Source organism: Quercus lobata, chromosome 6 (genome assembly GCF_001633185.2).
Source record: "Quercus lobata isolate SW786 chromosome 6, ValleyOak3.0 Primary Assembly, whole genome shotgun sequence".
In the NCBI taxonomy this organism is placed as follows: domain Eukaryota; kingdom Viridiplantae; phylum Streptophyta; class Magnoliopsida; order Fagales; family Fagaceae; genus Quercus; species Quercus lobata.
Window position 1 is genome coordinate 46,558,320 of NC_044909.1, and position 140,466 is coordinate 46,698,785.

Genomic DNA, 140,466 nt, shown 5'->3' on the forward strand with positions numbered 1-140,466 from the left:
CTGAGGACCATTCAATACCTTGATTTTGTCCAAAACTCAGTTTTTAAGTAGTTGGTTTCCCCATAGGTTTGAGTCCGAAGACCATGTAATACCTTGGTTCTATCCAAAACTTAATTTTTTAAGTAGTTGGTTTCCCCATAGGTTTGAGTCCGAGGACCATACAATAACTTGGTTTTGTCCAAAACTTGATTTCTTAAGTAGTTGGTTTCCCCATAAGTTTGAGTCCGAGGACCATGCAATACCTTGGTTCTGTCCAAAACTTGATTTTTTAAGTAGTTGGTTTCCCTATAGGTTTGAGTCCGAGGACCATGCAATACCTTGGTTCTGTTAAAAACTTGATTTCTTAAGTAGTTGGTTTCCCCATAGGTTTGAGTCCAAGGACCATGCAATACCTTGGTTCTGTCCAAAACTCAGTTTTTGAGTAGTTGGTTTCCCCATAGGTTTGAGTCCAAGGACCATGCAATACCTTGGTTTTGTCCAAAACTCAGTTTTTAAGTAGTTGGTTTCCCCATAGGTTTGAGTCCGAGGACCATGCAATACCTTGGTTCTGTCCAAAACTTGATTTCTTAAGTAGTTGGTTTCCCCATAGGTTTGAGTCCGAGGACCATGCAATACCTTGATTCTGTCAAAAACTCAATTTTTAAGTAGTTGGTTTTCCCATAGGTTTGAGTCCGAGGACCATGCAATACCTTAGTTCTGTCCAAAACTTGATTTCTTAAGTAATTGGTTTCCCCATAGGTTTGAGTCCGAGGACCATGCAATACCTTGGTTCTGTCAAAAACTTGATTTCTTAAGTAGTTGGTTTCCCCATAAGTTTGAGTCCGAGGACCATGCAATACCTTGGTTCTGTCAAAAACTTGATTTTTAAGTAGTTGGGGGACTTAACCCCTCGGCTATGGCGTGAGACCTTGGTTTAGGGGGATTACCTCCTCGGCCAAGCCCCTAGAACCATCCGTGCTCCTGACGCTACGAAGCGCAGCAAACGTAGCCCCTAGTGGAACTTTACGCTAGAACACTACAACTGGCTGTTGGAAATGACAAGGGGACTGTCTCAACCTACCGCCTGTGCAAACACACAAGCCTTTCCCACAGACGGCGCCAATTGTAAGGACTCAATTTGTAATGACCCAATAAGATATTGGGTTCGCACGTAAAAAAGGCCCAAACAATATCATTTGTAGAGCGTGGGTTTGAAAGGTTAGGTCTTGGTCACCAGACGGTGGTTTGTCGTGGTGTTCATATATAATTAAATCGTGTTTGCTCGAGGAGTCTTTCTCCTAGAAGCGGACTGGGAGGCTCTGGTTTTTGGCCATTTTTCCCAGCCCTTTCTCCGGATTGCTTGTTTCTCCTTTTATATTAGTCTGTATTCCTTATCCTACGTCCACGTGTAGGATCGACTTTCCAGGACTGAAACTTGTCCCATCAGCCCATACCCAAAGTGGTTGGGGGTGGTTGTAAAAGTTGAAGAGCATGGCTCTATCAGGTGCAGAATATTCAATGGCAATAATGGCAGCTTTCCCTTTGTTCTTGGTCGTTATACTATCCAGCGTCTCCTTCTCCATTGACATAGATATTTTAGATTTTTTCCCAAACTGTTCCTATACCGTTCTTGCCCTTTCTTCCAGGGGGACCTCAGATATGCCGAGGATAGAATCACCTCGGCTGTGTCTCAAGACTATTTGGACTTGTATTACCCACCCTCGGCTATACCCTTCCTCGGCTCGGGCCTTGGGCCTCAATGTAAAAATGGGCCAAGGCCTCAATTTCTTGGGCCCCATAATAATAATAATAATAATAATAATAATAATAATAATAATAATAATACAAATTTTAAGTATAATATTTACAAATTTACGTGTTACCAATTACAAAAAGTGACCAGTCATTGAACATTAATATATTATGTTTTTGGAATCTATTGATCATATTCATTATTATACCAATTTGTAAAATTTATATAGTAAAATTTATAGTATCTTTAACATTATTCTAATAATATATGAATCCTACGTTTTTCTAAACACACCCGCACACAAAAACAAACTGTTCCTATACCGTTCTTGCCCTTTCTTCCAGGGGGACCTCGGATATGCCGAGGATAGAATTACCTCGGCTGTGTCTCAAGACTATTTGGACTTGTATTACCCACCCTCGGCTATACCCTTCCTCGGCTCGGGCCTTGGGCCTCAATGTAAAAATGGGCCAAGGCCTCAATTTCTTGGGCCCCATAATAATAATAATAATAATAATAATAATAATAATACAAATTTTAAGTATAATATTTACAAATTTACGTGTTACCAATTACAAAAAGTGACCAGTCATTGAACATTAATATATTATGTTTTTGGAATCTATTAATAATTAATCATATTCATTATTATACCAATTTGTAAAATTTATATAGTAAAATTTATAGTATCTTTAACATTATTCTAATAATATATAAATCCTACGTTTTTCTAAACACACCCGCACACAAAAACAAAACCTTTATGCCATGGACTAATACTGTAGAGCCTCAACTAAAATTTTACTCTTCCATCTCTTTATTTTTCAAACCTTCTCCCCGCTCCCTATGTATGTGTGTTAAAAAAATATTTAGTTTTCTCCAAAAAAAAAAAAAAAGTTTCAATTTTAAAGTTTTATTATAAACCCAAATTTTAATGACTAAAAAAATTTGAACTCTACATAATTTTGAAAAGCATTCAAGGCATTGAGAAACTTATACATGTTTGAAGATATATTGTTGTATTCTTAAAACTTTTATATTAATTTATTTTCCCACTTTAATTTAAGTAATCAAATTACATGTTTAAACTTGATGTATTTAGATTAATATCTTTATTTGACTGTTATTAACTACGAGTTGATTATTTTTTATTTCTTTATTTTAATGATGTGAAATATATACTTGTAATCAATTGAGATTATGAAGAAATTTGTTCATAATAATGAGTCTAAATTGAATTCTAGCCTTTCTAGCTATAAAAAAATAAAATAAAATATACATTTATATTATATTGTGTATGATAATTATATTAGCATATAATTTATTTATTTATTAAAAATTTTCAAATTAATTTTTTTACTAAATTTTGTCTTTTAATATTCGTCTAGCTAAAATCTTGACTCCGCAATGGTTCAACAGAATGGCTTGCCCAAGGAGATGTTGGCTGTTGGGGCTACATGTATCTCCGGATAATGAATGTGCAGTTGATCTTCTCCGTTAAACCCAGTGGGCTAGCCTCTTTTGGGCCGTTGTCCCTGGGCCCATCTGGTAGGTGGAAATTTTCCATACTAGAGTCTAGTCATGAGATGACTAATAAAGGGAAAAGACAAGGAAGACTATGACTTTTGTATATGAAGTCTTCAATCTTCATTGAACAAAAGGCAAAGTCAAAATAGAGATGTTTACGTTCTTTTAACGCGTATAAGAATACCTTTAGTTGACTAAAAAAAAAGACTACCTAAATGACTAAAAAAAGGTTGAATTCTACATAATTTTTAAAAGTTTCATAGGCATTGAGGCACATATACATGTCTATAGATATATTTTTGAATTCTTAAAACTTTAATATTAATTAATTAATTATTTTAATGATGTGAAATATATACTTGTAATTAATTGAGATTATGAAGAAATTTGTTCATAATAATTAGTCTAAATTGAATTCTGGCCTTTCTAGGTATGAAAACAAAAATTAATTTTACATTTATATTACATCTTGTATGATAATTATATTAACATATAATTATTTATTTATTAATATTTTTTAAATTAATTTTATCTTTTAATCTTGCTTCATTTAGGCTAAAATCCTGACTCGACCACGGTTGATAGAATCATAGAATGGCTTGATCAAGGAGATGGCGGCTCAGTTGTGGCCTGTGGCACATGAATCTCCGGATAATGAATGTGCAGTTGATCTTCTCGGTTTATTCTCAAAAAATAAAAATAAAATAAAAAAATCTTCTCGGTTAAACCTAGTGGTCTAGTCTCCTTTGGCCCGTTGTCCCTGGGCGCATTCTTGTAGGTGGAAAGTTTCCATCGCACAGGAAGTTTCGGCGCACTAGACATGAGATAACTTATAATGAAAAAATTATGAAAAATAAAGGAAAAAAGACAAAAAGAAGAGAACGAAGCATGTTTTATATGAAGTCTTCATTGAACAAAATGCAAAGTGCAAAATAGAGTTGTTTACGTTCTTTTAACACGCTTAAGACTACCTTTAGTTGACTAAAAAAAAAAAGACTGCCTCTAGTAAACAATACTTTCTTTCAATTAGTGCTGAAACCTGGAAATCGATCTCAAGTGCAATCCTGATCATGATGATTCATGGAAGTAAGTTTATTCAACTACTAGTTTATCTCATCATTGGGCTTCAATGCATGGAGTTCAGTTTGAGTGGCGCGATTCGGTGCATGGACAGCGAGCGTGATGCTCTTCTCACGTTTAAAGGAGGCTTTAGGAGTGGTTTAGACCGCTTCTCTTCATGGAAGGCCGAAGAAGATTGTTGCAAATGGAGAGGAGTTGGATGTGACAACGTAACAGGTCATGTGACCAAACTTGATCTCCACAGTCCAGACCCATTCGACATATTGCAAGGTGAGATTAGTCAATCTTTGCTTCATCTACCATATCTGAGATCCCTAGACTTGAGTCAAAATAATTTCTACTCTATTCCAATTCCAGAGTTTATTGGTTCTCTTCAGTGTATAAAATATCTCAACCTATCTAATGCCACTTTCCGAGGACCCATTCCTAGTAGTCTTGGGAACCTCTCACACTTGGAGTCTCTGGATTTGAGTGGAAATGGATATTCTTCTTTAAGAGCCGAAAACCTCAATTGGGTTTATGGTCTTTCTTTTTTGAAAGTTCTTGATTTGAGTGGTGTTGATCTTAGCAATGCAGAGGTTTGGCTCGAATCAATAAATATGCTAAGTTCTCTAGTAGAGTTACGTTTATTTTATTGTATGCTTCACAAGCTTCCTCAATATGTGCATCATGTGAATTTTGCCTCTCTTAAAATCCTCGATCTCTCGGATAATAATTTCAATTCTAAAATATCAGATTGGTTGTTTAAAATTGGCCATAGTGTAGTTTACCTTAATCTTTCAAGATGTCAGTTACAAGGTCTGATCCCAGATGCTTTTGGGAACATGACTTCTCTCACCTCTCTTGATCTTTCGAGGAATGATCTCAAAGGTCCAATACCACTAACTTTCGGCATGTTTGAAAAAGAAAGTCAGCTTAACAAATCTTCCTCACTGAGAGAGTTGTATCTTTACGACAATCAATTGAACGGGTCCTTAGAGCAAAGTCTTGTGCAACTCTCTCAACTTGTTGCCTTGAATGTGGCTGGGAATGACTTGGAGGGTAACATCACGGAAGCTCACTTAAAAAATTTCAGTAGTCTGCGGGTGCTAGATCTTTCAGAAAACCGGTTGGTGTTGAATGTGAGTTCAAACTGGATTCCACCCTTTCAACTTGAAACCATAGGGTTGAGGTCTTGCCTACTAGGCCCAAAATTTCCACAGTGGCTTCGATCACAAAATAATTATTCTTTCATTGATATCTCCCATGCCAGTATTGTAGATGTCGTGCCAGATTGGTTTTGGAACCTCTCTTCCAGGGTCAAGCATATGGATTTGTCTTTCAATGAGCTCAAAGGAAATGTGCCAGATTTTTCATCGCAACTCCAACTTTCACTACTGGATTTGAGTCACAATTACTTTAGGAGTCGCCTGCCTCACTTCTCCGTCAGCTTGAGAACACTGGCTCTAGCAGAAAATTCATTTTTTGGATCAATTTCGCACTTATGTGGAATATTGTCTGCAGATAACTCTCTAGGTTATTTGGATCTATCTTCAAATAATTTATCAGGAGAGATTCCAGACTGTTGGAAATATGAGCAGAATTTGGTCATTCTAAACTTAGCTAATAACAATCTATCTGGACAAATTCCCAACTCAATTGGCCAATTAATAAATCTGAAGACCCTGAGATTGGACGACAATAGTCTTTCTGGAGAAGTGACTTTATCATTGAAGAATTGCATTGCCTTGAGAGCTCTAGGCCTTGCTCGCAACAAGTTATCAGGTAACGTACCGGCATGGATTGGTGAAAATTTACAAAACCTGATGATTCTTGAATTGCGGTCTAATACATTCAGTGGGCATATTCCCTTTCAGATGTGCCAACTGAAATATTTGAGAATTTTGGATCTTTCTTTAAATAAGTTGTCTGGAACTATTCCAAGATGTGTCTTTTTTGGCATGGCTAAGGAAACTCTTTCCTTAATCTATTATCCTTACACAACCTATTCTGAAGGTTTCATACTCTCAACCAAATCTAGGGAGTTGAAGTACCAAGGAATTCTTCCTTTTGTAACATTACTTGACCTTTCTTCCAATAACTTATCGGGAGAAATTCCTGAGGAAGTTATGAGCCTTGTCGGATTGTGGTCTTTGAATTTGTCAAGAAATCATCTGGTCGGACCTATCCCACCAAACATCGGTGAAATGAATTTACAGTCTCTTGATTTATCAAGTAATCACCTTTCATGCACAATGCCAGCTAGCATGACATATATGACCTTTCTCGAGGTATTGGACGTGTCACATAACAACTTGTCAGGGAAAATTCCAAGTGGTAATCAGTTCATTACATTTGAGAGCTCATCCTACATGGAGAATCCTCAACTTTGTGGGTCTCCTCTCTCAAAGATATGCTCCATCGACGAATTAATTGAAGATCCACATTGTAGCAATGAAAACGAAGATGGAGAAATCAAGGCATTCAAAAAGAAGGGCACGATGGCTTCAAAATACCTTCATTTTATTTAAGCATGGGACTCGGATTTGTTGCAGGATTTTGGGGATTATGGGGCTCTTTAATATTGAACAGATCTTGGAGACATACTTATTTCCGCTTCTTGGGCAACATGACCGACAAAATTTATGTTATAGTAGTAGTTGGTGCCGCCAAATTGCAGAGAAAGATTCAACGCCAACAAACTCCTCCCAAGTAAAGTGTCGGCAATAATTTCATTCAATGGCCACCTTGTGTGTTGTAACTTCTTTATTTTTAAGTATTAAAAATGTTAAATGAGTGGTACTGTCGTGGAAGACGCTTCCACAACTTGCATTGTAATGTATTTTACTTAGGGTGCGTTTGGATACAGCTGAAAACTGAAACTGAAAATTGAAAAATACTGTAGCGAAATAATTTTTAAATGTGTGAATAGTATCGTGGGACCCGTGGAAGACGCTTCCACAGCTTGCATTGTAATGTATTCTACTTAGTTGAAGGTTGTTTTTAAATTCAAATGAGAGTAATTTGCAGCAAACTAGAATGGCAACGGAACTTACTCCTGTTCAAAAAGGCAAAAAGCAAATCACGAAGAAATGTGTGTGGCGCACCCTAATTCAGGTACTATTCCTTATTCTCATGTATCTTGTAAGTTTTGTTCTGGATGAGTGGGTACCAAATAATCCAAACCCAAATAGTATATTCAAATAGAATTTCTTATATTAGAAATGAAAATAGTTCAGATATAAAACTTATCAGATTTTGACACAGTTCAAGCACGGCAAAATGTTGTCCTTGAAACCAGTTTCATCCCTCAAGATTATAGTATAGTGTCAAATCCTTTCATGAAAAATTTTCAAGAACAGCAAAGAATGCTGCAAACGAGTCTGCTTTTAGTTTTCAAATTGCTAATACCTTAAAAGTCCAACGAGTGCTTGAAAACAAGTCCATTACTCCTATGAACATTAGAGAGAAAAAAAGGTTGTCTAGAAACCATTTCTACTAGGTTCAACTTTTTGTTTTTCTTTTGAGAAACCTACTAGGTTCATGGTGCTTTTAAAAACATTTCTACTAGATTCAACTGGTGCTTTTAAAAATGATAAGAATCTAGTTTTGAGCCCCGTACCTTGCACGTATAAATTACTATTAGAGAATATTTTTTTATAAGTACTACTGTTAGAGAATATTTTTAACAAATAAAAAACTGATTCTATCACATATTCACATCCTCCTTTAATTTAAAGTTAATTATCTCTATACCATTTAGAATAAGGAACAATAATTTGTTAACAACAAAATTACTTTAAATAGTCTCTCAAGTGGATGCTAGCCTATTCACGCATAAGGATACTGGATCACCTAGCATAAAAGATTTAAAAATCATCACAAATAATCTGTAATTTGAAACATGAGCATGTCATCATATCTCTACCAGCACAAATTGGATAGTCATTACAATTCAAAAAGCATTAAAAAATATATATATATATATATATATATATAACTTAAGTTTCAGGAAGATATCAAAACAAAACAAGTAAACAAACTAATCATTAGCACTAAAAATTTAATTCGTAAAAATATCAAAAAAATATTTTTCAAACCAATTTCTCAATATTTGTTCAGAATTTGTAATTCAATCACCAAAAACCAAAAATAAACATAAATTCTCTTGGAGAGTGTCATAGAAAAACAAAAACTTATATAACAAAAAAAATACCAAATACACAATTGAGACAATAGGTTACCATGATGAGGAGTAATGAAATTTAAAATAGAAAATTACAAGTGTAACATTATTAATATAGACCTTAGTTTATTCTATCAACATCACTCTTCTAACACTGTTCACTGTCAATTTAGAACACAAGTCTAACCTTAGTTTTTCTTCAGCATTCCACTACTGCTCTATGTATTACTCGTACTGAGGCAAATATATGAATAAGTCTTTTTTTTCAATTCTTACAAATAAATGGTCAAAAAGTGTAATAATGTATTTGATTCTTTGCTTGGTTTTTGCATTAATAGCCTTTTTATGCATCAAAATTAAAATTCAACTTCTGAAGACAACAAAGAAATGACTTCACTGCCCTAGTCAAACAAAAATATAGAGAAAGTGGACCTGTATAAGTAAATAAATATATAAATAAGGCTAAGGAAGATGTTCACAGACAATCATTTAATATAATTATCAAAATACTCATTAAATGTCAACTACCTCAAATCTTGATTTTCATTAATCCATGTAAACTTCTTAAAATATGTCATTAAATCTTCTTTGAATCAAGAATATGATCATACATGTTGAAGTACCAATCACTATTCTAAATTCTATAGATTCAAATAATTAAGAAATGGAATCTTTTATGAAGAAAAAAGAAGTGTATTGTTGTCTTTCGAATAATACTATCCAATTGACAAAAGAAGCATAAGAAAGCTTTCAGATAGTGAAATGACTTAGGTGCCGCATTGGAGAATCATATCAATGAGATCTTGTTGGATTATCATGATTCCAATTTATTAATATAGAAGCCAGAATACATGACTCTTTATCTAATATAATTAGATCCTAGTAGCTGTAAAAAAAGAAAAGAAAAGAAAAGAAAAGAAAAAAAGATCCTAGTAAAATTCACCCAATTCATGTGCTAGCAGATGATATGATAATCCTAGTATATGAAATAAGAGTGCAATTTCCAAAGAAATACCTTTCATATCATATGCTAAAAGAATCTTCTGAATATCACAAACCTCTCTCCATCATAATGCCAGCAATTGATTTTTGCTCTCCAAATTTCACAACCATAGAGGCTTCAACATTGCGATGGGTCATCTGAAAAGGAATGTTTGCTTAAGTATAGAATTCAATCCTCTATGGAAAAGCCAGTCAAATCATTTCAATACCTGTCATTCTTGAATAATAATAATAATTAAAAAAAAGAAATAAGAAGAAGAAGATTTTACCTAGGGCCCAAAGATGCATACTGACTTAACATCATAAACAGTGTCATTCATAGTGCAACAAACAAACAGCTTTGAAAGTAGCATCAAGCTAACTCATTAGTTAGGGGAGTATCAAGCATAAGCAAACTTCAAAGAATAAATTTATGGTTCTACTTTTTGGTTCTTCTATTTGTTTTCAAAAGTTCTAAATTGCTTCTTGCTTTCACACTCAGGTACTAATCAGCAACTTTCTCCTAGCCGCCCCACCCTTTTTTTAAAGGGGTGGGCTTGCATGAACTTCTTTCTTTGTAGTTCATAACTAAAAATCCTACCTCGCTTAAATTAATGTCCAATTTACTCAGAATGTGACTTTAGGTCACCATATTCTCTTATCATATAATTTAGACTAAAGTCAACTTTTGGCCCTTAAACTTTGGGGTTGTTTTAATTTAGACTAAAGCAACTTTCCAAAATTACACTTTGGCCCTTCAGGTTGGATTCATTTTTTCATTTGGCCCTTAATGTTTCAAAATTTTCATTTTAACCCTTCATTTTTAAAACATAAAGGGCCAAGCAGGAAAATAAATCAAACTTGAAGGGCCAAATGAAAATTTTGAAATGTAAAGGGCCAAGATGAAAACAACCCCAAACAAGTGTACTTTAGTCTATAATTTAAAAACACTCCCTCACAATAAGTATGTCACTCAACATTCCCAAATTCGTTTTCAGTATGCAACATTAAAAAGTAGGAAAGCAACTACAAAGCAGCATTGATCACATGAATAAGGACCTGAACGGGCTTGCTCTTGTGACTCCATTATTAAGTCATGTAACAACTGAAAAGAAGTAACTATATAAAACAAGAAATCAACACAGAACATGTAAGGAAACAGAAAGATTTAATTGACTGGATTGCTTTATGTAATAGCAGATTGAGTGTTGAAATTATAACCAACAAAAAAAAAAACTAAATAATGAATTTTACTATAAATTCATATATATAAAAAATATAGAGATGGAGGATAACAATGCAACAACACTCATCAGGGTTCCAAAGATAAACATTGGTTAATCACGTCAAGTATGCATTTGGGAATTGTTTAAAAAAAATTTGCTTATTACTTTTTGTCTAAGCCATTTTTTTGCAAATAATCTAGCTTTTAGTTTTTTTTTTTTATTATTTAAAATAAACTAACTTTTAGTTTTTTTGTAACAAATTTAACATAAAAGTTACCAAAAGCTATATATTTTGATAAACACAATGCAAATAAGCTACTGTAAATAAGTAATTCCCAAACGGATACCAACGATAGTAGAGAAAGCTATAGGATAATTTCTGGAACCTTGCAAAGAAAACAATATCATATTTCCACATAATGGTAAAAAATATGGACCATGAGATGAGACCTTCAGAACCTCTCTAACAAAAAACAGACAGAAACCATTTAAAAAAAAAAAGACATCTGCTGCATACCTTGTCAAAACTCCAATATCGGCCAGTATAGAAATCAAGAACTGCAGAAAGGTAGGGTGATGCCTCCCGAACAAATATCAATTATAATGTATAGCAACAGAACGATAAGCCTGTCAACAGTGCCCTGTCATTAATAACATGTTTGATTACTTTCAATCATTACCTTTGTAATGTCAAGATATTGCTTCACGCTTGTAATTAATAGAATATAATCAAATTCTCCAAAATATGAATTACACAATAAAAATTTTATGTCCAAACACCACATCTGTGGTTTGATCAAATTCTTCAATCTAAAATCCTATGAACCATAAATTCAAATTAACTAAATCCACAAAATCTCAAATAAAAAGAAGAAGCTAAACTGTAGAAGTCTCAGGATAAATACCATAAAACCAAAGGACCATAATTAGCAAACAGTAATATAGGAGGAAGATCCATAAGGAAAAAAAATACAAATACAAATCTTTAAAAAAAAAAAAAAAATCAATAGAAAAAATCTTGGATAGAAAACCTTTGTTTTTCAATTCCTCTGTCTTGCTTGGTGTAATAAATCTAATTCATATGTTGCTAGGAAGAAAGATATTCCTAGCCACTACTGAACTAATCAACAAGATCAAAGCCCTAAAATATGTAATTTCACTTTTTCACAATGATAATGACCAAAGGATCAAACAATTACACAATGAGAAATTTTTTGGAAAATGTATAAAAAAATAATTGCGGTTTAAAAAATTTACAAGAAAATCACTAACAAAGAACAAAAATACAAGACAAACCCGTTCAGGCAATTTCACAAACAACTTATATGCACTCATTAGTGTACCTGAATTTTCAATTCATAGCCACCTGCAACGAGATCATGAGATGGGTGAGTTTGGTTGTTTGCTTGGGTTAACACTCTTTCTCCCTATCTTTATGTATTGAAGAATTCATTCAATATTCAATATATGCCAACTAAAAAGCAAAAAATTGTCATTCGCATGCTAATTCTCACCTAAAAAAAGATCAAACTTGGGTAGTTATAACGTAATGGTTCAATCAATCTCTCAGAGCTTGTCAAAAAAAAGAAAGCGACTAAATAATGCTTCCTCACCGGAATTGCGACTAAATAATGCTTCCTCAGCTGACCATGGACCTCTGCGGCTCTGCACAGAGTGAGAGTGTGATATATTGTGGTTGTGGACATGGCAGCAGCGATGAGGCCTATTTTGTCAGTACATTGTTAGTCTTGAAAGTCAGATCTAGAACGGTGGTAACTTTTTTTTTTTTTGGTCATGGCTTCGACTATGCGTAGCATAATGCCGGTTGTTGTCTATCACTTACGCTAATCATTTGTTTTCCATTAAAAAAATTATAATCTATCATTTCTTATATTACAATAAAGGGTGGAGTTCGGAATTTTTGTTTGGAGGAACAAGTTGTAACTTTAATATATTTATTAAGATAACTTCACATACATATATATATATATATATATATATAGGCTTTTTTATTATATGCACACTTTTTTATTTGATAAGTTATATATACACACACCAAAAAACAACAAAAAGAACTTAGTAATTTCAATCAAAATTATGTTTGGTGGTGGTATTACATAAAATAAAATTCATTTTTATTATTTTTATAGTGAAATTCTTAAAAAATTTCATTTTCGATACAAATTATCAAATTTTATACTAAAAAAAGAGAAAAAAATCTTTCAATTGAACTAATAAAATTTTCAAAAACATGAATGATCCAAAACTTGGAGGAATAAGTTAGGTTTCAAATATATTTGAAATTATCTTGCTCTAACCGATTATGTAGTAACTAAAGAGATATTTCATGTATAATTTTAGTGACATTATTTTTTTAATGAGTCAATGACTTGTTAATTGTCACATAACTGGTTGAAAAATATATAGATTCAAATATGTTTGGTGCCAAACTTTATCAAATATTTAACAGATATAAGAGCATTTTTTACAATAAAAAATAGAATTGTGAAAAATAATGTTATGTCTCTATAATTATAAGACCAATTTTTTTAAGAGCATAATTGGATTAAATCAAATATTTGGGGAGGGCCAACTATTATTTTTTATATTAAATTTTGAAAACATTAAATTAATTATATATATTTAAAAAAATTTCAAAATTTTGGGGGGGCCAGGGCCCCCCACCCTTACACATAGCTACGCCCCTTATCATAGTTGTAAATAAAAAAAAAAGTTTGTGATCTTAATTTTCTCGAAATTCTTTCCCAAATTGCTAACATACACAGAAAAGTTTGACATCAAACTTATTTGGAGCTATCTTTTTTAAGAAATGTGTGGTAGGACATTTTCTATTCACACAAGTAAACATGTGACATTATGTGTATTATTTAAACAATTTACATAATTTAATTTATTAATAAAGTCATACACAAAAATTACATATAAATTATCTCCTTACTCACCATGGTGAAGTAAGACAACTCTAGAGTCTAAACATGTCTGTTAACAAACTTTTTCAGACTTTTTTTTAATGAAAAACATTATATTCTTTTTTTTTTTTTTTGGTTATCAACAGATATAGTTTTTTGTAACTTTTATATTTTATATTAAATTTATGACAAAAACTAAAAGTTAGTTTATTTTCTAAAAGAATAAAAATTAGATTATTTGTAAAAAAAAGAAAAAAAAGAGGCGAAAAGACACTAGTCCATCGGCATTACCAAGGGATTCCAAACATAACACTTAAGTTTTTAATACACAAAAGGATGGTATTGATCATAACCTTGCACTCGGATGCTCTGGTATCAACCCATTTTAATCATTAAAGATGCACATTCATTCGCCTCACGGTATTTGTGATGAGGATGCATGGTCTAGTCTCGTTCCATTAGGAACCTGCAATCCAAAACCAAATCAAATATATCCGAGGTCAAAATGTCACAGGTTGTTAGCCAATTAATAACTAATGTAGAACCCCCTTCTAAGTTAATATATTTATCCTCCATATTTCATGATAAATAAGTCTGTGTCTTTTTTTTTTGATGAATATAAGTCTGTGTCTTATTGCCCAAAGTTCTATTTATTGTATTATTAGTGGTGATGCCTAGGCTAATGGTAAATCATTTGATCCAACTACCCTTCCAAATGAGAAAATGTTGGCCTAAACATTTACCATTAGCCTAGGCATTATAGCAGTAGAGCCTAACATCAACCTAGGTAACAAGTTGTTAATGATAAGTAAAAAAATAATGTAAATGGTAAACTCATGTAAAAATCAGTAATAATTTATTACTTGGATTTTGTTGTGAAAATGTTAGGTATATACTATAGCACTACTCTATTATTAGAGGTTATAGATTACTCGAATTTTTCTCATATGTCCTACAAAACTGAATTGTTCCAATTGGCACTGATGTAGGAATGGACTACATCAATTTGGAATGATAGGACTGAGATTTGTAGTGAAAATGTTATGCCTTTAACATTATTGCATTATTAGAGGTTATAAATTACTTGAATTTTTCTCATATGTCCTACAAGATTGCATTGTTCCAATTGGCTCTGATGTATATAGGACTAGATTTCATCAATTTGACTACAAAATGTTTACAAATTGGCATAACAATGATTATGAATACAATTAGTGTCACATCAACAACATTACTTTTTTGTTGTGTTTTACAAATTAATGCATTAGTTTGTAAGTCTTATGTAGTAAAATTTATAGAAGTTGTAGAATCATTTTAAATAATTTCCTTTGACCAATAAATTAAAAAAAAAATACATGAAATAATTTCTTTTAATTATTTGTTTTTCTTTCCAAAAAATTGAATAGTGTAGCTAAATAATTTTCCCATAATTTAAAAATCAAATAAAATTCTCTCTATATATCATCTAATTATATGTCAAATATTTTTTTAAAAAGAATTAATACTATCGAGAAAAAAAAAAAACACTTTTTAACTTTGAGTAAAAAAAAAAACAATAAAAGTCAAACAACTTAACAACAAAAGTCTGTTAAATACAGGGGGGAAAATCAAAATAATAAACAAACATGTTTTGAATTTCAAACAAAGTAAAAAACAATACACACCACATAGGTACACTTGGTATCACAATGCACAACCACAGAAATGTGATGCCAAAGATTTTTTTATTGAGTTTTTTTTTTTTAATCAATTTGAATTTTTGAAGAAGGCCAAGTATACTTATTTTGTATAATCTTACATGTATATATAAAATATTTTTTAAAATTTTAAAATCCAGGGGGCCAAGGCCCCCCTAATCTAGCTGTGGATCCGTCCTTGTTTGACAGTATCTTCACCAAAACTTATCCACCAAGCCGCTTTCATGCTATTATATCCAAACTCAAGTCGGCTTCAGAGCTATATCAGTCCAAATCAATGTTTGGGCTTAGATCCAGTAGGACCTGAACCATTACTTGTACTAGTTCATAGGGTCGGCAATATTAATTAGTTCTAGCTATCCTAGATTTCCATGTCTATATAGACTTCGTTTGTATAGCGTAATATGTTCAGTACAATTGAATACAAATATCAATTCTCCTTTTACACTTCTATTATCAGAAAAGCGATGTGGGCTGCATTTCAGTTTGCCATGCATTTTCCCCACAAGGCAATCTGTCAATGCATGCATATGTTTTCTTTGAGAAATTAAGGAGATGACGCTTATGATCATTTATCAATGAACACAGTTATTTTATATATACACAGCATTGAATGGTTCTCTCATTTCTTTGCTTTAAGAATGCTATTCCTTCACCTTTGGCATTTCGTAATGGAATGGTAGGACGCAAAATATAAAATTACTCTACCAAGCGGCTTAATGAATAAGAATATAGAGCTCTTTGCCAAGCAAAAAAAGCCAAAAATTCAGGTGTAAAAGAAAGGACAGAAACGCTTAGAAGTAAGTTCTCTTCTGAATTATTTTTGTATGACACAACTGTGGAAAGCGTGATTCTGATATTGCCAAGGATTCCATGGGTAAAACCCAATATATAAACTAGTTTTCACTTGTCACCAATAGCAATAAGGCACTTTGAGAAGAATCTTTCCCTTGGATGCTAATCCTGTGCAGTATCTTTTTCCTAAATTGCCTATTTCTTTTCCTTGAAGTTAAAGCTTATCCTCTATAATATTTGGTTGGCCTTATGTACCTCTCATGCCCACAATCTTCAAATATTTAAGTTAAAAAAATGTAAATAAACTAAGCTTCATGGTCCTGAAATCTTCTTCTTGGTTTAGAAATCTCAGCCTCTACGTCAGTCAATGGCCTGTGCAGTCTCTATCAGTATCTTGCTTACAAGCTTTGATGTACAACACCTTCACAATTCCTACCTAATCATCCACAGCCGCTTCTCCTCTAACAAACTGATATCTAACCATTACCTCTATACATACATATATACAGCTCAAATCATTACACCTCAGTGTCTCATCCATACAAACACTACACTAGAAGCTTTTTTTGACTGGGAAAATGGCTAGAGTCTTATCTCTGTTCACTTTTCTTTTCCTTGGATTTCTTGGCTTAATTTCTTTTCCAGCTGAGGCTGCCATAAAGAAGTACCAATTTGATGTGAGTTGAAGCATTCATTTACATGGACAAAGTAACATTTAGCCAGCTTTTCTATTGATGACAAAGTAACTTTTTTTTTTTTTTTTGGTTATTGCATTTCATCAGATTCAAGTGAAGAATGTGAGCAGGTTGTGCCATGCAAAACCCATAGTAACTGTTAATGGGAGGTTCCCAGGGCCTACCATTTATGTTAGAGAGGGAGACAGAGTTCTTGTCAATGTGACAAACCATGCACAATATAACATGTCAATTCACTGGTAGGATAATTTCCTAATAACAACAGGACAAAACAATATAAAGTTTAGGATTTGTTTTTTTTCCTATTTATCTTTTCTCTAAATGTTTCATTTGGTGATTGTTACAGGCATGGATTAAAACAATACCGAAATGGTTGGGCTGATGGGCCTGCTTACATTACACAGTGCCCAATTCAGACTGGGAGTAGCTACACTTACGACTTCAATGTAACAGGACAAAGGGGAACATTATGGTGGCATGCACATATTCTTTGGCTAAGGGCTACAGTCTATGGTGCAATTGTGATCATGCCAAAACAAGGAACTCCGTTTCCTTTCCCACAGCCAAACAGGGAGGTTGAAATTCTGCTAGGTGAGTTTCAACTAAAGAAACTTTCATATATAAAACAACAAAAATCTTCATAAAAATTTATGAGATTGTGTTAGAATAATATAATTAAATGATTAAATTTCTTATTTCCGAATAGCTTAAGTTTTTTGAATAATCTATAATTTATCATGGTATCAGTGCATATGGTCCTAATTTTGAATCTTGTCTTAAAAATCTCACGTGCAGTTTAAATTTTTAGGCAATCAATAATTAATTAGATTATTTTCTATAATTTTTGTTTGTTCCGTAGGAGAATGGTGGCATTCTGATGTGGAAGAGGTTGTCAAGGAAGGCACAAACATGGGCTTGCCACCAAATATGTCAGATGCGCACACAATCAATGGAAAGCCAGGGCCGCTCTTTCCATGCGCTGAAAAACGTAAAAATACTCTGAGCCTTGTCATAAAATAAAGTTGTTTCCATGGATATATGGGCCTAATTAATTATCCTTTGGTTTTAATTGATTTAGATACTTTTGTAATGGAGGTTGAATTGGGCAAAACGTACTTGCTGAGGATCATCAACTCTGCCCTCAATGATGAGCTTTTCTTTGCTATTGCTGGTCACAACATGACAGTAGTGGAGGTTGATGCAGTTTACACAAAACCATTCACCACTAGTGCAATACTCATTGCACCTGGCCAGACCACAAATGTCCTGGTCCAAGCTAACCAAATTCCTGGCAGATACTTCATGGCCACTAGGCCTTTCATGGATGCTCCGCTTTCCATAGATAACAGAACCGCCACTGCAATACTTCAATACAAAGGCATTCCAAACACTGTCCTCCCTACCCTTCCTCAGTTGCCTTTATCCAATGACACACAATTTGCTCTAAGCTACAACAAGAAGCTGAGGAGCTTAAACTCACCAAAATATCCTGCCAATGTTCCTCTCAAAGTTGATAGAAACCTCTTTTACACCATTGGTTTTGGAAAGAATTCTTGCCCAACATGCCTCAATGGAACCAAACTTCTTGCTTCCTTGAATAATATCTCTTTCGCAATGCCTCAAACTGCACTTCTCCAAGCTCACTTCTTCAACATTAAAGGAGTATATCGAGCTGATTTTCCTGACAAGCCTCCAACTCCTTTCAACTATACCGGTGCACCACTTAAAGCTAATCTTGGCACTGCCACAGGCACAAGGGTTAGTAAGATTGCATTTAATTCTACAGTTGAGCTGGTACTACAAGACACCAATCTTCTAACAGTTGAGTCACATCCATTCCATCTCCATGGCTATAACTTCTTTGTTGTTGGGACGGGAATTGGGAATTTTGATCCTGCCAAAGACCCAGCTAAGTATAACTTGGTTGATCCTATGGAGAGAAATACAGTTGGAGTTCCCACTGGTGGTTGGACTGCTATTCGGTTCAAAGCTGATAATCCAGGTACTAATAATTTAGAGATACCATTTTTTTTTTTTCTAACAATGTTCTTCAAAACTGATAAATTAACATACTGTGATTGGTGCTAACAAAAGTGGTGTTAGTGATCGGCCATATGAAAGTGATATAATTCAATTTCAACTTGTTATGTCAATCGTTATGAAAATGATTGTGAATTTTTTTCCCTACCATTACTTGGTAAAAAGTTCTATCTAAAATGCATATTCTTTCAGATTTTCATCCTACTTGATTAACTTAAGGGGGAACATTTTTGTTTTTGTTCAAAAAAGTTCAAACTAAACTTAGAAACCTTGTACTAATGTTCCTTATGCGACTGTTTAGGTGTTTGGTTTATGCATTGTCATTTGGAGCTCCACACTGGTTGGGGCTTGAAAACGGCATTTGTGGTAGAAGACGGCCCGGGACAAGATCAATCCGTTCTGCCTCCGCCCAAGGATCTTCCACCATGCTAGCTGCTATAATGTTCCGCAAAAAATCAGGGGTGCTTTTCATGTAAAATACATTTTATGTGGGAACTGCATTCTGTGTTTGTCCTGCAAAAGTCGCAGGTTTCTTTGTTGAGCATAACATGAGGAAAGATGAAAGAAATGGTTTAAAATTTGTTTGGAAACTCTAAATGTAATATATTCCAATTAATGTATTATAAATACTTATTTTATTTTATTGTCGTGGATCTTTGCTCTAAAAATATGTCTGCTCTTATCTGAAATTGGTCACCCCCCCCCCCCCCCCTCCCCAACTCTTTCTGTCCTTCAACATTTGAGAAGAGTAGCATGATATTATTACAAGTCAGTTTCAATATGTAGCTGTAGAAAACCACTATTGAACGAGTAATTTCATGTGATTGAATTAGTTCGTGGTAGAAGCCGGTAAATCATCTCAAGTTGGCGTCTCCTCTTCAAAAGCAGAACTAGCGTCCTCGTAATGACCTGGTTTGCCAAAGTTGAAAACCAAATGGCAGATATTGAAAGAGCAAAACGGCAGAAATAATTCAACTACAGAGACTACATCATTCTGCAATCAACACTAGATTATGATCAAAGCCGGAAACAACTTGTAAAACCTCACAGCCTTCTAAAGAGTCCAGTAAAATTGGCTCAGCTTCATCACAGGAGCTTCCTAATCCAAGTCTGCCATTCTTACCACAGCCCCAAACCCACACTTCTCCCTTAGATGTGAGAACAATGGAATGTACACGCCCTCCTGACACTGAGACAGGAATTTCCTCAGCCAATCCTTCAACCACCAATGGCACATTCGATGGCCCTGTCCTTCCAAGCTGAGAACTCTGGTTCCATCCCCACGAAACTATATTTGTGTCATCTCCTACAGTTTCTGATGATGCAACCCGGCAAATTGCCAAAGAATGTCCAAGCCCTGACGCTATGGACAAAGGAACAGAGCTTATGTCAACTGGCAACATTCCCAAATCTTGCTTCACTCTGCCCAACTGACCATACACATTGCTCCCACAGCTCAACAGGGTGCCATTACCTGAAATTAATGAATTAGAACATATACGCATGCATATAGATACATCCCCAACATGCACATAAATGCAATACAACTAGTATTACTTACGGCAAAGAACTAAGGAATGATCAAGCCCGCACGAAATGTCAACAACTTCAACACCATGTAGTTCTTCCACTAAACTAGGGTCCCAGACTATTGGCATGTCTTTCTCCTTCTCAATTCCTTCTAAAACCAACTTCTCGGCAACTTCAAACGCTGAGCTTGAGAGTTGTCCATTGTTTTCAGATATACCAGCATTCGACTCCAAAGGAGACTTCTCGACAGATTCCCCAACCTTTCCCAACCTAGCATCAGCTGAATAACCCCAGCCAAACAATTTCCCATCCTCAGTCAGTGCAAGCGCATGCCCCCAACCAAATGACACCTACCAAAGCAAGAACCACTCAAGATTTCAATAAAAAAATTCAAAATTTCACTTATGACAATTTCGATTTGTGGGTCATTTGCAACATCAGAATGCAGATTAAGGTGACAGGTTGTGATTGTAGTAACATTACTTTAATATATAGACCCTTTAGTCCCTTACTAACACCACTTCCACTTTTATCATTCATCGATCACAATAGACTGATAGAGTATGTTTGAAAGAAAAAAAAAGTTGCATATTTAATTTGTAGGCAAGTATAAACAAGAAAAGAGGCCACCTTGGCAATCTTTTCTCCTGAAAGTGCTTCAACTCTGGAAGGCACAACAGCCTCGATGATACCTTTTCCAAGACCAAGCTGTCCACGCTTAGACTTTCCCCACACCCACAAAGACCCATCATCTCCAATGGCAGCAGAAACGACCCCAGATGCAAATGCAGCACAAACATTCACTTTATCCAACCCTTCTACTCTCTTTGGCTCATTCCATGAATCTCTGCTAATAATAACTCAAATTAACTCCAACTTTCATCAAAGTCACATATTTGTGAACACGGAGAGAGAGAGAGAGAGAGAAGGATTGATAACAACCTGGGATCAAGAGGGCCACGGCCGAGCTGGGCTTCGTTGTTTCGGCCCCAAGCCCAAAGTTGGGCTTGGGAAGTGAGAGCCAAGGAGTGGTAGTGTCCCGCAGCAACACTTGTTACATCGGAGGGGAGGCCAGGGACTCGTGTGGGCTCGTAGGCGTCGCCACCGTGACCCGTCGTTGAGGTGGGCAGTCCCACCGCACCTTGGCTCCCATCTCCAAAACTCATCACTACAGCACTGCTCATCCATCTCCGGAGACCTTGGAGTTTCAGCTCAACCCTTGTAATCGATTGTCCGACCAATTTTAACATTTACAGATTTTTACTTTCTTTCTTCTGTTACACCATTTCAATGGAGGAGTAATTTCGAAGGCTCAATTCAGCCTTGCTTCGCTTCTTTATGGGCTGAGGTTACTGTGGATAAATACAGGCTTGGGCCTTGTATTGCCAGATAAATAAATAAAATCCTTGATGGCCCACACTTTTTAAAATGAAAAAGATATTAGAAAAAAATTATTATAATAATAATTATTATTGGTGTCTCTAACTTTTGTGTCATTGTTATTTTGGTCTATTGAGTATAACATTTTGCATTTAACACAATCAGCTTTAAAATCACTCTCAGTGTGAGGCTTTTGTCAAAATCTGTTAACTTAAAAATCATTAAGTCAATAATAATAATTATTATTATTATTATTATTATTATTATTATTACATATCTCTTCTGTGTGGATTCTATAGTTATACGTGACACTTACTATGAGAATGATGATATATATACTTGATGTATGAGATTTTTCTTTGTAGCACAAACATTGGTTATTTGAAACAACTAGCTCTTTTTTTTTTTTTTTTTTTTTTTTTTTTTTTTTTTTCACTGGGCCTTGTAGTCCAAGTGGTACCCAGTTTACCTTGAAATTGTTAGCTCGGGGGTTCGAGCCCCGCACCTGCATAAATAATTACTTAACCAAAAAAAGAAAAAAAAGAAAAAAGAAGAAGAAAAAAGCTCTTTTTGTATACTTATAAGTTATAACATGAATGATTGCATACAGTTACTAATGTAGATTGTGCAACATCAAGTGTAACATACATGTAAAGAAATCAATTATTTTGCATGCATATTTTTCAAAAATTTAGGTTTAAGTCTCTTTTTCTAAGGGATATTTGATAATTTAATAATAGGGAATGTAAGATTTAAATTCTAAACGTCTCTATTGAAAGTATTTAAAGATATTAGTTCAATTATAAAGCTCTTTTGCCTCTTGGCAAAAGAAAATAATAAGAGTAATACTATAGACACAAACTAATTTACAATATTTTTATAAACTGCTGACGTGACTTTAGTAATTTTTTAATAATTGTAAACATAAATATGATGTTAGTGGTGGACTTATATTGGAATTAATAAGAATTTGTCATATCAATAGTTTGTAAAAATATTATAAAATAGTTTATAATTGTAGCATTATTCAAATAATAATAACAATAATATCTAGTTATCTACTACACTTCCATATTTTGTTATTTATATTTAGAAGAAGGGTCAAACTAAACAACTATTCAAAATTTAAGATGTTAATTATAAATTTTTTTAATACCTAAATTGATAACAACCCTCTTCCTTTAAAATAAATAAATAAATAAAATGATAACAACCCAAAAGGGGTTTTTTTTTTTTTTTAAATGAAAAAATAAATCGGGAAATAAGAATAACAACCAACAATGGCTGGAAATGTGTTTTATAAATATGAAAAAGAAAAAGAATATCCGAATTTTGAGAAGCATAATAAGAGTATACAATCACAACGGCCCAAACGATCATAACCATTTTAGTGATAGGAGGACAGTTGAAGAGGCACACTCTGACTGTCTATCAGAGTTAGTGGTTTTATTGTTTGTATCAAATATAAATTAGTTTTGTGTGGCACATCCACTGACACCTAGTATTATACAAGATGGCAATAGTTTCAATGGCATTCTCGCTCCCTTCCTTAACTCCTCCTAAATTTCGCCGAGTCAACAGGTTAGATAGTAATAGTTCCTCTCTCTTTATTTTCTGTTCAATTCGCATGTATCCTTTTGAGGAATCCCATATATTATATATTGAAAATAAATTGTAATTGGAAATTTGGAACAGGTATTCGAGAGGTATGGCATATGCAAGTGTGAGTAAAGAAGCGTTAGGAGTGCGAGTGACAGTAGGGGAAGGCAACTTGCCTAAGGTTGTGCTCACTTCTGCTGGGGGTAGGTGCGTATTCTTCTACTATGCTTTATCTACTTTTCATCTATTAACTACTAGGAAGTGGTACAGTCTCGTTTTAAATTTTGATGTTTTAGAAGAATGTGCTACAATACAAGATAATCTAGTTATTGGGTTCTAAGTTCTAACTCAAATGTCAAGTCTTTTCATTTGTGAAAGTAAGGTGGGAGGTATTGGGTTCAAGACCTATCCAGTGCATGAAAAAAACAAAAAAAATTCTCACCGTGTGGTTGACATTCACACACACTTTAGTCTGTTGTTGCTCATTCTATTGGTTTTTCTTTAATCAATTAAACAGAGTATAAATTGTTTTGTTAATTACAAGTGCAATAGGTAGCTGTGGAGGTAACCCAGGAACCTTGTAGTTGATCAGAGTTTCATAAGATCGTTTAATTAGCAGAATTTATTATTTTGTGGAGTAAAAAAGGAAGAAGATGTGGATGTTTTGCTATTTACTAAGGATCTTGGAATTGAAAGTAAGATATGGGTTCTTGGGGTGGGGGTGTGGGTGTGGAAACTGATGTTTTTCACTCACAAGATTGGCGAAGCCAAATTATAATTGGAGACTATAAATTAAGTTGTTCTTCTTAAGGACGTTATGTGTTATGCAATATTATGCCACCTTCATATGGAGTAGAGTCAACTTTATTTTAGATCTGCTGACACTTCTGGGTCTCCTGGTTGTTGGTAGTTTCACCATTTACAGAAGTTTTCCCATTGACTAACTGGCATTGGGAAATTAAGATATGAATTTTTCATATTGCAAAAAAAAAAAAGAAAAAAAAAGGATTTTGTAATTAGTGTTACGCTGAGTCTTTTACAATAGCAGATGCATATATGCACGGTGACAGTTGATTGAAATTGCTTGCAGCGAGGCTGATATATACTTATATGGAGGTTGTGTCACATCCTGGAAAGTTGCAAATGGCAAGGACCTCCTTTTTGTTCGGCCAGATGCTGTATTTAATAAGAAAAAACCAATCAGGTATGCCTTCTTGCCACTCTCATATGTTGCACTCCGGTTACTTTGCCTACATCTTTCACACTTCTTTGCTCCATTTTATAGTTAGTCAGCATATCAGTTAATGATTCAAGTATTTGTTATATTTGATTTTTTACTACCTTCCAATAACTAAAGTTTCCTTTGTTAGGCTTTGTCTGTTGAGCTTTAGTTGTGACCTCAGGTTAGGAGGCACATGTTGAAGGCAGTTGACTTAATCTAATGAATTTGTGAGGTATACTGAATTGGAAAGAATAACCAAAATAGGAGTTCAAAGACAAGCATCATTTGGAGGGCAGGGCATTACAAATTTATTTTTTTTTATTTTTTTTTAAAATCCTCCATTTAAATCCTATATCTTTTGGCATATAAGGGGAATTCTTAAGACAGAAGAGGATTTGAGTCCTATGTTATTCGAAGTTTTAAGATACAAGAAATTTTTGTTATTTACTTATTATGAAGCATGTATTGAATCTTATTATTTCCTAAAAACTTAGGATTTACAGAAACTGATTATGTCTCTCTTGGGATAGTGGTGGCCTTCCACATTGTTTCCCTCAGTTTGGACCTGGCCCAATACAGCAGGTATGGCCTTCTATTATTGTTCCTGTCCCTATTACCTATCATCCATATTATTTGCCTGCATCCCATATTATATTGGTTCATATCTGAAATAAGAAAGTATGTTGTATGAGTTCATTCGATATCTAATGAGCTATTGAGTACATGATTTTGAGGCAAGAAATGAAGACCTTTGGTTTTACTACTGCCAACACTTCAAATTGGCCAGGGCCATCAGTAAATCTTTCCATAAAATTGATTGCTGTATGGATAATTTGCCAAAAGTATATATTAGCAATGATAGAAGTTATATCTAGCCAAAAGTGATGGATGATTGAACTCTTCCCTTTCTATTCATTCCTGTGAAAGCACAAAGAGGTGTCTCTTCGCTCTAGCAAAAAAATAAAATAGAAGAGTGTCTCTTTGAAACCTTTCTAGTATTTTCCAATCATATTCTTAATTCCAGTCTTCTAATATTTTTTTTAACCCCTGGAGATGCTTATGTAATTAACAGCATGGATTTGCAAGGAATTCGGATTGGTCCATTGTTGATTCTGGAAATGTGGAAGGAAATCCTGTTATAACTCTAGAACTAAAGGATGGTCCTTACAGTCGTTCCATGTGGGATTTTAGCTTTCAAGCTTTATACAAGGTCAGTTGGTCACTTCCCTCTTATGAAAATATTGTTCAGCTAGGTGACACCGATAAGTCATATACAAGGTCAGTTGGTTTTGTTGTTAACTGCCTAAACAAAAGATGTAATTTAACGCCTTAAGGGAATGTGGCTAACTAATATCTTTGGTTTCATGTCATGGTATTAGTAAGTTTTTTATTGCTTTGGTAATAATTCATTTTGTGTAATGTATTTTTGTGAATATAACTTATAAATGCTTAATTCTTTTCAGGTCATTCTAAATACAAAAAGCCTTTCCACTGAATTATCAATTACAAATACAGACAATAAGCCATTTTCATTTTCTACTGCCTTGCATTCATACTTCCATGTAAGTATCATCTTTCGTGCTCAAGAGATCCATTTATCATTCTGGTGTAACCAAAACAAGATTTCATTTTGACACATGGTTAATATGTATACTTAATTTACTTTTAATGATGAAGTCATGATTTTAGGAATTATTTATTGAGGAAAATGAAGTAAGGTATCTGAAACTAATTGGAAACTGTTGCTGATAAGTAGTGAAGAGTAAAGATAAAAATTGCAAGTAAGAAGATAAGAGGGTTTGCTAGATGATTTCACTTTGAGATTATTAAAATGACTAGGAAATGTTGTCTTTAACATACATGGTAATTGTGAAATTAATTGCTACGTAGCAAAATAAAATTCAAATAAATAAGAATAATTTTCACCACTGTTGTGCAGGCTTCTGTAACAGGGGCATCAGTGAAAGGTTTGAAAGGGTGCAAAACTCTGAATAAAGATCCAGATCCAAAGAATCCCCTGGAGGGCAAGGAAGAAAGGTCTGTATCATTTTCATTTAATGAACTGTTTATAGTCCATTAAGAAGGGGAATGAAATAAAGATGCCTTGCTTTTCTTTAGTAATTGGCTGGGTTAAAGAAGGTAGACAGGCAGTTAGGCAGTATGATATTGTACCATGTTACATGTACTCAGATATGCGGGTTGATTCTAAATGTGTTTCTCTTGCAAATCTAAAATTTCTAGATATGCGGGTTGATTTTAAATGTGTTTCTCTTGCAAATCTAAAATTTCTAGAAGAGGTAATCAATTATCAGCGTATCATCTTTTTTTATTTTTTTTTTTTTTAATTTTTAATTTTTAATTTTTAATTTTTTTTTACCTTAGGATAAAATGAAGTTTCTGCGGAGGCATCTAGTTGAAAACATCTTTTGCCTAAACGAGTTCCATTGTCATACGTGATACCACAACAATATTCATAACTTATGAAATTTTGTAATTTTGTCCACACTAAAAATTGTCCCAAAAGATTAAACAATTAGGAAATAGTAAATTTAATCATTTAAACATAATTCTAACACTCTCTCTTGCGTGTGGGTCCACACTCCCCCTTAATAAATGGGCCCCAACATGTGGAAATTTTAAATTTTTAAATAGGAAGTAAAGTGAAGATAGGATAAGAACTCAAGACCAACTGCTCTAATACTATGATAAATTGTTGATTAGCCCGAAAGTTTAATCTGTTAGGAAATGGTGAATTCAATCATTAAAACATAATTCTAACATATATATGTTTATCTAGTCTAAAATTTGAGCTTCATTTTGGATATTAGTCAATAAAATCTTGTCTTTTGATATTTCATGAAAAAAAAAAAATGTTTCATATATTTTACTATGGTTTTCAAATTATTGTTTAAATAAAATGTACACAAACATGCAGAATGGTGCATACGCTTGCCTATGAAGTGGAATGTTTAGTGAGATTATTACCTATCAAAAAATTATTGTGAACATCATTTGAAACTGCTGAGGGAAGTATGATTGTTCATCGTTACATTATGCTGCAATTTCTTATTGAATCTTTTAAAAGGTTCTTCTTCTGACATTCTTAATGACACAGGGATGTGGTCACTTTTCCTGGATTTGTAGATTGTGTCTACCTGGATGCACCTAATGAATTGCAACTTGATAATGGCTTGGGTGATATAATATCTATCAGGAACACAAAGTGAGTTAAAAACCTTATTTGATGCTTTAACAGTGGTTTCACTGAGATCTGCCATCATTATTTCTTTTTTTCATATTTTTGGCATTCTGGTTCCTTCCCATGCAGTTGGAAAGATGCTGTTTTGTGGAACCCATATCTGCAGATGGAAGCTTGCTACAAAGATTTTGTTTGTGTTGAAAATGCACAGGTAATAAACAACCATATTCCTTACTGAAGTTAACTACTTAGACTTGATAAGAGAAAAAAAAAAACCTGTATCTTTCTTGTTGATAATGACTCCTGGGCTTGATGATGAATCAAACTAGCCAGTTCAATCAGCAGACTGGTGATTGGAAGATAGTATCTACAATGACTTTATCAACTTTGTCTTTATCATCCAGCAACAAACTGTTCTGCTGATTGAACAATCTTTAAAGGCTGTTCCTGATGCATGAGGTCTTATTGAATATCTGTCCTGATTTGTTTTTCCTTTTTTCATGGTCCCTTCAGATTGAAAATGTCCAGCTAGAGCCTGAACAATCTTGGACAGCCACACAGCATCTTAGCGTTGGTTGAAGTATACCTGAGCACTGTTGTTAAATTTTGTAGAACTAATCCAAAAAATAATGTCTTCGAGTTTTGATTTGAGTTTTGCAAATCTTTCCAGCTTTAAAAGAAAACAATTTGGCTTGTCCAAGGATCTTAATAATTTCATATAAAATTATGTATCTATATTGGAATTTCCATTCTATACACTACAAATTCCATGAGCATGATGCAGTTGACAATCTCTCTCTCTCTCTCTCTCTACCAGTAATCTCTACAAGAGCATTTCCCTTCCTTGAAAAGGTGGAAGCGAGTCCTGTCCCGCACAATAATCTCCCTGGCATAAATCTTGGATATAAGCTTTAAAACGGTATGACAGTCCTCACACACCCGAAGGTTCTTAAAAATCCGGATAGTTGTCTCTGGTTTAGTTCTGATTAGCCCAAATGCAATAGCCAGCTTCTCGCTATGCTGCTGGATTGCTCTTTCTTTCTCCTTATCATCTAGGTCAAGTAATAAATCCCCTGTTGAAGGTTTATACCCATCTTGTTTAAGTTTCTCTGCAATCTGGTTCCACATCTTATAAATCTCATCCATCTGTGGATGGGATGCATCTCCAGCTAAAAATTCATGGATTATCCCATTAAGGCTGATTGCACTGCACCCTGGAATTTTTGAAACTCCCTGGTTTTTCATCCGGCTTCGTACTTGGACTGCCTGGTCCCATTCCCCATCTGCAGCATGAATACTTGCCAAGTGAATATACCGGCCACCATGTGCAGGGTCAACTTCAATCAGGATTTTCCCTATCTGCTTCCCTAACTCAAGATGTCCATGAATCCGGCATGCATTGAGCAGTGCCCCCCAAATTGCAGGATTTGGGTTTAAGGGCATTTTCTCAATTAGCTCTTTTGCTTCCAGAAGCAAACCAGCTCTGCCTAGAAGGTCTACCATGCACCCATAATGCTCTATTGTTGGGTTTAATTTATAATCCGTCATCATGGTCTTGAACAACAATTTACCCTCATCAACCAGCCCTGCATGACTACATGCAGTCAAAATTGCTGTGAAGGTTATCGAGTTTGGCTTGATTCCTGCTTTCTGCATCTTCATAAACCAATCAAGAGCTTCTTGTCCCTGCCCATGTATTGCAAAACCATTAATTATTGCCGTCCATGCAGAGATACTTTGCTTCTCTAGTTTTCTGAAAACTTTTAGTGCTTCATCCATGTCACCACACTTGACATACATGTCTATAAGAACACAACCCAGGATTGGATCAATTTCGATTCCATTCTTGTCTATATAGGTGTGAATCCATCTGCCTTCATCCAATGATCCAAGATGTGCACATGCTGAAAGTGAGCTTACCAGTGCTACATTGTCGGGTTTGATGCTTGCAACTTGCATTTCATGAAAAAGCCTAAGAGCTTCCTTGTTCAGGTTTGCCCCAACAAAGCCAGAGATCATTGCTGTCCATGAGATCACATTCTTTACAGGCATATCTTTGAAAAATTTACTAGCCGTATCTATGTCACCAGATTTTGTATACCCATCAATCATTGAGTTCCAAGAAACAATGTCTCGGTGGGGGAGCCTGTCAAAGAGGAGATGTGCAGATCTAATGCTGCCAGAGATGGCATAAACATGAAGCAAGGAATTTGTGGCATAAATGTCCAAGCCAAACCCTGTTTTTATGATTTGAGCATGGATTTGTTGGGTTTCTTCCAAGGCTGACATACGGGAACATGCTTTGAGCAGGAAAGGGAAGGTGTAAGCATTGTGTGGGGCTGAATGACATAGCATTTGATGGTACAGAAACAGGGCTTCTTTTGGTTCATTGCTGTTTGAGTATCCTCTTATCATGGTGTTCCACATGAAAGTATTGCGTCTGCTGATTCTGTCAAAAACCTTCCGAGCATATATTAAGTTTCCAAAATCCAGTGAGGTACTGAAAGTTAGAAGCCTGCTCACTGGAATAGGGTCTATAATGAGACCTGTTTTGTAAATGTGAGCATGAATCTGCTTTAGTTCCATCATATTTGCACATCTTTCAAGCAGAGACAGTGTCTGTGCTACATTTGATTCGAAGGTGAGCTGATTTGGCAGATTCAACAAAATAGGTGCCATTGAATTTTTGATTGGTGAAAAACTTGTTACAGACTCATAGTGAGAAGATAATGAGAACATATGGAATCGTTTCTTGTGGCTTTAACTTCTTCAGGAGTTTGGATAAGGTTCCTGATATTTGACAGGAATATTCGTTTCTTTATTTGTAGGGTCACTTTTTGCTGGTCCCATTGTCATCGTCATCAACAATTGCAGATGAAGCTTTTTTACATATTTCATAAATTGTGGTGCTCTTGTTTGGACAAAAACCCTTCTCTGCTGATTGGAATTGTAATTTTCCTTATCATTAAATGCATCTCAAATTCACGTCCATTCACTTTGAGAACCTAAACATGGTCAGATAATTCTGCTTCATCATCTTTTTCTTCTCTTGAAAGTAAATCTGCTTCATACTTGACATCACATTGCAACATGAACAAATTGTTGCTGGCTAGCTGCCTCTGTATACAAGAGTGAAACAATAAATTTGGGCCATACAAGGGTAGAGATGATGGCCAGTGATATTATGGGTATTCTCTCATTCAACTCGATTGCCTAGGCTTAACAACATTTGAAACAGAAGCTTTTGATGATGACCATTTTTAAGAGGGCTATGATTCTAGACACTCATTTATTAAACAGCTTTGACTACAATGAGAAGCCCCCTTGACAAGTTAATGAGCCAAATTTTTAATTGATCAAAGTTTGTTGGTACTGAATTAGAGAACTACAAGAGATGCTTGCAGAAACATAGTGATGCAGAGATTTACTAAAATGAGCACTTATTGAGAATGAAAATAAAATGAATGATACAGCATAGTTATGCATTGTGTAGCACACTGCTATAGCGATAACGTTTACCAACACATGGCCATACAAGCTTAAATAGAGCTCAATAGGGAAGTGCTGACTGGCAAGGTTTACCTATCAGGTACAATATGCTTATACCATGGGAGCCTATTAAAAAAAAAAAAAAAAAACTTAATCAAATGAGTTCTGGACCCACAGCCACAGAATCATCCTCGCTCCCACAGTAAAAAGAAAATGAATCACGTGATGAGACTTTATCAGATTGATTGATTTTTCCTTTTTAAAAAAAATTATTTTCTTCTTTCTTTTAATTTTCTTTTCTGCAAACAGAAATGAGTATATCATAAATGGTGGATGCAGCAATTTTTTAGCAACTCAAGTTGAAATCTTTTGGCCCCTTACTACAATGATAAGGGTTTGCTAAAAAAAGCCCCCATATAAAAAGAAAGAAGCAGGACATAAAAACAAACAAGAATAGGAAAGCTTCCCGCTTAGAAAATTCTCCAAGTAATCTACTCAATCAAAATCCAACTCTCATGAACATTTACCATGATTTGAGAAAACCTCAAAGTGTATCAGACAAGAATCACTATACCAAAAGACAATGACAGAATCATATCTAAACTAAAAGCCATAAGAACAGCAAAAGAAAGAGAACCCCTCCCAGAGCTCAGAAAAGCTCAATTAGAGATGAATTTACAGAGCAAAATCCCTCCCTCTGGCCTCACCAACAACAAACCTCTTTACAATCTCCAGATGGTTTTCGGACCTTGCTCCTTCAGGAAGCTAACATAGAAATGACGCACACCAACAGTATAATCACCATGACAGCCCAAACCCAGTAAACCCATGCCTTGTTCTTCTTCATCTGATTGGCATAGTAAAGACTGTCAGTTCCACCACTGATAAAGCGACCAGCATTGGTCACATTCTCTTCAATATCATCCATCTTTTCCCCTTGTGTCTCAACCAGAACAGCCATGTCAAGGAAAATCTGATGAAGCTTAGTCAAGCTCCTCTGAATATCCATCAAAGCCTCATGCCTCTCTTTACTCCTCAAATCTAACTCAGTATTCCCTTCAAACAATTGAACTTTCACAGACCCTGAAATCATCTTTTCAATCACCTCCTGACTCGGTACTTCACCAGTTGCCGTGTAGTACCTCCTCTTGAGATCTTCCTTATGATCTGATAGAATCTGTTCTCTCAAAGATTGGAAATCATTCATCATGTCCCTAAGCTTCACTCTCAAACCACTTGTGACTAATATCCTTGTCCTATCAACATGACTTCCCTCTTTATATGCTTCTGAGACTCTGCGATTAGTTACATTGGATTGATCAACCGCTTCTAGCCTTGCCTTGACAATCTTGGCTTTGCGAAGTACAGCAACCATGTCTGAGTCCATTCGGTCTCTCAGCCCTCGAAGAATTTTGGCGCTATGGGTGGACTTAGACTCTTCATTCAGGTGTTGAAGATCAAACAAGAGATTGGTGATCTCTTCCATTTCAGCCTTGGTTGCATCCACTTCTTGAAAGAACTGAGAGAGGTTCTGTTCATCAGAGGGGTTGAGTTGGCTTGCTTCAAGGTCAATTTCGGCTTCAATGTCCTTCTTTGCCTGTTTCTTCAGATCCACATAACTTAAGAAAGATTTTGTCATCAGATCATTCATCTTTGCAATCAATTTGCAAAACCCACCTGCCAAAATGTCAAGAAAATTATTTACAAAATTAAAATCCATTAGGAAATAAACCAAGAATTTTCATTTTAGAAGAGAAGTTCAAGAAATGTACCCTTTGATGATTCGAAAAATGAATTTGACTTCCCAAGATTCACCGATTCCCTTCAGATTACTACTCCAAGAGATCTAAGTCAAACACATAACGAGCATGAAGTTTGAGACATGTATTCAAGAAATGGAAACAACAAACCCATCAAGAACACTACACATAAAGTAAACTAGAAATATCAAAAACCAATAGAAACCATGGGAATCCGTTGTTTTAAAAATGGGTTTGGAAATCAATGAAAACCAAACTATTAGCCCCACGAAATTCTCATATCTTTGGTAATTTCAAAGTTCTAATTCCTAATAAAAATCATGGAAATAAAAGTCCAAGAAAACCCATCAAAGATGGTACCCAAACAGGAAAAAAAAAATGAATATCAAGAACTAAATAAACCATGGAAATCAGCGAGTCCAAGAATGGTTTTGCAACATGAAAATGAAACCCCCTATCTCTTTCTATATTACCGATTAAACAAACATATGGGTCTTAAATCTTACTGAATCTTTTGCAGTTTGAAGTGTCTAAAACCAATGAAAACCAAGAACAAAAAGAAAGAAACTCAAAGTGGGTTTGTTGTAAAACCTTGGAGAAATCGAAGACCCTGCGCTTTGAAAGTTTATGAAATGCCAAAGATGATTACTCTCTTTCTCTCTCTCTCTCTCTGTGTCCCTGTGTGAGTGTGTGTGTTTAGGGGTATGAGTGACGAGAGCAAAATGATGGGTTTTAAAGAGTGGGAGCAATTGTGATCATTCGGTTTCGTTACAGTTCCTTTTATACAGGTGTGTTTGAAAATTGAAATTTTCAAAATTTTCGTTTTAATAACTTGGAAATAGCCGTTCACTTTCTTAAGTCGGTCACGCTTTGCACTCCTTACGACAGCGTTTTAGTTTTTCTTTTAGCACTTATTCTTATTGGGAAAAATACATTTTAAATCTTATAATTTATGGGTGTCGGTGTTACAAATTAAAGTTATAAAAATCCTATAATTACAAAGATAAAAAATTAATATGATATTTTAAAAATAAACTAAATAAACCATATAATTCCAAAAGTAAAAAATAATAAATTAAACACTGAAATTTCAAAATAATTATTATATGATCACTACTTTTACTACAATTTTGATACGATCAATTATGAGCAAGTGTTTACTACTGTTATATAGATCTATCACTTTTTCTATACCATTTACAATTGTCTAAATTAAAGTTGTGGTAAAAGTTGTGTACATAGATTTTTTCATTTTAAAAAATACAAATTAAAACTTAAATCATTTAAGTGGAATGATATTGTGTTTAGGGTTTGTTACAGGCATATTTAAATGAAACAACATTGTGTTTGGCGTTTAATGCGGTTGAGTGTCTCTTTTATTTTTATTTTTTTTGAAATTTTAAAATTTTAATTTATTACTTTTAGAAATTTCAAAATTTAATCTGTTACACTCGTAATATTTCAAAGGAATAATTTTTCTTGTTGATCAGGGGATCATAAAATCCCGCATTACAATTGGAGATCATAAAATCACGCATTTCATAATTCTATTTAGACTCTTTTTATTTATTTATTTTTGAAAACTATTTAGACTCTTTTATATGCTATCATCATCATTAATAATCATGCCGGTATTGTTATTTCTTAATCACAATTGGCTAAAAAAAACCACTATTGGCCACTTTTCAAGCACTACAAGCCTTTTAGTTTCAAAAAAAGAAAAAAGAAAAAAAAAAGCACTACAAGCCTTTTCATTTTACTGTCAAAAATAGAAAAGAAAAGAAAAGCAGTACAAGTTAATGATTACAGGATATTTTATTTCTTGTTTCTAAAATTATATATTAAGTGAACGTTTGGATAGAGCTGATTTCCTTTTTCAGTTGCGTTTGCGTCCAACTCAGTGGGTCCTGTGTACTGTTCACGGGACCCACAAGTATTTTTTTCACCAAAATTTTCATTAAAACTAGGTTTCATGACATTATTCACATATTTAAAAATTATTTTGATACAGTGTTTCAATTGTCAGTTTTCAGCAATAAGCGATATTCAAATAGACCCAAAAGTTCTGTAGTAAAGGATCTAGTATGGTTCAAACTTCAAATGTACTTAAATGTTCTTGATTAGTGAAGTGAATCATTGACAATAATATGTGTGGAAGTGTGTCCAACAAAAAATTTAATGTTATAGTCTAATCCTAGGAGGTTGTTTGGGCTAAAAATCGATTCTAATTAAGGTTTTTTTTTTTTTTTGGCCAGGTAATACAAATCAACCTTTAAACATAACTCATTCACGTGATCTAGAAAAGTGTTATTCTACTACAAGCTATTTCTTTACATTTGTGAAAGCAATGTAAATGAAGGTCAAAACTTTAGTCCACTATTGCATTGTCAACCACTAAGGCTGACTAAAGCCAAGGCTATTTGGCTACATTCTTTGATTAGAAACTTGGGGATTCATCGATTCCATCAAGAGCACATCTGTGCATTTTGTGACAATCAAGGAGCTATTCATTTATGAAGAACGAAGTTCATTGCTCTTGAGCTAAGCATATTGACTTTCACTTCCCCTTTGTTGGTAAAATTGTTAATTAAGAAATAGTTGTTCAAAAGATTAAGACCGCAGATAATGCAACCAATATGATGACTAATCCAATTCCTGTACACACGTTCAAGCACTACTTGGACCTTATTGGAATTTGCAGTTTGGGATAGCCCTTAAAGGCTTTGGTGGACACAACAGAGGAGTTTTGTTCATTAGGTTTGAATTAATTCAAGTTAAGGTGGAGATTTTTTAACATTTGTAGCTTGATTTTTCAAACCTATTAAGTCAGTCGGTTTTGTTTTACGTTCCATATTGGTCTTGTGATCTTTGTGTGGACAGCGAAGAAGTTAATAACACAAATTGAGATATGTTAGGAGTTCATGTAGTGTGTGTATATATAGAGAGAGATTTTTTTCTTGTTACCTCCTGTGACCTTGCTTATTTGTTGAAGGACAAGTGTGCCGCATCCTAGAAGAGGAAAGAAGAATTTCTCTATTTTTTGCTATTTGTGAGAGGACTATTTGTTGTACTGGTGTTTTGATTTTATGGGATTGCCTTTACATCATTTTTGTATTCTCAATATTTGTTAGTAAATTTTCTCTGTCACTCCTAAGTGTAGGCCAAAGGCCTAAATGTGTAATTTTTGGTGTTCTTTTTTGTGCATGGTTGCCTGTTTTTCTTTTTTTTTGTTTATATTATTTATTTTAGAAATCTTTCTAAGGCGTTAATATTTTCACAATTAATCTTAGGCGGTAAATGTGCCATCTAGAGGCACTTTCCCACAACAAACTAATATCAGAACTTCAGCTGTTACAATAAAAAGATGGAATAAACATTCTTCATGAACCATATATATTCCTTGATGTAATTTTCGACTTATAGGTATCCTTTATTCAATGGGCAGTATTAAATTTGAGAACTGCAAAAGCTGGAACAAGGATAATAAAATCATTCCATTCGTACTGCATAAAGGAAATTTCAAAAAAAAGAAAAGAATAACAGGCACAAGGTTGTCATGAGCACATTGAACAGGTATCAAGCTTTGCATATCCGTATGCAATATTCAATGGGCCCCCAGCTTCCACTCCTCTAGCTTTTGCCGAAGCCTCTCCTCCGCACGTTCAGCCGCTGAACTCAATGTTGCCACAAACATATCCTCCTCTAGTTTTTCATCTTCAAACTTGTTCAGAAACTTCTCATTGTTCTCAACCAGACTGTTTGTCGTCTCTCTAAGACTGCGCTTGGTATCCAAATTGACACAAATGAACCTGTCATTCAAGACTTGACGATCAATTTCTGTTCTCTTGCTTGCTGAAGCTAAATATTGGTTCGTGTTCAAATCCCGATAACTTGGAGTAACCCTTGGACACTTTGAGAGGTCTGGCTTCTCTAGAATCTCTACCCCAACTTCGTCTTTCTCACCACCACATGGAGAAGACCCTGAAATCATCATGTCAATCGCCTCCTGACCCCGCACTTCACCAGTTACAGTGTTGTAACTCCTCTTGAGATCTTCCTTGTGATCTAATAGAATCTTTTCTCTCAAGGATTGAAAATCATTCACCATGTCCCTGAGCTTGACTCTCAAACCACTTGTGACTAACATCCTTGTCCTATCAATAGAACCTCCCTCTTTACATGCTTCTGAGACACTGCAATTGAGCACATTGGATTGATCGAGTTCTTCTAGCCTTTCCTTGACAATCTTGTCCTTGCCAAGTACAGTGAGCATGTCTGATTCCATTCGGTCTCTCAATCTGCAAAGAATCTGGGTGCTATGGATGGACATTGCCTCTTCATTCAGGTGTTCAAGATCAAACAACAGATTGGTGATCTCCTTTATTTCAGCCTTGATTGCATCCACTTCTTGAAAGAACAGAGAGAGGTTCTGTATAACAGTGGGGTTGAGTTGGCTTGCTTCAGGTTCAAGATCAGCTTCAAGGTCCTTCCGGGCCTGTATCTTCGGTTCCACATCCATTTGGAAATAAACCAAGAAGTTTGATTTTAGAAGAGGATTTCAAGAAGTGCACCCTTGAAAGATTCAAAATTTGGATTGACTTCTCAAGATTCACTGATTCCCTTCAAATTTCTACTCCAAGAGATCTACAACAAACACACATAACCAGCATGAAATTTGAGACATGTATTCAAGAAATGAAAACAAAATCCATCAAGAACACCACACATAAATGGGAATTTTTTAATACAAAAATGGGTTTGAAAAACAGACTATTAATCACATGCCATTCTCAAATCTTTGGTAATTTCAAAGTTCTAATTCTAAGGAAAAAAACCATGGAAGTAAGTGACGAATGGTGGAAATTAGTCCTTGAAACCCCATCAACGATAGTGTTCCCAAAAAAGAAACAAAAGAATATCAAAGCGTAAATAAACCAATGGAAATCTGTGACTCCAAGAATGGGTTTTGCAACATGAAAATGAAAAACCCCCTATATTACCAGTTAAACATATGAAAACCAAGAATAAAGAAAGAAACTCAAAGTGGGTTCTTGTAAAACCTTGGATAAATCGATGACCCTGCTCTTTGAAAGCTTGTGAAGATTTTCCCTCTCTCTCTCTCTCTCTCCCTCCTCCGATTGTGTGTGTGTGTTTGTATGAGTGATGAAGAGTAGAATGTTGGGTTTCTAAATTGAAAAAAAATCTGCAAATGAAGGGGGGCTTTAAACTTTAAAGGGTGAGAGAAATTGTGATCATTTGGGTTTCGTTACAGTTCTTTATATAAGCGAGGGAAATTCATATTTTCGTTTCTTAAGTCGGTCAGGCTCTGCACTCCTTACGACAGCGTTTTCTATCCTTTTTTTCTTTTCTTTTTTTTTTTTTCATTTTTTTTAAATTTTTATAATTTAGAGGTAGTATAAAAAATTAAACTCCATAGACAAAGTAAATCCTAAGATTTTAAAAAGTACAGACTAAACCATTTTATTTCAAAGTAACAAATTAAGTATCTGTTTGGATACACGTCCGTGTCCACGTTTTGTTCTTCAGTGCGTTTTCAGCTTTTTTTTTTTTTCCCTTTCCAGCCGTAGTTGTTGACCAATTTTCCCGTGAACAGTGCATCCATGCATTGTTCATGAGACCTATAAACTTCATTTTTTAACAATTTTTTCATTAAAAATGGGTCCTACGGCACTATTCACACATTTAAAAATTATTTTACTACAGTGTTTTCAGTTTTCAGTTTCAACAAAATAAATTCTATCCAAACGGACCCTAAATCTAGTCTATTTAATTAGAACTGTAAGGACACGATTTCGTAACGAACCGTAATAGTTTGGGGTCGCACGTAAAAAAGCCCAAACAATATCATTTGTAGAGCGTGGATTTGAAAGGCTAGGCCTTGATCACCAGATGGTGGGTTTTTCATGGTGTTCATACAAGGTTAAGTTTTCTTCACCCCTGGAGTCCTTCTCCTGGAGGTGGGCTGGGAGACTCTGGTTTTTGGCCATTTTTCCTAGCCCTTTCTCTAGGTTATTTATTTTCCCTTTTATACTGGCCTGTGTTCGCTATCCTTCGTCCACGTGTAGGGCAAACTTTCCAAGACTGATACTTGTCCCATCAGCCCATACCCAAAGTTGTTGGGGGTGGTTGCAAAAGTCAAAGAATGCGGCTCTGTCAGGTGCAGAGTATTGAATGGCAGTAAGGGCAGCTTTCCCCGGATATTTTAGATTTTCTTTCAAACTTAGTCCTATACCGTTTTTGCCCATCTCTTCGGTGGGACTTTGGGTTTGCCGAGGACTGAGCGGTTCTTGGCGGTATCTTAAGGCTATCCTATGCTTTACATTATTGGGCTTGGGCCATAGCCCTCTTCGGCTTAGGCCTTTGGACTCCCTACGAGTAAACGGGCCTGACCCATAAACTATTGGGCCTCACAAGAACCATATTATGTTTGAAGTTAATATAAATTTAAGATTCATTTCGTTAATTTTTAAACAACCTTGAGGACTTGATTTGTTACTTTTCAAACTATATGATTAATTTGTTATTTACATTTTTACCTTGAGGATTTGATAATATATATATATATATATGTATGTATGTATTATCATTTTACTATTTTCTATGCTCTTGATAAACGTTCAAAGGAGTCGTTTAGCTTGTTGACCAAAGGTTTAGAATCACACATTCCCTAATTGTGTTTAGGTTCTTCTATATGCTATCATCATCATTAAGAACCATACCAGATAGTTTTAGTTCTTAACCAGCAATTGACCAATGACCAGTTTCAAGCACTACAAGTTTTTCCATTTTCCTGGCCACCAAAAAAAGGGGCATAAGTTGGTAGTTTAGTATGGTTCCAATGCACTTGGATCATTGGCACTAAAGGTATTCCAACAATGTATTGTAAGACACTGTCACCACCAAAAGGCTATGTGAAAATGGATAGAAAGCTGGGAAAATACTGTGCTCTGATTATAAGGATGTGGGACAAGTTACTGTACAAGTGAAATCCCTATACATTTGGCAAATGGGGAGATAAGAGTCCCCTCCTTCAGTTTACAGCATTTTACCAACTTTTATCAATGAAAGTGTGGAGAACATATAGCAACATTGTTACTGATACTAAAATCCTTTGAAAACTGCCAAACAGAAACACTGTTTTGCTATCGTCTACTGCCCTTCTCAGCCCCAAGCTTTCTCTATAATAATGAACTCAGCAACTCTCAAGCAGATTCTCAGGAAATGATTCGCTCCGCCTGTTGTTTCTTGGACTTCTCAGCCTCAAGCTTCCTTAATGTTGTCGAACTTAGTTTCTCTCCACTAGATTCTTCAGAAACCAGATCTACAACTTCAACCTGCAACAGACAGACTCATGATGTTAAGGTCTTTTTTTTTTTTGACAAAATTTTCAAGGAACTAAGAAAAAGTAGAGAATGCACTTTATTTGGATCTCATAATTTTCCACATGGATCTCATACAATGAAACTAGAAACTCAAACCTTCAGTTGTGAAAGGCCTCTGTCAGCTCTCTTCTTATTAACGGACAGTCCACCCGGCAATGTCTCCTTGCTGGCAAAAAAAACAAATCCAGTAAATCAAAAATTTTCTGCTAGCACTTTTTTAGAAGACTATAAGACTATTACAACCCAGGCAGACTCAGGTAACTCAATCAGTTCTTTCATTGTTCCTTTCCCACAATTAAATGAAAATCACAAAGATCCCTAGAACAATGGGCCAAAAGAAATTCACGCAACCACTCAACCAGCCTAGTTCAGAGGCAGGCATTATGTGGATATCCCTGCAGGCCATTATCTAGATCAACTTTGAACTAACACATACATGTTAAAAGGTCAAAAAGAAACAAATTTATCAAAGAACTGGAGACATCTAAGATGCCTTATCTTAGAACTACTAAGATGAAAAACAAATTCATTAATAATACACCTCACAACAATAGCCTCCAAATTTTCATCGACAATTGAAGGGCCATAGGGATCTGTAATAGGCTCAGCTTGCACAACCAGCTCCGGCTTGATAGACTACGCATATATAAATACAGGAAATTAATACTTGAATTGTCATTGTAAGAGAAAAACATGTACACAGTTATGCTGTTAAAAACCTTGTAGAAATTTCTATGATGCATTGCATTTGAGGTTGCAGGCTTCACAGTACATATGTTTTGCAACCAAAAGTCCACTCACATGGCAACTTTCAGTTCAATTAACTTCCACCAGAATAAAATACTACCTCTCTCTTTCCCTTTTACCTCATTAAGGTTTTGCTAATATGGACATCCCACTTTCAGACATATGGCAGTTGCCATCATGCTAAGATTGATACATGACAAGATGGTAGGGATTGAGGGAAACATGAACCTAATCAATCCCGCACTCTCAGTTACAGTACATAAATATGCCTATATAGCCCCTTAAAAAAATTCTTCTTGTACCATATACCTTGATGTAATTTTTGACATTAAGTATCCTTTCCTCGATGGGCTGTATCAAATCTGAGAACTGCAAAAGATGGAACAAATATATAAGATCATACTATCTGTACTGTATAAAGTAAAATTCAAAATGGAATAACGAGCACAAGGTTGTCAGGAACAGAGTCCATGAATGAGACAAAGAAGGCCATCAATGAGACCTGAACCACAACACCATATTCTACATACTAATTTTGAAGGTATGATTGATGCAGAGTGTTTTTATTTCACAATTATAAATCATCCAACTACAAAGAAGACTTGAGAATTATTACATAAATCATTCTAGAGTCATTTTAAAACAAACAAAAACTAGTTGTGTGCTCTGGAGAAAATAAATACAATTTGCCACAGAATAGGCCATGTTATCTTCTAGGTGTATCACTCCACAAGATAAGTTCAGCCTAACAACTTCATCTGTTTATAATTTGAGCGTTAGACAAAGAAATGAAATTGAAAATTTCAGTTAGAGCTTGATATGCCACCTTAACAGATTTTTTTTGTTCCCATGATTGCTGGTCCCAATAAGACAGAAACTTTGTCAAACATCGAAAAAAAGAGGATTAACAACCGAAAATTTGTACCACAAATCAAATCAAAAGAAACAAAATACCACAAGTGGTATTCATCCATCAAAAATAAATTTTTTTTTAAAATGTAATAATAACAATAAAAAAAAGGCTGGTGAAAACAAAAGTTATATTCCAAATTAGAAAATGCAAGAGTTACAAACTTTTTCACAAACGGCTTATGTGGTGAGTAAAAAAATGATGGAAGTGATGGGCCTAGACTAGAACCACTAAGAATTTGTCACATCAACCCTTTGTAAAAATATTGTAAGAAAGTTTGTGACGGTTACTCTTCCGAATCTAGTTGAACATTAAATGTTCTTTACCAACTAAAACCGAGTCATTCAATAGCTTCCAACAGCAAAATTCCATGGTCCATGCCACCTAAAGCCCTCTTTTCCTTTTGTGGGGACATCACAAGATAAGCACATGTCACCAAGACCATACAACAACACAGGAGCTACCTAAACAACCATGACTATGAATGGCAAAAGCACCCTTCAAAGGGATTAACGAAATTCTATACTAACTTCTAAAAAAGCCATTGTAGCTGCTTAAGGTTACCATTACAAAATTTAACATGAACCCAGATTTCAAAGGGAGATAAATATATAATATAAGTAAGCATAACTTGTAAAAATAAGAAAGAAGTTGTGAAAATCATATAGAACTGCCACAATTGCAAAAATCACAAACAAACCTGTTTTTTAGTCAACATAGGACCGTCGCAAACTCCAACCACTATCCGATCATTTGCTAGCTCCGCCGCCGCCTAAAAATTTACCATTTTTCTCCATAGTCAACTCCCAAAAATAACAACAACAGCTACAGCAAATAATAATAAAAAAACACACAGAGAGCGTTTGTGTTATTGCGTGAATGAGCGAGTGAGAGAGAGACAGACAGACCTTGAGAAAGAGGCGGTGACCGTCGTGTAAACGGTCAAAGGTACCGCCGAGGACAACAGCTGCGTAGGAATTTGGCGGAGAAATCTCGGACTTTACCAACGGATCCGACATTATTAGTTTTTACGAACTCGAAATCTAGTCTGGATTTCTCAGGTGTGTGAGATCGCCTAGGCCCGAAGCTGTTTGTTGTTTTTTTTTTTTATAGTGAGAAACGAATGCACAAAACCAACTACGCAACAAAAAGCAAAGCAAGCGCAAGTACTACTCTTTTTTTATGTCATGGGAATTTCGGCTATTAAAAAAGGGATTTTTGGGGTTTTGTTAGGTGCGGCTGGTTGCCGTAAGGTACAATGAACCTGGACTTTTTTTGGGTCAACGTTCAACAAACGAAAACAAAGACTTAACGTAACAGTAAAGGTGTTGAAATTGAATAGGGACGCAATGTGCTTCACCTGATTTGACTCCAACTCCCGAGCTTCGCATTAAAAAGTGTTTTAAGTACTATAGTACCTGTGCAGGCTGTGCTCATGTGACCATCAACCTTTTCAGTTTTTAGTTTTGACTGCTAATAAAATAAGTCAAAAATGAACTAGGCGTGGCCAGATGTGGCTCAACTCACAGCCACGACTAACTAGGGGTGTTCATGGGTCGGGTCAGGTTTGCGCTTGACCCAGAACCGACCCGAATTTTTTGGGTGGGTAAAAATCAAAACCAAAACCGACCCGTTTTAATGGTCGGGTCATCCGGTTCGGGTCCGTCAGGTTTCGGGTTGGTGTCAGTTTGGTTTCGGGTTTCGTCGCCAGTTCCGATATTTCATCGCCGGTGTTGATATTTCGCCGGATCGGTCTAGATCTGGCCGATATTTGGCTGGATTTGTCGAATCTGGAGTAGATCTCACCGGATCTGGTGGATTTCAAGTAGATCTTCATCGGAAAATAAAAAATATCGTCGGATCTGGTGGATTTCAAGTAGCTCTTTTTCGGAAAACCTTTCAATCTCACCAGATTTTGTTGATTTTATGGTCGGGTCAGGTGGCTCAGGTTTTTGGGGAGGAAACCCGCTGGCCGACCCGAAGGGATCGGGTTCTGTGGGTGGCGACCCGCCGCCGACCGTCGGATTGGTCGGTTCGGGTGGTGGCGGTTCGGGTTCAGGCGGGTCCGGCGGGTTGGGCGGGTGGACGGGTTCTGTGGACACCCCTAGCCACAACCTCACAAATTTGATTTAGCCCAAATATCATTTCCCTAAAATTTGTCCAATTCGTTTTTAAGTGTGATAATTTTTTTATATTTTTTGGGAGTGTGGCATGTATGAGCTTTTTATCAGCTCCCGCATTTTTTTTTAATATTTTTTTAGTATAATTTTTTTTTTTTTTATATAACAACTTTTAAGATAGGTTCACATCATATTATCTATTTTATTTCAATATAGCATTAATTCTTTTTTATTTTTTTACTATTTCAATAGATGGAAAGAGAGAGTAAGAAAAATGAATAAAATATTGATATATATATAAACAGTAGCTATATATATTTACACGATTAGTATAACTAGAATGTAAATTTACATGAGTTGACGTGTGTGATTTTTGAGTTTAATGTGCAAGATTTAAGCTTTAAGCTATCATGCATTGATTGATGTGTTAATGAGATATTTTAAGCAAATGTCAATTACTACTACTACTATTGTAACACAAATTATGGCACATGAATTTAAAAGTTTATTCAAATTAATAGTTGTTTTTTATATTTTGCTTAATGAGGCTTTTTTTTTTATTTAAAAAAAAATAAGTAATGCTAAGAACACTACAAATTTTATTATATAAGTTGAGACCGTACACTTTAAAAGATACACTGAGCTATCACTTAATCAAACACTTTTGTTTCAACTTTTAAACACAAAATAAATTTAATATTTTCTATTTAGATTTAATCTATGAGTCCACTTAAATTTTTTTTTTTATTTTAAACTTTGAGGTTAAAATAATAAAACTTATTCGTTATGACATCATTTTAGGGTCCAATTTAAATTGTCCCTCACATTTTACATTTTAGAGTAATTTGTTTTTCTTTAAAAAACAATATAGAATTAAATTGGTTACTTTAGCACAACAATTAGCATAAAAGAATTAGGTCATGTTTGATAACTGTTTTCGTTTTCTTGTTTTCAAGGGAAAAAGAAAAAGAAAAAACAATTTTTTTTTTTTTCTGTTTTCAAAATGAAAGACACATTTGGTTAGTTGAAAGGAAAAACACATTTTTCAAAAACAAAATTTGGGAAATTTGTTTGGTAGTTGTTTTTGAAAGAGTTGAATTTTGTTTTGTTTGGTTAATTTTTATTTAAATTATATTTATTCTAATTCAAAAACACATTTGCTCCAAAGTATTTAAAATCCTTACACCTAGAGGAATTATAAAATCAAATATTTTGTATATAACATTCAAACCTGAAACTTTAATCATATAAGTAAGACTGAAACTATAACACTATAATCAAGTGTTATAAAAGATAATCAATAACTAAAGTTTATAATGTGGCATCAATGCCAGGGAATCAATTTCATACCAATGCTCTAGCAATTTCGTAATAATCCATAAACAAAGAAGAAAGGAAAAGACCCGTATCTTTGAATGATTGGCTCCCTAAAATTATAAAGCTCTTCAGAAAATCTGACAGACCCACACAAACCTACTACATCACACACACCGAAGAAAAAAAAAAAAGAAAAGAAAAGAAAAGGAGAGATAATGAATAGAAAAGGAATAGTAGAATTTGATGAAAAACAATAAAACAATCTTGAAGGACAATCCGGTGAAGACTAATCACTTACCTTACAAGTGGTTCTCTCAATCAAGGTTTTCTTTGTGAGGAAGATGGAGGCACAGAGGAAGTGGAGGTGCAGAGGAAGATATAAGTATTCATCAGATACGATTTAGGCGCTAAATATTGAGTGAGAAAAAGTGGAAGTGCGGGAAAAGTTTTGTCAGTCATGTGGATCAAACCAGTGTGTTGGTTCATTAATAGGCCGTGTAACTAGCGTGTTTTCTAAGGAGAGTGAAAACTGAAAAATAAAAACAGCTCAAAACTTATTTTCAGTTTCCTTCACCATATAGAAATTTAAAATAGTTTTTGATTTTTGCCTAAAATAAGTTACCAAACAAGTTTTTTGCTTTAGGAAATAGAAAATTGTTTTTGAAAACAGAAAATTGAGGAAAAAAACGGTTACCAAACATAGCCTTAAATTTTGATATTTTATTGTACTCGAATTTAACTTGTTTAGTTGGTAATAATGGTGTCAAAAGCTTTGTTGCTTAATTTTCACTTTCTAATGTTTCTAACGGATATATCAGGTTCAAATTCTTCCACCCTCGTCTATGGAATTATATCTTTCTTTGTTTAATTTAGAACCACCTCCCCACTTTGGTTTATTCCCCTAAAAATGCCGAGTCCATAAAATCAAATTATTTCAGCTATGATTCCTAAAATGGTTGTTTCTGGCAAAATAATTGTTAAAATAAAAATGTAAAAACTGGGGCTGCTTTGAAGCTATTTTAAAGTATGGGTCTACTTTGAATAGTATGTTATAAACAACATTTTAACACTGACATAGCACCCTCAAAAAATAAAAAATAAAATCACCCACCTAGAAATCATGTCTTCATTTATCACCCGCGTCCACCAACAAAAAAAATCAGACAAATGGAGAGCGGAGGAGCAACAACACAAGCTACATCAACACCACCGATAACCACGCAAGGAGGAGACAGCACACTCACATAGCCAAGTAGAGAAAACAAATAAAAATTTTCTAAAAATTTGCTGATGATAATTAGCACATTTCGAATAACAAAAGAGAAGAAACAGTATGAGAAAAATGACTTCAAAACAATTATGGCGCAAAGGAGAGAACAATTGGAAAGAAAGCTTCCTACATTCAAAATATTAATTTATCGAAAGTTCGATTACGATTCTATTATTACAATATGTGAGCCACAACATGCATTAGAGAAACTAGCAATGGAAAGTCTTGAAATTCTGATCAAATCTGTTCCAGTTCTACTAATACAAGCATGAATAAGGGAGCATTATTTAGAAAACATCATCATGAACTATGGCATTGCAGCATTCCATTCAGAACAACTGCAAGTGGTCATCCGTCCAAAAATGTAATAAACCATCACCACATGGAGAATGTAAGGAGTAGGCAATTATTCCCTGATTATATTTGCTCTGGTGAATTAAAAATGCCACAACAATACTTGAAACAAATGACAGTTGTAATTGGATAATCGGTTATGACTGCTTAACTACAGCAAAACACTCGTTTAGGAATTTATGAAGCTCTGATGAATATAGGCTGGGGAATGTCCTGTAATGGTCAACATGAGGGGAAGACCCAAAGTTGAAAGTCCTTACCTTTCTCCCCGTCTGCCTCTGTTCCTCAACAAACAACTCTACAGACTGAAACGGAATGACTTTGTCAGCTGTACTATAGAGGTAAAGCTGAGGACAATAAGGCTGGTTTTGTGAGAGGTTGGACACAATCTTTGTTAACCTCCTGCGAAACCAGAAAGAATTAACTGCTATCATAATATGACAGTTTTCTACAAAAGCCAGTTACTTGTCATCTTGGGAATAATTGATATGATTAGCAACATACTTGCAGACAATTTAGTAGAAAAATATGATAGCAATGTTAAAATACGTAGATACTTACGATTCAACATCAGGCAACTTTAACAAGACAGAGAAAAGCCTCTCTAAAACTGATAGAATCACAGTTTCAACCATTGGAGGTTCATTCCCTTGCATCTTTGACAAGCTCACTTCACTTCTGGTTTCATTCATTACAGAGTTTCGCTTCTTCAGTAGAGCAGTAGAAAATCCAGCAGCCCACACCTGTCAGGGTTATGACATGTTATCGTCCAAAATATTTGCAGCTTATCAGAATGAGAGTGCTAATAACATCCTCGAGCAATACACTAATCAAAGTAATTTGAAGCTGGAAATCAGAATAAATTAAAACAAGCCAGAAATCTTACTTTTACTTAAGGTTGGAAAATGTGATCAAAGAAGTTAATCTATATAAACATTCTAGCAACAAGTGTTTATATCTTTTATGAGTGTTTAAGAAGAGAGGAGATTCTAACAAATATTTGGACATCATGGGAGATATACATTAATACATGTGCATTTGGGGCCCCACTCTTTGATCTTGTATGCAAAGTCATGCTCCTAGTCCTGGAATAGACCTAAATATTCCATGTCCATCCAAAACCTTGCTTGAATCATGATGCTAGTATGAAAAAATGGCAATTCTATCATGTTGAAACATGATTGAAACCTTGAACAAGGTTGAAACAAGTTTTCAAGGAACTCAAGAACTTTCAGCTTCCAAAGATCTTCTCATACATACATTGCCCACTTGCATTAAAGTTGGTATTGATTTAGTGATGGCTTTTTAGAATTCAAGGGTTGTCGTAAAGATAGACATTATTCACAATTAAAATTTAAGGGTTGTAAAGTTTAGCATTATTCACAATTACAATTGCAACTTTAATAAAATCAGAGTAGAGCTGCTACCATGTAAAAACAAATTGGTCAAAATACACTGATGGTCCCTAAACTTTAATTCATGAGTTTTTTAGTCCTTGAAGTTTCAGTGATAGATTTTAGTCCCTAACAAACTTAAAATGGTCGCTTTTAGTCCATAAGGAGTGACAATGTGTCAATTTTTTGTTTGGCCATGTCATTTAAGGGACTAAAAAGATCACTTTAAACTTTGGGACTAAAATCGCTTGTGCTTATTAGGGACCAATAGTGTATTTAAACGAAACAAATTTCATTATCTTAAAAAAAAAAAAAAAATTAAATCAGTAAGTTTTGGCCCAAGGAGAGTGGGGAAGAGAAATTCAAACTGGTAAATTTCATCATCTTTTTAAGAGAACCTTGGCTCATCTCAAGCTGCTTTCAAATCAGGCCAGATCGATAATAGTTTATTTGGACTGACTGGGGTGATTAGCACAGTTGAATGTACTTAAAAGTCACTCTATTGCTATTTAAGAATTCTCCCCGTCCAATGTCAATGTACAGAACTGCAGCTCTGCTTTTTAAATATTGCAGAAACTGCTTTCCACTTAGATTAATATGACCTTTACTTGGGAAAAAAAAGAATGCTTCAAAGATGAGAATAGTGGTCCAAGAAGAGAAGAATCATTAATGATCATCTAAGGCATAAAAGTGGCCAAGAAAAACAACTAAGTAATTAAATAGATGTAAAAAAGAGCACTTTCAACACAAAGCAAATGACTCTATGTTACTGGCTTGCTTGAAGATTGATGTTTCCTGTTTTTCTTTTTTTTCCTTTGGTTAGAATGAAGAAAATTTTATATCATGCTGTAGAGTGTTATTATTATCAAGGAATGAAAGAGGGAGGAAATAAGCTCATGCATTGCTATGCCAATCATCTGCTTTAACAACCCATCTAAATGGCATAGCAATTCATCAAAGCCTTGAGTAGAAATAATTGCGGACAAGTTACAATCATGATTAAACTTACTAAAAGGTGCTTCCAATTCTAATTGTGAGACACAAAATTTTCACTGAACTAAAAAATGGTATGATGTTTGGCCCCATGCAATGAGTGAGTATTGATTCATTTCATCTAGTTGCAAACCATTATCTAAAATAAACAAACACATCCACAACCACCCACACACACACACACACACATCTTTCATCTTTAAGCTATATTAACAATGCTACAGAACAATTATAAAAGAAGCATAGTCTATCAATCAAAAGCTACTATCACCCTCAATTAGGCACCGCTGCAACGCAAAACACAATAAGAATTGCCAAATGTACATTCATGAAATCAAACATATTAGACTAGTAGATGTTTTTCAATTTTTTAGTTTCTACCTTAGGATTAAATGGCTCCGCTGCTCCCGAATCAACAATGCATCCTTTAACCTTTTCCATCAGGTCTTCTCTACCCTTCAAAATCTCAAGAATGGAACCATAGCTGCAAAAAAACCAAGGCAAACAACAACTAATAAACACCGACACGCAATCCTTTAAAACCAATGAAAGCGTAATTTCAAAGTTTTAAGAGAGCAATCAACCTACACAAACCAACCGGTATTGCTGAATGTGTGGAAAACCAAGCAGCGTTCTCTGCCATCCTCTTCCTTGTCCGAAACCCAGGATACAAGCTCGTTGGCCAAAGCCGCGATTCTCTGCTCAATTCTGTGGCCTAAATCAAACCACAGCAGCTCGCCGACATCGACCACGAAAGTCAACGCATGAAAGCCCCTGGAATTGTACCACTCCACGTATTTCTTGAGGTGCTTGGTCTTGGAACCGAGCCAACCCAACAACACCACCGCCACTACCGGCTTTTTGTCACCCACAAGTACTCCACCATTGGTGGTGGATCTCTCCGGAGCACGACTCCACGCGAAAACGCCGTCGTTTGACGAGCGAGCGAGGAATTGGTCGTAGTAATTGTTGGTGGTAGAGATTGGGTTGGAAAACAGAAGAGACGAAAAGGAGAAGGGGTTTGGGTTAGGGTTTATAGGACTGGCTGAGAAGGAAGAGGCAGTGAGAGAAAGCGCGCATTGGGGTCTCGGTCTTGGTCTTGGTCTTGTTACGGCGTCGTTTCGGCGGTGAAGTGAAATGAGAGAAGACGCGTAATACGGGGCCGTTTTGGCAAAGACTTGGCGGTTGAGAATGGAGTTACCACAGAAGAACTTAACCGGAGCTTCCATAGCGGAAAAATGCAAATTTTTTTATTATTAATCGAATCCAAAGCCAAAGCCTAAAAAGTGCTAGGGATTAGTGTGGTTTACCTACTGTGGCTGTAGGAGCTAAGAAGAGAAGCATTACCAGTTGGGAATGGTGCCACGTGGCATCCTTATCGCAGTGCTACGGTAACGGTAGGGGTAGGGGGGCATTCTCAGCTTCAGCTACCTAACCGGTGGCGGTAGCTGAGAACGCCGTCGTATCGGGGGGAGAGAAATGCGTTTTAGATCCGAAGAAGAAGAAGAAAGAGTTGACTGTGAGTAATGATTAAAGAGTGATTAGTGATGAGTGATGGCAGAAACGAAGAAGAGAAGGGCGGCCATAAAGACTAATTCCACTCATTTTTAAAATTTTATGAACCAACTAGTCGTAATCTCTCGTGCATTGTATTGGATTGTTAAATAAAAATTATATATATTTTTGGTTGAAGGTATAATTAATTTTATGTAATTTATTTAAAAATAATAACACTAAAATAAATGAGTAATTGCCTTAAAGAATACAATTGTATATTCATATTCATCATGTTTAGAAAAACTTTCGCTCAAATTTAGCTGAACTAAAGTAGACCAAAGTGCAGCGTTAATATAGCTTAATAAGAATGTAGTAATAATAAATATTATGCTTAAGATTTTAAATATTACAAGTTTTAAATATATATATATATATATATATAATTTGAATTTAAAATATACGCTCTCAACCCAAACCTACATTTTCCCATTATATAAGTGTATAAAAATGGATTGAAGGCACTGAATGGGCCAAAGTGGACAAAATAGAACCAAATGATAGAAGTGGACAATATAGGACCAAAGTGGATTGAATTAGACTAAAGTGGACCGAATAATACCAAATGAACCAAAGTGGACCAAATAAGGCATAATAGACAAAATGGGCTGAATAAGACCGAACTATACCACATAGAACCAAATGGACCGAATAGTATCAAAGTGGGTTGAATAGGACAGAATAAGGCCAAAGTGGACAAAATTGACCGAATAAGACTGAATTGAACCGAATAGAACCAAAGTGGACAGAATGGACCGAAGTGGATTGAATGGGACCAAATAAAACCAAAGTGGATTGAATAGGACAGAACAAGACCAAATTGGACTAAAGTAAATAGAATGGACCGAATTGGACCAAAGTAAATTAAATAGGACCAAATAAGACCAAAGTGGACGGTATGGACTCAAATTACCGAATAGAATCAAAGTGGACAAGATGAACCGAATAAGACTAAAGTGAACCGAATAAAACCACAATGAATTAAATAGGACCAAATAAGATCAAAATGAACAAAATGGACCAAATTAGATGAAAGTGGACCTAATAGGACTAAAGTGGATTGAATAGGGCCGAATAAGACCAAAGTGGAAAGATGGACCAAATAAGACTGAAGTGGACCGAACATGACCGAATAGGACCAAAATGGATTGAATAGGACCGACTAAGACCAAAGTCGACAAGATGGACCTAATAAGACTGAATTGGACCAAACAGGATCGAATAAGACAGGATGGACCAAATAGACCGAAGTGGACCAAATTGGATAGCACTGAATAAGACCAAAGTGGAAAAAAATACTAAATTAAATAGATCAAATAAGACCGAAGTGGATTGAATAGGATCAAATAAGGCCAAACTGGACCGAATGGAACTGAAGTGGATTGACTAGGATCGAATAAGACCAAAGTAGACTGTCCTATAAAAAAAAAAAAAATGACCAAAGTGGGTTGATTAGGACCGAATAGAATTGAAGTGGATCGAATAGGACCGAATAATACTAAAGTGGACAGAATGGACAGAATAGGAACGAAGTGGACCAAGGTGGATAGAATGGACCAAATAGAATTGAACATGACCACAATGGACCAAATATGAACGAGTGGACCGATGAATCAAGGTGGTTCAAATAAGACCAAAGTAGATTGAATAGGACTGAAAGTTTTTTATTTTTAAATTTTAGTCTTTAGATGTTAGTTTAATGGATAATTACCGTTTTCTCTAAATGAATATCAAACATTTTTTTTTAAAATGGGAAAGATCAAGTATTTTTGTTGAAATGTTAGCTTAATTAGTATATCACTAATTAGTTGAGTTACAAGATTTTTTACTCTTGTTTGCCAACTTTTAGTATGCGGTTGTAGTAATTTGTTGGCTATATTATTGAATTTCATAATAAAAAATATTAAATCCATCTTAAAAATTTTAGAGAAGTGTTATGTCCACAATATATTTATAACACTGTCACAACAAATCATAGATAATTAGTTGTTATTAGTTCTAATTTAAACCTGCTACTTAAATTACTTTTTTGCCCCATTAATAATAACATGTAACAATTTACCACAGTCACTTGGGATTTGATGTATTATGATGGTAATATATCTTCTTTATTTGAGAAACTATGGCTGTAATATATCTAAAAAAAAATTATGTAATAAAATGAGAAATAACAGAAAAGCCAAGAAGCAATAGAAAAAGATCTCATTTGGCTTCAATTATTTATTTTTAATTGTAACTACAACAGTTTCAGTAAATATTTTTTTAAATAAATAAATAAACAAAAAAGGACCGTTTCTGTTGGAAAAGCAAACAGAGGTCTCTCCAGTCTCATCTGGCTTGGAGTCCGCCACAACACCAAAGCTTCGCCAACCACATAAACATAAACCGCGGGTTCAAACTACAACTTCAAAAATCTGCTGCCTATACTCTTCTAGAAAAATCTGTGTTTCAGTTCCTCTACAGTTCCCACCATTTGTCTTGTCAAACATAGTCCCTGGTCTTGTCTTTTAAGCTTCAATAATGTCTTCTCCTCCTTCTTCTTCATGTGCTGCTCCTCTTTCCTCTTCACTCAGAACTCAACTCTTCAACCCATTTCCCAACAGACTTATCTCGTCCGCACGCTTTTATCAACACCGTAAGCCCACTACTCTCTCTTTTTAGTATAAAATCACTAACTATTAAACTTTTTTGAGTACCTCTCTCTCTCTCTCTCTCTTTGTGTACTTGAAGGAAGCAGCAAATGTGAGATGAGCAGAAGGGCCTTCGCTTTGAAAGGAGGAATTGTGGCTTCTGGTGTTTCGGTTATGGGTTCTTCTTTGATAACCGAACCTGCTCAAGGTCTGTTCTCTTTCGCTTTTTTAATTATTATATCATATATGGGTTTCTTTTTCTGAATTTGGTTAAGTCGAATTCTTTTATAGGGGTTGAGAGATTGGAATTCAAGCCAGATGGGTACAATTTTTGGACATGGCGGGGTCATAGAATACATTATGTGGTGCAAGGAGAAGGGTTTCCAATTGTTCTTATTCATGGCTTTGGTGCCTCTGCATTTCACTGGAGGTTCGTTTCTTTTGATGCCCATGTTCTCATATTCCGCTTAATCTAATCTTATGTTAATCCTGATGATATTTTGTGCCTTCATGTCAGTTTCATATTTCATCTTATTCACCACTACTGTGAGTATCAAGTCCTAAATTATGAAACTGTTTTCAATTTGAAGTTCCTGTCCATCTCCGTTATTCATATTTCATAGCAATAATGGAGTTGTGAAAAGGGTTGTTGACAAAACTTTATGTTTCACCTATGTAATCAGTTTTGATTTTCTGGAAATTACTTTTTCACCCTAAGTGAAGGTTTTTCCCTCTACCCTGTTCAATGGCTGTCAAATTGATTTATGAATAAACCCTAGGTGAAATGCAAAGTTTTAATTAATGGTTTATTTGCTTTTATTTGCTCTGTTACTGCCCAGAATAAAGTGAATAATAGAGTTAATTGAAACAATTTTATAAATTTGGGACTTTCATTGACAAAATTAAAAATCTAGGACCTAATCTGAAACATGATATAAAATTTGGGCTTTTTTATGTTATATTTTACCTAATAATTTTTATATGACTAATTGGGATGTGGATTCTTAGGTACTATCTTATGTCACTTGATAGTTGATTTTGGTTGGACTTTCATTCTAGAGAAAATGGCTTTGGATTTGTTTAGTTGTCTGGTTGTGATACCTAGTTTATCAGCCTATATGTATGATTTAGTTATTTCCCTTATCCATTTGTGCAGGTACAACATACCTGAGTTGGCCAAAAAATACAAGGTTTATGCCATAGACTTGTTAGGGTTCGGGTGGAGTGACAAAGCACTTATCGAATACGATGCCATGGTATGGAGGGATCAAGTAGTGGACTTCTTGAAGGAAATAGTGAAGGAGCCAGCAGTTGTAGTTGGAAACAGGTAAGGACCACAAATAAGTGGCTATTTGTTTTCTCTACACTTCGTTTATATGTGATGAAATTTTACCATAGCTTGCTATCTTGGGTTTTAGGGATGAAAATTTTTTGCAACTTGAAATGCCTCTGTTTCACTTTCAGCTTCAGGAGTGAATTTAGGATCCCTAGAGTTCTCCAAACTAGGATTTCCTCTTATATCAAATATTCTAAAGGCTACTCTACATTCTGAGTTTCCTTATTATTTTGAGGATGCACGGACGCTTCATTTAGGGTGTTGTACCCGTATCGTATCTGTGTTGTACCCGTGTCATACTGGTGTCATACTTGCCGTTTCATGTTATAATTTTTCAAAACTTGCTCGTGTCGCTATGTCGTACCGGTACCCTTGCCCGCGTCCGTGTCCGCGCATCCTAGTTATTTTCATTATTATTTTTTTTCCTTTGGTAGCTGAATGAATTGCAGTCTATTAATTCTTCTTAAACTTTTTTGTCTACTGCAGTATTCTAGCTTGATTTTTGGTCTGTAAACATGAGTATCAACTTACAACTGGAAATAAAGTTAACTGAGTTTCTTTAATTGAATCATCTGGTCTGATCTCTCTTTTATTTTGCTTTTGTAGTTCCCTAATTTTTCTTTGATATTTTTTCAACTTGATTGTATTTGCCATTTTTACCCTATATGTGCTTGGTGTGTGGGTTAAGGTGAGAAATGTAAATGATTAGTAGGTTGCTGGCTCTTGTGACTGCCATGTAAATTCCACAAGAAAATGTGTCTGCCAATTTTTTTCCCTCTTGAGAAAGAAAACAAAAACTCTTTGCGCTTGGGGCAATGATTCAGCTAGTGAGGGTCTAACCAAGGTGCATCTACTGCTGGTTGAAAAATCTTTCCAAAACCCTTCTTAGGCCTGGGTTATTTCTCCTTTGTTTTCAGATAACTTATGGCCAGATGATAACTGCATAACTGCCATTGTCTCATTTTATGCACGGCTTTGTATTTAAGACTTGCGCCTCTTTGAATGAGTTCTAATACAGTGTAAGCCTTCTAGTTCAGTGCATAGTATTTATGCCTTGCTCAAGTCTGTTGTATGTCTAAAATGCAATCTCTACTTTATGCATATCATTGTAGTGCTGCCTCATTTGTGCTCACATTTCTGCCTGATGTGCCTGTAGAAAAATTGCTACAGGCAGACACCATATGGAAAAGGATTTCTTTCTTCTTCTTCTTCTTCTTTTTTTTTTGGGGGGGGAAAAGTGGGGCGGGTGGGGGAAGGAAAATGGCGCAGCAAAGCAGGACAATAGCTAAATGTTTAAAAATCATATTATGAATACAACTTTACAGATCCATAATATTTGGATTTTTGCATTAACATGTAATTTAAAGTAACCTTTTTTGTTGATTGTTTTGAACAAAAGCTACCTTCTTTTTTTTTTATTATGGATTTATGGATTTTTTTTTTTTGTCTTCTTTTTTTAAGCTGAATGACTTATGTGTCATACATAATTGAATGAATCACATCCTTAGAAACTTTGGGGAAACCAAAACTCCTTCAATCTATATATTGCCTATATGTCTTGGGGCAAATTATACTTTTCCATCCTAAACTATCACCCGATTACACTTAACCTCTTGAACTGTTGAAACACACGATTACCCCTCAAAGTTAAATTTGCTTCAATGTCCCCCCTGAAGTCTTGTTTGGTGTTAAGTCTAACGAAATTTGACATTGAAAGATCGATTTACCCCTCTCTCCAAAACATATAGTTGAGTGTTAAGTTGGTCTTTCAATACTAAATTCCATTAGAGTTAACTTCAGAACAGATGGTAGGGGGTTAAGTGAAACGTATTTTTCAAATTGGGGGGTTAATCATGTGTTTCAATAGTTCAAGCTATTAAGTGTAATCAGGGTGATAGGTTAGGATGAAAAAGTTTAATTTGCCCTTTGTCTTGAGTGGAACACTGATGATTTTCTTTAAGATGTCATGGCAAATAATAATTATGTAAATCATGGTAATATTTTTCAGCCTTGGAGGCTTTACTGCTTTGGTTGCAGCAGCTGGGTTGCCTGAGCAAGTTGTTGGAGTTGCGCTACTAAATTCTGCAGGACAGTTTGGAAATGCGAATAGTGAATCTAATGAGTCTGAAGAAACACTCTTGCAGAAGGCAATTGTAAAGCCACTAAAGGAGATTTTCCAGCGTATAGTTCTTGGATTTTTGTTCTGGCAAGCAAAGCAACCAGCTCGCATTGAATCTGTCCTAAAGAGTGTAAGTCACTTGCTACCTAATTTAACTACAGTTTTTCTTCTTAACGCTTCATGGGTGTTTGCGAAGCTTAAGTATATTTCTGTTAGCATTAGCAGGATGTCAATTATATATTCGGGATTAAATGCTGATTTCTTTCTGTTATGAAACATGAATGCTTAAACATATATTGTTATGAATGAGTAAAGATGCTTATTCTTGCTTCAAGCATCATATTTGTACCTTAAGAAGTGAACATATGTTTCCCATCTCCTAATGTATTCCATGTTGACAATTTTATTTGTCTGTTGAACTCCCTGAAGTCATGATAAGCACCCTCTGTTTATGATTGTTCCATGGCTTTGTACATTATGTTAAGCATGTCCTTTTCCAATACAGGTGTATATAAATTCCTCCAATGTGGATGACTATCTTGTGGAATCAATAACAAGGCCAGCAGCTGACCCTAATGCTGGAGAAGTTTATTATAGGTACTTATGAAATATGCTCATCCACCTGGCTTCCATGTTTGTTTAGATAGTAGAATTGGATTAATAAGAACCTCCCCGGCATCTAAGATGATGCCCATTTTCTTTCTTTACAATGAATATGAAATTGTAGTTAGGTCTGCTTATAAAGCAATGCTGATTACAAAAACGATTTTATTGGCCTATACAATTCTACCCACATTTATATTATTCTGTATTCTCATTGGTGTCCACAGGTTAATGACAAGGTTCATGTTGAACCAAAGCAAATACACTTTGGATGGTGTCTTGAGTGAACTCTCTTGCCCACTGTTGTTGCTGTGGGGTGACTTAGACCCGTGGGTTGGTCCTGCAAAGGCTAACCGAATCAAAGAGTTTTATCCAAAAACGTCTCTCGTAAACTTAAAAGCTGGGCACTGTCCACATGATGAAGTTCCAGAGCTTGCCAATAAGGCTTTGTTGGATTGGTTGTCAGGTCTAAAACTTGAAGCCTCCCCCCAGTCGTTGTAACTTTGTTCAAATCTAATAGAATTACAACTCATATTTTCCTCAAGGTCTTGCTTGTAAAATGATTGTAAATGCATTCATTATAGTGCTTGGTTCAAGCTTGCTGTGCAGGTTGGTAGGTTATTTTCATTACGGGGGTCATTTAATACAAAAGTGATAATTATGTTGATCTTTTTTTCTTTTTTTTTTCATCATCCCTTTTTGAAAAAAAGGAAAGTGGGGGGTTTGAAATTTTGTAAAATTACTTTTTGCGACATGAACTAATTCTCTTATTATTATTATTATTTTTAAATTATAAACAAATCATCTTGAAATAGTAAGAATCAAGATTTTAAGTTTATTTTAGTGATTTACAAAAAATAAAAAATTTCAGTTATATTCTTGGCCTTGGGAGATTTGGTTAGATCTGTTGGTGTGTGTTCCAAACATTTGACCCCTTTTTTAATCACATATCTTTAGCAGTGTGCTCATTCGCACCTTGTCACAGTTGCAAAATGTATGAAGAAGTTATCACCGGCCTAATGCTAGAGTTGGTGATGACTCTTACAGATCATATAGATTGTATTGTAGACAAGATCAAAATAATACTAGATCTTAATTTAATGGAATGGAACTCAAGATTCTAAAAAAAAAATTAGAACAGTTGGAGGTCAGCAGTGCTAAAAAAAAAAAGGGACGAGAATGTTGTTCATTTGGGCAAAGGAAACCAAAAGGATGAGATGTTGTCTAAAAAAAAGACTTGAAAAAGTCCAACATAGAGCCATTCATGTAACCTTCATTATATTGGGGGACTTAATTGGTAGGCATTTATAAGGACAAGGAAGTTAATGTTTATGTATTTAAGGAACTTTGGTTTGTTTGAAACTGAGAATTACCCTAAGATAGTCCAAACTCTCTGTTTTGCTTTAACCCATTAATCCATTTCATTTGAAATTCTCTCTCAATGGCTCTAAAAAGTAAGATTTTGATAATTGGAGGGACTGGATACATTGGAAAATACATAGTGGAGGAAAGTGTGAAAAATGGGCACTCGAGTTTTGCATTGGTAAGAGAAAAAGCTTCTAATCCTGAATATCGAGCATGCATATTAGAGAAAAAGCTACCAGTTATTCCATTACAACACATTTTATTGCCAATAATAAAGATTTCCATTCCAATTGTAATCTCCATTTGATGTACCAAACATGCCCTAAAAGTACTAGTTAATCAAGCTACCAGTCACTCATTTGTTCCTCCTCTAGAAAAAGTGATTGATGATGACTTCGCACAACGAATGGAAAGGGACATGCTACAAGCTCTTTGAGCTAGAAGCATCTGGAATAGGTTCTACACCTAAAGAAAGCTCACCCTTGCCACAATTACTCTCCAAATTCTATTTTTAGGTCGCTAAATATTAGAGTAGTTTTATATTCATCACAGCCTTTAACTTAGATGCCCTCAATAACTTATTGGAAACAGCAAGTATTCTCTTTAGTGAATCTTTTGGAGCTTCATCCTTCATATCTTGATGCAACCTCAAGTCTTCCTTACACTACATATTTGCAGACCTTAACAACATTGAAGTAGATGCTCTCAACAGACATTCATTAGATGCTGCATGTACAAAATTTTGGAGCATGTTTATGAAGTTGCTTCAACTCCTATAGCTCTATAGGAACATGATAGGTCACATTACATTACAGCATACATTTGAAATACAATTCTCACGCAAAGAATGATAAATCAGATCATGAAAGGGAGACTAATGGTGTCATTGAATTTGTGGAAGCTTATATTATGATAGACTACAACTACATTAGTTATCAATTGACTAAAATCAGGGTAGTTTTATATTCAACTGGCCTAAAATCATAATTAGCTATCAATTGACAAAATCATAATCTAACTACAACAAAAACTAAAGATGATTCATTCTGTTTTTTCCAACCCCTATAATTACAAAATTATTTCTCCTTTCCAATGCTACGACCCACTGTAAACATGAGTCAAGCATGGCTCTACTTGGGAATTGCTGCTCGGTTTCAGTCCAAAGCCCTGAAGCTCAACAAATTCCTCGAGTTATCTGCCATAACTGTGAACGAGAAAAAGACAGTCAGACAAACACAAAGAGAGAGAGAGAAAGAGAGAGAGAGAGAGATATGCATGTGTCACTTTACTTACAGAATAGAATCAGTGGCCATAAATTTTCTGGTAGCAAATTTAGGTGCCCTTTATGGAGTAGTAGAGTTCTCAATTGAACCATCAGACAATTCATCTAACTTGGGAATTTCAATAGAAGATTACATCAAGCATTGAGGAGCTTCTGCATATTGTAGGCATAACAGTTTTAGCCTTTCCATTTTTCGTAATTGAAAATTTTAGCTAATAAGAATAATCAAGAAATACAACTTATCAAAAAATTGAAAATCAGGTTCTCAACTGAGGCATAACAATTTCAATTGTGTTCCTCCTTTCAACAGCAATCTTCACTAGTGGTACTTAGTTCTCATTGTATTACTTCTAATTCTAAATGGACATTTTAGATTTTAATTCCAACTTCCAAGGTTGTGTCTTTATCGAAATCTATTGGTATCTTAAGTCAACGACATCAGTGCTTTTAACGGCTTCACTAGCCAGAAAACTTTAGGAAGTAATAATTTAGCATATTTCCATTGCATTACCTGCAAATAGAAAACTCAAGAGCATGAAACACTCAGGGTCCAAGAGCCCGGGGGGCAGAGAGTGAGACAAACCTGCAAAATTATATTGCAATTCTTAACATAAAGGGACCAACTCCCTGCAAAATCATATTGCAATCGAATAAAAATAAAGAAAAAGAAAGAAGTCTGTAATATCTGAGTCTACGTAAAAGGAATTTTAGTCATAAATGATGCAATTTTCATGCCCCACATAGCTAATGGTTAACATGTTTATAGTGAAGTATAAAGCAAAAAAATCAACCAATATTGTGGTAGAGCTTTTCTTTTTTTAACTACAGGAAATAAATGTTGATAATGAAGAGGATATATCTTAGAAATTTATGGTACACCATAGGATAGTATAAAGTATCATCATCTTGACATTTAAAACTCTGATTGAGAAGAGTTCAACAAAGGAGAAAAGTTAGCCAAACATGCAGTGGATCAAAAAGCTACAAACATCTATCTAAGACATTATATTGGACAAGAAGGTCTAAGATAGTTAACAACACAAAATCCTCGTATGTATGCTTAACTATAATGAAATTTGACAGGTCTTCTAGGATTGTCCTTGAAAAATATTACAAACTTAGAAAAAGAAAGGGAATATCAAGAATGAAGGAAGTTTTTTGAAAACAAAATCCCCAAAGAACAAATCATGTGGTTAAAAGAAAAAAAAGTTTCAAGGACTATAAAACTCACTTCCTCCTCTAAATCATTACCATCAGAAAAAAAATCCTGCTAATTTCAAGATAATTTAGTCTGCCTCATTTTAAAAGCCCAGATGACCTTTGCTGAAAATGAAAAGGTAAAATAAGAAATAACACAAACTCTACAAGTATGGACTTCATAGAAGCACTATCCACAGCTTACCTCACAACATGTTTAGTCCATGACAAGGATTTGGAGCAGCTTTGGTAGTATGTAAAGCAAGTCTAGGAAGTACTATATATATGTGCGTGTGCGTGTGTGTCCGACTACATGGAACAAACAAGAACGCAATCAATTACTTCCTACATCCGCTATGTCACTCCATCTTTCTTAGTACTGTCTATAATGATAATGACTGATGAATCAAAAAATGTCAATTAGTATTTTTTCTTATCCTCAAATCTTAAGTTTTCTCCATCTCAAATAATATATGGTTATTCAACTTGCTAATATAATTATTTATTACAAACAAGTGATGCATCTCAAGGGCAATGGTAGTTTGGCATGATGGCAATTCCACCCTTGTGGCATTTATCAAGAAAGAAAATTCTATTCTCATGGTAGGAAAGAAAAGCTTGTCTACAAAGTTTTGGCATAGGATTAAGTAATTGACCATCAATTTATAGGAAGAGTGCCACCATAATACTAACAAGGTACCAATGTCAAAAAAAAATAGGACATGTGTGTATGTGAGAGTGAGATCAATTAAGTTAATGTTTGGAGGTGAGTGGCTGTCAAAGGCATAATTTTGGATGAACTCATTGATGCTAAAATCTAAAGACAAATTTCTAATATGCCAATATATGCATTCCTTGCACATTTTGATGTTTCCAATCAATGACCTGACCTAAATACATTACCACCATAAGTCATGGCCTTAACATAGATTTAGGGAAAGTATTGATAAGAAATAAGAGAACTAATATACAGCTTCCATGTTGTGTTAATGGTCAACATTTCCATTTTCAGATGAGGTAGTACATTTGATTTGTCCCTTGTAAAAGTTAGGGACAAATATAGCGTTTGTCAATACATTAGTTGCATGAGATGTTGCATATTTTGTTCAAATCTAAAAGTAGAAGCAAGGATGAGAAAGATAATTGTGGTGACACTTAATGCATCTTTCCTAAAATTTGTTTCTTCTAAGTGAACAAAATTTTATGGGAGAGATAATTAATGTTAAGCAAGTTAGAAAGTTTAACCACCAAGGAGAACAGCCATCTAGAGATAAATTTATTTATTTAAACAAAAAACGAGTTACTTGGATATAAGGCTTTACCTGGCTCAGTAGGAGGTTAAGAACTGTGGAACCAGAAAAATTATTAGCTGAAGCTCGAAGACTTCTGTATCACAGTGGACAATGCTTGCATAATTGCAACAGTAAAACTTGACAGGAAACTAGAATCTTTGACCCCTTGCATGGAAATTCTTCCAAGTTGAAACTAGTGCTAATTAAACCTATCCTACCATAGCCTGGTAAACATGATAAGAAATTTTTAAATGGCATTTAATGAGCAATCATTTATGAATAGTGCAAATAAAAAAAACATTCATACAAAATAGTATAGTCTCACAAAATAACATGAAATTGTCTAAAATAATTAAATAATATGTATGAGTATTATCAAGAAGGCAATACTAACATGCAAAATTAACATTATAAATGCTTGATATTTTAAACCAACCATTGGATACAACATGAACAAAATCAACAAAAAGGGAAAAAGAAAAACAAAGGAGAAGTAATAAAAAATATGGAATTTCCATAAGTGACATCTTCTCCACACTGTTTTTATGTACAAGATGGTAAAAGGCACACACATTGTTTATGCTGGATACAAGATCATTACTATTTTACTCATAACCATTGTTTAACTACTTTTGTACTAGGTATTCCAATAACAAGGTGAATTCTCAAGGTAATACAATTAAGAAACCACACATCAATGTTTTGTATAGATCAAATACTTGAAGTGAAATTAGTAAGATAGGCCACAAATTCTTAGAAATTTACTATAATTAAACTACACAGTAATTGAATCAACCATAATCAAACTAAGCTTCAACTAAACTATTTGGGAAATTAGAAGAATTCCAATTAATTTATTTCGAAAGATATGTACGCAGGAAAGAGATGAAATGGGTGTCCATGGCATCTAGATTACCTCCCAAGAATTTGAATAAGTTGGTGGATCTATAAGATATCCAAGATACATAACTTTATTTTTCCAAAGGATCGAAATCATGTTCACAGTTGATAATAATAATAAAAACCTTTTCTTTTCAGGTATAGAGATTCATTCTAATGTCTCAAAAATAAGCACATCACATATCATAGAACAAAGACTTACAGTTGTACCGATTGCATAAGCATGAAGTACATCAACATAAAATACATTCAAAAGGATCCTGAAGGACAGAAAGATCAATTTTAGGCACACAAATTTGAGGACAAAGGAGACTCATTAGCAGACATAGTAGCTATCCCAATAGTGAAGAAGTTGTGGCGCAGCCATCCTTATTAATTCAAATACTACCAATTAACAGAAAAAAAAATTACAAAGAAATACCTCTGGTTTATATATAAAGAAACTCTAGGAAATTTAGTAACTTAATTTTTGGCTAGCCTGTCTTAAATGACCTACCAACCTAGTAAAGTATCATAGACTTGAAAGGTTCAAAGCAAAAACCCCCCAACTCAGTGTAACAGCACAAATGGTTTGCTAGACATTTCCCTATTATTTACTTTAAACACCAATAAATACTTGGGCAATCTAGAGCATTGTAGACTTGAAAGGTTAATCAATAAGAAGGATGGTTTATACACTTCTCACCATTTCAAACCTTGGTTAGAAACTAGGAAGTGCAATGAAGATTATACACATCTTGAGTTTGTAGTTTGTTTCTCTGAGCTCAAATGTCTTTACATTCACATATGTTAAGGGACTCATATTATTGTTTCTTTGATAAGTAAGGGACTCATATTATTCTTCCTCTCATGTTTACTTTTATTTGATTTTTTTTCAAGTAAATTTTTATTTAATAAATTGTATCCTTTTAATTTAAGGTGTATTTTACATGTAGTTAATTGCCAACTGGAAGATATAATAGAGAAGAAGTCGCATTCAAATCAGGGCCAAAATTGGTTGTTTAAAAATGATAATTCAACAGCAAAATAAAAGGAACCAGGAGTTCACATTTCCATTACACATTAAACAAGCATCAAAAGTGAAGCAACATTGAATAATCACATGACTTACAATGCATAGAAACTAGCTGGAGTGCCTAAGCGTAGCAGCAAAAGTCTGATTAACTAAGCCACTCTTGAACTGAGACCTACTCTTATTAATGAGAAAGCTCTCATACAAAGGAAAACAAACTTAGGCCAATTCATGCAATAATATTCCTTGCTCAGTTTACTAATCAAAATATATATATATATATATATATATATTCCTTGCTCAATTCAAATTGTCTTTTACAATTTGAAGGGCTAATGCCCAAATCAGACATAACAAATCTGGTAACTCCATCATATGCATGATCTACTCAAACTTCTTAGTACAGTCAAAAACCTTTTATTCATAGGTTCTAGTGTACCCTTTTAGAAAATATGATTAAATCCACTTTCAAAAAGTTGCATTAATTCCTGGAAAAGAACTCGGTACACTTCTGAAGCTACAAAAACTCCACTGTTACAGAGGCCAAAGTCTAAGTAATACAACAAAGCCTAATTAGTTGAAGGATTTCATAGAGCACTAAACTTGGGTTTAGCTCATTCAGTTTTCCAATCCAACAATCAATAAAAATACACATTTCATTCATAGTAAGAGGTATAAAATATCATGCTTAAGTGAAAAAAGAAGGTCTAAAAACCATATAACAAAGAATTCTTAGAAGATAAATTGCTGTTGCACCAGATTAGAGATGTCAGTAATTCATATCATGCATGAAATGATAAATTCATAAATGGATCAACCTTGAAATTGATATCATCCTACTTTCCACAAACTCTTTTGATTAAGATTTATTATCCATCAATTCCAACTGTACCAGAGAGGTATCATCAATAAAAATAGAGGTGAAAATAAAATAACAAGGGCAAATGAAACAACGGAAGTAAAGAAGGAGACAAACCTTGTCATAAAATGCAAAAGAAGTCGAACACTCAAAAGGAAACAACAAAGGAGAGAATAGTTTCAAGGCTATGCTCAGATGGAGGCATATTTCTTTCAAATCCAAATATTATGTTCTGCTCTTTTTTGATGGTGAAGTCAGATTGGAGTCAGAATCATTGTCAACAAAGTAAGTCCCATTGAAGATGAACCCATATCAAACTCCTCATAACAATTATAGTAACCCCATCTCCATTATATGCTTGATTAAACTCTTTACTTCGTCATACAGAAAAAAACTTATAGTCATATGCTCTGGTGTATCCTGTTAGGAATCAATACTTTATCAGTTGGGTCTTTTTTTTTCCCTCAAGCACTTAATCAATTTTTATGAGATGCTGTAAACTTAAATAAATGATACGATTAAATACACTTAAAGGATTGCATAAAATTCATGGAAAAGAACTTGGGTACACTTCAACAAGCAACAAAAATTTGGCTGTTACAGAGGCCAAGTAATGCAACAAAGCCTAGTTAGTTGAAGGATATCACACAGCACTCGGCTTGGTTTGTCTCATTCAATTTTCAATCTCGCAATCAAATAATCAATTAAAAAGTAAACATTCCATTTCATAGTAAAAGCTGTAAAATAGCATGCCCAAGTGAGAAATAAAAAGGTCCAACCAAAACAATATAACAAAGAATTCTAATAAGATCAATTGTTTTTGCACCAGATTAGAGATCTCAGTAATTACTAATTCATACATGAAATGCTAAATGCATAAATGGATCAACCTAGAATTTAATACCATCCTACTTTCTAGTTTCCGCAATCTCTTTTAATTAAGATGTATTTTCCTTCAATTTCAACCGTACTGGAGAGGATAACATCAATAAAAAATAAAGGAGAGAAGATATAATTAAGGGCAAATGCTACACTGCAACTAAAGAAGGAGACAAACCTTGGCATATATATATTTCCCGAATTCAATCAATATTTTCTCCTCTTCTTTAATGGTAGAATCAGATCGGAGTCAGAATCATTGTCATCCAGGGTAAGGGCCATCATTTGAGGACAACAGATACATTCTACTTTGACCCCCCACCTTCTAATCTCACAAGGAGGGTTGTTGCGATCTGTCTCTTTGGCCCATTCATATGTAACCTCAACGTGATTGTAATCAGATGGATTTGATTCATCCAACAGCATCTGCAATTTGAGATGTGCTCTAGAACATATCCCCAATGTATTAGAAGCATAACGATTTAGGGTAATGCAATCAATCCAAACTTTTTCAAAACCATTAATGGAGAGGTAAACATTTACTTCAACCATATAGGAGGGTAATGGATGCTTCTCCAGTCCAAAAGCGAAATAGACGGCAAAAACATTTGGAAATTTGCGACCAACACAGAATGATATGGAATTTCAAACACTTTTTTGATGCTTGGAATTCAACCACCTTGGAATCTCTGTATACGGTACCATAAAACAATGCCTATCGTTAACATCCTGACGGAACAAATCTCTACTTTGAAGCTTGGGATTCAACCACCTTGGATACACATATACGCTTCTTTCTCCTTTACATATAATTTCTCCAGTCTGCATATAATTAGCAAATTCAACGAATTAAATTAAGAAAGAAAGTTAAAAAAAAAAAAAAAAAAAATTGTTTTATTTTTTATTTTTTATTATAACTTGAAAAAGAGAGACCTGATCCAATAATCTGCTTGAGGATTGTGCATCTAATGACGGACAGTTCTCTGCAAGTAAAATTCTTAAAGATTGTGGAAGCCCAAAAATTTGTTGTAGCTGCTGGCAATGATCTATAAAAAGGGTTTCTAACGTAGTAAATCTGTATAGGCTTTCAGGGATGCTAACAATATCAGTGCTAGCTAGATCTAGAAGTCTCAATACGGGAAAGTAATTGGGCTTCATCAAAAATTCTAATTTGATTCCACGATATCCACTGAATCTCAGTTCATATAAGCTTAGAAACCCATATTCGGAAAGACCATCAAAAGAATTACACGGTGGTCTCAATTTGGCACTATCAAAATGGAAGCCGCGAAGCATTTGCAATTTGTAGATGCTGTCTGGAAGATCCCTCAGGTTGTGGCAACAATTTAAAAATAATTCATTAAGCTGAGTAAGATACCCGATTGATGAAGGCAACTCTCTGATGCCACTCTGATATAAATCTAACCTCTTTAAACATTTCATTTCTTGATGAATATTGGGGAATTTCTCAAGCATAGAGCAATCACGAAGATAAAAGTCTTCGAGCGATTTCAACCTGAGGTTGTTTGGAAGATTTTGAAGACTCTCACAGTCGCCGAGGTGCCATTTCCGTAGCCTATCAAGAAATCCAACGGACTTATGAACCGTAACTAATTTATAACAACAATCAAGGATCAATTCCACTAGGTTTGGGGCACACAATTCATGAACCGTAACTAATTCACCACAATAAGAGAGGTCCAATGTCTCTAGGCTTGGGACACACAATTTGGGTAATTCTGTAATGGAGTCACTCTCAAGTTTCATATGTTTTAAAATATTAAATTGGAAACCCTGCAGATTAAAAAAATAATAATCAAAATTTAGTTTTGGCCAACATTTAAAAGAGTTTTAAGAAATTATAATTCATAAATACTAATAATCATACCTGCTTGAATATTTTCTCCATTCTAATGCCACTACTCCAACTCATGTTGAGTGCAACAAGCTTTTGAGGACAATATTTAGAAGGCCAGGAGGAAAAAGGAAATTTATGCCATTCAAGTAACCGTAACCCATTAGGAAGATATTGAAATTCTTCACAAAAAATGTGTACATTTTCAACTAAAAGAAATTTAAGATTTTTCATCCTTTCAAAAGGTTCACCCTGCAATTTCATGGTTACTGGTTCAGGCGAGTGCAATATCATTGCTTGAATTTTATCAGTCCCCTAATTGAACAAAGAATAAAACAAATAAGTTCGATTATATAATTCTTTTAAAAAAGTACAAAAATTTTGAAATTTTAAACAAAAAAATTTTTGGAAAAAGGAAGAGTGAAGTAAAAGAACTTGTACCGTATTTTCAGTTAGCACTTCATAAGCATCCTTATAACACCATATCCTGCTACGATTTTCAGGGTTTTCAGATTCTTGTTGAACGATTTCCATGCCCATTTGTTGTAACAAGTCATGCATCCACAATATGCCACATTGATCAGTTATGAGACACTTATCTTTAAGTTTGCGAATACCATAACGTGGATATAAATTGCAAGTTTCTAGTATATTTGTAATGTAATCCTTCTTAAATCCCTTGAAAAAACAAGCAATATGGAGAAAAATATCCTTTTCAGTTTTTTCCAATCCATCATAACTTATTTTGAGACTTTCTTGAATTTTTTGGTGAGGAATGTTTTTGTACTTTTCTAATGCATCTTCCCATTCATGTATACTTTTTCCACACAAATCAGAACCTATTACTTTTAGTGCTAATGGAAGACCATTGGCATAATGTATAATTTGCTCAGCAACTTTTGAATAGTCTTCCCCTGGTTTATTCATTTGGAAGGTGTGCAGGTTGAAGAGTTTTTGAGCTTCACTTTGATTCAATTCCTTAACCTCATAAACTAGATGAGCTTTTCCAAGAGTGGTTAGCACTTGCATGTCTCTTGTTGTTATAATAATTCTACTTCCTGAACTAAACCAATCACATCTTCCAAGCAAATTTTCTATCTGGTTCGATTCATCCACGTCATCAAGAATTAAAAGAAGCCTTGTATGACAAAGCCTATCCATTATCACTTCAATTCCTTCGGGAACATTGTCCACCTTTAAATATGTGTCCTGTAATATCTTAAAAAGAAGTGTCTCTTGTAGTTGGATTATGTCATTGGTTGTCCTTGACTTTTCTTTAACATTCTCTAGAAAGCAGCTCCTATCAAAATGATCAAAATTTTTATTATAAACAGCTTTTGCAATTGTAGTTTTACCTACTCCCCCAAGACCATGAATCCCAAGCATGTGAACACCATTTGATTTTGTATCCAAAAGCAATTCTATCTCCTCCACACGAGAATCTATTCCAACTGGATATTTAGCGACAAATAGTTGTGTCCTCTTTGATGCGGTACTTGATATCTCTTTTATAATTTTTTTGATAAACTGAGTTTCGGATTCAAAGTACCTGCCAAGCATAAAAGAATAAGAAGCATTTGATGTGTTAGACTATACAAAAATCTATACTATAATATATATATTCATATGAATTTTGGTCATCTCCTAATTGTTAGTGGTGGACACTCACTTTCATATGAATCTACCACTTTTCTACATCACCCACAATCAAACCTTTATAGTTGTAGTAAAAGTTGTTCCTAAACTTTTTCCTCAATTAAATTAAGCACTCAACTTATGACATGCTACCTCCCACTTTTCACTCTTTTTCCTTTTTTCTAGAATTTGTTCTCAACATTTTCCTCTATACTAATGTCTATTTATTTATTTATTTATTGTCTTATTCTCAAATTGTTGCTTGGTAAGCAATTAAGGATGCGATTATGAGATTTTCTCTCCTTCCCAGTATGGCAATATTTCAAAAACCATATCAAAATGTAAACAGAAAGGGAATCAGCAAAGAGGAGGCAATCTAGACTAGATCTATGGGTTACCTCTTGTTTATTTCCTACTCAGTACATTGATTACCTTGAAGTTTATATCCTTTATATATTAATTTAGATATGAATGCGCATTTACTTATGAATGACGAATTTGAAGTTTTAACATGTGCTAATTTTGAGTGTACAATGTAAATCCACTTGTCTATGGGATTACAAGTTATATATATAAATAGTAAGTGAGTAACAAAAGTAATATTAAGGGGGTGTTTGGTTTGCTGTGATATTACATTATGCCATAATATTACGTTATTATAATTTTAAATTAATGTAATCTCAACACAAGAATACAACATTAAATTATTTAGGAAGGTGATAAGATTAATATGATGTGATATATTTTGTAATTTTAAATTATGGTAGTGTTAGAAAAAGTAAAATAAACCAAAAATCTTAATATCATATTATTGTAATGTATGCATCATATCAAGGGTGCATAATAGTGAACCAAATGCCCCCTAAGAGTAATTGTGTTTCATGTTATGATAAAGGAAATTACTAATTATTCAATTACTAACAATTGAGGAAACATGTTTTGTGATGTTAAATCATGGAAGAATGATTATGATGAGATTCTTATGACGCTAAGAAGTTTTCAAGACTAAGGTTATTTCAGTAGATAATGCTTAGAGAAAGTATACAAATTATTTTTTAAAGCTATCTAAAGATTTTTTTTTTTTTTTTTTAAATTATAAAGCAAATGAAAAATTGTGTGTGCATGCTCAAAGAAGTTTATCTCTAAGCGTATTCACGTATTAAGAAAATTTTTTAATTTTCATGTATTTATGCATTCTTTATAACTCATACCACCTAACCCCTTTTATTGAGCTCTGTTAGCTTACCTACTTTAAAAAAATAAAAATAGAAAATCGGTGAGCAGGTTTTATGCAATAGAGTAGTTGCTGGAGCCTTAATTAGTTGAGCTTCATAAGAGCTAGTTTTATTTTCATTTAGTTTTTACTTTCCATTTTAGTAGTTTTGCGCTCAACTTTGTAGAGGTGTTTGTATATATAAATCAACAGTTGAGCGTTGGAACTTTTGATGTAATAGGGGATTTTAGTGTGTGAACTTGTGGTATATTCCAAATTGATGATGTTTGTTATTATTTGTAGAGAGATATTAGATTAGCTATTTATCAACTAACAAATAGACGATTTTTTGTTCACAGGTTTACTTTGGTTCATATTAACATCAGTCTTAAGCTTGGTATTGACATGTTGGTCATGGTTGAAAATGTGGAATTCATTTGGATTGCGAGTCGTGACAATTTTTATTATTATTTATTTATAAAAAATATCTTATTCTGAAAATTTTGTTTGGCAAGTGATTATGGATGTGATTGTGACGTTTCCCCTCTCTTAGCTTCTCAAAAAACCGAATCAAAATCTATATGGAGAAAGGAAGCAGCATAGAAGAGGCAATCTAAAGTGGATCCAATGTTTCTCTAGTCTCTCTTGTTTATTTCCTATTTAGTACATGGACATATCATTGTAAGGTGAAATCATTTACCCTTCTAGAAGTATATGGCCCCATTTGGTAGGGCATTTTAAACACTCATTTTCAATTTTCAAACAATATTACACATATTTCCACATACTTTTTCACCCACATGTATTTCAAAAAATTACAAATAATACTATTCAAACTCCTCTACCAAATAGGCCCTATATCATTCTGTGTTAATTTAGAAATCAATATTCTTCTACCTACGCATGATGAATTTGAAATTTTACCATGTACTAACTTTGAGTATGCAATGCAAATCCTTTGATTATTTGGAATTAAATGGTGATAACAAAACTATTAAAGTTTTATACTACAAGAAGGCAAAAAAGTAGTAATAGATACATACCCATCCTTGTAAGAGAATCCAGCCAAATAAGTTGCTTTGGTTAAAGCTGCCCTCCAACTTTGAACCTTATCTTTGTTATGTTTTTCTTCATGTTCAGTTAGTGCAATCCCAAACTTTCCCTCTTGTTTACGTACGTCTGATGGATTTACTTTATAAAAAACAGGTAGAACTAATTGGCCATAATTCTTACCCTCAAGAATTTTGACAAGCTCATTCAAACACCAAGTTGAAGATGCAAAATTTTCAGAAAATACGACAATCGAAATCATTGACAATTCTATCGCTTTGAGAAGCTCCGTTGACATTTCTTCTCCTCTTTGAAGATTATCATCAATGAAGGTGTTAAAACCTTTGTCACATAAAGCCTGATATAAATGACCAGTAAAATTATAGCGAGTATCTTCACCTCTAAAGCTCAAGAAAACATCATAGATGAATCGGGCTGTGGAAGAACAAGAGCCTCCTTCGTTGATTTGCAGAGCCATTGGAATCTATGAGTCAAAGAATTGAGAAAATATGGAGGGAGAAGAAGAGAATGAAAGAAAGATGTGAGTAAAAATGGAAATTAAAAGAGATATGAGTGAAGAAAGCATAACATATGAATGGCAGTGTCCATAAAAGTAAAAACTCCTATTTAGTCTTTACACGAACCTTCGTTCCTTGACTGGCAGTGTCCCTACAAATGACCGACGATCCCACGCGTTTTCAGTTTTCAAATCCAAAGTGGGAAGGTATATGCTTTGAGCAACACCGAAAGAAACTAAGAAAGTGCTAAAAAGTAAAAGCACTAAAGCCATAGTTAGCCACGTCATATGACATTGAAGCCATAATTAGGGTATTTTGATTTAAATCCTATAGTAAAGTGCTTGGTTCAAGCTTGCTGGTTTATTCCCATTGCAGGGTCCTTCAAAACAAAAGGAAAATTTATGCTGTCTTCTCTTATTTTGATCACTTGATCTCTTTTATAATTTTGTAAAATTATGCTTTGCTAACTGTATACAAATAATTCTTGAAATTGAAAGATTCAAGCTTTTTAAGTTTATTTTATTGATTTATAAAGAACAAAGTTTGCCTACAAATTAGTTTGTAGCCAATGACTACAAATTTTCTATATCTTTTCATGGGATGTGAATTTTAACAAATCTATCATAAAAGTACATTTTTTTTATTATACCATTTATGCTTGCAAAATTTTACGAAGATCAAAGATCAATAACTATATTATCAATCACATATTTAAATTTGTATTTGTTTCTAGTACTAAATTATATATAAAAAATAAGTTTATAGATTTAATAGTAAATGTAAGGACGCGATTCGTGGCGGACCGTAACAGTGTCGGGTTCGCGCGTGAAAAGGCCCCTAACAATATCATTTGTAGAGCGTGGGTTTGGAAGGCTAGGCCTTGATCGATAGGCGGTGGGTTTTTCGCGGTATTCATACAAGTTTCGGTTTTCCTTCACCCCTGGAGTCTTTCTCCTGGAGGTGGGTTGGGAGGCTCTGGTTTCTGGCCATTTTTCCCAACCCCTCCCTTAGGTTACTTCCTTTTCCTTTTATATTCGCCTGCGTTTATTGTCCTTCGTCCACGTATAGGGTCAATCTTTCCAAAATTGATACTTGTCCCATCAGCCCATATTCAAAGTCGTTGGGGGTGGTTGTAAAAGCTAAAGACTGCGGCTCTGTCAGGTTCAGAGCATTAAATGGCAGTAACAGCAGCTTTCCCTTGATATTTTAGATCTTTCTTCCAAGTTTCAGTCCTATACCGTCTTTACCCTTATTTCTTCTTTGGGGGGACTTTGGATCTGCCGAGGGTTGAGCTGTCCTCGGCGGTATCCAAAGGCTATTTCGTCGAGCTTGGACCATAGCCCTCCTCGGCTTGGGCCTCCGGATTCTCCCTGGGTAGATCGGCCTGGCCCATAGATCATTTGGGCCCCACAATAGCCCCTCAAAACCCGGCTGTCCAACCTCTTGGTTGGAAAGGGGGGTTTTGGTGATGTCCAACCTCGTCTTACGGCCCAATCAATTTGGCCTATTAATAATGCTGGCGGCTCTTCATCTGTCCAAGAAATGCACCGGTCTATGAGACGGTTTTTTGATTTCGCGCTTGACGTGTTCTTATCGTTTGGGTATTCCAAAACGTGCTTTTAATGACCACTATTTACGAGACTATTTTAATTTGGCGGTTTGTTTTGATGGGGTGGAGAAGCGGAACCGGCATGTTTGTGTTGGCAGATTCCTTTGGAGATCTGAACCTATTAAATGTCTCCCGCTCCACCCTCTGTATAAGAAGGAAAGGAGGAGGTTATTGTTTTTGCAAAGAATCCCTTTTCATCCTTCTGAGATTTGAAATACTTGGCCTCCCCTAGGGCTCATTTTATCCACTGGTTCACAAACTAAATCGTGATACACTTTAACATAATAACGAGCGATGCAAAAGCCCCACCCCTCCCAAAAACGCCACGTTCCGATGAAGCTCGTCATGGCTCGATCGGGACAAGGATGGCGAAGACTCAAAATCAACCTCATCCTTCTTTCAGTCAAAATCCGAAGCAGGGACTCGTCACATCAAACTTTCAACGTGGCTGAGTCGAGAACACCCAAGATCGTTACCATCCGGCTCCTCACGAGCGTACCTAATATGGCACCGGCGTGTTAGGAGTCAGGGCTGAGGCAGGGGCTAAGTGCTTCTGTTTCTCCCTCTTTTGCTCCCTGGTGCCCTCCCCCGCCCTCTCCTTATAGTCTTCCCAGCACCAGTTCCGACCTGGTGCTTTCTCTTCTCCCTCTTTTGCTCCTTTTCTTTCTTTTCATTTCTTCTCTCCTCTTCTCCTCCTTCTTTACTCATGTCTTCCATCTTCTTTATTCATTCCCTCCATCTTCGTCATTGATTTCTTCCTTACTATTTCCTTCTTCTTCATTCATTCTCTTTTTTAAAGTGAGTCCCTCTCTTAGTATGAGCAGCAATGAGGCGGAGATTGGAGAAACTTTGAAGACGAGTTTAAAAGACGCTTGACAGTTTACTTTTCTGTACTACAGATGTAATGGTTGCTTAGGCAGTTCACATTTTGTATAGGCTCGTTTGAGCCCCTTTTTGTATGTTGTAGCAATTTTTCATATTAATAAAGGTTGTTGTCTACCTTATTTCGCATATTTTGTTCCTATGTCTTTTTTTTTTTAGATCTACAAATGCTGCTTGGCACGATTATATAGCATCTAAATCAATGACGTCTAAGACCAAAAGACTTGATAATAAAAAGACGTCGCCATAACTTTAATAGAAATGCTTGGCCTAATAAGCCCGATCAATGAAGAGTAATACTTACCCCATGCTAGCCGAGGTGAAAAGCGAAGGCTTGATGTCATGTAAGGAATAACCATTTGAAGATATGGCACCCACCATATGAGCGGCCTTCTTATATGACTAAGTGCTGGGGCGTTCCAGCCCCTTCCTTACACCTTTATTGGCCTTAACTTTTTATGGTGTTTAAGCCGTGGATGAAGTGACCTGACATTTTTATCAAGTAACCCTTCTTGTGGGATTCAAACCTTTTCTTACCCAAGTATTTGGTTTCCTCATTGGCTTGGGTCCGAGGACCATACAAAGCCTTGGTTCTGTCCAAAACCTGTAATTTTTATAATTCTTCGTACTTGGTTTCCCCATAGGCTTGAGTCCGAGGACCATGCAAGGCCTTGGTTCTGTCCAAAAACTTGTAATTTTTATAATTCTTCGTACTTGGTTTCCCCATAGGCTTGAGTCCGAGGACCATGCAAGGCCTTGGTTCTGTCCAAAAACTTGTAATTTTTATAATTCTTCGTACTTGGTTTCCCCATAGGCTTGAGTCCGAGGACCATGCAAGGCCTTGGTTCTGTCCAAAAACTTGTAATTTTTATAATTCTTCGTACTTGGTTTCCCCATAGGCTTGAGTCCGAGGACCATGCAAGGCCTTGGTTCTGTCCCTGGGCCCATATGCTGAATGGGCCTGGGCCGCGGATTTACTGGGCCCACAAACTAAGAGGTGTTACCGTAACCTTTGATCACGCGGTACCTTTTGGCGTCCCAATGTTCGAGGTGCACCTTCTCGAGACTCCTTTAATCTCAGGGTTGCAGACGACGTTGGAAATCGAGCCAGAGACGTTTTGTCTGTAGCGTTCCTTGGGACGCTGCGCGAATTAAATGCCACCGGTTTACTTCTGGGTATAAATGGGATAGGGGATCACCTCACTTGCATATGAACTCTCCCGTTCCCTTCAGAACTATACTTCTTCGATATCCGCGATCCCTCTTCCTAGTGCCACTGCCCCAAAGCAAGATGTTTGAGGCTTGGATAGGGCTGAAAGGTCTCCGCGCGCTTCAGAGGCACCGAATCCTCAAGGTGATATGGTATGGACAAGGATGGCACAGATTCAAGCCAGTCCTCCGTCTTGATAGAGGGAAGATGGTATTCCTCCCTCTTTTAGTCAAAATCCGAAGCAGGTTCTGGTCATGCCAGATTTTTGGTATGTCAGAAAAAGGGATTTCCACCATCAGCACTGTCTACTTTGTGGTAGGCAGATTTTTGCGGGGGCTTCCCAACTTCCGGCTCCCTGCACCTTTTCTGTAGATGGTGTTAGCCTGAGGTCAGGTTCTTTTGCTGCCTGAGTTACGAGCGTGCTAAAGCATGGAGGAATGGTTTCCTTAGACAATAACTCGGCGCAGTAGCCAACCTCTCCTCTGAGCTGTCCCCACGGCCTTATCTCCACTCGCTTGTATTTTCCTTTACCTATGTAGTCAGCTTTAGTGTAAGCTTGTTTCAGCTTTTCATTGTACACTGTACTGTTCCTTTGTCTTAATAAAATATGTGTCTATTTCTCCATACATATCTTTCTTCTCCGTAACAACTACTTTATGCATGAATATTAAATGCAAGCTTGCCCTTAAGGATATTCCAGGCAGAAAAAATGCTTTAACACAGGTTCCTACTAATTTAAACTCACAAATATTATCAAGTACAACAATGGTAACTTTCAATAAGTTAAATTCTTGGAACTAACCGGGATAAGCGCTGAGTACTACGTGATGCATGCTAGACCAATGTCCGAGAACGATAATCTCTAAATAATTCGTCTGAAAGGGTAGCTAAGTAGCGAGGGACTTTGGCTGTGCTTTTGGGGTAATATGTTGCACCGTATCGCATCAACCCCTTTGATACTGGGGGTCCGAGGGTAGACCGAGGAATCCGCGCAATCAAGGTATTAACCCGTCTGCTAACACGGAGTTCTCTTCGGAGGGATTTCGAGGTTTACGGGCCATAGTTTTTTCTTTAAACAGTTGGTTCCTCATCCAGGTAGTTGGTTTCCCCTGAGGCTTGGGTCCGAGGACCATGCAATGCCTTGGTTCTGTCCAAAAACTAGTTTTCATTACATCCAGGTAGTTGGTTTCCCCTGAGGCTTGGGTCCGAGGACCATGCAATGCCTTGGTTCTGTCCAAAACCTAGTTTTCATTACATCCAGGTAGTTGGTTTCCCCTGAGGCTTGGGTCCGGACCATGCAATGCCTTGGTTCTGTCCAAAACCTAGTTTTCCACATAGTTGGTTTCCCCCTTGGTCCCCATGAGGAGGACCTTGACCATGCAATGCTTGGTTCTGTCCAAAACCTAGTTTTTTCCAATCCAGGTTGGTTTCCCCAGAGGCTTGGTCCGAGGACCATGCAATGCCACATCCAGGTTGGTTTCCCTGGGTCATGCAAGTCCAAACCTAGTTTTCCCACATCCAGGTGTTGGTTTCCCCAGAGGCTTGAGTCCGTGGACCATGCAATGCCTTGGTTCTTGTCCAAAACCTAGTTTTCACATCCAGGTAGTTGGTTTCCCCTGAGGCTTGGGTCCGTGGACCATGCAATGCCTTGGTTCTGTCCAAAACCTAGTTTTTCATCCAGGTAGTTGGTTTCCCCTAGGCTTGGTTCGAGGACCATGCAATGCCTTGGTTCTGTCCAAAACCTAGTTTTCCACATCCAGTAGTTGGTTTCCCCATGAGGCTTGGGTCCGAGGACCATGCAATGCCTTGGTTCTGTCCAAAACCTAGTTTTCCACATCCAGGTAGTTGGTTTCCCCAGAGGCTTGAGTCCGGTGGACCATGCAATGCCTTGGTTCTGTCCAAAACCTAGTTTTCATTACATCCAGGTAGTTGGTTTCCCCTGAGGCTTGGGTCCGAGGACCATGCAATGCCTTGGTTCTGTCCAAAACCTAGTTTTCTCTTTGTGCGGGATCTTGGCCTTAGGGGAGTTTGCTCTTCAGCCAAGCCCCTAGAGTTTATCCATACAGTTAACGTTACAAAGTGCCTAGTTTGCTCTTTACGGGGGACCTTGACCTTAAGGGAGTTAGCTCCTCAACCAAGCCCCTAATTAAGAAACGTAGTTCCTAACGGAACTTTATACTAGAATTTCATAACCAGCGGTTAGATATAACGAAGAAACTCTACCGACCCACTTCCTATACCAACACACAAGCCCTTCCCACAGACGGCGCCAATTGTAAGGACGCGATTCGTGGCGGACCGTAACAGTGTCGGGTTCGCGCGTGAAAAGGCCCCTAACAATATCATTTGTAGAGCGTGGGTTTGGAAGGCTAGGCCTTGATCGATAGGCGGTGGGTTTTTCGCGGTATTCATACAAGTTTCGGTTTTCCTTCACCCCTGGAGTCTTTCTCCTGGAGGTGGGTTGGGAGGCTCTGGTTTCTGGCCATTTTTCCCAACCCCTCCCTTAGGTTACTTCCTTTTCCTTTTATATTCGCCTGCGTTTATTGTCCTTCGTCCACGTATAGGGTCAATCTTTCCAAAATTGATACTTGTCCCATCAGCCCATATTCAAAGTCGTTGGGGGTGGTTGTAAAAGCTAAAGACTGCGGCTCTGTCAGGTTCAGAGCATTAAATGGCAGTAACAGCAGCTTTCCCTTGATATTTTAGATCTTTCTTCCAAGTTTCAGTCCTATACCGTCTTTACCCTTATTTCTTCTTTGGGGGGACTTTGGATCTGCCGAGGGTTGAGCTGTCCTCGGCGGTATCCAAAGGCTATTTCGTCGAGCTTGGACCATAGCCCTCCTCGGCTTGGGCCTCCGGATTCTCCCTGGGTAGATGGGCCTGGCCCATAGATCATTTGGGCCCCACAGTAAATAATATCCCATTTGAATGAATTTTGACATGCATGTTAAGAACATAAAGAACATGCAATCCAATGGTTAGATTTAAAAAAAAAAAAAAAGTTAGATTTTCAAAATATGTAGTCATGTTAATTTTTTTAGTGAGAATTTGTAAACTTTGTTCATCTATCTCGTTAGCTTCTTTTTCTCCCTCAGATAGTTTGATTTGACCTAGACTCTCCCACCCAAATTGATTATCTCTCTCAAGTAAGAACAAATCATTTTGATTCTCCTTATCTTGAATCTTGGTGTGTGGAATTGTGCCCAACATGATGGTCAATACTATAGTTTTATCTTGAAGCATTGTTCTGTATATTAAAAAAAAAAAAAAAAAAAAAATCCAATTTGCATGGAATTTTACTCCGAGTGGTATAAATTAGCCTTCAAAAACAACACATTCACATAATCTATAGTTAGTGAGATTTTTCAAAAATGGCACTCTCCCCTCTCCTTGTACAATGTTGTACATATTTTTTTAGTTTACAATGTTAAATTTACATTGCTAGGACAATGTTGTACATAATAACCCTTTTATATCGTGTTCTCAGAAACTCTTTTTTTTTTTTTTTTTTTGGGTAAGGGTTAATAATTTGCATCCATTATAATTTTGGATTACTACATTTTTCAATCACAAAAAAAAACTTACGGGTGTGATGAAAAAATAATTTCACTCACAAACGCATAATACTCATCACAATTATCACTAATAACAAAACAATTATTACACTAAGAGTATACAGATGACAAAGTCAATAAACCTGGGCACTAATTAATGTATGCAATCCAACGAAGTATTCTCAAAAAAAAAAAAAAAAAAAAAAAAACAACGAAGACAAAAAACCTGGGCACTGTCTTGATTAGCACTCTTTCCACTTAGAAAATAGAAAGTTGAAAGAAATATCTAAAGAAAAACCAGGCCCATAAATAATCTTTGTTATATTAAAAAACATAAAACATGTTTCAAGTTTCAATTGCTTGTACCCTGCATCAAACGTGGTTGTTGTACCTACTACCTTGTGCTTCAAAAAAATTTGTTTCCAGATGATTACGGAGTAGGGAGAACGGGAGAAGTAACCTCTCCAGCATAAAAAACCTAACCACACTGAAGCTCAATGATCTAATCATCAACATCAAGGCAACAATCATAAAAATCTAAGACTAAAACTGAATTGAAAGAGGAAATTGAAGATGCGTCTCAAAATTAAGTTTAAGGCAAAGAAAAAGAAAAAGAAAAAAAAAAAAGCTACCTATTACCTATACAAATATTAGGCAATACACGGCTTCTATCAAAAAAAAAAAAAAAAAAGATAATGATTACAATTAAGGATGATACTGAAGAGTTTGCATGAGATCCAAACCAAATTAAAACCAAATACTAAGGGCAACTCATAAAAATAAAAGGAAACGTAAAGTTACTTAGTAAAAGGGGAAAAAAGTGTTCTTTCTTTGTATTTCTATATACAAAATGACCCATTGAAATATACACAATTTTTTTTTTAGAAACATATACACAAATTCTAGTGTAAAAGAGTATTCCAATTTTGAACAACTAAAGATTGACATAGAAACATGTGAGGAAGAAAATATAAAAAAGATTGAGTATTAAGAAATTATCTCTACTTATGCCTCAAAGTGAAACAAAGGGAGGGGAAGAGAAGACATTTATTGATGTCTTGTTTTGGCAATTGGGTTGCAGTTTTTAAAAAATAAAGGTATATGGTACTACCTAAATTTAGGTATGAGAAGCTATAGTAAGAGTGTTTTGCTAAGGCTCGAGCACTTCATCTAACCCTCCTAAGTTTAAGTCTCGCTGCCAGCAATTCTTCATTAATAGGCATCTATAAGGGTTGGTTAACGGGTTTTAACTTAAGTGCCCTATCTGGGACTGGCGTAACTTAGTTAACCCCCATTTTTATTTACCAAAAAAAATGTTTTTTTAATTCAAAATAAAGAAGAAGGGAATTAAAAATAAATAAAAAATTAAAACGTGAGAGTAAGGGAACCGCAAATTAAAAAAAGAAAAAAGAAAAAAAAAAAAAAAAAAAGCAAACTTTTATTGTTATCAAAGTTCCTTTGCTGGCACTCTGGCAGACTGGCAGTGTCCTTTATTTCTTCTTTACACGAACTTTATTTAGTCTTTACTACACGAACTTTTGTTCCTTGACTGGCAGTGTCCCTCCAAGTAACCGACGATCCCACGCGTTTTGACATTTCAAATCCAAAGTGGGAAGATATATGCTTTGAGCAACGTTGAAAGAACCAAGAAAGTGCTAAAAATTAAAAGCACTAAAGCCATAAAGCAAGTTAGTAACATCATATGACATTGAAGCCAAAGGGTATTTCCTATAGTAAGGTGATTGGTTCAAGCTTGCTGTGTAGGTTGTTGCCTTGTTGGTTTATTCTCATTGCGGGGTCCTTCAAAACAAAAGGAAAATTTATGCGGTCTTCTTTTATTTTGATCACTTGATCTCTTTTGTAATTTTGTAAAATTACGCTTTGCTATTAGTCATGAACTTCTCTTAAATTAAAAAAAAAAAAAATTATACAAATAATTCTTGAAATCGAAAGATTGAAGCTTTTTGAGTTTATTTTATTGATTTATAAAGAACAAAGTTTGCCTACAAATTTTTTCGTCAGAAAATTTGTAGTTTGCCTACAAATTAGTTTGTAGGCAATGGCTACAAACTTCCTACATCTTTTTTATTTGATGTAAATTTTAACAAATCTATTATAAGATTACATTTTTTTTATTATATTATCTATACTTACAAAATTTCACGAAGATAAAAAATCAATAATTATGTTATCAATTAAATATTAAAATTTCAATTTTTTGTAGTACTAACTACTAAATTATGTATAAAAAAAATAAGTTTATCGATTTAATAGTAAATAATATCCAATTTGAATGAAATTTGACATGCACGTTACTTAGAACATAAAAAATTTGCAATCTAAAAGTTAGATTTTCTAAATATGTAATCATATTAATTTTTTAGTAGTTTAAAAATTAAACCCACATTTTTTAGCATTTGAATTACACAAAACGATATTGAAAGATTCTTAGGTAATGTTTGGATAGCGTTGCATTTTTGCTGCTTTGCGTTTCTGCGTTTTCCCTTTTTTTTTTCTTTTTTTTTTCACGCGTTTTTCCCACAAGCGACTACTGTTCATGCAACAGTAGCCGCAACTTTTGACCGGTCTTATGTGAACAGTGCATCCGTGCACTGTTTACGGATCCACAAATTTTATTTTTTATCAATTTTTTCATTAAAAATGGGTCCCACGGTACTATTTACACATTTAAAAATTATTTTGCTACAGTCTTTTCAGTTTTCAATTTTTAGTTTCAACAAAATAAGTTCTATCCAAACAGACCCTTAGGCTTTAAATCTCTTTTATCCCCCACTCTTTTATCACCTTCTAATTTTCTATTTCCTCAATTCTCCAACCCGAACCTACCAACCAAAGTAAAGATATAAATTGGGTGAGAAATTATTCTTGGCCGGACGCGCTTTAATTAAAGAAGTATTAAAAAAAAAATCTTCTGCCGTTTCCTCCACAGGAAAGAACTAAGAAGCACCACTGAAAGTTCAAAGAAAACGACTTTTAAGTCAAAAGTCTAGAAGAAGAATTGGCCAAAACCCAATTTCTTCGAAACTACTATATTTCCATCATATTCATATTGACTTGGAAAAGAAAAACACGGTTGATCATTGGGAGTAATCTGCAAGTTACCAACCAGGACTAGACTTTGGTTCAATTTCATTTTTTTTTTCAAAGATTATATGGAGGATGTGGGCTGGAAAAGGCATTGTGCTCAAAACTCAAAAGCATAAATGCATTTTACCATTGTAAATAAATAAGAAGTGTTTGGTTTAATTAGGGATGGCATTTTACTTCTTTAGGTATAAAATCATTTTTTAAAATATTTTTTTCTTTATTTTAGGTGTTTTGGGGTTGAAATTTTTTACTATTTTATTTTTGTTAACCAGGAAAATCATATCCCTCTGGCTGAAATTATTAAAATATCCAAACCTCCTGAAATGACCACAAGAAAAAAACTCTCAAAAGCTGCCAAATGATCAAAATTCTTCAAAAATAAAAAAACAATGGGGATTATTAGATATAATGGATTATTTTAGTTATGTACAATTTTTTACTACATTCTTAATAAATTGCTCTTTTTTATTTATTTATTTATTTTTACATAGATGCAGTTATATTTTATAACTTATTTTTTCTACAAAATCAAACAATGCAAATTGAGCTATACCAAACCAATCCTTACAGTATTATTCAATTTTACAAAAATAAAAGATAGCTCACAAATGAATTACTAGAAAGAATATGTTCTTCGTTCAGAACTTTAACCAAAAATAATTTATTTTTTTGTTTTGTGTTGTGTAATTTGTTTTTAGTTTTTAGTAAGGCTTATATTCAGTTCACACATTTTATTGTTTTTATCACATGTTGTGTTGGTGTTACATTACATTTCATTTCTTGATGAATATTGGGGAATTTCTCAAGCATAAAGCATCCACAAAGATCATATAACTTTTCAAGTGATTTCAACCTGAGGTTGTTTGGAAGATTTTGAAGACTATCCCAGAATGTGAGGTCCCATTTCCGTAGCTTACCAAGAAATCCAACGGACTCATGAAACATAACTAATTTTTTACAAGAAAAAAGGTCCAATGTCTCTGGGTTTGGGGCACACAATTCAGTAACTCTGTAATGGTGCCACACTCTCGAAGTTTGATATGTTTAAAAATTTTAAATTGGATACCCTGTAGATTAAAAAAAAAAAAAAATCAAAATTTAGTTTTGGCCAACATTCAAAAAAGTTTTAAGAAATTATAATTCATAAATACTAATTAATAGGCCAAGAATGTATTGACCCCTTGTGATGAATTAACAAATTAATTAGCCAAGTTAATTAATTAATTTAATTAGCATGGTAGCACAAACAAATCACAAACAAAGTTAAAGTGTAGCGGAAAATAAATTGACACGGTAATTTGTTTACGAATGGGGAAAATCTACACGGCAAAAACCCAAAAAAAAAAACCCGGGTGATTTTAAGGTCACAACTCCCGAGAATCTACTGTTATCACAACAAGTGGTTACAAGCAAAAGAATCTCAGTGCCTTATACCAACTTATAATTGAACTCTTACCCCAATATCCAATTGGATTTGTTCTGTAGTTACAATCTCTTATTTTATTACACAGCTCCTAGTAAGTGACTAACCAATTTGATGCGCGGATCCCAATACGCGGCTTACTCACTAACTTGAGAAAGATGTTTGCTACAAAGTTCTTTAGTTCATCAACACGATGAAGATCATGAAACTCCTTGGTTACAAAACCCTATGGTGTACAAACACAACAACTTCTTCAAGAAAAAGATAAACTAGGACAAATTCTGTCTCCGGTCACAATTTGCATGAACACAACTTTGCTTCACACTCACGCAACATTTGACGGCCCTTAAAACAATCCTTATATATGTTTAGGGTTGTGAGAAAAGAAAACCCAAACATGTATTCATGGATTGGATTGAAATCAGATATGAAAAACTGAATTTCATAAACCTTGATAGATAGCTTATCTGTCGAGAAGCTGTCGAGCATCGTGCTTCAACAGCTTTTTAAAGCTCGATAGATATTAGCTGTCGAGCTTTAAAATCCAGCACTTCTTCACTTGATTCTTGGACAAACTCTGTCGAGGTTTAAAATCCAACACTTCTTCACTTGATTCTTGGACAGACTTGCATGGTTTTAACACTTGATCTTCAAATCTTGTTTTTTGAAGCATTAAACACATCCTAGATCTACCCAATTACAAGTAAAGTGCGTTTTGTCAAAGGATTAGCCAATTCTAATTTGACATATGTTCCTAACATTAAATCACATATGTCCTAACACTAATAATCATACCTGCTTGAATATTGTCTCCATTCTAATGCGATTACTCCCTCTCACATTGAGTGCAACAAGCTTTTGTGGACAATATTTAGATGGCCAGGAAAGGAAAATCATGCCATTCAAGTAACCGTAACCCATTAGGGAAATATTTAAACTCTTCACAAATGTGTGCATTTTTAACTAAAAGAAATTTAAGATTTTTCATCCTTTCAAAAGGTTCACCCTACAATTTCGTGGTTATCGGTCCAGGTGAGTGCAATATCATTGCTTGAATTTTATCAGACTCCTAATTGAATAAAGAATAAAACAAATAAGTTAAATTATATAAATTTTTAAAAGGCATAAAAATTTGGAAATTTTAAACAAAAAAATATTTCGAAAAAGGAAAAGTGAAGTAAAAGAACTTGTACCATATTTCTGGTTAGCACTTCATAAGCATCCTCATAACACCATATTCTGCTACAATTTTCAGGTTGTTCAGATTCTTGTTGAACGATTTCCTTGCCCATTTGTTGTAACAAGTCATGCATTGAAAATATGCCATATTGATTAACAATTATGAGACACTTATCGGTAAGTTTGCAAATACCATCACAAGGATATAAATTGCAAGTTTCTAGTATATTTGTAACATAATCCTTCTTAAATCCCTTGAAAAAGCAAGCAACATTGAGAAAAATATCCTTTTCAGTTTTTTCCCATCCATCGTAACTTATTTTGAGCTTTTCATGAATTTTTTTTTAGGAATGTTTTTGTACATTTCTAATGCATTTTCCCATTCATGTATACTTTTTCCACACAAAAAAAAACCTATTATTTTTAGTGCTAATGGAAGACCAATGGCATAATGTATAATTTGCTTTGCAACTTTTGAATAGTCTTCCCCTGGTTTATTCATTTGGAAGGTGTGCAAGTTGAAGAATTCATGAGCTTCACATTGATTCAATTCCTTAACCTCATAAACTAGATGATCTTTTCCAAGAGTGGTTACCACTATTTTGTCTCTTGTTGTTATAATAATTCTACTTCTTGAACTAAACCAATCACATCTTCTAAGCAAATTTTCTATCTGGTTTGATTCATCCACATCATCAAGAATTAAAAGAAGCTTTGTGTGGCAAAGCCTATCTGTTATCAGTTCAATTCCTTTGGGAACATTGTTGCCCTTTCAATATGTGTCTTGCAATATCTTAGAAAGAAATGTCTCTTTTAGTTGGATTATGCCATTGGTTGTCCATGACTTTTCTCTAACATTCTCTAGAAAGCAGCTCCAATCAAAATGATCAAAAATTCTATAATAAACAGCTTTTGCAATTGTAGTTTTACCTACTCCCCCAAGACCATGAATCCATAGCATGCGAACACCATTTGAGTTTGTATCCAAAAGCAATTCTATCTCCTCCACTTGAGAATTTATTCCAACTGGATATTTAGCGACAAATAGTTGTGTCCAATTTGATGTGGCACTTGATATCTCTTTTATAATTCTTTTGATATATTGAGTTCTGGATTCAAAGCGATTGCCAAGCACAAAAGCATAAGAAGCATTTGATGTGTTAGACTAGACGAAAATCGATATTATATAATATATATTGTGGGAACCAGAGATGAGACTATTGGGCTTCAAGATTTTCTACTCTGGGTCGTTCTCGGCAGAGAGACTCAAAGCAACACTTAATCTCTCTTCTTCCTTGATTGTTTTCTCTTTATTTTTCTGAACCTCTTCCTCTTCCCAAACTTCTGCTATTTATAGCTAAGGTTAGTGGGGAGATTATGATTATAGCCACCGCTAGTGCTATTGAAGGTCCAATATTATCTGCTTTAAGTGGGTGTTTAGGTGAGAGTGGGATGCAACAATTATGGCCTTGGAACTTGGTTCCAGCTTAATCGATTGTGCTCGGTAATGCGGTTTCCCGAGCATTTAATGATTTTCCCGGACACGGTTCATATGCTTGTTTGGGAAAGCTTATGCCGAACACTTCTCAGGATTTAAGGCCCAAAACTTGTTTTTACATGAAGGCAGTTTCAAGAAGGGCTTAGGGCAATGGGGCTGTTTCGTTGGGCCAGGGCCCAGGGCCCATATGGGTCTTGGGATCTCGGTGCCGTACATTAGCCCCCCCTTGATTCATACCCGGTTGCCGGGAAGAATCAAGGAGCTGGCCGAGCTTTTTGACCTCAGAGATCTTATGGTCTGGGACTCGTGGTTATGGTTTCTCATTAATGCTCATCTCAAAAGACGTGCCGTTTCGTGGCGTCAGGTACAGTTGTCATTATTGCCTGACGGTTCGTGAACCGAAGCGGCGCGCGTATCGGTTACCTTTGGCATTCGCAGGGCCGTTCGTAAATCATGCCCAGTTATTGCTTGACTAAACGTTTCTTTGCCCCCCCCCCCCACCTTTTTGACCCTATAAATAGTTTCCCTCAGAACATTCTTTCATTTTTCCTCCACCTCTGATTTTTCGCGCTTACTCTCTGCCGACCAACTCTCTGTGCGCTTACTCACCTGCCCAGTGTTCCTTTCCTCCTTAGAACCCAAAGTAAGTTTTCTTCCCCTTCCTATTCCTTCAGCTTTATTTCTTCAAGTTCCCTTTCATAGCATTAAGCGTTATAGATGGGTTACTCTTATCTTCTAGAGTCCCCGGCTGCCTTGGCCACCTTTAGGAGCACATTTAGTATTCCCGATGACGTGGAAGTGACTTACTGCCATGAGAGTGATATTGCTCTCCACCGAGGATTAGGTACAGCCTTCTTTCCTCTGATGTCAATTTTAGAGGGCGGGGTTAGGTTCCCCGTTGATCCCCTTTTGACAGATACACTTATGTACTACGGGCTGTGTCCCGACCAGCTTCCCCCCAACTTTTACCGGGTAGTTAGCTGCGTCAGTAGGTTGAACCATACCTTTGATTTACAGTTAAATTATCATGACATTAACCATATGTATAGCCTCTGTGGGAACAAAGATACCAATTATTACCTAAAGACAAGAGATAATTGGATACGGCTGATATCATGCCTACCTGATTCGAACAGGAACTCCGCCGGGGAGTTCGTTCGGGTGCGCGGCAATTGGTTTGCCGGGGACGTCCCTTGCCCCCTTTCACGGCGTGAAGTGAGCTTGTACCAATCCCTTGATCTAATTGTTTTCCTCCACTTTTCCTTTTCTTTTCATTGAAGTAAATCTTTATTATCAGATACTGATATAACACTTGCTCTTTTGCAGACGGCAAAGTGTTTATTCCGGATATCAGAACTGTCCATGCCAAGGATTTGAACTTCATCCTACGTTCTGAGATATACGTGCATTGGGACGAACAACTCTGGGCTTCGCACCTGATCCTCGGAGTAGAGCCAGTTTACTCCACCTGGCAGAACTTTAAGCAGACACTTCTAGTTGATAGCCCTCTGCTGTCATACATAGACGTCCGGTACGCAAACTTCTTGCCGCCAAAACTTACAACTGGGGAGGCGAGGGAGTTTGGACGGCGCTTCACCTGCTCAGACGAGCTAGCCCCTTTGCGAGACGAGTCCGCGGAACGCGTGTCTCGACGCCTTAGAGAGTTAGCCCACAAAGCTTTCCAACAAGAGGACCCTGTTCAAGAGTAGCCGCAGCTTGAGAATCCGCCCGCTGAGCCCCAGCAACCAGTGATTGAAGCGGCTGCCTTGTCGGCTGAAGTTATCCAACCCGGCGGAAGGATGGTGTCAAGGAAGGTCATGACCATTGACCGCTTCGTGCCTGGTGCACGGTAGCCCAACCAGCCCCTACCTTTTCAGGGTCGGAGCCAGGTGCCTCAGCCTCCACACTTTTCTCAAGCTGGACGGGCCCGTAAGAAACAAAAGGTCACCGATCAACCATCCACGGGCTCGGGAGATTCTGCCGTCCAGACTCCTCCCCAGCCAACAGGGGGGATCGTTATCCGTGAGCCGCAGACCCAGGTTGGTACGGGGGTTGCGTCCTCCTCCCAAGTGGCTCCAGCGTGGAAGCCCAAGTTCTTATTGGACGGCAAGCCTTTGCCTTCGACCGCCTGTGTGCGGATGTGGGAGAAAGGCGAGGGTGGCCGTATTGCCCAAACCTTGGCCGAGGGTCTTCTTCTTCCCGAGGACATACACGCCTTTGAGGAGGGATCAGAGGAGTCTGTGGGGTGCCGGTTAGAGTGGCACGCTATCGCGGTAATTCTTTAGTTATCTATTTCTTCCCATACATTTACTTCTGCTTCCTTACTAACTTTTGTGCTTGCTAGGCTGCTCAACTGGCTCACATAATGGCTGGCCAGGCATGGGATCTTGCCGAGGAAGTCGAGCGCGAAAAGGGGGCGCGGGAGTCAGCGGCCAAAACAGCGAAGGAAAAGCTAAAGGCAGCTGAGTCCGCCGAGAAGAAGGCCGCTGCCGCGGAGAAAAACAGGGTGTTGGCGGAAAAGAGGTGTGCGGAGCTTTTGACTAAGCAGAACGAAATGGAAGTTAAGCTAGCTGAAGCCATCAGCCTCAATACTTCCAATGCCGAGGAACTAGCTGACCTTAGGGCAGCCCTGGCGGCCTGCGAGCAGAAGTGGTACAACGAAGGCTTTACTGATGCCGAGAAATATGCAGAGCTGGTAGTGGCCCAGGCTCGGAACCTGGGTTTTGAGGCCGGGTGGTTCGCCGCTCTCCAAGCACTGGGAGTTCCCGAGGATTCCCACCTGAGAGACCCCAACCAAATTCCCTTTTCGAGCCCTGTTACTGCCGTGTAGGATCCCCCGGCCGCTGTTGAGAAGGAGGAAACGGCAAGCATGAGGGAGCTGGTTGAACAAATTGACGCTCATGTTGAGCCGGAGGACATGGAAGCCACCAGCATCCCGACTGTACAGGACCTTCTCGGCGAAGACTCGCGTTACCCCCTGACCGACCAGCCAGAAGTGACGGATTCGACCCGACCCTCCAGCTGATTTTCTGCAACCTCTCACTTTATTTACGCTTTTACCTATTTTTATCGCATTTTCAGTTTTCTTAATGGTTTATTTGCCTATGTCACCGGGATGTGGTGAACGAACAATTTCCTCTACTTGTTTGATCGGTAAACAGCTTCCTTTTTTTTTAACTTTGGTTTTAATTTGTTGAATGAATTTCTGTCTATTTGTATGTTTCGCTTGGACTATGCCAGTGTTTTGGCTGTAAATGGAATGATACCCCAAAACCTATTGCGCGGTGCTTTGGAGAATCCGAGAGTGTCAACGGATTTAATCGTTTGTAAAGGGTTAGGGTTCTCGTATGTTCGGCGATTTCGATCCTATCGAGGATGACGTTTTTGTCCTTTATCCTTTTATTCCTTTGTGAAGATAAAGCTTCCACCCGCTCGGCGAATTTAGCCTAACTGAGGGCAAGGTTTCTGTCCTTAGTGTTTTTAGTGATAAGGTTTCCATCTGCTCGGTGATTTTAATCGAGCCGAGGGCTAGGTTCCTGTCCTTAGAGATTTTAGTGATAAGGTTTCCACCTGCTCGGTGATTTTAATCGAGCCGAGGGCCAGGTTTCCGTCCTTAGAGATTTTAGTGATAAGGTTTCCACCTGCTCGGCGATTTTAATCGAGCCGAGGGCCAGGTTTCCGTCCTTAGAGATTTTAGTGATAAGGTTTCCACCTGCTCGGCGATTTTAATCGAGCCGAGGGCCAGGTTTCTGTCCTTAGAGATTTTAGTGATAAGGTTTCCACCTGCTCGGCGATTTTAATCGAGCCGAGGGCTAGGTTTCTATCCTTAGAGATTTTAGTGATAAGGTTTCCACCTGCTCGACGATTTTAATCGAACCGAGGGCCAGGTTTCTGTCCTTAGAGATTTTAGTGATAAGGTTTCCACCTGCTCGACGATTTTAATCGAGCCGAGGGCCAGGTTTCTATCCTTATAGTTTTTTATTTGCAATTCTCTTGGTGTGCAATTATGGAATCAAAAACAGTATATACAAGCAACTTCATCATAATCTTGATTTTAGCAAAATACAAGTTTTGGCTTACACGGATGGTCACGCGTAGAACTTCTTTAAGTTGTTGGCATTCCATGGCTGTGGAAGCGGCCTCTCGTCAAGGTCTTCCAAGTAGTAGGCCCCAGCACCGGCGATGGCGGTAACTCTGTACGGTCCTTCCCAGGTTTAAGCAAGCTTCCCTGCAACTATGTCTCGCATGTTTCCCACGACCTTTCTTAGTACCAATTCTCCGGCACTGAATTCCCTCCCCTTTACATCTCGGTTGTATCTTTGGGCTAGTTTCTGCTGATACTCGGTGAGCCGTACGGTTGCGGCCTCCCTGCATTGTTCTAGCCAGTCCAAACGCTCCATCATCAGGTCGGCGTTCTGGGCAGGGTCAAACCTCGCGACCCGTGCACTGCATAAGCTCACCTCGGTTGGTATCACAGCCTCAGCCCCGTATGTCAAAGAGAAAGGGGTCTCGCCCATGGATCTTCTGGGGGTCGTACGGTAAGCCCATAATACATTGGGTAGCTTTTCTGCCCATCTTCCTTTTGCCCCGTCCAACCTTCTCTTGAGCCCGTTCAAAATAGTCTTGTTCACTGCCTCAGCTTGGCCGTTGCTTTGTGGATAAGCCAGGGTTGAATACTTGTTCCTGATGCCGAGTTCGCTGCAGAAGGTCCGAAAAGCTTTGCTATTGAACTGTAGCCCATTGTCTGTTACTAGCAAATTTGGCACCCCAAACCTTGTGACTATATTTTTCCATACAAACTTTTTCACGTCAGTATCCCGGATGTTTGCCAAGGTCTTAGCTTCCGCCCATTTTGTGAAGTAATCTACAGCCACTAATACAAAACGGCGGTTTCCTATTGCTCGGGGGAATGGTCCGAGGATGTCAAGCCCCCATTGCACGAACGGCCACGGGCTGCTAACGGGGTTCAGACAACCTGCTGGCTGATGGATCAAAGGGGCGTGCTTTTGACACTGTTCGCACCTTCGAACATATTCGGCAGCATCCTTCTGCATCTGTGGCCACCAAAACCCCTGAGTCATCGCTCTGTGCGCTAAAGATCGTCCCCCAACATGGCCGCCACACGCTCCCTCATGTAGCTTGGTCAGAAGCTCGCTTACTTTCTCGGGATGTAAGCATAAAAGGAAAGGGCCTGCGAAGGACCTTCGGTACAGTTTGTGATCCGAGGACAGCCAGTACCGGGGAGCTACCCGACGAATTTTTTTGGCCTCGTCTTCATCATCCGGAACTTTATCCTCGGCAAGGAAATCTATGATCGGGTTCATCCAGCACGGATTGGCCACCGCGACCTTGGCAACCTCCACTCTGGCTTGGTTGTGAATACTCTTCACACTGATGCTTGGCTCCCTTATAAGCTCTATTGTGACTAGCCGTGGCGTATCCTCGGTAGCTGATGAAGCTAACGTGGCAAGTGAGTCGGCGTGTTTGTTTTGTGACCGACCTACCTGGGACACCTTTACCGTTCTGAATTGACCGATAATCTGCTTGGCCGCACTTAGATAAGCTTTCATTCGAGAGTCCTGAGCCTCGAAGTCTCCTGTGATTTGATAAACAACCAGCCGAGAGTCTGAATAAATCTCAACATCTTTTGCGCCTAGATGCAATACGGCCCTCAAACCGGCTAGTAGGGCCTCATACTTGGTTTCGTTGTTTGAGGCTTTGAATCCCAATCTGAAGGAGTGTTCCAATCGTATGCCCTCCGGGGTGATTATGACAATACCAGCCCCGGTCCCCATAGCATTTGAAGCACCGTCCACAAATACCTTCCACGGACGAATTTCTGCATTACAGATTACCTTGCCGTCGCTCTTGGGTGTGAATTCTGCGATGAAATCTGCAAGAACCTGTCCCTTCACCGAGCTTCTCGGTCGGTATCTTATGTCAAACGATCCCAACTGAGTCCCCCATTTGGCAATTCGGCCCGTGAAGTCTGATCTCTTTAACAGTGACTGTAATGGATACTCGGTGAAGACGAACACCGTATGAGCCTGGAAGTAATGTGGCAACTTCCTAGTGGCGTGTACCAGGGCTAAAACCAACTTCTCCAGGGGCAGGTACCTCGTCTCGGCATCTACCAAGGTTTTGCTTATGTAATACACTGGCATCTGTACTCCTTGGTCCCTTAGTAACACAGCACTTACGGCATGGTCGGTGACTGAGAGGTACATAAACAAATCCTCCCCGGGCTCCGGGGCCGTCAACCTTGGCCCCTTTCCCAAGTATTCCTTCAGCTCTCGAAAAGCCTCATCACATCCCTCGTCCCAATGAAACCCCTTCCACTTCTTCAAAAGTTGATAAAACGGCCGGCAGCGATCGGCGAACTTGGAGATGAATTGGTTTAGGGCGGCTAACATCCCGGTAAGCACTTGCACTTCCTTGGGATTGCTTGGTGGTCTGAGACGGTTCACGGCCTCTATTTGGTCAAGGTTAGCCTCTATTCCCCGAGTAGAGATCAGATAACCCAGGAACTTGCCAGCCCCCACACCGAAAATGCACTTCTCGACATTCAGGCGCAATTTATGCCGCCATAGTATCTCGAATACTCCCCGGAGGTCTTCCGTATGCTGTGACTCTTTTCTGCTTTTTACCACCATGTCGTCAATATATACTTTAACCGTGCATCCAATTTTTTCTCGGAACATTCTCGTCATCATCTGCTGGTACGTGGCTCCAGCGTTCTTCAATCCAAATGGCATGAAATTGTAGTGATAGTTTGCACTTGGGGAGATAAATGCTGTCTTTTCTCGATCCTCGGGCGCCAAGGCAATCTGGTGGTAACCCTGGAAAGCATCCAGGAAGCTCATCCTCGGGTGCCCATACGTGGCGTCTACTAGTTGGTCAATCTTGGGCATTGGGAACGGGTCCTTGGGACACGCCCTGTTCAAGTCTGTGAAGTCCACACAAACTCTCCATTTACCGTTCTTCTTCTTCACTACAACTGTATTTTCTAGCCATCTCGGGAAGAATATTTCTCTAATCGCTCCGGCTTCCTTCAGCCGTTGGACCTCCAGGTTTACTGCGTCAACATGTTCCTTTGACGCTCTTCTCGGTTTCTGCTTCTTCGGGGGAAATGATGGGTCCACGTTGAGTTTGTGGACAATGAACTCAGGATCTACGCCGGGCACTTCATACGGGCTCCAGGTAAAAACGTCTACGTTTTGCAAAAGGAACAACAACATCTCTACCTTTTCCCGGTCATTCATGCTCGTACCTATCTGGAAATACCTGTCAGTATCTGGAAAAATTCTAATCTTCAATACCTCCTCGGCCACGTCCGCCCCGGTTTCCCCTTGGGGTTTCTGTAATTACTATGAAGTTTCTTTCTCGGTCTGTTCAGCTTGTCCGAGCTGTTCACTTTTCCACCTGACTGCGGCGACAAGACACTGCCTCGCCACTTGTTGGTTCCCCCTCACCTCGGCCACTCCAAATTTAGTGGGAAATTTTACTTTCACGTGGAGGGTGGACGGAACAGCCTTCATTACGTGAATCCACGGCCTCCCCAGGATCGCGGTATACAGTGAGAATGATCGGACTACTATGAAGGTAACTATAACTCCCTTGCCTTCCATGTCCACTGGGAGAGAGATTTGTCCCTCGGGAATTATGACTCTCCCGTCAAATGAGACTAGTGGTGTGTCATACTTCGCCAAATCCTGGGTCTTCAATTCGAGCCCTTCGAAAAGGTCCGGGTACATGACGTCAGCCCCGCTTCCTTGGTCGATCATCACCCTCTTCACCAGGAATCCGCCTATCCGAGCCGTCACCACCAATGCATCGTCATGAGGTTGGACCGTCCCTTCCAAATCGTCTTCTCCGAACGAGATGGTCAGCCGTTCAACTCTCTTCTTCTTCTCGACTGAAACTCTTTCCATGCAAGCCACTGTCAATACCCTTTTTGCTGCTGTCGTTCCTCTTGGTGCAGCGTGGATGACTTCGATCACCCCCAGTGGTGGCGGGAAGGGGTTCCTTTTCTGTTGGACGCCCTGGCCGGCTTCTCGGTCAGTGGAGTCTACTACAAACTCTTTCAGGTACCCTGCCTTTACTAGCTGCCCGAGGTGATCTTTTAGTACCCGACACTGCTCGGTGGTGTGTCCTTTGTCTCTGTGGTATGTGCAGTATAGGTTTTGGTTCCTCCGGGATGGGTCGCCCCCCATTTTGTTTGGCCACCTGAAGAATGACTCGTTCTTGATCCGATCTAAGATTTTGTGCCCGGGCTCTTTGAACGCCACATTAACTCCTTCGATTTGCACCTCTGGTTCCTGCATTCTGAAGTCTTTTTTGGGTCTTGTCGGCACAATGCCTTGCCGAGATCTACCGAGTAACGGAGCTTTCCCCCTGCTCTGCAGCCGATCATCCTCCAGGCGTTTGTACTCCTCTATGCGTCTCATACGTTGCCTCATATCCTTGGGAGGTCTTTTCGTCAATGACTCCCGTAATTTAGAGTCTTCGGGGAGCCCCATCCTGAAGGTGTTTACCGCAATTTTCTCATTTCCTCCACCAATCTCGTTGTAAAGTTCCCAGTACTGGCTGGCATAACTCCGAAGGGTTTCTCCGACCCTCATCTTTATGGAAAGTAGCGCGTCTACCGGCTGTTGCACTCGGCTACATGTCACGAATCTACTGTCGAACTCTTGAATTAGCTTGGCGAAGCTACGAATGGAGCCTTTTCGTAACCCATTGAACCATCTCAGGGCCGTTGAGCCGAGACTGAAGGGGAATACCTTACACATCAATGCATCATTGTGTGCATGCAAGGACATCATGTGGATGAAATGACTGACATGCTCCACGAGGTCTGTCTTCCCCTTGTAGGAATTGAATGGCGGTCGTGTAAATCTGCTCGGCATAGGGGCCCGTTCAATCTCATCGGAGAACGGAGACCGGACAGCCATTCGTAAGGCTTGGCTCATGACGTCCATGGCAGCATTGTGGGGCTGCCGTTCCTCCGGTGATTCTGACCCTCGGTCATCGTATCCATGCGACCGTGAACGGTCTCGGTGATGACGTGTCTCTCGGGAGTGCCGTTGTGACTCTTGAGAGCATGATCGGTTTTGGAATCGTTGCGTACCAGATCGACTAGAGCCCTCCTCACCCCGATTTCTCCTTTGCCGGGGGTTGCGATTCCTTTCTTGGTGTCGACCCCTTGCTTCCAGCTCTAGATCCATTACCAGTCTGCGCAACCGCTCCAGTTCTCGGTCTCTATCATCATACTGCCTATGCACCGAGACACCCGAAACCGTTCGGTGGGTCTGATTCGACCCTTCTCCAAATCCGGACCTTTCCTCTTCTCTGGGGTGCTCCCTATCCTCCCGCCGTTTCTACCTTCTCTCCCTCCACGTCGATCCCCGAGAAGATCCTATGGAACTGCTCGGTGCACGCCCTCCTGAACGCTCCTCGGACATTTCCCTTGTTTGAGTCTTAGTTGAACCACAGCTTCGTAGGAGAGCCCCACGGTGGGCGCCAATTGTGGGAACCAGAGATGAGACTATTGGGCTTTAACTCACTTGGGCTCACAATTTATTTGTAGTGGGTTTCAAGATTTCCTACTCTAGGTCGTTCTCGACAGAGAGACTCAAAGCAACACTTAATCTCTCTTCTTCCTTGACTGTTTTCTCTCTATTTTTCTGAACCTCTTCCTCTTCCCAAACTTCTGCTATTTATAGCTAAGGTTAGTGGGGAGATTATGATTATAGCCACCGCTAGTGCTATTGAAGGTCCAATATTATCTGCTTTAAGTGGGTGTTTAGGTGAGAGTGGGATGCAACAATTATGGCCTTGGAACTTGGTTCCAGCTTAGTCGATTGTGCTCGGTAATGCGGTTTCCCGAGCATTTAATGATTTTCCCGGACACGGTTCATATGCTTGTTCGGGAAAGCTTATGCCGAACACTTCTCAGGATTCAAGGCCCAAAACTTGTTTTTACATGAAGGCAGTTTCAAGAAGGGCTTAGGGCAATGGGGCTGTTCCGTTGGGCCTGGGCCCAGGGCCCATATGGGTCTTGGGATCTCGGTGCCGTACATATATAATACCGAAAAAGTTTGATTTTTGATTAACCTTGTAGAATTTTTTTCACATATGCTTACGAGTTAAGAGGCCACACAATTTAAATGCCATTATGTTTATATATATATATATATATATATATATGGTTGGGTTCAAGTTACACTTGGTGTAACTTTAAGCAATGTTATACCACTCAATATTTTTTAATTGGATTCGAATATTGACAAATCCACCGTTAAACTACATTATCTTCGTATATTCTCTATGCTTGCAAAATTTTAAGGTGATCAAAGATTAATAGTTATGTTATCAATTAATTGTTAAAATTCAAGTTTTTGTCATCAATCATAGAAGAGGCAATCTAAAGTGGATCCAATGTTTCTCTAATCTCTCTTGTTTATTTCCTATTTAGTACATGGACATAACATTGTAAGGTGAAATCATTTACCCTTTTAGAAGTATATATCTTTGTGTTAATTTAGAAATCAATATCCTTCTACCTACTCATGATGAATTGAAGTTTTACCATGTACTAACTTTGAATATGCAATGCAAATCCAGCGGTCTTTGGGATTAGAAAAGGAACAAGTGAAGGTTGTGACACTTTCTACTACATGGGTAATTGCAATTAGCACAAAACTCTAGAGTGTGCAGGTAGGTTATTATCTAGTCGTTAAGAAAATAGGTGTCATGACATTCAAAGAATTGAAAAACTATCATTCATTAAAGGGTTTTACTAACGTATTTTCTTAGAGCATTCACACCAAATATGTGATAAATGCTAAAATCCTATTTTAGCAACAAAATTACCTAAAACCCATTTTTTTCGTGGGTGCCAAATCTTAAAATTTTTTAGTAACTTGCTACAGTAAGGTTCTATTACTAACACCTTATTGTAGCAAGTTGCTACTATTTTATTTCTCTCTCTCTCTCTCTCTCTCTCTCTCTCTCTCTCTCTCTCTCTTGTTGGGCTTTGTGGAGCCTAGTTTTGTTTGTAACCCATTGTGAATTCTGTGCCCAGGATGTAGAAAACGCAATTTTGTGATTAAGGTTTGTTTTTCTCGTGTTTCTTAGAATGAGAGAAAAAATTGTAGCCGCATTTTGTATTTTCCCCTGATAATAGTGAAATCTCTGCAATTCCGTGGACGTAGGTAAATTGCCGAACCACGTAAATATTATCTTGTGCGTGTGATTATTTTCTTTGGCGTGTGTTTTCTCTATTTTTTTTTTTTGTTTCTAACAGGTTGGGAATTCGGGTTAATTCCCTACATCTCTCTCTCTCTCTCTGTCTCCTCTCTCTTTAACTTTCTCTTTGCCTCTCCGTATCCCTTTCTCTCTACCTCTCGAGTTGTGGGTCTTTGCTGTGGCTGGGTTGCGATGGTTTTTCGTGGATTATGGGTCTTTGCGATGGTTCGTGGATTGTGGGTTGATTTCGATGTGGATGGGTTGCAGTGGGTTTGTGATTTGATATCGATAAGTTTTAATTTTGGTGGGTTTTGATTGATTTCGATGGGTTTTAAATTCTATGGGTTTTTTTTTTTCTTTTTTTTTTTTCGGTGGTTGGGTTCATGGTTTGATTAGGGTGGCTTTGGATGCTAGTTGTGGGTGTGGGTTGATCGGGGTAGCTGAGAGATTGGTGTGGGTTGATTGATTCGGTGGTGGGGTTCTAATTTGCAAGTTGTGGGTGGCGATGATGGTGGTTTTGGGTGATTAATTTTTTTTTGGATGTGGTGGGTTGCAATTTTTTGTGATTATGGTGGTAGAGGGTGTGACAGTGGCTAAGGTGCAATTGCTGTGGCTAAGGGGGTGCTGGTTGTAGCCAGATGTGGTGTGTTTTTTTTTTCCCTGAATTCTGGATGTGGGTATTGTATATTGTTGTGGGATATATTATTTTATTGATTTTTTTATATTATCTTAATGTGTTTTATGTTAAAATAGAATATTTGATGCTGGGTGTATTGTAAAATGAGTTGTGAAAATAGATAAAATAGATTTTTGAAATGCTAAATGCTAAATTTTTTGAGATCCTTGATGTGAATGCTCTCAGGGCATATGTTAGTAAATCATTTTAGGAAATTTTTTATCAAAAATTGAAAAACCTATCAAACTTTTGTGATAGCTTTTAGCTTTTTCAATTTCCCATAAATTTTTTCCTAAAATGGATTATTAATGTATGTCCTAACGTAAGGGCGATGCTATAATATATTCAAGAGGTTCAAATAAACCGTTGAATTCAAAAAAAAAAAAAAATCATATATAAAATTTTTTTTTTTGGTTAGTTTAATACTTTTATTTTTCCTTAAAAATATTTTTGCACACCCTAACTTAAATTTTGTACAACCTTATTACAAGTATTTCCAACTCGTTTGGTTTGCTGTGATGTGCTTTTAATGGGAGATGTGATATTAAAGTTTTTAGTTTATTTTATTTTTTTTAACATTACCATAATTTAAAATTACAAAATATATTACATTATTTTTATCTCATCACCTTCTTAAACAATGTAATATTGTATTCTTATATTGTGATTAAATTAATATAAGATTACAATAACATAATATTATAGTGTAATATTACATCATGAAGAACCAAATATTATAGTGTAATATTACATCATGAAGAACCAAATGCCCCCTAAAAGTAAAGTGTAAGTGTCTATGAATATTGATCAAAGATTAGCATATACGTAATATTGTAAACCCTTTAAGTCATTTTGTTGATTAAAGTAGACTACTGAGTGATTCTAAAAGTAATAAACAAATGAAATTGAGAAGCCACTATGACTATGAGCCCCTTGCATATTGCATGACGAAATATCATAACAAAACCTATAACTGAGAGAATTAAGGAATGATATGTTGTCTTATAAAAAATAGTTGAGGGAATCAAACAAAGAGGTTTCCGTATATTTACTTGTATTTAAGGAGCTCTGACTTCCTTTGTTTGAAACTGAGAACTACCCCTACGATAGTCCAACTCTCTGGTTCTCTTAAACCCTATTAATCCATTCAGTTTTAAATTCTCTTTGAATGGCTCAAAAAAGCAAGATTTTGATAATTGGAGGGACTGAAAAATACATTGTGGAGGAAAGTGCGAAAGCTGGGCACCCCACTTTTGCATTGGTCAGAGAAAACACAGCTTCTAATCCTGAAAAGTCTAAACTCATTGGGAGCTTCAAGAGCTTTGGAGTGACACTTCTCCATGTATGTACAAACTCTAGTTCTCCACATCGTGGGTGTGTTGTTAATGCTTTGGATTAGTATATTGATCTTGGAAGTTGTGATTGTTTCACAGGGAGACATATATCATCATGAAAGCTTGGATTAAGGCAATCAAGCAAGTTGATGGAGTGATCTCTGCACTTGGATCGCCAGAACAGATAGCTGATCAAGTGAAGATTGTTGCTGCCATCAAAGAAGCTGTGGAAATATCAAGGCAAGGCACATATCTTTCTTAAATCTTTTTAATATTTTTCCAACTTTATTTTCCCTCTTTTGTAAAGTTGCTTATTTAGTATTTAACAACCTTTGGCCTATCAAATCGTCCTTTAAATTTAATCTCTTTACTTTCAAAATTGTTTCAAAAAGATACTTATCACCATAAAATAAATGAAAATTGTAGATGTGATAAATGGAATTCATGTCACGTCATAGGCCCAACATCCTCAAAGTGACCTCAGTTTCATTAATTCATTTATTATTTCAGCAATTTACTCCTACCAGATGATGGTAATGACTTTTTTGAAACATGCTAAAGCAAAAAAACAAAAGTTGATGACCAAATATGCAATTTAACTTCTTCTATTAGCTGTTTGGCTTGTAATTGTTGAACTACATGAGAAATCAAGAAACTTACATTATATACAATGAAATATTGGTGGGTTTCAGAGGTTCTTCCTGTCCGAGTTTGGAGTTGATGTGGATCGTGCCAAGGCAGTTGATCCAATTGAACATCATCTCAGGGTGAAGGCTAGCATCCGAAGATCCATTGAGGCTGAAGGAGTTCCTTATACCTACCTTGTGTCCAATGGCTTTGCTGGGTACTTTTTGCCCAACTACAGAATTGCACTTACTGGTGGCACTGGCAGTTTCAACTTTGGAATTGCACTAACAGGTGGCACTGGCAGTTTCACAGCTCCTCCTAGGGACAAAGTTGAAATAATTGGAGATGGAAACACCAAAGGTATTAATATAAATTCAATCATCTTTCTCTTTAAATTTTTCAAGACTTTCTCATTTGCTTATGTACGTGTGTGCGTGCATGCACCTTTTACCAGATATAAGTAAACTTTTCAAGACTTTCTCATTTGCTTATGTATGTGCGTGCGTGTGTGCACCTTTCACTAGATATAAGTCAACTAGATCAACTACTTTGGTTCAAGATGACCAAGGAATTGTTATTTTCTATGTTAACAGTAATTTTTTCCAAAGAAGAGGATATTGCGACTTATAAAAGCAGTGGACGATCCAAGAACCTTGAACAAGGTCCTTCATAATAGACCCCCTGCAAATATTTTTTTTCCTTCAATGAGATTGTTTCCCTATGGGAGAAGAAGATTGGCAAGACCCTTGAAAAAACTTATCTTTTGGAGGATCAACTTCTAAAGAAAATCCAATGTTAGTAAGCACAATTTCATCTGTTGATTTCTAGTGTTTGTGTCATACCCCAAACCCAAAAAGGTCCAAAGCGTGAGAAGAACCATTAAGAGCAAGAACTAGGAGTTTTTTTTTTTTCCTAAATACATGATAAGAATAAATAACCATACTAAAATCTCCATATTACAAGTCAGAGCTCTATAACACATTTACAAACAATAACTCAAATCATGTGCTTCCAAATAATACATGAATATATTTCAAAGCTTCAAATGGATAACACAAAATCACAATCCCTTCTAGAATACACAACCTCAACATTGAAGCTAGGCCTAACACGCCTAAGGCTAACAAACCCCAAGTACCCAACCTCCAATAGAATTAATTATGACCTTGTTAAACTTTGCAAGATTGAGTCATCAACCATTTATAACCCAAGTCTCCCAATTTTAATATAGGACTCCAATCACCACCAACAAATTAAGCTCCATGCCCGACATGTAGCTAATTTTTCTGTAAAACTATTGGAGATTGGAATGAGCTAAAGACCAGTAAGTAACATAATTAATGGGGGTGAGGAAAATGCAAGTCTCATGATAAAGGGCATTTTACAAAACATGTTATACTTTGGGAATTTCAATGAAAATCCAATAAATTCATTTTCATTAGTAAAATAACAAGAATGATTAAAACCATGCAGCACAAAGCTTTCTTAAAATATCTCAACATGAAACTACATACTATATACTGTGAGCTATCAAAACACTATTTTGAAACTTGAAAATCCAACCAAAGGCCACATGACAACGCCGTCACAAAGACAGAACTCAACTGCCGTCACAAAGATGGAACTCATGGCCGACACATAGCTGGAACTAATCTGTTGTCACAAAGACGAAACTTAACGCCGTCACAAGAACGGAACTCATATGCCGTCACAAAGACGGAACTGATTTGCCGTCACAAAGACGAAACTCATATGCCATCACAAGGACAGGTGCTAAGATACCAATGTCACACAGAATATAGTATCTAGCTAGGTAATCGTCGGGTAATCACACGTCACAGCACAAGGGTAAAACATAAAGAGCTCACAAATTACATGAATTCAAAACACAATTCATTTCCAAGTAGTTTCACAAAACCTTTTAATATCCAAAGATATTTACAAGCTTCTCAAAGCCTTCAAACTCATTTCTTGTCAAGAAGATTTTGTATCAACTCTCCCAATTATCAAAGCATCTTTAAATTTTGCGAATAATGCAATAAATCCATAAAATCTATTCTCAAGAATTTAATCAAAGATGCTTTTCTTTCCCATGCCAAATATTCATGCATTTCCCCATATGCAATATTAAACATGATGCATTTTTCATAAATAGTCATATACATTAAGGTTACAACACAATAGTTTTTAGAAAGATATAGTTCCACAAATAATTTTCCAAAATGTGTTTAACTCAAAAACAACGTTTATGCAACATGGTTATTTTCCAAAAATTCCCATTAAAAAGCTACTTACCTCGAAAGGGCAACCAATTTTACCTCAACTGGGTACCACCACCTAAGCAAGCAATCCAATTACTGGGTCCATTGCCGAGAATCTCAAAACCTAGAAACACAATGATCAAGTCTATCAATAACAAGGCCTATCACAAAGTACTTTCAAACTTGTCTCCATAAATCGAAAATGGTCCCCCAAAATCAAATCAAGGGCCTAAAGCCTAACTTGACTATCCCAAGGCACCTATTCCCAACGGACATTGAACAAGCATACAAGTGATCCAAAGGACCATAACACAATCAAAGAATTTTAATACATTACTACAAGAGATTAAACCAAACCATTATAAAAATTAACTAAGTAAAACACATGTTGAAGAAAACACAAGAATGTACAAGCCAACCCACTCAATGAAGGTTTCAAGTAAATTCCACAAAATCCCAACATACTCGTCATACTTTCAGATTCACTACACAGCAGGTCAGCTCTTTTGTAAAAATTGTTTGGTCCATGAAAAGTTATCCAATCAACTTAAAATTAAATAGGGATAAGCTCTTATATGTGTAATACGTACCATCAAAAATTCGGTTCAAAATTTTTTTTCTATAATTTATAAAAAATCACATAGTGCAGCTTACTCAAATCTGTCAGAGACAGATTTAGAGTCTCAAAAGAAAAATACTATAATTTTAACACTATGCCAAAAGCTTTGAGACTTGGTTAAACCTTAGAGCTACATGTGTTAGCACATATAAACAACTAGGATTACAACCCATAATCTCATATAACAATCATCACAACACAAGTCAAGAAATTCAATCGCATAACTCATATAGGCAATTTATCAAACACTTGGCATGCAACAAGCATAATGTACATATCAATTAAACAATTTCATAGTCAATACCATCAACTATCACATATGTCAAAATCTATCCCAAAATGCAAGGAATTCACTTTTAAAAATAAATCCCAATCCTCAACATAATTCAAAAACCCATATGATTTTACAAGAAACCCAACTCACATGATTGCCAAACAAAACATCCAATTCATCTCGTTAAATTAATAACCTCCAAATAAAGTCTTAAATGTCCCAACAACTTAATAAAACAACCCCTAAAACAAAACCCACAACATCAAAAAGCAATACAAACAAAATAGGATAAATACCCATAGTAAAAACGTTTTACCAAATCATCTCATTAAAGCAAAAACCCACTAATGAACTGAAATTTTCGGATTTAAACAAAACACTTGCTACCCAAATTCTCATAATCCTCTAATCTTCTATTACTCACCAAACCCATCAAGGATATACCATAAACATCATAAAATAACAAAACCCAAAGGATTTCATAGAAGAAATTGAGAGAAAACTTAGATTTTTACCTTGGGTCTCTTGCACTTCAAAATCTCTCGGAGTTTTGGCTACTAGGAGAATCAATGGAGACATAATCCTCCCTAACAAAGAGATTTCGACTAGAGAGGGGAAAGAAATGATGAAGGAGATGGGAGCTTTGGGGTTCGGTCATCATTGGCGAAGAAGAAGAGTGAATAAGAGATAGGAGGAGAGATCAGCCGTGAGAATGAAGAGAGGATGGGAGAGATTACGGACCACTCATAACAAATATCTTATTGACAATTTTACAAAAATGCCCTCACTGAAAATATACACATTATTTAAAGAAAAACTTGGGGTGTTACAGTTTGCTTATGGATCTAAATTGGTTTGGATCATGTATCTCCTCCTTCCTTAGACGTGTGAGTTTTTTTGATCTAATTTGTTAAGACACACTTTATTACCCCATTTGCAATTTGGATAATTAATTAATTATTAGGGAAATTTTTATTTTTATTTTTATTTTTTTTGCATCTTAATTATTAGGGAAATTGAATTATATTCTTTCATTTCTTAGTACTGTTAGTCAAACCAGCTAACTGTTAACACCAAAGATCCACATATTAGAAACAATAATAAAAACATTTAAGTAGAAGCAGTGATTATGTACACATTAGTTGTATTTGACTATTTTTCTGGACGACTGACTTCATTTCATCAATATTTAGTGCATAACTTGTTTGGTTTCTTATTGAAAATTTTGGTTGGCATAAATATAATAAAAAAGAAATAATCGTCCTATTGATTCGAGCAGTTCCATGTATTAGCCAGAGAATGTTGACAGTTTCATAGATGGTTGGGCTATCTGATTCTTATTTTTGCTTTTTTGCAGAGTCTTCCAGTCCTTTAAACCTCTTCCTATCCATTGCCCATGCTATATTTGTGAAGAGAAATCTTACAAACTCAGGTTAAGGCTTCTTTTGGTTTGGAGGCTTTAGAGCTTTATCCAGAGGTGAAATACACCACTGCGGATGAAGACTTGGATCAATTTGTCTAAAACTTGGAACATTCCTTTGTGGCAATGTGTTTACTATCTTACAATCTATAATAAAAATATAGGGAAATATCTATTGCACACACTCACTTACACACACAGTGTAGTGTGTGAAATAGACATTGCTCAAAAATAAAATTTATGTTGTGTATGTGGCATTTGTTACTTGTTAGGTATGGCCTTGTTTGTGTCATGTAAACCCTTGGATTGGGTCTTTAGTTTGTAACTTTGTTTCCCGGTGAATATTAGTCAAATTGTGCTTCTTGTAATGAAAATTTAAAAAATCCTTGTTATGAGGTTCTTTGTTGTAGAACATGTGAAGTACTCGGAGTCTCAAATCGGATACTCTTTTGCTTTCGCTAATGGAGGGCCATAAAAAATTCATCCGAACCTGATGTTAGCTAACAATTTGTGCATCGTGGGACTTGTGGTTATGACCTGTGCATCAATTAAAGTAAATATTTAGAGCCAGCCAAGTATTGCAAAATAAGGTCTTTTAATAGGCTAGCAGTTTGCTTACTATGATAAAAGGATTTTTTTTTTTTTGCTCAATTGATATCTTTTAAAATTTTGTAAAATTACACTCTGCAATCAAACATGAACTTCTCTTAAATTTAATAATTAAAAAAAAACATTTATAAGCTTATTTTATTGATTTACAAAAACCCAAAAAAAAAAAAAAATCCAATCATATTCTTTGGAGATTTGGTTACATTTGTTGGTGTGTGTTAAAAACGGGAAATTATTATGTACTCTCGGAGTACCATAAATGAGTACTCCCTCCTCTCACATGAATGGTGGGTCTCATTAATTAAATTCATGGTGGGACCCACCATTCATGTGAGAGGAGGGAGTATGCATTTATGGTACTCCGGGAGTATCTAATAATTTTCCGTTAAAAACACTAGACCTTTTGTTTTCACACTAGAATAATTGAACTTATGGGAAAGTATTATAATGGTGTGTTAAACAAGTCATTGACTTGTTCAAATAATAATAAATAATAAGTTAGCTTATAAGTAAAGTTAATCTCCAATTGTCTGAGCTAAATTGTCATAAACAGTTACAAAAGTCAAAAGCACAAAAATGGCAAGAAAAGAGAAAAATAAAAGGCTCAAAGTAAAATTGATTTAGATTCACATGCGCAATAGGACAAGCGACAAGGCACGTACTTAAGGCCCATGTTTATACAAAATCCCATATTTTCAGATATCAAAATAGGATCACAATAATTTATAAACTAAACAATGGTCAATGTGGGACTCACAACAAAACCCAAGTCTTGCTGTCTTGGAGAACACAACCACACCAACACACGTGAGGTGGTGATCCGGTGGAACTTCAGCCATATAAGAAGATAATACAATATACAAGAACCCATTGCTAAGCCTTGTCCAACACTGTCACAATTTAAAAGTGTGGCTAGATGAGATCATAAATTGTATTGTATAATATCTTTAAAATGATTTTATATAAAAATTTAAGAACAATGTTTATTACGCACACTTTTCTAACAATCTTGGGTTCGGAAATGGTTTCCCCAAGATTAAAGGCCGAGTTTAATATGTCCTTGAGCTTGGCATAGAACTCATCGAATGACTCATCCTCCTCCATATTAATCTCTTCAAAGCTCGTGGTAAGCCTCTGAAACTTTGAATCCTTAACAGCTTAATTTCCTTCATAGGTTGTCTGGAGAATGGTTCAAGCTTCCTTCGTAGTTTTAGTAGATGATATCTTCTTGAACTCCTCATTCATAACCACACTGAATAACGCATTCAATGTTCTACTGTTGAAGTTAGCCGCTTTGATCTTTGCATCATCCCAATTAGCCGACACTTCTTTTGGCTTGGTCTAGCCTATCTCCACAGCTTGCCACACTTTTTCATCTAATGACTGCAAGAAAACTCTCATGTGTACTTTCCAGTATGCATAGTTAGTGCCATCAAATAAATGAGATATAATTAAGGATTGTCCTCTATCCATGACAATAGGGGTCAATGGATCACACAACAAAGAATAACCCTAATCAAAGTGTGCCCACTCTGATACTACTTGATAGACCAAGAATGCATTAACCCCTTGTGATGAATTAACCAATTAATTAGCCAAGTTAATTAATTAATTCAATTAGCATGCAATAAGCGTGGTAGTACAAACAAATCACCAACTAAGTTAAAGTACAGTGGAAAATAAATTGACACGGTGATTTGTTTACGAATGGGGAAAACCTACACGGCAAAAACCCCACTAGGTGATTTTAAGTCACCACTCCCGAGATTTCACTATTATCACAACAAGCGGTTACAAGTAAAGGAATCTAAGTACCTTATACCATCTTACAATTGAACCCTTACCCCAATACTTAATTGGACTTATTCTGTAGTGACAATCTCTTCTTTCAATGTATGGCTCCCAGTACGTGACTAACCAATTCGATGTGCAAATCCCAATACACGGCTTACTTACCAACTTGAGAAAGATATTGGCTACAAAGTTCTTCAGTTCATCACACGATGAAGATCACGAAGCTCCTTGGTCACAAAATCTTATGGTGTACAAACACAGCAGCTTGTTGAAGAGAAAGATGAATTAGGGCATATGTCTCCGGTTCACAATATGCTTGTGAAAAACTTTTGCATTGAGTTGCATCAGCTGTGACGGCCCTTAAAACAATCCTTATATATGTTTAGGATTGTGAGAAAAGAAAGTCCAAACATCTATACACGGATTGGATTGAATTCAGATTTGAAAAACTGGATTTTATAAACCTCGATAGATACCCTATATGTTGAGCAACTGTTGAGCATCAGGCTGAAACAGCTTCTTAAACCTCGATAGATACTAGCTGTTAAGCTAGCTGTTGAGATTTAAAATCCAACACTTCTTCACTTGAATCTTGGACAGACTTGCATGGCTTTAACACTTGAACTTGAAACCTTATTCCTTGAAGTATTAAACACATTTTAGATCTACCCAATTACAAGTAAAGTGCGTTTTGTTAAAAGATTAGTCAATTCCATATTAACATATGTTCCTAACATGAATCACATATATCTTAACAAATAGTACCAAAAAGTGCAATGGGGCCCATAAATAGTAGCGAAAATAAGCTAAATAGTGAAATAATTTTCATTTATAATTTGTATCCAAACGGAGGCTTAGTCTTTACACAAACTTTCATTCCTTGACTGGCAATGTCCCTACAAGTGACCGACGATCTCACGCGTTTTGACTTTTAAAATCCAAAGTGGGAAGATATATGCTTTGAGAAACGTCGAAAGAACTAAGAAAGTGCGAAAGCCATAAAGCAATTTAGCAACAACATATGACATTGAAGGTTCGTACTTAGGCTAAGGGTATTTTGATTTGAATCCTATAGTAAAGTGATTGGTTCAAGCTTGCTGTGTAGGTTGTTGGTTTATTCTCATTGCGGGGTCCTTCAAAACAAAAGGAAAAATTATGCTGTCTTCTTTTATTTTGATCACTTGATCTCTTTTATAATTTTGTAAAATTACGCATTGCTATTAGTCATGAACTTCTCTTAAATTTTTAAAAAAAAAAAATGTATACAAATAATTCTTGAAATAGAAAGATTCAAGCTTTTTAAGTTTATTTTATTGATTTATAGAGAATAAAGTTTGCCTACAAATTAGTTTGTAGGCAATGGCTACAAACTTCTTATTTCCTTTTATTAGATGTGAATTTTTACAAATCCACCATAAGGTTACATTTTCTTATTATATCATCCATGCTTACAAAATTTCTAGAAGATTAAAGATCAATAACTATAATATTAATCAAATATATAAATTTCAAAATTTTATAGGACTAAATTATGCATAAAAAATAAGTTTATAGAATTAATAGTAAATAATATCCTATTTGAATGAAATTTGACATGCATGTTAAGAACATAAATAACATGAAATCTAACAATTAGATTTTCAAAATATGTAGCTATAAGGACACAACTTAGTTTACAACCCAAAAGATTTGGACAATGGGACAATGAGCCCAAAAAAATAAATTGGTTAGAGAGTGAGCTTGTTATTGAACGCTCAATGAGTTAGAATGTAGATTATAATAGGCTAATTGGTGTTAGAATGAATAAAACAAACAATTTGAAAAAGGAAAATACTCCTCGGTCAGGACCGAGGATGGTATGTTCTTATATATTTCTCTTAGACTTATACAAATATTCAAGTTCTTGGTTACACAGTGATCTCTTTTTTGATTCCCCTCCCTCTGTAATGGAATCCTTCCCCTTTTATACTCTCCTCTTCTTTCATCCTAGACTTTCACATGTAGATCAAATTGCTAATCTCCTTGATATTGGTCCCATCAGCACCTCCCTAAAGTCTTTATGGGTAGCTGTAAGGCTAGAAGTCACTATTCAGGTATCACTTCCACATTAATGCTACCAGGGGAGTGCGTGTCTTGTATTTAATGTGGAGGGGATGGCTTCTACACCCTTCTTTCTTCATCTTTCTTATATTTCGTGCCAAGTCTGCCTTCTTTCCTTCTTGATGTTTTAACTTTATGCGCCTCACATAGCTGGTACACGTCCCCAAGGTCCGAGGTGTATCCTCGAAAATAACCTTGACTGCCCGTTTAAACTAGATTTGGGATCCTTGTCCTTACAATAGCCCCCCAGAACCTTAGTTTTCGTTCCTGACCAAGAAAAGTGAGGTTTTGGCTAATAAAAGTTGTTGACAAGGGCATACTTGCAAATAAGTTCCCTCATGAGCACGTCTTTTCAACTAATTGTGACCAGCTTTGACGCTTCGAAATCCCCAACTCCGCAATAAATGCAACAAACGTCCTGCTGTTTCCCACGTTCTCCGATGAGATCGTGATCGAACGACTCAAAATTCATCATTAGAAGGGGCGGGAAGATTACCGCAACTTTTTCCCCAGCTTATATATAGAGAGACGTGAGGCTTTTCTCTCCATTTTGCCTCTCTAAAAGTAGAAAAGAACATAAATACGCTCCTCACATTTGATAACCTCACTCGAGGAGTCCTTCCCCAAACTTGTAAGTGTGTATTTTTGTTAACAAGAGTTCTTCCCTTATTCTTTCATACCAGTAGATTTTTTTTCTTTTTCCCAAATGGGTAGATTTTTTAGTTTGGTTAACACTCTCGAACACCGAGAGGAGTTTAAGAGATATATAGGATTCCTAGCAATGTGTCAATACAACATTGCAACCAAGGTGAGTGGCACGAGAAGAGGTCTACTGATGCCGTGGTAATTCCCATGATTGCCTTCATTGAAGGGGGCATGTAGATTCCTATGGGTAGAGTCACTAGGGATTTTTTAAACCTTTTTAGGTTGTGCCCTACCCAATGTGTTCCAAATATGTTTAGAACATTACGTAGTGTAGATGCACTGAATGAAAAATTGGGTATACAACTTACCCATCATGATGTAAATTGGGTGTACAGTTGTCAGAAAGGTGTCGACAGAGGGATATTACTTAAAAACTAGGGTTCCTATTGTGAGGCTAATCTCTTGTCTCCCCGAGACGAACAAAGGCATGGACGAGACTTTCTCATCATTTCAGGGGAGTGGCATGATGGACTCCATTGTCCTACGAAGGATGGAACTCCAGATGGGATGGCTTAGGGGCACTTAAAAAATCTATGTTAGCTTAGGAAATTATAAACAGTTTATTTACATGCCATTTCATCATTTTACCTTTGTGTATGTATATTTTCCTTTTACTTGCCCAAATTTGGGCTTGTCTGACCTGTAAACTAATGGGAATTCTTAACTGTTTTTCCCTGGAGAAGAGAGCCATTGCCAAGAGAAGAAGCTTGGTGAACTTCAATCTACTAAATCGAGTTCTAAGGTCTGAGATCTTCCTACACCGAGTCGGTTAGCTTTGCGTAGTTCACGTGATCCTGGGCTTCACACCCATATCCAATCACTTCCAAGTATCTAAGCATGTAATCAAGGCCTAAGACTCTCGCCTTGCTTTGGTTGACGTGGCCATTTAAGGATTCATAAGCAAACCTCCTCTAGAGGGAACACAAGTAATTGAGCTCCCTACCTTCAAGGATCCTTAACGTATTGAGTTCCCTGCCTTCAAGGATCCTCAACCCATTGTAGAGGAAATTATATCCTTGGACGAAGAAGCCGAGACAGAATCTGAGGATCATACTTTGGAGGAAGACACTGAATATCTTATCTAAGATGAGGATTTTGAGATCTTTTATCGTACAAACGAGTCTGAGGAGGAAGGACTCAGCCCCCAGCCAACTATAGCCCTAGTTAGTGAGGACCAAGATGCTATCAAAGTGCCCGAAGGGATGGTGATAGAGAAAAGATTGCCAAATCTACTTTTTCTGCTAGAGTCCCACGTTGGGACCGCGGCTCCCGAGGTCCCAATAGTTCCCCGGCCTCCATCTCCAACTCCTCCTACCCCTGTATAGACCGAACCTGTTGGCAAAAAACGAAAAAGGGACAAGAAAGGAGTCAAAGAACTTATTGAAGAAGGCGAAGTCCAAGAGGAAGCCCCTCTTAAGCCTACCAAGGTGGCCAAGATGACCCGCACCTAACAAAGAAGGGGAGGGGAAAGCTCGGACACTGTCTCTAAGCGAAGATCTTGGGTTCCAAACTGGAACCCTTTCTTTACATTGGATGACTCGCCTTTGCGGGAGGATGCTTCCATCCATAATTTTGATGGTAAAAGAGCGGGCTACGTGGCCAATGTTGTAGAGCAAGCGCTTCTTCTTCCAAAAGACATCGATGAGTTTCGGAACTTGAAGAAGCATGAGCTCTTCCTATCCGTGAAGAGGGACCTTGCTCTGGTAAGACATCTTTTACACTCATTTTTCTATCTCTAAAACTTCATTATTACAGTCTTGTCCATTCTATGCATACTTTCCTACTAACTTCTATCTCAACTATTCGCACATAGGCCACCCAAGCAGCACATGTAGCAGAGGAGTGGGTCTACCAGGCATTCTGTGACTTGAAGGAGGAGTCCAAGCGCTATGCCGCGTAGAAGTCTCTAACTTTATCAGACAAGAAGTTGAAAGAAACTCTCCTCAAGCTGGCAAAATGTGACAAGGCCAAGAAGAATGCTGAAGCTTCCATAGAGAGCTCGGAGAGGCAAGCTTAGGAGCAGCTCATACATTTAAGGGAAGTAGAGAGCCAGCTCGCAATTGCTCGGTGACCATTTTCAAGCTGAAGAAAGAGCTAAGCCAGAAGGATGCGTAGATGAATAGGGTCGAGTAAGTCGCATACGACCAAGGGCAGAAGGAGACTGAGGCCCACCTCAAATCTCAACTCCCTGTCGTATGTCGAAGCTTTTGCCTTCAAACCTAGATTGAGGCCCTCAATGCTATTGGAGTGGACCCCAATTTAGAGTTAAGGAATCCCGAGAAAGCTTTCTACCCTCCAGCAATCTAGGTGCGTCCTGTCATTTAGCCTTCTGTCAGTACCTTCTTCCCAACTCCAACGAGCTCCATTGAGAACCTTCCACCAAACTCCAACACTTCTGTCCTACCCAAGCCAAATCAGCTAAACAGCAGCTGAGCACCACTGCCCCTGCCAAGCTAAAACAGACCAAGTCTCCCCTCTCTAAGCTCGGTGCAGCTGCTCCACAAAGCACTGAGGTGGCTGCCAAGGTGCCCCTAATAGCAGGAGACCCCCCCACAATTGTTTCAGCAACCAAAGTGGTTCCTCCTGCTCCAACTCCATTTGCTGAAGTGCAGCCCACCATAGGGACAGGGACACAGAAGACTCCCAATGCCTGAGGGATGTAACTAGGGGAACATTTAGCCACTTTTGTTGTTGCGTTTTGGTTTTTTTTTTTTTTTTTTTTTTTTTTAATAGAAGGCATTTTGTCTTTACTTGCCTTCTCTTTTGTATGTATCCTTTTGAACTTTGTTTAATGAAAAAATTTTGTTAAAACCTTGCCTTACTTAACTTGTACTCGTATTTTTATGATTTACTATTTGTTTACCATATCCATATATAGTTAAGTATTTATACCAAGGTATTAACTTCCTTAGGTAGGTTATATGAGAAATCGAACATAACCAAGGTCAGATGGAACATAACAAACATAGTTTAAGTGTTAATTTACCCAGGTGACCCGAGGAGTCGAGCTTAGCCGAGGTTCAATTTAACGTAAATATAATTTAAGTATTAATTTACCCAAAGCAAGTAACCCGAGGAGTTGAACCTAGCCAAGGTTTTGTTTAACATAAAAGCAACTTAAGTGTTAATTTACCCAAGACAAGTAAATCCTTTACCCAAGACAGGTAACCCGAGGAGTTAAACCTAGCCAAGGTTCTATTTAATATAAAAGCAACCTAAGTGTTAATTTACCCAAGGCAGGACTTGAGGAGTTGAACTTAGCCAAGGTTCTGTTTAACATAAAAGTAATCTAAGTGTTAATTTACCCAAGGCAGGTAACCAGAGGAGTTGAACCTAGCCAAGGTTTTGTTTAACACTTAAATGAATAGCTGAAAGTATTAATTTACCCAAGGTATGTGGTCCGAGGAACCAAGCATGACCGAGGTTCTATTTAACACTTAAATGAATAGCTGAAAGTATTAATTTACCTAAGGTATATAGTCCGAGAAATCAGGCATGACTGAGGTTCTGTTTAACACTTAAATGAATAACTGAAATAAAATATACAATGGCAGAAACAGAAAATGGCAGGACTGCCTTTCATGAATAATAGTAGCTTCATGGATTATTTACATTCCATGGACGTGGCACAACATTTTCATCTAGATCTTCCAAAAAGTAGGCACATATTCTAGCCACCGAGGTGATATGATATGACCCCTCCCAATTGGGTCCTAGTTTTCCCTATGATGGGTTCTTTGCAGTACCCACTACCTTTCTCAACACCAAGTCACCTGGGACTAATGGCCTTGCCCTCACATTGGTATCATACCCCTGTTTAAGCTTCTGCTGATAATACGCCAGTTGAACCATGATTGCTTCTCTTCGTTCATCAACCAAGTCTAAACTCCTCTCCAATAGCTGATCGTTATTATCTAGGGTGAACAAGCTTGTCCTTAGTATTGGAAACCCAGTCTTTAGAGGGATCATAGCCTCGAACCCATAGGTCATTGAATAGGGTGTTTCCCCCGTTGACCGATGAGGAGTAGTTCGATATGTCTAAAGAAGGTGTGGCAGCACTTCCACCCATCTACCCTTTACTTCATCTAACCTCTTCTTAAGCCCATTTACTATAACTTTGTTGACTACTTCAGCTTGCCCATTTCCCTGTGGATAGGCTGGAGTTGAATATTTGTTCCTAATGCCCAGTTCATAACAGTATCTCCTAAAAGCTTTACTGTCAAACTGGAGCCCGTTGTTCGAGATGAGGGTGTGAGGAATTCCAAATCGAGTAACAATGTTCTTCCAAACAAACTTTTTTGCATCTATGTCCTTAATATTGGACAATGGCTCAGCTTCCACCCATTTTGTAAAGTAATCAGTTCCGACCAGAAGCTATCTTCGATTTCCCACTACCCTAGGAAATGGTCCTACAATATCCAAGCCCTATTGAGCAAATGGCCATGGATTAGACAGAGGATTAAGTACACCTCCAGGCTTATGGATGTTCAGAGCAAATCTCTGGCATTGATCACACTTTTTAACATATTCTTGCGCCTCTTTTTGCATACTAGGCCACCAATACCCTTGGGTAAAAGCTCTATGTGCTAATAATTTACCCCTCGTATGACTTCCACATATCCCCTCGTGCAATTCTTCCAAAAGTGGCTCTACTGCCTCAGGGTGAACAAAGCAAGTATGGTCCAGAGAAGGAACGTTTGTACAACTTTTGCTCCTCGGACAACCAAAAGTGAGGGGCTTTCCTCTATATTTTTCTGCCTTTCCCTTCTCGAGAGGTAGAACACCTTCCTTGAGAAATAGAACTAAAGGATCCATCCAACTAGGTCCGACCCTAACCTGATGAACTTGGACGTTCTCCTTCTTTTCCTTGGCAAGCCTATATAGATCATCAACAAGTACAACCCGAGGTAAATCTTGTCTAGAAGAGATTGCCAAAGTTGCTAAGGAATCAACGTGTGCATTCTTACTCCTCGGGATTTGTTGTATGGTAAAAAACTCAAAACTTGACTGCAAATGCCAATTTTGACTCAAACACTCCTGCATTTGTAAGTCCCTAGATTCCAACTCTCCCTTTACTTGCCCCACAATCAACCTTGAATCCGAAAACACTTCAACATTTTCCCCCCCATCTTCTTAACCCTAGCTATCCCAGCCAGTAGAGCCTTATACTCTGCCTCATTATTTATGGCTGAGAAGCCCAACCTTAAGGATTTCTCAATAGTAATTTCGTCAGGAGACACTACCACCAACCCAACCCCAGATCCCTTTTGATTCATTGCGCCATCAACATATAGCCTCCAGGGTGAGGGCTCGTGTAGAGAAATGGTTGAAACTTGTTTTCCTTCAAATCTAGGCTCCTCCACCTCTACTTGTATTGGAGATTCAGTGAATCCTGCCACCAAATCCGCAAGAACCTGCCCTTTAATTGAGGTATAAGGCATGTACTTTCTATCAAATGCCCCTCAGAATCGTCCTCTATTTGGAAATTCTTCCCGTATAATCAGCCTTTCGTAGCAACGACTGTAGAGGGAGTTGAGTTAAAACCACGATGGTATGTACTTGGAAGTAATGGGGGAGTTTCCGCGTAGCATGTACCACAACCAAAATAGCCTTCTCCAAAGGTAAGCAACGAACTTTAGCTTCGTGTAGTGACTTACTCATATAATAGATCGGTCTTTGTACCCCATTTTCCACCCTCACTAATACCAGACTAACTGCATGAGAGGCTACAGCAATGTAGGCATAAAGGACTTCTTCCCTTTTGGGTTTGGACATAATGGGTGGCCGAGAAAGGTAATCCTTCAATTGCTGAAAGGTGAGGGAACATTCTTCACTCCATTCAAACCCTTTCCACTTGTGCAAGAATTGGAAAAATGGATGGTGCCAATTGTAAGGACACAACTTAGTCCACAGCCCAAAAGATTTGGACAATAGGGAAGTGATACTTGTCCCATTAGCACCTCTCTGAAGTCTTTGTGGGTAGCTGTAAGGCTAAAAATCATTGTTCAGGTATCACTTCCACATTAATGCGGCCAGGGGAGTGGGTGTCTTGTATTTAATGCGGAGGGGATGGCTTTTACACCCTTCTTTCTTCATCCTTCTCGTATTCCATGCCAAGTCTGCCTTCTTTCCTCCTTGATGTTTTAACTTTATGCGCCTCACATAGCTGGTACTCATCCCCAGGGTCTGAGGTGCATCCTCGGAAATAACCTTGACTGCCCGTTTAAATTAGATTTGGGATCCTCGTCCTCACAATAGCCATGTTAATTTTTTTTGTGATAATTTGTAAAATTTTTCCATTTGTCTTGTCAACCTCTTTTCCGCTCTCGAATAGTTTGATTTGACCTATACTCTCCCACACAAATTGATTATCTTTCTCGAGTAAGAACAAATCATTTTGATTCTCCTTATCTTGAATGAAAAGGCTTTATCGAAAATTGTTCTTGAATCTTGGTGTGTGGAATTGCACCCAACTTGTAGTAACTTTATCAACTTGTTTTGAACTTTCTCGGCAATCAAACACGTTACAAGAATCAAATTTACCAATCTTTTTATATTTTCAATTTTCTTTTTTCACTTTCTTGCTATTTCTTGGTAACCAAACATATCTTCATTTCTATTTTCTCAATTTTCTTTTTTACTTTCTTGCAATTTCTTAGTAACCAAATAAATCTTCATTTTTATTTTCTCAATTTTCTTTTTTACTTTCTTGAAATTTCTTGGTAACCAAATAGTGTCACATGCATTAGCTATCTAGCTTCAACACCACACTAACCCTGATACACCACCACCGAACTTGAATTACCACCACTATAACCTTCTAGCACCACCACTAAAACTAGATCCCCCACTACCAAATCCATCACCACCAAACCCTATAATCAAATTTCAACTACAACATTTTATCCCCCAAAAAAAAAAGAAAAAAAAAAAATTCAACCACAACTCAGATATATTTTGAACCATTAAACAACCCAAACCCTCACACCATCACAAATCAAAAAAGGAGAGACCGAGTGGGTGAGTCCAAGAAAAGTAGAGATAGAGGGAGAGAGAAAGGAGACCACCTTGACGATGGTGGTTGGTGGTGGTGAAAGACAAGAAAGGTCATTGACTACCAGCAATCTAGGATGAGAAATATTCATCAATCATCACTAAATTGTAAAACACAAACCCATAAAAACCGATTTTAATGGGAATGGTTGTTGTACTTAGTAGATCCATGGGATCACATGGTGGGTATGGGTCTAGGAGATGTGTCTGGATATTAGGTGATAGGTTTAATGGGTGGGTAAAGGCTGCCACTTCGAAATTTGGTTATTGTGAATTTTCTGGTTTGCATTTGATTTTTGTGTTTGAATTTTCTGTGTTCCTGAGTTCATCTTTTGTGTTTTTGTGTTCATGAAATGCAATTTTTCCTCTCTTTTTTTAGATGCTGATGTGGATGCTAACTGGCACTTTTTAATACCAAATAAAAAAATTATTATTATCTTATTAGCTGTATTGGAGTTTTTTTTTTTTTTGATACAATATAGAATTTCTATTCTAGTCTAATCTAAGTATATATATGTGTGTGAAGCTCCCTCTTAGAGACTTGAACTCCGGCCCTTGCTCCCATACCCTACAAGCATTTATACCTGTAGAGTGACCACCACACCAAGGGTGCTCAATGGATAGTCGTATCAGAGTTTAGAGTGCAACCCATGTGCCAAGTTTGCATAAGGGCCAAAATGGTAATGGTCTTTGATTTTTAAGGACTAAAATAGGTACTTCAAAAAAGTATGAACTAAAACAAGAATTGGCTCAAAATATAGAGACCAAAATGGTAATGGTCTTTGATTTTCAAGGACTAAAATAGGCACTTCAAAAAAGTATGAACTAAAACAAGAATTGGCTCAAAATATAGAGACCAAAAGTATATTTTCACTTAAAATTTTTAAGTTGGGTTGATTTTTGTGTCTATGCCAAATTTGATTTTTATGTTTTTGTGTTTGATTGATGAGAAAGTCCTGGGAATGTTCCTACATTTTGATTTTTGTATCTATGCCAAATTTGGTTTCTACATTTTGATAATTTTGTGCTAAGAAAAAAAATTAGCCTGTACATCTTTTCAAAGAAATGCAAATTTTGTGGAAACAATTTTTAAAACAAAATGTTGTATCATAGGCAAAGAGAAAAAAAAAAATTAAGAATACTACAACCATATGAATGCCTATTGTTTTGTGGGCAAAAGATAAAGGAAAGTAGAATTAAGGCGTAAATGCACTTTTGATTTTTACATTTTGACCAAACTTCTATTTTGGTTCATACTTTTTCATTGTTGGCACGAGCCAAAGATGCTCTCCCTCAGGCCTCAGCCAATGTTCTCCTTCCTTTCCTCACAGCTAGCCCACGTGTAGGGTCTAGATCCAGCCACATCGACATTCACACTTGTCTTGACTGGTGTTGTTTTGTATATTAAAAAAAAAAAAAAAAATTTGCACAAATTTTATTCCAAGTAGTATATAATATAAATCAGCCTTCAAAAACAATAAATTCATATAATTCTATAGTTAATGATATTTTTCAAATTAAACTTGGGTTTTTGGTTAAAAACTAAAGCATTCACATAAATAAGTTCCAAACAAAATCATAATCATGAAAAAAATGGCACTCTCCCCTTCCCCTTGTACAATGATGTACACATTTGTTTAATTTACAATCTAAGATTTATTTATAGTAAAATTAATTAAACTTATAATTACTCTATTATATATACATTTAATGGAATGAAACTCTACTCTAAGGATCTGTTTGGATACCACTTATTTTGCTAAAAACTGAAAACTGAAAACGTTATAACAAAATAATTTTTAAATTTGTGAATAGTATTATGGGACCCATTTTTAATGAAAGTTTTGTTGAAAAAAGAGGTTTGTGGGTCCCGTGAACAGTGCACGAAACCTACTGACAGACACATTCCTGTGAAAGTTTTGCTGGCCAAAGAGGTAGTGGGTCCCGTGCACAGTGCACGATACCCACTGATAGTAACATGTCACACGTGAAATGCGGGTCTCAATAAAAAAAGGAAAACGCAACATGGAGAAACGCAATCCAAATGCATACTATGTATCCGTTTGGATACTGAGGTTTGTGCGTCTGTGTTTTCTCCTTTTTTTTTTTTTTAGAAGTGTGTTTCTCAAACTTTATTTCACATCAATGGGTCCCGTGCACTGTTCACGAGACCCACAAATCTCTTTTTTTAACAATTTTTTCATTAAAAATGGCTCCCACGGTACTATTCACACATTTAAAAATTATTTTGTTACAATATTTTTAGTTTTCAATTTTTAGCAATATCTAAACAGACCCAAGTCTCTGATATTCTTAAAAAAAAAAAAAAAATTAGAACAGTTGGAGCTCAGCACGCACGTTTGGAGGTTAGCACGAACGTCAGCACTTACGTTTGAACCTTTTTTTTTTTTTTTTTTTTAATAGAAGTCACTGCGATAGTTGCTGATTATGTATTTAAGGAACTCTATTTTCCTTTGTTTGACACTTACAAATACACTAAGATATATAGTCTAACTCTCTGCTTTTCTTCTTCAGTAAAAAAAAAACTCTGCTTTTCTTTAACCCATTGACCCACTAATCATTTGAAATTATCTCCGAATGGCTCAAAAAAGCAAGATTTTGATAATTGGAGGGACTGGATACATTGGAAAATACATAGTGGAGGAAAGTGCGAAAGCTGGGCACCCCACTTTTGCATTGGTCAGAGAAAACACAACTTCTAATCCAGAAAAGTCTAAGCTCATTGAGAGCTTCAAGAGCACTGGAGTGACACTTCTCTATGTATGTAGAAAGTCTAGTTCTCCACAACTTGCGTGTGTGTTTAATACTTTGTCTTAGTATATTGATCTTGAAAGTCATGCGATTGTTTCACAGGGAGACATATATCATCATGAAAGCTTGGTGAAGGCAATCAAGCAAGCTGATGTAGTGATCTGTGCACTTGGATCACCAGAACAGATAGCTGATCAAGTGAAGATTGTTGCTGCCATCAAAGAAGCTGGAAATATCAAGGCAATGCATACATCTTCCAAAAAACTTTTTAATATTTTTCCTTATTATTATTATTATTATTTTTTGTTTGTTTTGGTAAAGTGGTTTTTTTAGTTCTAACAACTTTTGACCTTTGTATCAAATAGTCCTTTTACTTTAAAATGATTTCCTCAATCCCCACTATTTTTAAAATTGTTTCAAAAAGATATTTATTACCATAAATAATTATATGAAAATTACTGATGTGAATAATGGAATTCATGCCATGTCATAGGTCCATATCCTCAAATTGACCTCAACTTCATTAACTTCGTTTATTATGTCAGTAATTTACTTCTACCAAATGGTGGTAATGACTTTTTTGGAAGCATGTTAAAGCAAAAATCAAAAGTTGATGAACAAATATGCAATTTAACTTCTTATGTTTGCTATTTGGCTAGTAATTCTTGAATTAAACTAGAAATTAAGAAATTTGCATTATATACAATGAAATATTAGTGGGTTTCAGAGGTTCTTCCCATCTGAGTTTGGAACTGATTTCGATCGTGTCCATGCGGTCGAGCCAGCTGCACATTTTTTCGGGGTCAAGGCCAGTGTGAGGAGATCAATCGAGGCTGAAGGAATTCCATATACCTACCTTGTGTCCAATGGCTTTGCTGGCTACTTTTTACCCAACTTGGGAAATGTACTTACAAGTGCCACAGCTCCTCCTAGGGACAAAGTAGAAATAATTGGAGATGGAAACCCCAAAGGTATTAGCATAAAATTCAATTATCTTTCTCTTTAAACTTGTCGAGACTTTCTCATTTGCTTATGTTTGTATGTGCGTGCATGTGTGTGCCATTTACTAGATGTAAGTCAACTAGATCAACTACTTTTGTTAAAGATGAGAAAGTAATTGTAATTTTCCATGTTGACAGTAATTTTTGTCAAGGAAGAAGATATTGCGACTTACACCATAAAAGCAGTGGACGATCCAAGAACCTTAAACAAGATCGTCTATCTTAGACCCCCTGAAAATATTTTGTCCATCAATGAGATTGTCTCCCTATGGGAAAAGAAGATTGGCAAGACCCTTGAGAAGACTTATCTTTTAGAGGATCAACTTCTGAAGAAAATCCAAGGTTAGTAAGAACAATTTCACCTGTTGATTTATAGTGTTTGCTTATGGATCTAATTTGGTTTGGATCATATATCTCCTCCTTGATCCCTTAGACGTGTGAGTTTTTTCGATCTAATTTGCTAGGATAATCCTTGTTACCTCATTTGTAATTAGGATAATTATTAGGAGAGTTGAATCTTCTTTTTCATTTCTTTGTACTGTTAGTCAAACCAGTTAACTGTAACACCAAAGATTCACATACTAGAGACAATGCTAAAAAAATTTAATTAGAAGTGACTATGTGCACATTAGTTGTAACCAAGAAGCTGTATTTGACTATTTGTTTGGATGACTGACTTCACTTCATCAATATTTAGTAGTGCATAAATTGTTTGATTTCTTATTGAAAATTTTGGATGGTATAAATATAATAAAAAAGGAAGTAATTCTCCTATTGATTTGAGCAGTTCTATGTACTAGCCAGAAAATCTTGAGAGTTTCATAGATGGTTGGACTATCTGATACCTATTTTTGCTCTTTTACAGAGTCTTCTAGTCCTTTAAACCTCAACCTATCCATTGTTCACTCTGCCTTTGTAAAGGGAGATCTTACAAACTTTGAGATTAAGGCTTCTTTTGGCGTGGAGGCTTCAGAACTTTATCCAGAGGTGAAATACACCACTGTGGATGAATACTTGGATCAATTTATCTAAAACTTGGAACATTCTTTTGTGGCAATGTGTTATCTTACAGTGTACAATAAAAATAAAACATCTGTCGTCTATGTGGCATTTGTTACTTGTTGGTTATGCCTTTGTTTGTGTCGTGTAAACCCTTGGATTGGGTCCTTAATTTGTAGCTTTGTTTTCTAGTCAATATGTTAGTCAAATTGTGCATCTAGTAATGAAAATTTCAAAAATCCTTATTATGAGGTTCTGGTTATCTTGTAGCTGCCTATCTAGTGATAGAACATGCTCAGAGCTTCAAATGTTAGCTGCCTATCCAATGTTAGCTCATTATTTGTGCATCGAGGGACTTTGGATTATAAGTCGTGCATCAATTATAAGTAAATGAGCAATGCTACATCCACATAATAATTTAGAATATTTTTACAAACAGACATTCATTAGAAGCTGCATGGTACAAAATTTTGGATCATGTTCATGAAGTTGCTTCAACTCCTATAGCTCTAGGAACATGACAGGTCACATTACATTATAGCATATATTTGAATTACAATTCTCACATAAAGAATGATAGATCAGATCATGAAAGAGAGACTAATGGTATCATTGAATTTGTGGAAGCTTATGTCATGATATACTACAACTAATTAGTTATCAATTGACTAAAATCAGGGTAGTTTTATATTCAACTGGCCCAAAATCATAATTAGCTATCCATTGACAAAAATCAAAATCTAACTACAACAAAAACTAAAGATGACTTGTTTTGTTTTTTCCAACTCCTACAAATTTAAAATTATTTCTCCGTTCCAATGCTAAGACCCACCGTAAACATGAGTCAAGCATGGCTCTAGTTGGGAACTACTGCTCGGTTTCAGTCCCAAGCTCTGAAGCTCAACAAATTCCTCGAGTTATCTGCCATAACTGTGAACAAGAAAAAGACAGTTAGACAAAGACAAATATATATATATATATATAGAGAGAGAGAGAGAGAGAGAGAGAGAGAGAGATGCATGTGTCACTTTACTTACAGAATAGAATCATTAGCCATAAATTTTCTGGTAGCAGATTTAGGTGCCCTTGATGGAGTAGTAGAATTCCCAACTGAACCATCAGACAATTCATCTAACTTGGGAATTTCAATGGAAGATTACATCAACCATAGAGGAGCTTCTGCATATTGTAGGCATAACAGTTTTAGCCTTTCCATTGTTTGTAATTGAAAATTTTAGCTAATAAGAATAATCAAGAAATACAACTTAACAAAATTGAAAATCAAGTTCTCAACTGTGGCATAACAATTTTAATTGTGTTCCTACTTTCAACAGCAATCTTCACTAGTGGTACTTAGTTCTCATTGTATTACTTCCAATTCTAAATGGACATTTTAGATTTTAATTCCAATTTCCAAGGTTGTTTCTTTATCGAAATCAATTGGCATCTTAAGTCAAAGACATCAATGCTTTAAAATGACTTCACTAGCAAAATAAGAAAATTTAAGCAAGTAATAATTAAGCAGATTTCCATTGCATTACCTTCAAATAGAAAATTCAAGAGCAAGAAACACTCAGGGTCCAAAAGCCCGGGGGGCAGAGAGAGAGAAACAAACCTGCAAAATTATATTGCAATTCTTCACATAAAGCGACTAACTCCCAGCAAAATTATATTGCAATCGAATCAAAAAAGAAAAGAAAAAAGTGTGTAACATTTGAGTCTACGTAAAAGGAATTTTAGTCATAAATGATGCAATTTTCATGCCCCACAGAGCTAATGGTCAACATGTTTATAGTGAAATATAAAGCAAAAAATCAACCAATATTGTGGTAGAGCTTTTCATGATTTCACTATAGGAAATGGATGTTATACTTGAAAATGAAGCATATATATCTTAGAAATTTATGGTGCACCATAGGATAGTATAAAGTATCATCATCTTGACATTTGAAACTCTGATTGAGAAGAGTTCAAACAAGCAGAAAAGTTAGCCAAACATGCAGTGGAGGTATCATCATCTTGACATTTGAAACTCTGAATGAGAAGAGTTCAACCAAGGAGAAAAGTTAGCCAAACATTCAGTGGATCAAAAAGCTACAAACATCTATCTAAGACATTATATTGGACAAGAAGGTCTAAGACAGTTAACAACACAAAATCCTTCTATGTATGCTTAACTATATTGACATTTGACAGGTCATCTAGGACTGTCCCTGAAAAATATTACAAACTTAGAAAAAGAAAGGGAAAATCAAGAATAGAGGAAGTTTTTTTGAAAACAAAATCCCCAAAGAACAAATCATGTAGTTTAGAGATAAAAGGTTTCAAGGACTATAAAACTCATTTCATCCTCTAAATCATTACCATCAGGAAAAATAAAAAATAAAAAAATAAAAAAAATAAAATCTTGCTAATTTCAAGATAATTGAGTCTGCCGCATTTTAAAAGCCCAGATGACCTTTGTTGAAAATGAAAAGGTGAAATAAGAAATAACACAAACTTTACAAGTATGGACTTCATAGAAGCACTATCTGCAGCTTACCTCACAACATGTTTAGTCCTCATGATGAGGATTTGGAGCAGCTTTGGTGGTATGTAAAGCAAGTCCAGGAAGTACTATATATAAACGTGTGTGTGTGTGTGTGTCCGACTACATGGAACAAACAAGAACGCTATCAATTGCTTCCTGCATCCGCTATGTCAATCCATCTTTCTTAGTATCGTCTATAATGATAATGACTGATCAATCAAATAATGTCAATTGGTGTTTTTTCTTATCCCCAAATCTTAAGTTTTCTCCATCTCAAATAATATGTGGTTATTCAAGTTGCTACTATAATTATTTATTACAAACAAGTGATGCATCTCAAGTGCAATGGTAGTTTGGTCTTATGGTAATTCCCCCCTTGTGGCATTTATCAAGAAAGAAAATTCTATTCTCATGGTAGGAAACAAAAAGCTTTTCTACTAAGTTTTGGCTTAGGATTAAGTAATTGAACATCAATTTATAAGAAGAGTGCACACAATAATACTAACAAGGTACCTATGTCAAAAACAAATATGGCATGTGTGTAGGTGAGAGTGAGATCAATTAAGTTAATGTTTGGAGTTGAGTGGCTGTCAAAGGCATAATCTTGGATGAACTCATTGATGCTAACATCTAAAGACAAATTTCTAATATGCCAATGTATGCATTCCTTGCACATTTTGTTGTTTCCAATCAATGACCTCAATACATTACCACCATAAGTCACGACCTTAGCATAGATTTAGGAAAAGCAATGATAAGAAATAAGAGAACTAATATTCAGCTTCCATGTTGTGTTAATGGTCAACATTTCCATTTTCAGATGAGATAGTACATTTGATTTGTCCCTTGTAAAAGTTAGGGACAAATATAGTGTTTGTCAATACATTAGTTGCATGAGATGTTTTGTATTATTTCAAATCTAAAAGTAGAAGCAAGGATGAGAAACAGAGAAAGGTAATTGTGATGACACCTGATGCATCTTTCCTAAAATTTGTTTCTTCTAAGTGAACGAAATTTTAAGGGATAGATAATTAATGTTGGGCAAGTTAGAAAGTTTAACCACCAAGGAGAACAGCCATCTAGAGATGAATTTATTTATTTAAACAAAAAATATGAGTTACTTGGATATAAGGTTTTATCTGGCTCGGTAAGAGGTTAAGAACAGTGGAACCAGAAAAATTATTAGTTGAAGCTTGAAGACTTGTATCACAGTGGACAATGCTTGCATAATTGCAACAGTAAAACTTGACAAGAAACTAGAATCCTTGACTCCTTGTATGGAAATTCTTCCAAGTTGAAACTAGTGCTAAGTGCTAACCCTATGCTACCATTGCCTGGTAAACATAATAAATTTTTAAATGGCATTTAATGAGTAATCATTTATGAATAGTACAAAAAAGAAAAAAAAAAGAAAAAACACATTCCTACAAAATAGAACAGTCTCACAAACTAACATGAAATTGTCTAAAATGATTATTATCAAAAGGGCAATATTAACATGCAAAATTAACATTATAAATGCTTGAAATTTTAAACCAACCATTGGTTATAGCATGAACAAAATCAACAAAAAGGGAAAAAGAAAAAAAAAAGGAGAAATAATAAAAAATTTGGAATTTCCGTAAGTGACCTCTTCTTCACACTGTTTTTATGTACAAGATGGTAAAAGGCGCACACATTGTTTATGCTGGATATAAAATCATTACTATTTTTACTCATAACCATTGTTTACCTACTTTTGTACTAGGTATTCCAATAACAAGGTGAATTCTCAAGGTAATACAATTAAGAAACCACACATCAACGTTTTGTACAAATCAAATACTTGAAGTGAAATTCGAAAGATAGGCCGACAGATTCTTAGAAATTTACTATAATTAAACTCAACACAGAAATTGAATCAACCATATTCAAACTAAGCTTCAACCAAACTATTTGGGAAATCAGAAGTAATCCAATTAATTTATTTCAAAAGATATGCAAGTAGGAAAGAGATGAAATGCATGTCCATGGCATCTAAATTACGTCCAAAGAATTTGAATAAGTTGGTGGATCCATGAGATATCCAAGATACATAACTATATTCCTCCAATGGATAGAAATCATGTTCACAGTTGCTAATAATAATAAAAACTTTTTCTTTTCAAGTATAGAGATTCATTCTAATGTCTCAAAAATAAGCACATCACATATCATAGAACAAAGACTTACAGTTGTACCGATTGCATAAGTATGAATTACATCAACATAAAATACATTCAAAAGGGTCCTGAAGAACAGAAAGATCAAATTTAGGCACAAAAATTTGAGGACAAAGGAGTCTCATTAGCAGCCATAGTTGTTATCCCAATAGTGATGAAGTTGTGGCACAGACATCCTTATTAATTCAAATACTACCAATTAATAGAAATAAATTACATATACCTCTGGTTTATATATAAAGAAATTCTTCAACCAATCAAGTAGAATTATTTTCTTTCATAGATCCCACACAAAGGCATTTAGGAAACCCAATAACTTAATTTTTGTCTAGCCTATCTTAAATGACCTACCAACCTAGTAAAGTACCATAGACTTGGAAGGTTCAAAGCAAAACCCCCCAAATCAGTGTAACAGCACAAATGGTTTGCTAGACATTTCCCTGTTATTTACTTTAAGCACTAATAAAAACTTGGGCAATCTAGAGTATTGTAGACTGGAAAGGTTAACCAAAAAGAAGGATGGTTTATACACCTCTCACCATTTCAAACCTTGGTTAGAAACCAGGAAGTGCAATGAAGATTATACTCATCTTGAGAACTTCTTAGTACAGTCAAAAACCATTAATTCATAGGCTTTAGTGTACCCTTTTATAAAATATGATTAAATCCACTTTCAAAGAGTTGCATTAATTCTAGGAAAAGAACTTGGTACACTTCTAAAGCTACAGAAACTCTGCTATTACAGAGGCCAAAGTCAAAGTAATACAACAAAGCCTAATTAGTTGAAGGATTTCATAGAGCACTAAGCTAGGGTTCAACTCATTCAGTTTTTCAATCCAACAATCAATTAAAATACACATTTCTTTCAGAGTAAAAGGTATAAAATAGCATGCTTCAGTGAAAAAAGAAGGTCCAAAAACCATATAACAAAGAATTCTTAGAAGATAAATTGCTGTTGCACCAGATTAGAGATGTCAGTAATTCATATCATGCATGAAATGATAAATTCATAAATTGATCAACCTTGAAATTGATATCATCCTACTTTCCACAAACTCTTTTGATTAAGATTTATTATCCATGAATTACAACCGTACTAGAGAGGTGTCATCAATAAAAATAGAGGAGAGAAAAAAATAACAAGGGCAAATGAAACAACGGAACTAAAGAAGGAGACAAACCTTGTCATAATATGCAAAAGAAACCAAACACTCAAACAAAAACAACAACGGAGAGAATAGATTCAAGGCTATGCTCAGATGGAGGCATATTTCTTTCAATTGCAATCAATATGCTTTGCTCTTTTTCGATGGTGGAGTCATATGGGAGTCATAATCAGTGTCAATAAAGTAAGTCCCATTGAAGATGAACCCATATCAAACTCCTTATAACAAATATAGTAACCCCATCTCCATTTTATGCTTGATTAAACTCTTTACTTCTTCAAACAGACAAAAACTTATAGTCATATGCCTTGGTGTATCCTATTAGTAATCAATACTTCATCAGTTGGGTCTTTTTTTTTTTTTTTTTCCCTCAAGCACTTAATCAATTTTTATGAGTTGCTGTAAACTTAAATAAATGATATGATTAAATACACTTAAAGGATTGCATAAAATTCATGGAAAAGAACTTGGTTACACTTCAACAAGCTACAAAAAATTCAGCTGTTACAGAGGCCAAGTAATACAACAAAGCCTAGTTAGTTGAAGGATTGCAAACAGCACTCGGCTTGGTTTGACTCGTTCAATTTTTCAATCTCGCAATCAAACAATCAATAAAGTAAACATTCCATTTCATAGTAAATGCTATAAAACAGCATGCCCAAGCGAAAAATAAAAAGGTCCAACCATAACAATATAACAAAGAATTCTAAGAAGATCGATTGTTGTTGCACCAGATTAGAGATCTCAGTAATTACTAATTCATACATGAAATGCTAAATGCATAAATGGACCAACCTAGAATTTAATACCATTCTACTTTCTAGTTTCCACAATCTCTTTTAATTAAGATGTATTTTCCTTCAATTTCAACCGTACTGGAGAGGATATCATCAATAAAAAATAAAGGAGAGAAGATATAATTAAGGGTAAATGCTACACTGCAACTAAAGAAGGAGACAAACCTTAGCATATATCTTCTGAATTCAATCAATATTTTCTCCTCTTCTTTAATGGTAGATTCAGATTGGAGTCAGAATCATTGTCAACAAGGGTAAGGGCCATTGAAGACGAAATACTAGATTTTTGAGGACAACAGATACATTCTACATTGAACCCCCACCTTCTAAGCTCAAAAGAACCATTGTTGTTGTCCCATTCATATGTAACCTCAACGTGATTGTAATCAGATGGATTTGATTCATTCAATAGCTTCTGTAATTTGAGATGTGATCTAGAAAATATCCACACTGTATCAGAAGCATAACGACGAAGCGAAATGCTATTAATCCAAACTTTTTCAAAACCATTAATGGAGAGGTAAACCCAGAAACCAAAACCTGGACTCAAGGATAATTCCAGCACCTGTCCAAAAGCGAAATAGACGGCAAAAACATTTGGAAATTTGCGACCAACACGGAATGATATGGAATTTCCAATATTTTGATGCTTGGAATCCAACCACCTTGGAATCTCTGTACCTGGTACTCTAAAACTACGATTATCCGTATCATCCAAACAGAAGAAATCTCCCCTAATTTTGAAAGTACGCTTATCCGTATCATCAAGGAACAAATATCTACTTAATAATGACGGTGGATCCACAAATATGTAGCTTCTTTCTCCTTCACATATAATTTCTCCAATCTGCATGTAATTAGTAAATTCAACGAATTAAATTAGAGAAGAAAGAAAGTAATATATATATATATATATATATATATAACTTGAAAAAGAAAAAGACCTGATTCAATAATCTGCTTGAGGATTGTGCATCTAATGACGGACAGTTACTTGCTTCTACACGTTTTATAAATTGTGGAAGCCTCAAAATTTGTCGTAGCTGCTTGCAATTTTGTATATCAAGGCTTTCTAATGCAGTAAGATACCCGATTGATGAGGGCAACCCCCTAATGCCACTTAGAGATAAATCTAAATTCTTTAAACGTTTCATTTCTGGATGAATATTGGGGAATTTTTCAAGCTTAAAGCATCCAGAAAGATTAAACTCTTTGAGCGATTTCAACCTGAGGTTGTTTGGAAGATTTTGAAGACTATCACAGAATGCGAGGTCCCATTTCCATAGCTTATCAAGAAATCCAACGGACTCATGAACCATAACTAATTTTTTACAAAAAGAAAGGTTCAGTGTCTCTAGGTTTGGGGCACACAATTCAGGGAATTCTATAATGGAGTTACACTCCTTAAGATTGATAAGTTTTAAAATTTTAAATTGGATACCCTGTAGATTAAAAAAAAAAAATCAAAATTTAGGTTTGGCCAACATTCAAAATAATTTTAAGAAATTATAATTCATAAATACTAATAACATACCTGCTTGAATATTGTCTCCATTCTAATGCGATTACTCCTTCCCATATTGAGTGCAACAAGCTTTTGAGGACAATATTTAGATGGCCAGGAAAAAGGAAATCCAGGCCATTCAAGTAACCGTAACCCATTAGGGAGATATTGAAATTCTTCACAGATGTGTACGTTTTTAACTAAAAGAAATTTAAGATTTTTCATCCTTTCAAAAGGTTCACTTTGCAATTTTATAGTTACTGGTTTTGGTGAGTGCAATATCATTGCTTGAAGTTTATCAGACCCCTAATTGAACAAAGAATAAAACAAATAAGTTTGATTATATAATTTTTTAGAAAGTATAAAAATTTTGAAATTGTAAACAAAAAAATATTTGGAAAAAGGAAAAGTGAAGCAAAAGAACTCGTACCAAATTTTTAGTTAGCACTTCATAAGCATCCTCATAACACCATATCCTGCTACGATTTTCAGGTTGTTCAGATTCTTGTTGAACGATTTCCCTGCCCATTTGTTGTAACAAGTCATGCATTGACAATATGCCCCATTGATTAATAGTTATGAGACACTTATCGATAAGCTTGCAAATACCATCACATGGATATAAATTGCAAGTTTCTAGTATATTTGTAACGTAATCCTTCTCAAATCCCTTGAAAAAACAAGCAATATGGAGAAAAATATCCTTTTCAGTTTTGTCCAATCCATCATAACTTATTTTGAGCTTTTCTTGAATTTTTTTGTGAGGAATGTTTTGTACTTTTCTAATGCATTTTCCCATTTATCTATACTTTTTCCACACAAATCAGAACCTATTATTGTTAGTGCTAATGGAAGACCATTGGCATAATGTATAATTTGCTTTGCAACTTTTGAATAGTCTTCCCCTAGTTTATTCATTTGGAAGGTATTCCAGCTGAAGAGTTCATGAGCTTCACATTGATTCAATTTCTTAACCTCATAAGCTAGATGATCTTTTCCAAGAGTGGTTAGCACTTGTTTGTATCTTGTTGTTATAATAATTCTACTTCCCGAACTAAACCAGTCACATCTTCCAAGCAAATTTTCTATATGGATCGATTCATCCACGTCATCAAGAATTAAAAGAAGCCTTGTATGACAAAGCCTATCCATTATCAGTTCAATTCCTTTGGGAACATTGTCCACCTTTAAATATGTGTCTTGTAATATCATAGAAAGAAGTGTCTCTTGTAGTTGGATTATGCCATTGGTTGTCCATGACTTTTCTCTAACATTCTCTAGAAAGCAGCTCCTATCAAAATGATTAAAAATTCTATTATAAGCAGCTTTTGCAATTGTAGTTTTACCTGCTCCCCCAAGACCATGAATCCCTAGCATGCGAACACCATTTGACTTTGTGTCCAAAAGCAATTCTATCTCCTCCACATGAGAATCTATTCCAACTGGATATTTAGCAACAAATAGTTGTGTCCGATTTGATTTGGTACTTGATATCTCTTTTATAATTCTTTTGATAATTTGAGTTTCAGATTCAAAGCAACGCCAAGCACAAAAGCATAAGAAACATTTGATGTGTTAGACTAGACGAAAATCTATATAATATAATATATATATATATATATATATTGATATGAATTTTGGTCATCTCCTTATTGTAAGTGATGGACACTCACTTTCATATTAATTTACCACTTTTCTACATCATTCACAATCAACCCTTTATAGTTGTAGTAAAAGTTGTGTTTCTAAACTTTTCCTCAATTAAATTAAGCACCCAACTTATGAAATGCTTTCTCCCATTTTTTGCTCTTTTCCCTTTTTCCTAGAATTTGTTCTCAATATTTTCCTCCATAGTAATGTTTATCTATTTATTTATTTATTTATTGTCTTATTCTCAAATTGTTGCTTGGCAAGCAATTAAGGATGCGATTATGATATTTTCTCTCCTTCCCAATGTGACAGTATTTCAAAAACCATATCAAAATGTAAACAGAAAGGGAATTAGCAAAGAGGAGGCAATCCAGAGTGGACCTATGGGTTATCTCTTGTTTATTTCCTACTTAGTACATGGACATAAAATTGAGAGGTGAAATCATTTTCCTTGAAGTGTATATCCTTTATATATTAATTTAGATATGAATGCTTATTTACTTATGTATGACAAATTTGAAGTTTTAACATGTGCTAATTTTGAGTATACAATGCAAATCCAGTGGTCTATGGGATTATAAGTTATATATATATATATATATATATAAAGAGTAAGTTAGTAACAAAAGTAATATTAAGAGTAATTGTGTTTCATGTTATGGTAAAGGAAATTACTAATTATTTAATTGTTAACAATTAAGGAAACGTGTTTTGTGATGTTAAATCATCATGGATGTATGATTATGATGAGATTTTTTTATTTTTTTATTTTTTTTTGAGAAACAAACACACACACACAACGTAAAGGGAAAAAAGATTCTAACACAAAGGCACATCACAATTCCACTCAAAAGCCGTGGTAACTTTTAAGAGAGGGTGGGACAAGTTATACTACACATAACACACTCTCTTAAGCAATGTGAGACAATTACCCTTTTTTTTTTTTGAGAATCAAACACACACACACACAAATTCTTTTAAAGTTAAGAAGTTTTCAAGACTAAGATTTTTTCAATAGATAATGTTAAAAAAAAAAAAAAAAAAAAATCTCTTCTAAGGAAAATAATTGTGGGTTCTAGGCTTCCAGCTGTTGGATAACACGTGTGAGTCAAGTCCCATATTGAATAAAGATGAGAAGAATAAGTGATTAATATAATATAATTAAGCACATACCCATTGAGCTTAAGCTTTTTGAGTTAAAATGTGTCTCTATATGTTATATTAATTACTCAAGAAAGCTCTCCAAAATCTTTATCTCCCCAACAAGTGGTATTAGAGCTCATGGTGGTGTGCGACGAAGGTAGTAAGGTGTTCTTGGTCCCTACCCAGCAAGGACAGAGAAAGCCCAACAAAGGAAAACCCATTAGGCAAGAGGGAGTGAGTAGGACTTATTCATAGCCCACAAAGAGATCTTAAAGCTCACAGAGAGGTAGAGACCCACACGTGAGAGGGAGATTGTTGGGTTACATGTGTAAGTAAAGTCCCACATTGAATAAAGATGAGAAAAATGAGTGGTTAATATAACATAATTGAGTATATATCCATTGAGCTTAGGCCTTTGGGGTTAAAATGTCTCTATATGTTATATTAATTACTCAATGAAGCTCCCCAAGATGTTTATCTGCCTACACTTAAAATCAATCAGTGTCTTGGCTTGATAATAAAAAGTAATCATTATGGAGCGGACTCTATAGGAAGAAATTCTATCTTATCTAACCAAAAAAAATTCTAAGGAAAATGTTTTCTGAATCTAATGAGATATATCTTTAGAGAAAGTATACAAATTATTTCTCAAAGCTATCTAAAGATTTTTTTTCTTTTTTTTTTTAAATCTCATGAAAAATTGTGTGTGCATGCTGAAAGAAGTTTATCTTGAAGCGTATTCACGTATTAAGAAAATTTTATAATTTCATGTATTTATGCATTCTTTATAACTCATACCATCTAACCCCTTTTATTGAGCTCTGTTAGCTTACCTTCTTTAAAAAGTAAATAAAAATAACCAAAGGAAATGTGTTTTGTGATGTTGAATCATGGAAGTATGATTATGATGAGATTCTTATGAAGTTAAGAAGTTTTCAAGAACGAGGTTTTTTCAATAGATAATGTTAAAAGAAAAAAAAAACAATTGTGAGTTCCAGGCTTCCAACTAGCTTAATTAGTAAAGTATTTTATTGTTAAATAAAAGATTTAAGGTTTAAACCCCATCTGCACTTAAAATCAATCGGTGTCTTGGCTTGATAATAAAGAATAATTATCATGAAGCACTCTATAGGATAAAATTCTATCTTATCTGGTAAAACAAAAAAAAAAAAAAAAATTCTATCTTTCTAAATCTAATGAGATATATCTTTAGAGAAAGTATACAAATTATTTTTCAAAGCTATCTGAAGATTTTTTATTTTATTTTTTTATTTTATATAAAGCTCATAAGAAAATTGTGTGCGCATGCTCAAAGAAGTCACGTATTAAGAAAATTTTCTAATTTTCATGTGTTTATGCATTCTTTATAACTCATACCACCGAACCCCTTTTATTGAGTTCTGTTAGCTTACCTTCTTTAAAAAAATAAAAGTAAAAAATCAGTGAGCAGGTTTTATGCAATAGAGTAGTTGCTGGAGCCTTAGTTGAGCTTCGTAAGAGCTAGTTTTATTTTCATTTAGTTTTTACTTTCCATTTAAGTAGTTTTGCGCTCAACTTTATAGGGATGTTTGTATATATGAATCAACAGTAGAGCGTTGGAACTTTTGATGTAATAGGGGATTTTAGTGTGTGAACTTGTGGTATATTCCAAATTGATGATGTTTGTTATAATTTGGAGAAAAATATATGAAGAAAGGAAACAAACCGAATCAAAATCTATATGGAGAAAGGAAGCAGCATAGAAGAGGCAATCTAATTAAATGACTTGAGAGTAACAAATATATAATTTTTTTTTCTAAAACATAAATGGGAGAAACTCTTATTTGGTTACATTATTTGATCTTCAATTATTCTATTTCCACTGTTGACCGTTGTAGCTTAAGTAGAAGATATAAACTTTTTAAATAAAAATACTTTGATTATTTGGAATTAAATTTTGATAACAAAACTATTAATGTTTTATATTACAAAAAGGCAAAAAAGTAGTAATAGATACATACCCCATCCTTGTAAGAGAATCCAACCAAATCAGTTGCTTTGGTTAAAGCTGCCCTCCAACTCTGGGCCTTATCTTTGTTATGTTTTTCTTCATGTTTAGTTAGTGCAATCCCAAACTTTCCCTCTTGTTTACGTACTTCCGATGGATTTACTTTGTAGAAACAGGCAGAACTATTTGGCCAAAATTTTTGCATTCAAGAATTTTGACAAGCTCATTCAAACACCAAGTTGAAGATGCAAAATTTTCAGAAAATACGACAATCGAAATCATTGACAATTCTATCGCTTTGAGAAGCTCTATTGAAATTTCTTCTCCTTTTTGAAGATTATCATCATCAATAAATGTGTTAAAACCTTTGTCACATAAAGCCTTATATAAATGACTGGTAAAATTATAGCGAGTATCTTCACCTCTAAAACTCAAGAAAACGTCATAAATGAATCGGGCCGTAGAACAAGAGCCTCCTTCCTTGATTTGCAGAGCCATCAGAATCTATGAGCAAAAGAAGAGAAAATATGGAGGGAAAGAAGAGAATGAAAGAAAGATGTGACTAAATGGAAATTAAAAGAGATATGAGTGGCAACAACTTTTTATTTTATTTTTTAATGATAAACATTAAACAACCTTACTGGTCCCTAAAAGTAAAAACCTCTATTTAGTCTTTACACGAACTTTATTTGGTCTTTACACGAACTTTCGTCCCTTGACTGGTAATGTCCCTAAAAGTGACCGATGATCCCACGCGTTTTCAGTTTTTAAATCCAAGTGGGAAGTTATATCCGTATATGCTTTGAGCAACATCGAAAGAAACTATAAGAAAGTGCTAAAAAGTAAAAGCACTAAAAGCCATAAAGCAAGTTAGCCACATCATATGACATTGAAGGTTCGTATAGTAAAGTGCGTGGTTCAAGCTTGCTGTGCAGGTTGTTGGTATATTCTCATTGCGGGGTCCTTCAAAACAAAAGGAAAAATTATGCTGTCTTCTTTTATTTTGATCACTTGATCTCTTTTATAATTTTGTTTTACGCTTTGCTATTAGACATGAACTTCTCTTAAATTTTTTTTAAAAATGTATACAAATAACTCCTGAAATCGAAAGATTCAAGCTTTTTAAGTTTATTTCATTGATTTATAAAGAATAAAGTTTGCCGACAAATTAGTTTGTAGGCAATGACTACAAACTTCCTATTTCTTTTTATTGGATGTGAATTTTAATAAATTCCCATAAGATTACATTTTCTTATTATATCATCCATGCTTACAAAATTTCATGAAGATCAAAAATCAATAATTATGTTATCAATCAAATATTTCAATTTCAATTTTTTGTAGTACTCAATTATGCATAAAAAATAAATTTATAAATTTAATAGTAAATAATATCCTATTTGAATGAAATTTGACATACATGTTAAATACATATTAAGAATAAAAATAACATGAAATCTAACAGTTAGATTTTCAAAATATGTAGCCATGTTAATTTTTTAGTGGAAGTTCATAAAATTTGTCCATTTGTCTTGTCAGCTTCTTTTCCTCCCTCGAATAGTTTGATTTGACCTAGACTCTCCCACACAAATTGATTATCTCTCTCGAGTAAGAACAAATTATTTTGATTCTCCTTATCTTGAATGAAAAGGCTTTATAGAAAATTGTTCTTGAATCTTGGTGTGTGGAATTGCACCCAACTTGTAGTAACTTTGTCAACTTGTATTGAACTTTCTTGGCAATCAAACATGTTTCAAAAATCAAATTTACCAATCTTTTTATATTTTCAATTTTCTTTTTTCACTTTCTTGCTATTTCTCGATAACCAAACAGATCTTCATTTTTATTTTCTCAATTTTATTTTTTACTTTATTGAAATTTCTTGGTAACCAAAGCTTCAGCACCACATTAACCCAGATACACCACCATCAAACCTAAATTACCACATCTAATGCACCGATATGGCAAAAATGCCATTGTATCAGTATCCAATACGGATGCTGGTGGGATACTGATATGAACGTACCCAGAGAGTATCGAGCAAAAAAAATCAATTTTTTTATTCCTATACAGCTTGGATACACTCAGATACATCCGAGATATGTCTAAGTTCTCATTCTCGATCACAAGAGCTCCTCCTCCTCCTTCTTGCCGCTGGTAAGTCTCTCAAACTCTCACTCTCTGTCCCTCACCTCTCTTTTGCCTATGTTCTGAATCAGAATCATCGAGAGGATTTTTTTTTCTCTCTTTTCGCTTGCGTTGTCCTCTCTACACTCTCTTTTTTCTTTTTTCTTTTTGGCTCATGTTTGTTTTGCTGTGGGTCTGACTCTATGATATATATATATATATATATATATATATTTGCTGAGAATGGGTCAATGATATATTGTTATAAACTTAAATTATGGACAAAAATATTTAAATATACCTAAAAATAAATATGAATTAATTGCCATATCCCCAACATATCATATCTTAGATTTTTTTTTAATGTTGTATCCCCGTCCTCGTACCGTACCGATACTCGTATTCATATACATATCCATGCATCATAGATTACCACCACCACAACTGTCTAACACCACCACCAAAACCAGATCCACCACTACCAAATCCATCACCACCAAACCCTACAATCAAATTTCAACCACAATTTTTTATCAAAAAATAATCAACCACAACTCAAACATATTTTGAACCATTGAACAACCCAAACCCTCACACCATCATAGATCAAAAAAAGAGAGACCGAGTGAGTGAGTCCAAGAAAAATAGAGATAGAGGGAGAGAGGAGATCACCTTGACGATGGTGGTTGGTGGTGGTGAACGACAAGGAAGGTCATCAACTTCCAACATTCCAGGTCATCAATCATCACTAAATTGTAAAACACAAACCCATAAAACTGATTTTAATGGGAATGGTTTTTGTGCTTAGTAGATCCATGGGACCACGTGGTTGGTATGGGTCTAGGAGATGTGTCCCTGTATCAAATGATGGGTGGGTAAAGGCTGCCACTTCAAAATTTGGTTATTGTGAATTTTCTGGTCTGCATTTGATTTTTGTGTTTGAATTTTCTGTGTTCCTGAGTTCATCTTTTGTGTTTTTGTGTTCATGAAATGCGATTTCTTCTTCTTCTTTTTTTTGCTTTTTAATTATTTTTTTAGTTAAAATTGTTAAATTCAGATGCTGATGTGGATGTTAACATGTCATTTTTTAATATTAAATAAAAAATTATTATTATTTTATTAGCCATATCAAAATTTTAAGTAACACATGCACTCTGTGTGCCAAGTTTGCATAAGGGCCAAAATGATAATGGTTTTTGATTTTCAAAGACTAAAATAGGTGCTTCAAAAAAGTATGAACTAAAATGGGAATTGGCACAAAATATAGGGACCAAAACTGTTTTTTCACCTTGGATTTTTAAGTTGGGTTGTTTTTTGTGTCTATGCCAAGTTTGATTTTTATGCTTTTGTGTTTGATTGACGAAAAAATGCTGGGAATGTTCCTACATTTTTTTTTCTATTTTAAAATTGAGAAATAAAAAATGAATGTTTTTTCAAATTCAATGCTACTGTGGAAATTTTAAATAGAAATTAAAATATCTTATTATTATTTTTGTGGGTCCGGGAAGTTTATAGTCCGGCCCAAACTCTATCGGGGCCCAGGGCCCGTGTCGAGGATGTCGTGTGCCGAGGACGAATGATCGAAGGCCGAGGTGTCAATGGGAACGGCTTTGGACTACCCTGTCCTCGGCACTCCAGGACTTCAATGGGAAGGCCAACGTCTTGGTGAAGGCCATCCCCAAACAGCCCCTTGAAGGGGATGTGAGTGGAATAGGGCCCACATGGAGGTACAGTGCGAAATAGATTCACGGAAAATACGTCCCCTCCACATTAAATGCACCGGCCAACGCCCTGATCATGTTAATGAGAAAAGACGCTTGGACGGTGTAACTTCGATCCTCGCGACTAAACAAAAAAGTAAGAGGGGACAGCTGATGGGACAGATACAGAAGTAAGCACCTGCCTGATCAACAAATGGAGGGATAGGATCAACCAAGAGGGGCTATATAATGTAAAAGTTAGTGCGCTAAAAAAGGGCTGGGAAAAATGGCCAAAAACCAGAGCCTCCCAGCCCGCCTCCAGGAGAAAGACTCCAGGGGTGAAATCAACTTAATCGTGCATGAACACCACGAAAAACCCACCGCCTGGTAACCAAGACCTAGCCTTTCAAACCCACGTTCTACAAATGATATTGTTTGGGCCTTTTTTACATGCGAACCCAATACTGCTACGGTTCGTTACGAATTGTGTCCTTACAATTTTATTTTCCACATAAGCTTCAATAGTGCTAATTATGCAATTCGTTAGCCACGTAGACATTTTTCATCATTGAGTTGAAGGTAGGGATCAAATTAACTATAAGTTGAAAATGACAGGGACCGAATTGATAGCTACCAAAATGTAGAAACCGAATTAACAATGAAACCAAAATGTAAAGACCAAAATGATATTTTTGCCCCAAGAAAATTAACTCATACTGCTTTCAAGAGAAATGCAAATTTTGTGGAAACAATTTTTAAAACAAAATGTTGAATTATAGAGAAAGAGAAAAAAAAAAAAATTTAAATGCTACAACCGTATGAATGCCAATTTTTTTTTTTTTTTAGAATCAAA

At 36.0% G+C, this 140,466-nt stretch overlaps 12 protein-coding genes, 1 long non-coding RNA gene, 1 other non-coding gene and 1 pseudogene across 28 annotated transcripts; 7 read left to right on the forward strand and 8 right to left on the reverse strand.

Annotated features, from left to right (window-relative positions):
- Nucleotides 1–4,392: 4,392 nt before the first annotated feature.
- On the forward strand, nucleotides 4,393–6,849 carry LOC115950376 (receptor-like protein EIX1). Its single transcript, XM_031067583.1, has one exon. The coding sequence runs from the start codon at nucleotides 4,393–4,395 to the stop codon at nucleotides 6,847–6,849; it is 2,457 nt and encodes an 818-aa protein (XP_030923443.1).
- A 1,162-nt stretch (nucleotides 6,850–8,011) lies between these two features.
- On the reverse strand, nucleotides 8,012–12,549 carry LOC115994179. 5 transcript variants are annotated; one of them, XR_004093139.1, is made up of 5 exons: nucleotides 12,325–12,549; nucleotides 12,055–12,077; nucleotides 11,229–11,352; nucleotides 9,520–9,644; nucleotides 8,012–8,173 (listed from the first exon to the last, which is right to left on the reverse strand). It is a non-coding gene; the product is annotated as an uncharacterized LOC115994179 (long non-coding RNA). The 5 variants fall into 5 exon arrangements; XR_004093140.1 differs by having other exon boundaries at nucleotides 12,055–12,185; XR_004093141.1 differs by having other exon boundaries at nucleotides 12,055–12,225.
- A 4,091-nt stretch (nucleotides 12,550–16,640) lies between these two features.
- Nucleotides 16,641–19,309, forward strand: LOC115993986 (laccase-11-like). Its single transcript, XM_031117988.1, has 6 exons — nucleotides 16,641–16,810; nucleotides 16,916–17,067; nucleotides 17,175–17,419; nucleotides 17,688–17,816; nucleotides 17,907–18,830; nucleotides 19,170–19,309. Exons 1-6 carry the CDS (start codon nucleotides 16,712–16,714, stop codon nucleotides 19,298–19,300), a joined length of 1,680 nt encoding a protein of 559 aa, XP_030973848.1. The 5' UTR covers nucleotides 16,641–16,711; the 3' UTR covers nucleotides 19,301–19,309.
- Nucleotides 19,310–19,835: 526 nt separating this feature from the next.
- LOC115993781 (secretion-regulating guanine nucleotide exchange factor) lies at nucleotides 19,836–21,714 on the reverse strand. The gene is made up of 4 exons (XM_031117751.1): nucleotides 21,341–21,714; nucleotides 21,029–21,245; nucleotides 20,430–20,748; nucleotides 19,836–20,342 (listed from the first exon to the last, which is right to left on the reverse strand). The coding sequence occupies exons 1-4, from the start codon at nucleotides 21,646–21,648 to the stop codon at nucleotides 19,858–19,860; spliced, it is 1,329 nt and encodes a 442-aa protein (XP_030973611.1). The 5' UTR covers nucleotides 21,649–21,714; the 3' UTR covers nucleotides 19,836–19,857.
- Nucleotides 21,715–23,097: 1,383 nt separating this feature from the next.
- Nucleotides 23,098–28,574, forward strand: LOC115994743 (putative glucose-6-phosphate 1-epimerase). The gene is made up of 10 exons (XM_031118979.1): nucleotides 23,098–23,359; nucleotides 23,474–23,584; nucleotides 24,468–24,581; nucleotides 25,130–25,181; nucleotides 25,672–25,809; nucleotides 26,063–26,161; nucleotides 26,539–26,636; nucleotides 27,715–27,822; nucleotides 27,928–28,009; nucleotides 28,312–28,574. Exons 1-10 carry the CDS (start codon nucleotides 23,292–23,294, stop codon nucleotides 28,375–28,377), a joined length of 936 nt encoding a protein of 311 aa, XP_030974839.1. The 5' UTR covers nucleotides 23,098–23,291; the 3' UTR covers nucleotides 28,378–28,574.
- Nucleotides 28,491–30,882, reverse strand: LOC115994742 (pentatricopeptide repeat-containing protein At5g66520). The gene has a single exon (XM_031118978.1). The coding sequence runs from the start codon at nucleotides 30,535–30,537 to the stop codon at nucleotides 28,609–28,611; it is 1,929 nt and encodes a 642-aa protein (XP_030974838.1). The 5' UTR covers nucleotides 30,538–30,882; the 3' UTR covers nucleotides 28,491–28,608.
- An 897-nt stretch (nucleotides 30,883–31,779) lies between these two features.
- On the reverse strand, nucleotides 31,780–43,194 carry LOC115950377. Its single transcript, XM_031067584.1, has 8 exons — nucleotides 43,016–43,194; nucleotides 42,808–42,879; nucleotides 41,507–41,566; nucleotides 40,992–41,086; nucleotides 40,547–40,616; nucleotides 40,286–40,402; nucleotides 36,708–37,548; nucleotides 31,780–32,964 (listed from the first exon to the last, which is right to left on the reverse strand). The coding sequence occupies exons 1-8, from the start codon at nucleotides 43,124–43,126 to the stop codon at nucleotides 32,045–32,047; spliced, it is 2,286 nt and encodes a 761-aa protein (XP_030923444.1). The 5' UTR covers nucleotides 43,127–43,194; the 3' UTR covers nucleotides 31,780–32,044.
- Nucleotides 36,477–38,299, reverse strand: LOC115994230 (syntaxin-112-like). The gene is made up of 2 exons (XM_031118293.1): nucleotides 38,108–38,299; nucleotides 36,477–37,691 (listed from the first exon to the last, which is right to left on the reverse strand). The coding sequence occupies exon 2, from the start codon at nucleotides 37,564–37,566 to the stop codon at nucleotides 36,652–36,654; it is 915 nt and encodes a 304-aa protein (XP_030974153.1). The 5' UTR covers nucleotides 37,567–37,691; nucleotides 38,108–38,299; the 3' UTR covers nucleotides 36,477–36,651.
- Nucleotides 43,195–47,014: 3,820 nt separating the features above from the next.
- Nucleotides 47,015–51,187, reverse strand: LOC115994229 (transmembrane protein 53). Of its 2 annotated transcripts, XM_031118291.1 has the most exons (5): nucleotides 50,866–51,187; nucleotides 50,144–50,777; nucleotides 49,937–50,039; nucleotides 47,730–47,911; nucleotides 47,015–47,570 (listed from the first exon to the last, which is right to left on the reverse strand). In XM_031118291.1, the coding sequence occupies exons 1-5, from the start codon at nucleotides 50,897–50,899 to the stop codon at nucleotides 47,306–47,308; spliced, it is 1,218 nt and encodes a 405-aa protein (XP_030974151.1). In that variant the 5' UTR covers nucleotides 50,900–51,187; the 3' UTR covers nucleotides 47,015–47,305. The 2 variants fall into 2 exon arrangements, with proteins under 2 accessions (XP_030974151.1, XP_030974152.1); XM_031118292.1 differs by having other exon boundaries at nucleotides 50,144–51,186.
- A 2,217-nt stretch (nucleotides 51,188–53,404) lies between these two features.
- On the forward strand, nucleotides 53,405–58,464 carry LOC115995272 (pheophytinase, chloroplastic). The gene is made up of 7 exons (XM_031119776.1): nucleotides 53,405–53,744; nucleotides 53,840–53,947; nucleotides 54,031–54,169; nucleotides 54,896–55,066; nucleotides 57,084–57,324; nucleotides 57,700–57,791; nucleotides 58,025–58,464. Exons 1-7 carry the CDS (start codon nucleotides 53,630–53,632, stop codon nucleotides 58,296–58,298), a joined length of 1,140 nt encoding a protein of 379 aa, XP_030975636.1. The 5' UTR covers nucleotides 53,405–53,629; the 3' UTR covers nucleotides 58,299–58,464.
- Nucleotides 55,873–56,018, forward strand: LOC115951103. The gene has a single exon (XR_004083230.1). It is a non-coding gene; the product is annotated as a U4 spliceosomal RNA (small nuclear RNA).
- A 1,431-nt stretch (nucleotides 58,465–59,895) lies between the features above and the next one.
- On the reverse strand, nucleotides 59,896–72,897 carry LOC115994127 (TMV resistance protein N-like). Of its 10 annotated transcripts, none has more exons than XM_031118163.1 (11): nucleotides 72,330–72,897; nucleotides 68,874–69,987; nucleotides 68,472–68,753; nucleotides 67,517–68,377; nucleotides 66,762–67,405; nucleotides 65,822–66,124; nucleotides 62,964–63,157; nucleotides 61,847–62,039; nucleotides 60,956–61,027; nucleotides 60,456–60,597; nucleotides 59,896–60,366 (listed from the first exon to the last, which is right to left on the reverse strand). In XM_031118163.1, the coding sequence occupies exons 1-5, from the start codon at nucleotides 72,812–72,814 to the stop codon at nucleotides 67,229–67,231; spliced, it is 2,919 nt and encodes a 972-aa protein (XP_030974023.1). In that variant the 5' UTR covers nucleotides 72,815–72,897; the 3' UTR covers nucleotides 59,896–60,366; nucleotides 60,456–60,597; nucleotides 60,956–61,027; nucleotides 61,847–62,039; nucleotides 62,964–63,157; nucleotides 65,822–66,124; nucleotides 66,762–67,228. The 10 variants fall into 10 exon arrangements, with proteins under 10 accessions (XP_030974023.1, XP_030974020.1, XP_030974027.1 ...); XM_031118160.1 differs by adding an exon at nucleotides 64,036–64,093 and having other exon boundaries at nucleotides 60,956–62,039; XM_031118167.1 differs by having other exon boundaries at nucleotides 60,956–62,039; nucleotides 68,880–69,987.
- A 27,511-nt stretch (nucleotides 72,898–100,408) lies between these two features.
- LOC115950379 lies at nucleotides 100,409–106,013 on the forward strand (annotated as a pseudogene).
- Nucleotides 106,014–120,519: 14,506 nt separating this feature from the next.
- LOC115994801 (phenylcoumaran benzylic ether reductase Betv6-like) lies at nucleotides 120,520–123,062 on the forward strand. Its single transcript, XM_031119071.1, has 5 exons — nucleotides 120,520–120,817; nucleotides 120,911–121,048; nucleotides 121,536–121,779; nucleotides 121,948–122,151; nucleotides 122,675–123,062. Exons 1-5 carry the CDS (start codon nucleotides 120,635–120,637, stop codon nucleotides 122,839–122,841), a joined length of 936 nt encoding a protein of 311 aa, XP_030974931.1. The 5' UTR covers nucleotides 120,520–120,634; the 3' UTR covers nucleotides 122,842–123,062.
- A 150-nt stretch (nucleotides 123,063–123,212) lies between these two features.
- Nucleotides 123,213–132,383, reverse strand: LOC115950380 (disease resistance-like protein DSC1). Its single transcript, XM_031067585.1, has 8 exons — nucleotides 131,785–132,383; nucleotides 131,437–131,527; nucleotides 131,037–131,312; nucleotides 130,447–130,944; nucleotides 129,668–130,349; nucleotides 124,350–124,423; nucleotides 123,846–123,987; nucleotides 123,213–123,738 (listed from the first exon to the last, which is right to left on the reverse strand). Exons 1-5 carry the CDS (start codon nucleotides 132,381–132,383, stop codon nucleotides 129,693–129,695), a joined length of 2,121 nt encoding a protein of 706 aa, XP_030923445.1. The 3' UTR covers nucleotides 123,213–123,738; nucleotides 123,846–123,987; nucleotides 124,350–124,423; nucleotides 129,668–129,692.
- Nucleotides 132,384–140,466: the final 8,083 nt, after the last annotated feature.

Excerpts from the sequence above, each read along its gene's own strand:
- LOC115950376 (XM_031067583.1), top strand. The coding sequence starts at position 4,393 with ATGGAGTTCAGTTTGAGTGGCGCGATTCGGTGCATGGACAGCGAGCGT.
- LOC115993986 (XM_031117988.1), top strand. The coding sequence starts at position 16,712 with ATGGCTAGAGTCTTATCTCTGTTCACTTTTCTTTTCCTTGGATTTCTT. Across the intron at positions 17,817-17,906 it reads CTTTCCATGCGCTGAAAAAC|ATACTTTTGTAATGGAGGTT; the intron begins GTAAAAATACTC and ends TAATTGATTTAG. Across the intron at positions 18,831-19,169 it reads GTTCAAAGCTGATAATCCAG|GTGTTTGGTTTATGCATTGT; the intron begins GTACTAATAATT and ends GCGACTGTTTAG.
- LOC115993781 (XM_031117751.1), bottom strand. The coding sequence starts at position 21,648 with ATGTTAAAATTGGTCGGACAATCGATTACAAGGGTTGAGCTGAAACTC. Across the intron at positions 21,246-21,340 it reads CGTGGCCCTCTTGATCCCAG|AGATTCATGGAATGAGCCAA; the intron begins GTTGTTATCAAT and ends TATTATTAGCAG. Across the intron at positions 20,343-20,429 it reads TCATTCCTTAGTTCTTTGCC|GTAATGGCACCCTGTTGAGC; the intron begins GTAAGTAATACT and ends CATTAATTTCAG.
- LOC115994743 (XM_031118979.1), top strand. The coding sequence starts at position 23,292 with ATGGCAATAGTTTCAATGGCATTCTCGCTCCCTTCCTTAACTCCTCCT. Across the intron at positions 27,823-27,927 it reads ATATCTATCAGGAACACAAA|TTGGAAAGATGCTGTTTTGT; the intron begins GTGAGTTAAAAA and ends CTTCCCATGCAG. Across the intron at positions 28,010-28,311 it reads TTTGTGTTGAAAATGCACAG|ATTGAAAATGTCCAGCTAGA; the intron begins GTAATAAACAAC and ends TGGTCCCTTCAG.
- LOC115994742 (XM_031118978.1), bottom strand. The coding sequence starts at position 30,537 with ATGTTCTCATTATCTTCTCACTATGAGTCTGTAACAAGTTTTTCACCA.
- LOC115994230 (XM_031118293.1), bottom strand. The coding sequence starts at position 37,566 with ATGGATGTGGAACCGAAGATACAGGCCCGGAAGGACCTTGAAGCTGAT.
- LOC115950377 (XM_031067584.1), bottom strand. The coding sequence starts at position 43,126 with ATGTCGGATCCGTTGGTAAAGTCCGAGATTTCTCCGCCAAATTCCTAC. Across the intron at positions 42,880-43,015 it reads GTCACCGCCTCTTTCTCAAG|GCGGCGGCGGAGCTAGCAAA; the intron begins GTCTGTCTGTCT and ends GTAAATTTTTAG. Across the intron at positions 32,965-36,707 it reads ATTGAGTTCAGCGGCTGAAC|GTGGGTTTTGCAAATTGATT; the intron begins GTGCGGAGGAGA and ends ACATTTTGGCAG.
- LOC115994229 (XM_031118291.1), bottom strand. The coding sequence starts at position 50,899 with ATGCTTCTCTTCTTAGCTCCTACAGCCACAGTAG. Across the intron at positions 50,040-50,143 it reads AGCAATACCGGTTGGTTTGT|CTATGGTTCCATTCTTGAGA; the intron begins GTAGGTTGATTG and ends GTTTTTTTGCAG. Across the intron at positions 47,571-47,729 it reads AAGTTGCCTGATGTTGAATC|GAGGTTAACAAAGATTGTGT; the intron begins GTAAGTATCTAC and ends CTGGTTTCGCAG.
- LOC115995272 (XM_031119776.1), top strand. The coding sequence starts at position 53,630 with ATGTCTTCTCCTCCTTCTTCTTCATGTGCTGCTCCTCTTTCCTCTTCA. Across the intron at positions 53,745-53,839 it reads CGCACGCTTTTATCAACACC|GAAGCAGCAAATGTGAGATG; the intron begins GTAAGCCCACTA and ends GTGTACTTGAAG. Across the intron at positions 53,948-54,030 it reads GATAACCGAACCTGCTCAAG|GGGTTGAGAGATTGGAATTC; the intron begins GTCTGTTCTCTT and ends ATTCTTTTATAG.
- LOC115994127 (XM_031118166.1), bottom strand. The coding sequence starts at position 72,814 with ATGGCTCTGCAAATCAACGAAGGAGGCTCTTGTTCTTCCACAGCCCGA. Across the intron at positions 68,754-68,873 it reads TAACTGAAAATACGGTACAA|GGGACTGATAAAATTCAAGC; the intron begins GTTCTTTTACTT and ends TTGTTCAATTAG. Across the intron at positions 67,406-67,516 it reads CAAGCAGATTATTGGATCAG|ACTGGAGAAATTATATGTAA; the intron begins GTCTCTCTTTTT and ends AATTATATGCAG.
- LOC115994801 (XM_031119071.1), top strand. The coding sequence starts at position 120,635 with ATGGCTCAAAAAAGCAAGATTTTGATAATTGGAGGGACTGGATACATT. Across the intron at positions 121,049-121,535 it reads AAGAAGCTGGAAATATCAAG|AGGTTCTTCCCATCTGAGTT; the intron begins GCAATGCATACA and ends AGTGGGTTTCAG. Across the intron at positions 122,152-122,674 it reads ACTTCTGAAGAAAATCCAAG|AGTCTTCTAGTCCTTTAAAC; the intron begins GTTAGTAAGAAC and ends GCTCTTTTACAG.
- LOC115950380 (XM_031067585.1), bottom strand. The coding sequence starts at position 132,383 with ATGCTAGGGATTCATGGTCTTGGGGGAGCAGGTAAAACTACAATTGCA. Across the intron at positions 130,945-131,036 it reads TGGAGACAATATTCAAGCAG|GGTATCCAATTTAAAATTTT; the intron begins GTATGTTATTAG and ends TTTAATCTACAG. Across the intron at positions 130,350-130,446 it reads CAAGCAGATTATTGAATCAG|ATTGGAGAAATTATATGTGA; the intron begins GTCTTTTTCTTT and ends AATTACATGCAG.